Source organism: Salvelinus namaycush, chromosome 8, assembly GCF_016432855.1.
Source record: "Salvelinus namaycush isolate Seneca chromosome 8, SaNama_1.0, whole genome shotgun sequence".
NCBI lineage: Eukaryota > Metazoa > Chordata > Actinopteri > Salmoniformes > Salmonidae > Salvelinus > Salvelinus namaycush.
The window spans coordinates 45,623,443-45,735,039 of NC_052314.1; the positions used below are offsets into that span (position 1 = coordinate 45,623,443).

A 111,597-nucleotide genomic window follows, 5' to 3' on the forward strand; every position below is an offset into this window, starting at 1 on the left:
ATTGTTCAGGTTCCCGCAAGACATTGTGTAGTTTCACACACTACAAAGGGTAAAGAGTGCAAGAAAGCAGGAGACAGACAGGTTCTTGGTGCTATGTTGGAACAGCAGGCCCAGGGAGGAGGAAGACAGAGTGAAGGCACACAGCAAACCTTGTTTAAGTATTACTTGTTTTCACCTACACACACACTTTTATTACCCTCGGGTCCAGTGGACAGTTAACAAATACACCATGACAGCGCAATACACAAGGGGTGGAACAGTGGCAAAGGTACCCACAGGACAAACAGAATAATATTAGTCTGAGGAGAGATTAAATAGCATTAATACAACAAAAATAATTCTAAACACACCTTTAGTTTACAAAGTTAAACAGATGTATTTTTTCTTCATAATAAGCAGGAGTAATATTCTTAGATCAGAATGTTACCACATATTACCACATATGTAATATAAATGTGCAGGGGGGGTGCAGTGTGCACTCAATGAAAATGTGTTCTTTTACATGAACTTCACAAAAAATGTGAAATGAGTCAGGGTGAATTTTTTTAATCAATTTTCTTTTAGTAAACATTGAAAATGGGTTCCACAGACCCGAACACCACACTAGGGTTAAAGGTATTATTTTATATATTGTTTTGATTTTATTGAAGCGATAAAGTGTTGGAAAGATGGGGAGGGCGAATCAAAGGGCAGTGGGACGGATTCGAACGCATGCCGGCTATAACCACTGGACCACACAGGCAACCATACATAATATTTTTGAGAATGAACATCAGATAAGTGCATGCTTGAGTACATTGAATTGTCACAATCCCAATTCAAAACAGTCCTTTTTATTGATCTGTACATTTACATGCTCCTTTCTTTTCTCATTGCATTCATCAGAAGTTGTTAAAAAAAAAAAAATCACATCTGACCTCAGCCAAACTGAGGTTTGCTACTCCTTTCCTATCACCAAGTGTTCACCAATGCTGTTGAAGAGAAATAGTAAAGTAGAAAAAAAGTTGGGGTTGTCCAGATAAACCAGCTGCCCTATTTCATTCTGACACATTCTTAGCAAAAACTCTAGATTTGAATAATAACATATAAAAAGTGTAATGTGTAAAAAATGTATTTGGTTTATTTCAGTACAAAATACACATGGCAGATACCGGCAGATTACAAGTTAGATATAGTTTAAGATTCATTGGTATACGAATACAAACGGCTTTTTGCTGTTCAAAATAATTACATATAACAGACTTAAGTACAATTGTATGTTGTGGATTATTACACTACAGTATTAAACACAGAGTCAATGCATTATTTTAGAATTAGGTAAAGAACAAAATGGGGGACACATGTTGATCCTACATCATCAACAGGGTTCTATTTCACAAATAAAATAAGATTGCCATCTTTGAGAACTCAAATTATTCATCAAAACATCTCAAATATTTTTAGGGTCACAGAATTGAGTCTAATTCAACTCACAAATATGGAGCACATTCAGAATCTTTCAGAAATATAGATGGCTATCCTGCTTTGTGTGAAATATCACCCAGGGGAAAAGTAGGCTAACTGTTAGTCATATGTTAATTCATCTATATGAAGGTTTGCAAGACTAGTGCTACACATCCTCTCTAAACAAACAAGTTACTTCATGACAGACAAATGTAGTTTACGGAAGTTCAATCAGGAAGGCTGGTCTGAATGCTTGGTTAACTTCAAGTAAGCGTAGCATAATTCACTTAGCTTCCTATTATATGGGCATAGTGGGAATGAATACGAACGTATTATCAGCAGCATAGCGGTCTTCTCTTCTTTCCTATTAGCCACGTCCGGAATGTCATTCATTATTTACCTTATAGCCTATAAGCATGGCACAATAATGCACATTCCTCATGCTTGCTGTTCAGCCCACGGGCTCACTCTTGTAATTATCACCGTCCTCTTTCTCAACCAATGGGCATAAATCTTACAATGTATTTATATGTCAACTTACCCATGTTCTCTCACTTTCTCATCAACAGTTGTCGACAACCATCCACCTCCCCCAGTTATAATAACGGGCAGCGGGTTTGGTTTCCGATGCCAGCTGCCCAGTGTAGGGCTACCCGTCATCAGCATCTGGCTCTGAGGAGCAATCCCCGGAGACGAGGCCATACCACAAACTTAAGAAAATTCCATATTGCATTCTGTCTCTGTTGTTAATTCAGTTAACCCTGTATACTATTGAACTTTACATAACACCAACATTATAAATACACTGCATTTGTTCTCATTGTTGGACCCACAATTATTTTGGTTGATAGGAATGATGCCTTGTCTGCAGCTTTTCAACAGATCTTCATTAGCTTTGCCTCATTCATTTAATACAGTTCAAAAACGAACTCCTTGATGTACATGGCTGGTAGCAGTGTGACAAATTTGCAAACAGCATTACAATAAAAATGACTTAAAAAAGCAGGCCTACACCTGTATGCATAGACAAAAAGTACCTGGACACGCCTAAACTTCCACCCAGTCATTTTAAAATAAACAATAGCACTTTAGTGTCAAACTACTTTTGCCTACCAGTCCATAAGTTGAAGTTGTGCAAAAAATATATATTATGTGGTCATGGATACTACACCGTGAAAAAACACCAGTGTTTCAAACATTATTTCCCACACTCATTCTGCCTCATCTTTATCTCACTTTTTTTCATGCGTTCTTTCAAAAATCTAATTTGTCTTTTCAGTTTAACTGGCCTCCCTTCCTTTTCTGCTATAGATATGAATAACAGCGCCCTCTAGTTTCTAAATCATCCATTCCTTCCAGCAACATCAAACCAGTGACTTACATCAGGTCAACCAAATGTAGGAGGCCACCTAAAACACAGTATCTATGAGATCTCTCTCCTTACCATCCCTCCTCTCTCACTCTTTCTTCAGGCTGTGGACTCATCTCTTGCTCTCTTCTCATCTAGCTCAAGGCCTCCCTTTACATCCTTACTCAATAATGAAATAACAAAACCGTAAATACAAAACAAGTATAGAAAAAAGTTTGAAGATGCTAATTTCTAAGTGTGAATGAAACCATAAGAAATGTGTAACACCACCACTTTGCCCACCATTGACGTAAGCAAGCTCTCCCACACACATACATTCCTGCCCCATTCCCCAAACCTCCCCATACAGGTTTTTTTTGCATTTCCAAGTGAATATCTCTCCCCTCCCTTGCCCAATCTTCCCATTTCCCTCCAGGTAAGTCAGACAAGACTTGCATCAGTGGTGAGGTGAGGAGGTTTTGGTCTCTGTGACAACAGTGCTACGCCAGGGGAGGGGACAGTTAAAGGAGGATGCAGGGGCAGCCACCGCTCTTCCGTTTTCCTGTGTGGTTTGCAGGTAGAGGGGGACTCTCAGTCTCCTGAAACTTTCTGTTTAAAAAAAAAAGAGAATGAAAGAGAGACAGAGTGAGGGAAAGAGCATTGGATGCTTCGACTCAGGAGCAGGCTATAATGGACACCACAATGTCTGTCCCTCAACTTTGCCTCTGGTCCCCAACTCTTCTAAACATCTAGCTATAAACAAGATGACCTATTATAAAGTACCTTACAGCTTTCTGCAACATAATAAAATATTTAAAACAGCCTACCTTGCAGCTAGCTGTTAACGTTATGACGTTACCTTATAGCTCGCACCACCTCCAGGAAGGCTTCGTCTACGTTGTAGCGGTTCTTAGCCGAGGCCTCCATGTAATGGATCCTGTTCTCTCTGGCAAAGCCCTGGGCCTCCTCTCTGGAGATCTACAGACAGGACAGAGAGAGGTACATACACTCAGGTTAAAAGCGAGCTGCTCGCCAGGCGAGTTTCATTTCCTTATTCCGTTAAACTGTGTAAGATTAGGAAGTTGCTATTAGATCTAGCCAAAGAAACACTTGTAGCCACTCGCCACCTGTTGGCAACTCAAACATATTTTCAAGGCCTGAGATTTTGAACCAGTAGGATCTAAATAGGTATTATTAAAGCTAGCAGAAGATCTCTTTTAACATGATAATGAGAGTGACAATGAAGACCAGTACCACTCTCGACTGGTCCAGGTCAGCCTTGTTCCCCACCAGCACCATGGGGAAGTCATCCCGGTCCTTCACTCTCAGTATCTGGGTGTGGAACTTGTGGATCTCATTGTAACTGAAAAAAGGGAAGGAAAGTGGTCGAAACGAGAACACATTAGGAACTGATCACAAGTGCGTTATGTCCTTAAAAGGTGCAATCCATTAGTTCAATTTACTGTAAAAAATAAAAATAACGAGTGGATATGCCCCCTAAAACAAAGAGGCATATTAATTTGCATAAATCCAACTTCTTTTTTGTTTAATTGTATACTCTTATTTTAAAATTGACAAAGATGACAGCACAGTGACAAACAACATTCAAACATGACAACAAACACTAGAAGTGGGAGGGGTAGCCTGGGTCCTACCAGGACACCTATCGAGCCCTGCCAAATCAAGCCAGGCATCCTGTGTGACCTGGCAGGAGTCAAGTCTGGGGAGGAGGTACAGTTCATAAATAAATACAGACAATTGTTATATTAGACTAAGCTCTACATATGTCCTTAGAATGTTGTGTTTGTACTTAGACTCGTCGCCGCATGGGGACGGAACTTCTGCAGTGCACCTTTAAGACGCATTCTACAGCTCATAAGAGGGCAAGGGTTTGTTGCAATTCACAGGAGCTTCACAAGCAATCTAAAAAGGCACACATGAACTCTGTTAAATAAGGTGCAATTGCACCCATCCACCTTTCAATTCAGAGAGAACTACTACAGCAGCTCATTATGCCGCCTGTATTTGACACCATGTCATGAATGCGACACTTATGAGAGGTGAACGCCTATAACAAGTCTCACTTCCCCTAGTTACTGTAGCATCCCTCTTTGATTAGGGTTGCACGACCGAAACCAGAAAACACAGTATAGACCAAGTGTTATACTGACCATGGCTTGAATGCCTCAACACTTCAAGGAATGAATACATGATCATGAGTGTACTGCGTTTGCATCGCAAATAGGGATGTTAACTGTTAAATCGGGTAGCAGCCAAAAATGTATTTGACCAGTCATGCTTATTGGTCTATACAGGGATCATCAACTAGATTCAGCTGCTGGCCAATTTTTTCTTGAACAGATGGTCGGGGGGACAGAACATATTTTTAAAAGTTAGACTGCAAATTGTACGACAAGAACAGATGTACATTTCGACTAAAATAATCATTTCAAACCTTGATTACATTTGGGAACATTGCCCTGCGTAGGGTGCTGTCTTTTGGATGGGACGTTATACGCGTGTCCTGACTCTATGGTTATTCAAAATCCCTTGGCGCTTATTGTAAGAGTAGAGGTGTTCACCCCGTTGTCATGGCAAAATGTTCTACCTGGCCACATTCCATCATGGCCACTTAATCATCCCCCTCATTCCTAATTGCATACATCACTCCTCACCTCTCCACCTGATGTGTAGTGGTCGCTGTGCATCACTGAGGTGGGTGAGGTGAGTCTTCCCCTGACTATATAAAAGCGCTTTGAGTACCTCAGCTGGTAGAAAAGTGCTATATAAATCCAATCAATTATTTGTAATTATTATTATTTGAATATGATCACATCTCTATAATGCATGGGAATAGATTTCCAAATTAAAACAAACTTGGTGCTGATTTCCTGGTGTTTTTATAGTCTTATGTCCAACAATGAAACTGCCAAAGTATTTATTGCTCAGAAAACTGGGGGGTGGGGGAGGGGGGAAAATAAAACCACCAGCAGGCCAAATTCGGGCCGCAAGTTTTGCGGAACCCGGGTCTATAGGTTACTTTGCATCATTTTTTTACATAAAAATTGCCGCGTATGTATTTTCATTAGTCGTCATAAATAAAATGTATCACATGTGCACAGCATACAGAGTGCCTAGTTTGCGGACAGGAATAGCCTACCAGACAGCGCGAGAGTCGCTCCTCAAAAAGCCTGCAGGCTACTGGAGTGAAACCTGCTTTTTTAAGCCCAGTCATTACACAACAACAATTCTAAATGCAACCGCGTGTTAAATTGTGGCCATGACTAAAAAGGAGCTATCTTTATTTCTCAATCTCAACTCGTAAAGCGAGCCTCCCATTCGCCATAAGCTCTTGATGAAAAATGTCCGGTCCTTGTATGCATATGCATGCATGCATAGTATCAGAGAGGAAGAGGCAAAGCGCCAAAATCTCTCCAAAATACTGTCCAACGTGTTTCTATGGGCTCATTTTGGGCCTAAGCTTGTCGCCTGCTTTCCTGCCTTGGGACCCCCCCCCCCATTGTTAGAGCGGAAACATAAGCATCTCGTCATTATATACATATCTCTGATAGTATTTTTTGTTGGTCATGTCATTTTAATGTTCGGATTTTATTTTCTTTCCATTCATTGGACTGGTTAATGAGGGTCAGTTAGTTGGCAGCTAAATTTACCAAAATTTGCATCCCTAATTGAAAACAGTGACGTTGCCTTCCTGAAACCTTGAATACTGTAGCCCTGACAAATGCTTTTGCTCTGAGGACTTCATAGTATGTTGTGTAGTTGGGAATACTGTTTTGAATCTACAGCTTGCATAGGACTCAAGATTGTCTGGGTGGATGCATCCGATTCTTACCTGCCAGTGTCATTCAGAGCGAACACCAGCAAGAAGCCTTCTCCTGAGCGCATGTACTGCTCCCTCATTGCACCAAACTCCTCTTGACCTGCTGTGTCCAAGACTGACACACACACACACACACACACACACACACACACACACACACACACACACACACACACACACACACACACACACACACAGAGATTCAGATGTACGTACACAGGGATAAATATGTATAGTGACATACAGTGCATTCGGACAGTATTCAAACCCCTTGACTTTTTCCACATTTTGTTATGTTACAGCTTTATTCTAAAATTAAACTCCCCCCCCCCCCCCCCCCCCCCCCACATCAATCTACACACAATACCCCATAATGACAAAGCATTATACCCCAATCAGAGGTCCTGAGGCGGTTTCAATCAAGTATCTCTGTACTTTGCTCCATTCATCTTTCCCTCGATCCTGACAAGTCTCCCAGTCTCTGCCGCTGAAAAACATCCCCACAGCATAATGCTGCCACCCCCATGATTCACCGTAGGGATGGTGCCAGGTATCCTCCAGATGTGATGCTTGGCTTTCAGGCCAAAGAGTTCAATCTTGGTTTCATCAAACCAGAGAACCTTATTTCTCATGGTCTGAGTCCTTTAGCTGCCTTTTTGGCAAACTCCAAACGGTGAGAATAGACAGTCAGGAGTGGCTTCCGTCTGGCCACTCTACAATAAAAGGCCTGATTGGTGGAGTGCCGCACCGATGGTTGTCCTTCTGGAAGGTTATCCCATCTCCACAGAGGAACTCTGTCAGAGTGACCATTGTGTTATTGGTCACCTCCCTGACCAAGGCCTTTCACCCCCGATTGCTCAGTTTGGCCGGAAGAGTCTTGGTGGTTCTAAATTTCTTCAATTTAAGAATGATGGAGGCCACTATATTCATGGGGACCTTTTTTGGGGACCTTTTTTGGTACTCTTACCCAGATCTGTGCCTCAACACAATCCTGTCTCGGAGCTCTACGGACAATTTCTTCGACCTCATGGCTTGGTTTCTGCTCTGACATGCACTGTCAACTGTGGGACCTTATATAGACAGGTGTGTGCCTTACCAAATTATGTCCAATCAATTTAATTTACCACAGGTAGACTCCAAACAAGTTGAAGAAACATCTCAAGGATGATCAATGGTAACAGGATGCACCGGAGCTAAATTTTGAGTCTCATAGCAAAGGGTCTGAATACTTATGTAAATAAGTTAGAATTTTTTATTATGCATTTGAAAAAATTGCTAAAACCTCTTTTTGCTTTGTCATTATGGGGTATTGTGTGTAGATGAAAAAAACAAAATAATTTAATACATTTTAGAATAAGGCTGTAATATAACAATGTGAAAAAAGTCAGGTGATCTGAATACTTTCCGAATGCACTGTAGATGCAACATAGTAACAAATGCAGGAGAGGTGCAAGGAAGGCTCACTGACAAGCGCAACACCCTCCTTTTGTGCCAGTAGGAATTACGCTTTGACTCAGATTTTCACTTTAAAATGTATGCAAAACAAAAACTATTGATTGAAAAGTTCAAACCATACAACTCTATGCACAATTTACACAGAACATTTCACAAAAACACATTTACTGAAAGAACTGTGCAGATGCAAAGTTTCTAAAATGATTATGATAAAATCAGTTTATGCGACCACGTTTTCCAAAAACGGCTAAATATCTGCTCCGAATTAAGATTCAAAGATTTCAGCTGAAAGAATAGGGTGTCAGTTATGACACCCTTGGTCATCCCTACTGCCTCTGATCTGGCGGATTCACTAAACATGAATGCCTCGTTTGTAAATTATGTCCAACACTCGGACATAATTTACAAACGAGGCATTCATGTTTAGTGAATCCGCCAGATTTGGATAGAAAACACTAAAGTTTCTAAAACCATTAAAATTATGTCTGTGAGTGTAACAGAACTGATATGACAGGCAAAACCCTGAGGACAAACCACCCCCCCCCAAAAAAAATCCAGCCTACCACTATTTTCAATGGCTATCACTTTTATAAGGACAAGTCCTCCCAGATTGCAGTTCCTAGGGCTTCCACTATATGTCAACAGTCTTTAGAAAGAGTTTCAGGCTGGTTTTTGGAAAAATGAGCCAGAAATTGTAGTTTTTCTAGGTGGCTCCCACTTTGGCTGTAGTGTTTCCAAGCGTGTGGAAGAGAGCACGTTCTTTGGTATTATTCTCCGGTAAAGACAATAACGATTCTCCGCCTTAAATTGTATCTTTTATTTACGTATTAGGTACCTTAGGTTTGATTATAAAAGTTGTTTGGAAAAGTTTATTAGTAACGTTTGGGATTAATTTTGTATGCATTTTGATGGAGGGAAACTGGGTGGATTATTGACTGAAGTGCGCCAGCTAAACTGAGTTTTTATGGATATAAAGAAGGACATTATCGAACAAAAGGACCATTTGTGATGTAACTGGGACCTTTGAGTGCCAACAGAAGATCAAAAGGTAAGGCATTTTTTATATCGCTATTTCTGACTTTCGTGTCGCACCTGCCTGGTTGAAATATGTTTTTCATGTGTTTGTATGCGGGGCACTGTCCTCAGATAAATCGCATGGTTTGCTTTCGCCGTAAAGCGTTTTTGAAATCTGACGCGGCGGGATTAACAAAAAGTCAAGCTTTATTTTGATGTATTACACTTGTGATTTTATGAAAGTGAAATATTTATAATATTGTAGTTTGAATTTCGCGCTCTGCAATTTCACCGGATGCTGCCCATAAGAAGTTAAATACTTTACGCCACTGCTTGCGTAAGTGATTCCCGTAGTTGCGAGCCAAAGCTAATTTGGTGATTATCGAAAGGATCTTGTAAGTGAAGTGCTCTGAACCGGGCTTGGATTTTGTTTCCCCTTTCTTAAACTGCCCGAGTGCCATTCGATAAACATTAAATATCATTTAGATTCTGCAACTTAAAAAGCCAATTCTTCCTCTGTTTACACCACCCATTGCTACCGCATTAGATCGGAACCCCTCTGGACCAATCACAGTGGTGGAGAATGCGGGCCGCAGAAGTGGTGACAGAGTTACTATAAGTTATATTAAAGGATGGAGGCGCATTGTTAAAAATGCGCAAAAGGAAAGTACAGACCTCTTGAGAATTTAAGTGGCAATGCTGGCTCAGGCAGTGAAGGACAGTAAAGCCCGGAGTGGGGACTCATACCTAGGCTACAAGAACAGGATGACATTGAGGCCTATCTGCTATCATTCAAGAGGTCAGCAGTAAGAGAACTATGGGCCCCGGAGCGATGGGCAGGGATGCTGGCCCCCTTTCTTTCTGGGCGTGCGCAGGCTGAGTATTTCAACCTGAATCCTGCAGATGCAGAGGACTAAGAAACTAAAAGCCAAAATCTTATCCCGATGCTGTCAGAATCCACAGGCCAATCGTTTCCACGAGTTGACCTTCGATAGCAACGAGTCAGCAAGAGCCCAAATGTATCAACTAATATGGCTGACCAGGGGTTGGCGAGAGACGGTGTTTCCGGTGCCCACCGAGCCTTCCTCCGGTTCAAGGGGTGCACATCCATGTAATCTAACCCCGCAGTGTTGGACCGCAGAGGGAGCCCCGGCCATAAAAGTCCAAGGAGAGGATGCAGAAGCGATGTAAGATTACCCTAGTTCGGTCACACTTTAGTACAGGAGGGAGATTTGTGTCATGAACAGATGTCAGTCTCCTGTATCCATGGGGAGGTGGATACACAGTGGCGCAGGTTACGTTAGTTACTCCCTGAGGAAAGTGCACTATGAAGGTGGGGGTGGTGAACCACTTACCAGTACTGCTAGGGAGAGAGTCATTTGTTCGAGAGTTCGTGGCAGATTAAACAGAGCAGCCCCAAGACCGCACCAGTGCGTGTAAGCAATGCAAAGCAGTCACTGGCAGACTCAGAGAAAACACATCCCCAAAAGGCACCCGATATGCCCCACTAGCACTACAGGGAGAAGTCACCCAGATCAAGTGCAGGGGAGGAAGAAAATGAAATTCAAGATCAGAGGCTCAGGCAGCTGTTTCAAGAAAAGACCGGAGGATACATGCTCAGGTCTCGCAACGGAGAGTGGAGGAGACCAAGGGCCCGCACGGGCCCCGGTGAGAATAGACAGCCAAGACTTTAATTTATCTGATGAGTTGACAGGACAGTTTAGCACCACACAGCTGCAGGACCCAGACCTGCGCAACGCAGAGTGAAGGTGATGGACGGGAAGCACATGGAGAACGTCAATCCCCCTTTATTACTGCATAAAGGGCTTACAGTACTGATGGTTAAGAGAAGGGGCCTAGAGCATATAGAGACATGGTACGGTACCTGGCGCATGTGTTGAGAGGCCACTTGGCAGTAGACAAAACTAAAGAGCACATCATGAGTAGATTCTACTGGCCCCACATTACAAGTGATATAGAGAAGTACTGCAAGTCAAGCGACAAGTGCCAAAAAGAATGCCCCCAAAGCCAACTACAGAAACCCACTCATCCCCCTCCCCATCATTGAAACACCCTTTGAGTAGATAGCCATAGATCTGGTAGGTCCTATTCCCAAATCAGCCCAGGGGCACAAATATACAGTGCCTTGCAAAAGTATTCATCCCACTTGGTGGTTTTCCTATTTTGTTGCATTACAACCTGTAATTTAAATTTATTTTTATTTAGATTTCATGTAATGGACATACAAAATATTCAAAATTGGTGAAGTGAAATGGAAAAAAATAACTTGTTTCAAAAATAAATTAAATGAAAAGTGGTGCGTGCATATGTATTCACCCCCTTTGCTATGAAGCCCCTAAATAAGACCTGGTGCCCTCAGAAGTCACATAATTAGCTAAATAAAATTAACCTGTGTGCAATCTAAGTGTCACATGATCTCAGTTATATATACACACACCTGTTCTGAAAGGCCCCCAGAGTCTGCAACACCACTAAGCAAGGGGCACCACCACTAAGCAAGGGGCACCATGAAGACCAATGAGCTCTCCAAACAGGTCAGGGACAAAGTTGGAAAAGTACAGATCAGGGTTGAGTTGTAAAAAAATAGCCCCTCTCAGTCTATAAAATTGTCACTCAACTACCTCAGATATTATCTGCTGGAAATAAAATGTCCTCTTGTGACGGATAATGCGCACTCACCTGGATGGCGAGAAAAAAAATAGAATAACAGTAGGGTATGTAGATGGTTCTTGTGCTTGCAACCCTCTAACTTCATCATCCACAGATCCGGGGTCCATCACGGAAATACAGACGCACTATCCCGCCGCGACGCACTGGATTATGTTTCCCCTTCTTGAAACGGCCGAGTGCCATTCGGTGAACATTAAATATATCGTTTAGATTTTTGCAACTTACAAAGCCAACTCTTCATCGGTTTACACCACTCCTCGCTACCGCATAGATCGGAACCCCTCTGGACCGATCCCAGGACACAAAAGCTAGAAATATGCAATATCATTCTTTTGCATATTTGGGTATTATTCTAATGAGCTCTGCCCACAAACAAGACCAGTTTTGGTTGGTCCGGACCAGACCAAATCTGAACCAATCATAGATGTCTGTGTTTCTCAAGTTTGGACATTACAATACAGCACAGTACAGTAGAATATACTGTACTCTGGTGTGCTCTGCTGTACTAAATTTTCTTTACTGTCCAAACTTGTAAAACATAGACGTCTATGATTGGTTCAGATTTGGGCGGATTGACCAAATTTCAATTACTTTACAACATCCATGTCGGTTGGTGCTCAGTGGTTGAGGATGCTTGTTACAGTAAATGGAAAGAGGGTAGGTGGTTAGGTGTCATGGTAGGTGTCAGTAAGAGTTGGGAGAGGTGGCATTAACTGGAGAGAGAAAGAGAGCGGCAGAAAGGAGAAAGAGAGAAGAGAGAAAGAGAGTGAAAAAGAGAGAGAGCGAAAAAGAGAGGGAGAGAAAGAAAGAGAGAGCAGTTGTTGAGACCGTTTTCACAGTCTTGCTTTGACAACAGAAAGAAAACAGTTATGAGCTGAAGATAGCAGTATGCCAGTTGAAGGGAGGACAGTAGCAGGTGACCCACATTGGACCCAAATGTTCAGTGTAGCTCAGTTGGTAGAGCATGGCGTTTGCAATGCCAGGGTTGTGGGGTTGATACCCACAGGGGATCAGTATGGCAAAAAGCACAAAAATGTATCCACTCACTACTGTAAGTCAATCTGGGTAAGAGCGTCTGCTAAATGACTCAAATGTAAATGGTTTGTGACTACTATGACTTCCCATTTTAGCCAATTCAATCGCAGTAATTCCGTTACTGATTGTTCGCTAATTCCATTACTGATTTGGTAACAGAATTACAGGTTTTAATCACTTAATAATTCATAAACAACCTTGATATCAGTAAAACCCCTAAAACGAATTATTAGGTCTACCTTTGCTTGTTACTTATGTGAACTTTCATTATCCTCCTTAGAAAATATCTTAGATATGTGTGTTTCTGGTAACAGAATTACAAGACAAGGCAACGTTTCTTAAACTTACAGAAGGCAAATAATTTCTCTGTAACTAAATATAAGTGTTGATATTAGTTGGCAGGGGTCTTTACTTCAACATTGTGTTTTGATGCATTTATAATACCTTAAAAAAATTATCTGGTAGATGTTGTCTAAGACCCCTTTTCCATCTGTTCAACCAGAAATCAAAGCCTTTGATTATTCCTCATTTTTAGGATGGAAATGGTTGAAAACATATATGTCTTAATTTAAAAAATAATAATATAGACTTAGCTTTTATTTGACATGCTCCTATGAACTTCACATTGGTCCTCATGGGTCCTTTTAGATGTAAATGCCCAGGGTTAACCGACTCGACAGAGGCCAACAGGCCATAGTGCACTTACATATTGTTATATCCCTTGAATACGAACACAGACGAACAGAAACACTTTTGTTACGGAATAGTGAAATGACTACACCTTGGCTTAGAGCATCAACATCTGCCAACTGCAAGTCATAACAGAGCAGATGTTGGTGAATCATACAGACAGATTTGGCCTTGCTCACTCACTGACTCAAGTAGTTTACGCTTTCCCTCTATTCTTGGAGCAAAGAACATCAGTAAACCTACAGTATGACTTACTGTCTAATCGTGTCTCTTTCCCATCCACTGTGCATATTTTGGTGTAGGAGTCCTCGATGGTTGGGTCATAATCCGATACAAAGTATGACTGCGAAAAAATATAGGAGAGCATGGGTCAAGACTGTGTGGGTTGGCCTATATGGGTTAATATGCACATATTCAATTACCACTACAACATACTCATCACATCAGAAGATGTGACAAATTCAAAACAAACAAAACAACACACAGCTGACAATGTCCAAACAGTTTGGGGATTCTCTCACCTGGATGAATTGTATGGTCAAGGCGCTTTTCCCCACACCTCCCCCGCCCACGACGACCAGTTTGAATCTCTCCTCCTCAGCAGACATGATTCGTTTCGTAAAATTCTTTCAACAATTGTCTAAAAAAGAAACGATAAAACTGACTAGCTGATAGGATCTATTGATTAAGTGTAATTTAGTAATCCGCAGGGTAGATGAGGGGGAAAAAAATTAAAGTCCACTTCTCCAACGATTGAGCAAACTACTTTTATCAAGGTAACGTTAGCTCATAGAAAAATCCGAGAAGGTAGCAGAGTTGGGGTTTTACCTCGGTATTACGCCAATATATTTAACTTGAATAATATAAATATAAAATGTATAGTTCGTTTTCTGATACTATTTCATAACATTGAAAAGTTTACAGTTTTAGTCTGGCCCAGTGTTGTAAAACTATCCACAAAAGTCGCCTCTAACCCCAATAGTTTCGTATTACTGCTCCTATAATTCATAGGTCGCTACATAAAAAATAATAAAGTATTATTGTTAAATTCTAACGGTTTATCGGCCCATCTCACATCATTTTTGTCAGGTGAAAAGCCTTCCGCACCCGCCTTAAGTAAATTAGGCTACCGATGCCAACTTTGTGACTCCAGAAGAAGAAAAAATTTGCTTGATTATCAACTACCCCGTCAAACTTCAACGCACTTGTCTAACTTTCATTATCTCTAGATTGATCCATCTACATATCTCTGCAGACGCATTATATACAAACTTTTGTGATGTCTAAGTTACAGGGTTTTTCTTGGCGATGTGTTAATTTTTCCCTCGTCTTCACGGACTTATTTTTTCATCGCTCCAAGGCAACTTTTGTTTCTCAACCAAGAAGGGTTTCTCGAAATCTCATGCGTATGTAAAAGTGGGCGTGTTTTAACGACACTGTTTCCTCATTGTATAAATTCTCACGCTTCTCCCTCTTTTCATGAATCAACAAAGGCGCTATTAGAATGAGATACATTCTAAAATGTTTATTCAATCAACACTGCCCGTTTATTCGTGAAACTGAAACAATATGGTTAAAACTGATTTTAAATTAGTGAACTATAGTATTCACACATTATGTGTACTACATTACGTGTACTACCTTATTTGGCCGTTGAGCCCAGTTGTATGTAGGTCTAGTCATTCATTTGTTTAATGGGGAATTTTACCGCAGAGTGTACATATATCTAGAGCAGGGGAGTATACCTATAAAGCTGATTTTGCAACATATTGGGGGGTGTATTGATCCTTGGCACATGGAATGTTTTATAACCCCTTTATTTTTTTGTTTCGCGTTTAGTACTTTAGCCAATGCATTTGAGTGTTGTATGATTACCATCAAACAACTTTAACCAACCTGTTGAGAATATGAGGAGATATGGGAGGGAAAACTCCTAGCATACAGTATTTTATACTAATAGTTCTTGCCAAGTAAAGCATTCTTGTCTTCCTTTCCCTCCCTGATTTGCCCATCCCCTCAACCGGATGTGACTCATTTACATGGGCATGTTGCTCATTTTTACCACACCCACATTCAGCCTAGTGGTTAGAGCATTGGGCCAGTAACCAAAAGGTTGCTGGATCGAATCCCTGAGCTGACAAGGTAAAAATCTGTTGTTCTGCCCCTGAGCAAGGCAGTTAACTCACTGTTCCCTGGGCGTGGTGGATGTCAATTAAGGCAGCCCCTGCACCTCTTTGATTCAGAGGGGTTGGGTTAAATGCGGGAGACACATTTCAGTTGAAGGCATTCAGATGTACAACTGACTAGGTAACCCCCTTTCACCCTCAACTCCTCCTTATTAACCCAAGTAATTTGTTGATGTTTAAGGGTAGACTTGTCTAAAAGTGAAAATTATCCTAACTTTATTTTCAAGACTGCATTCTTGTAATATTTTATAAAATAAGTGAATAACCACATCAGTCTGAATTGTGAATCAGATTTTTTCCTCATAGGCCTAAATGATTGTACATTGATGGTGAAATACATAGGAGATGAGTCAGAATTGAAGAACCAGGAGAGAACAGGAGTAAAATATGTCATCTACATTTACATTTACATTTTAGTCATTTAGCAGACGCTCTTATCCAGAGCGACTTACAGCAGAGTGCATACATTTTATTACATTTTTACATTTCATTACATTTTACATACTGAGACAAGGATATCCCTACCGGCCAAACCCTCCCTAACCCGGACGACGCTATGCCAATTGTGCGTCGCCCCACGGACCTCCCGGTTGCGGCCGGCTGCGACAGAGCCTGGGCGCGAACCCAGCCCAGCCTGGGCGCGAACCCAGAGACTCTGGTGGCGCAGCTAGCACTGCGATGCAGTGCCCTAGACCACTGCGCCACCACTGCGCCACCCGTTCATCTCTAATGAACACTGTGATCCCATTACAAACAACAGTGCCAAAATACCATCCTCAAAATATTCATTTTATAAATAACAACAATAAACTGATCACTTGATTCACATCAATCAATAAATAAAAATCAACATAATCAAGCCTTAATCCATGAGCATTGTGTTGGAGGCATAAACTGCCCTATATGTAATATACATAGTGCTTTTGAAGGAAGTCAACAATAAATTGTCATTTATAGGACAAAGCATTCACTCAGAGGACTGTGAACATGATATGGGCAGACAAATATTATACATGCAGTTCAGTTCTCTGTTCTTCAGTTCCTCTCACTCACACACACACACACACACACACACAAATCAATCTCCACACACACACAAATCAATCTCCACACACACACAAATCGATCTCCTAGCATTTATCAGCCCTCTCTCTGTCCGCGCCAACGATCTCTTACCGCATCAGCACCTATAGGGCAGAACAGCCTGTTCCACTTTGATCCGGGGGCCAAACAGCACCCCCAGCAGCATCTTCTCCCCCCAGCCCAGCAGCTTGTTGACAGTCAGGTTGAGAGGAAACAGGAGGCCCTGTTCAGCATCCACTCTTTCCTCAGCCCCCACTGCAGATGCAGACAGCTTAGCTGCTGGCGACAGCTGCTGGTCAACTACGATACTGTGCTGGCTCAAAACAGAACTGCTGCTCAGGCTCCCTGTTAGTGTCTCCCTCTCTGCTCTTCCCTTGCTGTGGTCCTTCCCTGTCTTTGGAGTCGAGTTAGGCCTCCCCTTCTTCACGCTCTGACCGCGGCTGGGCTCTCTTTTAGGTTGGCCTCTTCCCTCTCTCTCTACCTTTGCCTGGGTTTGGGAGGAGCAGCGATTGGGCCAACCTGCTGCTTTGACGCAGGATGTGCTCCTCTCTCTCTGTTGTACATCTGTCTGTGAGGAGGAAAGGGCCACCGTCGAAGGCTTTCTACCGTGCCTTTTTGAACCACTGGTGCCTTCTGACTCCCTCTTGTGGATGGTGTTGGAAACGCTGGAGTGCGTTGGCTTGTGGCTAATGCTGTGCCTGCTGCTGCTTTCTGGCTCATTCTGGTGGGGAGTTGGGGGAATTGCACCAACGAGAGACAGGGAGAGGGTGAGGCTCTTGCGCTTCTCAGAGTGAGACGCAATGCCTGTTGGGATTTGTAGTGTGTTGGGCTTTGGTGTCGGTGTCGCTGGTTCGTTGGGGCTTGGAGTCATTGCTCCACATGGGCTCTGGGCCTCCCTCTGGTTCCGGTTATGGTTCAGGTTGAGAGTGAGAGTGAGCGTTCTGAGTTTGCTGGAGAGAGACAGCGTCAGTTGTGACGGCACGCTCCTCTGGTCTTGCTGTGGCTTCTCTGATAGACTCTGAGTTTCACCTGAATATGAGGACCTTTGCTCTATATTCTCTGTGTTACAAGTGGAATTCTCATTGTACATATTATGCACTTTAGCAACCTCAAAAAAGTCCTTAGCAACATAGCCATTGTCCTGAATATTCATACTCTGATTGGCTGACAGGGGGACAGAGGAATCGCGGCTAATGTTTTCATTGCTTGGCTGCAGACATGTGTCCAGTGATCTGATTGGCTGGATAGTGGGGTTGCCATTAGAGGCCTTCTGAGTGAGGGTTCCTTGGAAGTGTTGTAGCTGACCCAGAAAATTGAAGTTTGGGGAGATTGAAGGCCTGCGCTCTTTCACAAACCTGAAAGTGAGGAACAGACAAGATTAGATGTGGATAGTTTATACACACACACGCACGTGCAAGCACACGCACACAATCATTATAATGCATGAATACATACACATACAGCACAGACAAACACACCTGTAGGCATGGTCAAGGTCCATCCCCAGGTTGTACATAATGTAGGCCACAGCCAGGGCAGGGGAGCGAGAGATTCCTGCAGCACAATGAACTAACACAGATCCACCTGATGACATAGCCCCATCTGAGAGAGAAGAGATAAGACATTTTCTTTTATTTGAAATCATCCATACTGTATTGCATGACATCACTTCAGCCAGACTGCAAACTGTGCAAAGCACACAGGTTATGTCAACTGTCATGAATGGGCTTCCTGCAACAGTAGCCTTGTATCAATTGTCCGTGGTACTGAATGGGATGTAACAGCATTCAATATTTCTGAAACCATAGGAGCATAACTGGCCTACATGAAACCCTGATCAATATCTGCTCATCACTTGAACTGAGTCATCTGTGTTTCTTCCAGACAGACAGTTGCCAGTGTGTACTGCATACATGATGATGCAGACTATAGCATAATGATGACATGCAGAAATGTCCTATTACCTAACCTGCAGGATTTTTCTGGTCAAATCTCCAATGACGCTCTATCGTGCACTAGCTCTCTGTCTTGTCGAAAATAGTGCAGTTGCACTATATGGGGAATAGGGTTGCCATCCATTTGACACCAAACTAACCCAATCTCATCATTATTCTCACCGATAAAATGCAGTGCTTCCGGGATATGGGGCAGCAGGTCGTCTCGGAGAGAGTCCTCGATGGGGATGCGAAGGTACTGGGAACGGGGAAGGAAAGTAGGCTGCGGGCTGTAGCGGCTCACGCTTAGCACGTATGAGATCCCGCGGGCGCCGAGGCAATCCTGCAGCCGAGTAGGGAGTGCACGGGGAAAAGAGAGACAGAGAACACGAAATATTAATACATTCTAGTCTTCTGGAAGAGGTGCATTTTCGGTGCATTGTGAAAATACAACGCTTTGGCCAATGACGAGAGCTAGGCTATCAAGTCTATAGACTGACCTACTAAATGAAAACATTATTACCTGCGTAACGTCCGTCTCTGCACCCAGGTAAAGATGCGGTAGGATGAGAGACAGCGGTGGACGCTCGCGTGTCCCGTTCTCTCTCTCCCTGTAGAACACCATCTCTGTCCTTTGTGTCTGGAACCGAAACATGAGAGAAAACTGTGTTAATTTCAATATCAAGGGATTACAAATATGTATTAGGCTACAATAGATCGGCATCGAAAAAATACTGGATGGAACTTTGACAATCATTTTAACAGTTGCATGAAATATATTAGCATTATTATTGCCATGAATGTTAATTAAGAAAACATTACTTTGGTCTATTGCTGCTGCAGAATGATGTTCTCTGTGCATTACGTCATGGATTTTGCAAGTTTACATTCATTAGATGATCATAGGAGAATATAAGACCAGACATAAATGATGCAAGCAAAATGCAAGAAATATTACATTGTACTTACAGTGACGATTTTCACTCCAAACGAAGATACTGCGGGCTGTAGGGCTGTAGATACTGCGGGCTGTATACTCCAAACGAAGAAATATCGCACAAATCAACTTGCACACCAAATAACTCGATATAATCAACCCGAATGGTTTCAAAGAAAATGGATGAAGAATCCCAAAGTATATGTTATGCTTTATTAATAATAAGTAGAGTAAAGAGCTCGTTTTCTCTTTCTTGACTTCTACTCTCGTCCTATGCCTTGTCCTGTCTGCGACTGTAACATTATTTGTTGTTGTATGTCTATACCTGCGCGAGGGGAAAAGGATGAGGTAATGCTGTTTCTACAAGCTAAGAATAGTACAATTGTATGTGATGTCATTTTCAACCAATCTGCGCCCATGCCGGACTCATTTGTTCATCATCATCATCAATTCGCCTGAAGATCCTTTGCTTTTATTGTGACGAATCGTATCTTTTCTGACGCTATTGTTGCAGAGGCGTTTTAAAAAAACATGCAGCTGCAATACCCCGTGGCGAAAAGCATTTATTTGTGAAAACCCTATAATCTCTTCCAGTGGCGATTTTAGCATGTAAATCTTGTTGGGGCAAAAAAGGAAAGAAAGTGGAATGCATGCCAGCAAAGCCACTACACAACACAACACTTAACAATACATGAATTGCACCATAACGGTGACAAACGGTGCCCACAAACTGTAAGGGCCTACATAAAGCTGTCCCAACAGCAGAGTCCCAACACTTTACCACTGCTACACCTGGCTGTCAGTGGAGCCTTGTCTGGCAGCGAAACAGTTCATTCAGCCTCATTTACTGCCATAAAAAAAAACATAACTGATATGTCTGACTTGCTTAAACAAATGTCAATATAACTATTTGTTTAGTGCTTTTGAAATGTACAGCAACAGAATCCAGAACAAGGTCCGTTCTTACAGTGTTCTCCCTGTACACCAAGTCAGAACCGTAGGATAAATAAAGGGGGCATACAAGCAGACATGGAAAGCTCTTACAATATTTGATGATTACATTTATCACGACTCAGGATGTGACCCAGATGCAGACAGAGTAGGCGGAGAGTACAGTTCTCAATCATTTATTATAACACTGGGCAAAGGGCAGGTCGAGGAAAGGCATAGGTTTGTAATCAGGTCAGAGTCAGGCAGGTACAGGACGGCAGGCAGGCTCGGCGTCAGGGCAGGCAGAGGTTTGTAATCAGGTCAGAGTCAGGCAAGTACAGGACGGCAGGCAGGCTCAGGGTCAGGGCAGGCAGAATGGTCAGAACCGGGAAAACTAGAAAACAACCACTTGAGAAAATTGAAAAATTCCAAGTTTAAAATGATAAACATTCAACATTGGCCATTGATGCATGATTTGTGCCGCGCTCAAAACAACTGTTAACTCGGAACTGCGAAAACTTGACTTCAGTGAGTTCAAGGCAACTGGGAAGTCGAGAATAAATGAGCTCCGACTGGGTAAAAACACTTTTGAACCGTCATCCAACTCGGAATTGTAAATCCGGCCTCTTTCTAGAGCTACAACCTGAAGATCAACAACGTCATTATGATTTGACCTTGCTTTTTTCAGAGTTCCCAGTTGTTTTGAAAGCACCATAAATCCAGAGAATGAGGCCTCCTGGGTGGCGCAGTGGTCTAAGGCACTGCATCGCAGTGCTAGCTGTGCCACCAGAGACTCTGGGTTCGAGCCCAGGCTCTTTCGCAGCCGGCCCGCGACCGGTAGGTCCATGGTGAGACGCACAATTGGCCTAGCGTCGTCCGGGTTAGGGAGGGTTTGGTCGGTAGGGATATCCTTGTCTCATCGCGCACTTACGACTCCTGTGGCGGGCCGGGCGCAGTGCACGCTGACCAGGTCGCTAGGTGTACGGTGTTTCCTCCGACACATTGGTGCGGCTGGCTTCCGGGTTGGATACGCGCTGTGTTAAGAAGCATTGCGGAGGACGCATGGCTCTCGACCTTCGTCTCTCCCGAGCCAATTCCGAGGAGTTGTAGCGATGAGACAAGACAGTAACTACTAACAATTGGATACCACGAAATTGGGGAGAAAAAGGGGGTCAAAAAAATATAAAAAATAAATAAATACATAAAATAATCCAGAGAATGCCAGACTGGAATGCCAGAAAGGGATGTTAAGATGGCGCCGAATAGGATGGCTGACGTTTTAGTGCACCTAGTGCTATTTTGTAAATATTTTGCATTGATACAGGAAAAGGCGTGCCGAACAGGCCCCCATTAATATCAACCGGGCTGTAGTTGAGCGGGTCGAGAGTTTCAAGTTCCTTGGTATCCACATCACCAACAAACTATTATGGTCCAAACACACCAAGACAGTCATGAAGAGGGCACGACAAAACCTTTCCCCCTCAGGAGACTGAAAAGATTTGGCATGGGTCGTACGGCCCAGTACATCACTGGGGCTAAGCTTCCTGCCATCCAGGACATATATAATAGGCGGTGTGAGAAGAAACACTGGCTCGGTACCGCCCGGTATCCCCTGTATATAGCCTCGTTATTGTTATTTTATTGTGTTACTTAGAATTTTTTTACTTTAGTTTATTTGGTAAATATTTTCTTAACTCTTCTTGAACTGCACTGTTGGTTAAGGGCTTGTAAGTAAGAATTTCACGGTAAGGTCTACACTTTTGTTGTATTCGGTGTGTGTGACAAATAAAGTTTGATTTGATTTTGATTTGACTTTGATGACAAAATTTTCCCACAAAGGACCGCCGCGCCACCTTCCTGTTCAAGTGAGCTCAGCACAACAAGGTGAGTCCAAAATGTATTGTATGCTGCTGCATAAATTATGTAATATGCCAGGGAGATATGTATACTGTAGCTAAGAAAGTAATACTAAGTGTATGTTGTGTAGTAAGATGTTAGTAGCCCATGTGCTTCACCCTAATAATTTGGTATATTTACCCCTTAATTTCACCTACTGTTCTGACTTGCTGGTGCACATGTAGCCTATAACCTGTTTTAGAGAAATGTAATCATTGAATATTGTAAGAGCTTTCATTGTCTGCTTATATGCCCCCTTTATTTATCCTACAGTTCTGACTTGGTGTACAAGGAGAACACTGTAAGAACGGTCCATGTTCTGAATTTTGTCGCTATACATTTCAAAAGTGCTAAACAAATAGTTATATTGACTACATCCATCCTAGCTCACTCATTGTCTTAATCGAAATTACGGATTGCCTCTTATCGGCTTGTCTTCTCCTTATGCCATAGTTTGTACATCTCTATTGTCATTAGAAACCAAATTTTTTTAAGCCAGTCAGCCATATCAGCTATGTTTTTTTTTTAAAGGAAGTAAATTAGGCTGAATGAAATGTTTTGCTGCCAGACAAGGCTCCGCTGATAGCCAGGTGAGGCAGTGGTAAGATGTTGGGACTGCTGTTGAGACAGCTTTATGTAGGCCCTAACAGTTTGTGGGCACCATTTGTCACCGTTATGGTGCAATTCATGTATTGTTTGCTTGATAATGTTTGTGACATCAACAGAGACAGAATTGTGTCAAGGCACAGATCTGGGGAAGGGTACCAAAACATTTCTGCAGCATTGAAGGTCCCCAAGAACACAGTGGCCTCGCTCATTCTTAAATGGAAGAAGTTTGTAACCACCAAGACCTAGAGCTGGCCGCCCGGCCAAACTGAGCAATCGGGGGAGAAGGGCCTTGGTCAGGGAGGTGACCAAGAACTTGATGGTCAGTCTGACAGAGCTCCAGTTTTTAAAAAAAAGATACAAATACACCTTATGGAACAGCGGGGATTGTGAAGAGACACACACACACACACAGGCACAGACAAAAACGTACACGATAAGACATGCACTCTACAAACACAAAGATTTTGTATTGTAGATATGTGGTAGAGTAGTTGCCTGAAGGTACACACTTAATGTAATGTCATGTAATATTTTAAATTGTATATAACTGCCTTAATGTTGCTGTACCCCAGAAGAATAGCACCTGCCTTGGATCCTAATAAATACAAATAATGTAATCATTCAGTCATAGCCTATATTTAGTGACCCACAGCTGCAAGAGGGGGAGAAAACTCACATAACATTGCACAACTCAAGATAAATGGGTTAACATGAGACGTACATAGATAATTTATATTTAGTTCATGTTTTATTTCTGCATCAAGGCTGATCTTTGCTTGCACGGGGCACACGTTTGCATGTTCACTGTAGCCTAGGAGACGGCCTAGTTCGTTCCATTGGTGCATCATGACGAGTTACTCCTCTTGCTGAAGCCCTATATTCCCATTGGGTCAAATTAAGAATAAGAATGAATTAATCTAATCTGATCTCAATCCAGTTCTGCATTTACCCCTGTTAACAGTGCAGGTTTATGACTGGGGGAAGATTTGCTGATCCTATACCTGTGCTTGAGGGCCATTTTAACCTGGTGTTGAATTAGTAAAATAGAAATATGACTCCAGAACTTGTCTGTTGTCGTTTTGATTATTGAGGGATAAAAACGCATGCAGGTGCCGCTTTCTTCGGTGGAAGCTCGTAATAGATGTGATCAGCACAACAAAGGACACCGGGAACAGGTGAATAATGGGTTTGGGTCACTTTCCCTCCCCCTCTGACTTGTTCATAGAGGATGTAATAACAAATCAGGAGTTTCTTTCTGATTAATCAGGAAAAATCTAATCTCACACCAGAAGACATACATTTAATTTATATGTGGATTGAGGGTCGGTTTCCCAAACACATTGATCATGCTTTTTAGTCCAGGAAAAAGGCTATATTATGTCAAGATTACAGTGAGGATGGAATCTGTTCTCTTTGCACACTTGAGCTGCATTTACACAGGCAGCCCAATTCTGAATTGGACAAAAGATCTGATCCGATTGGTCAAAATACCAAGAATTGGACAAAACATCAGAATTGGGCTGCCTGTGTAAACACTGCCTAAATGATCTGTAAAGGCCCACTGTGACACTCCATATCCTATCACCCTTTTCATCCTCAGCCATTAGGTTAGAGGTACAGGTTGGTAACATGCAGTGTTTGGAAAGCTACTCTGAAAATATAGTAAACCAAGCTACCAATTACTTCACACTGGAAGTTAAGCTACACTAATTCTACCCTCAAGAAAATATAGTTTACTTGACTAAAGTTACTTTGAAGTAGTAGTTCACTACATCCAAACTACTTAATGAAAAAGCATCATATGTAAATCCGATATGTCAGACTACAAATCTCAAGAAAATATCACTTTGGGGTCATTTGTTTACATAATGTGGAATTTAGCCTATTAAACACAATTGCAAGTGAGAGGTAGGCAAGTATGATGCAGAAAAAGGAGCTTATTGCCTACTTCACCCACATTTTATTTGAGCAAAATCAGTAGTGTCTAGTTCCAGTAGTTTACTACTCTGCTACATGGCAAAGAAAGTTGAAACACTACCTAGATTTGAATTTAGTTCAACTACCACCAATATAATTAAATTACAACTACAGTTTACTACTCCCCAACACTGGTAACATGCCACATTACCTGCTTTTGCAGATTCTTTATTCAATGAGCAAAATCACATTACATCTACTACTTAGTCAATGTGATGAGTTCTTATTGATTGGACTGTGATACATCCAACTACGGTTCTGGAGAGCTGCTGGGTGTACAGGCTTTTGTTCAAGCCCAGCACTAACACATATCAGTTTCTTGTTGTGGACGTGGAACTGTGGTGAGCTTTGGAAAGAAATTCCGCTTCACACATCACACACTTTCCCACCAAGAAACAGAGAGCCAGTGGTAGAGTATATGGCATAGTTTTACTTTCACATTATTCAGTACAGAGTAAATCTTAAATCTAACACAGGTATCTCACAGGTTTAACACCAATACACAGGGCTGCATTAGCTAGCGGATACTGCACACACACACACACACACACACACACACACACACACACAAAATTATTCTACAGTTTCCACTACAATGATCAGACTGTCCAACTAATGCTGCATGGGTTAGACATATAAGTGACTCCTGTTGAAACTAATATGACCATGTCTCAAAGATAATTTAAGATATTTTTATCACGTGGTACACCGACACACACACGCGATGCCCACCCCTGATGACTAGATCCTGGTAGTTGTGATTGACAATTGGTCTTTGAGTTCTCTCCTCCTCCCTCTCATCTCTAAGAATGGACATGTGGGTGCGTGTCTGAAATGTGAGTTTCCAGATAAGTGCTGTCCAGTGTCTTTGTGGTTGGTTGTATTTTCAAAGATTATAATCAATCTATTTGCAGATTGCTATCTTCTCCCAATTAATACCATAAGGTAAGTATTTGTGATGTGTGTGTGCACAAGCCTGTGCGTGTTTAGAGATCAAGTTCTGAGGTACTCCTCTTTTTTCAGTCAATCACGGTGTCAAGCAGCACTCTACTCTCCAATCCCATCTCTCTTTTCAGCACGAAAAATTTTAAATAACGAATACTAGACCTCTGCTCTGCCGCTTCACTCTTCATGTGAACACGGACTGGCCCACTGCCCTCTAACTCCTTCCAACTACCACCTGAACTCCCCATCAATGGGACTTGCTCAATGCTTGCTTATGCACGACAAACATTTCATAAACTGTCGTAAAACAGCCCATGTCAGTTCTCAACCAATGTTCCCTGCCTCAAGTGTCAAAAAACATTGCTAATCTGAAATAAACACTTCATTATGATGGTGGTAAGTAGGCTTTATGACAGGTTTAAGTCAAGTGTTAACCTCACCGCTGTCTGATTAACACTGTAAACAAAACCAGCTACCCTGCTACTCTCTCCCTCAATCTCGCTCTCCTTCTAGCTGACCCCTCTACCCAATTCGCAGGGTACAGCTATCCCTACTCTCGCTCTCTCTCTCTCTCACACACACACACACACAAAGCAACAACATTACACCATTAAAGAAACAAACACTTCAATAACTCCACTACTAATAAAAGTAAAGATGACAACAAAAAAGATAAAGTAATTACATTCTTTTATATATATATATATAGATATATATATATACCATGAACAGGTACAGAATCATTTGAGTTTATGTATAAAGTATGGTTACACGCCAGAAAGACAGGGGAAGTGGGAGAGGAGTGGTGTGTGTATGTGTTTGAGGAGTATTGAAGGACTGAGGTCTCTTAGAACCACCTAAAGTGCACTGGCCATTTCTACTGGAATAGAGCTGGAACTGTAGACTTGGGAATGTGCCGAATTTTTTTAATGGAATATTATATCTCAGGGATTATACTGATAGAGGCCCTTGGAATGTATAACCGGTGGGGGACTGGGACAGCAAAGGGTGGAGAAGAGATGGGGTTGGGGTGAAGGTGGGGGTTTAGAGTGTCGTTTTGGACCCTTACACAGAAGAGTCCCATTTCTTTAGTGATTTCGTTTTACCCCTCCCTCCCACTAAAGGAGGACCCTATACAGATACTTTACACAGACACTTAAGCATGTACAAATATATGCATGTATCTGCCTACATGTGAGAGTATCTGGGTGTGTATTACGTGTGTGTGTGTAGAACTGGTCCTCCCATGCAACTCCCAGGAATAGTCTAAGGTTGAAATGTCGCGGAATCAACGCACAGAATCTTCCACCCTCCCCCATGCATCACACAGGCACGGACACCAGCTGTCATCAGAAGTACAGGAGTACTCAGGGCTTAGACAGGACGGAGAAGAACAGGACACACATACCAGCACGATTCTGGAACACACACACACACACACACACACACACACTTATAGGTAAGCAGGTAAACACCAGAAAAAAAACAAGAATTGTAGCGCCAAAGATAATAAACAGTAATAAAAATAAGAATCAGAATTATAATCGTGGCAAAAATAATAAATGACAATAATAATAGGGCAGTCGTGTAAGTGGCAACGGCTGCTTTTTTCCCCTTATGTAGGTATTTTTCTTTCTTCTCATTGATTCTTTGTTCGGGGGGGGTTGAAACACTGGTCTCGGTGTGTTGGGTGTCTAGAGCGCGGTGATGATGGCCTGGAGTGCGTTGGGTGGGTTGTAGACTCAGGGTTTCAGAACTGTTCTGCCAGGAGGTCACAGACGCGCTGGGAAACGGTGTCCTTGCTGCTGCGCAGAGTCAGCCGGTACATCTGACAGAGAGGGGACACAGATTTAACATGTGTAAACACACACACATACACACACACACACGCGCGCACTCAAGACCGCACACAGACGACAAACACACCCTTAAACATGAATGAATATACAGGGTGGTCAGTAAAGTTCAAACACAAATCATATATATACAGTGCCTTCGGAGAGCATTCACACCCCTTGACTTACTCCACATTATGTTGCGTTACAGCCTGAATTCAAAATTGATTACATTCAGTTTCTCACCCATCTACACACAACACCCCACAATGACGAAGTGAAATCAAGATTTTTAAAAAATGTTTGCAAATTGATAGAAAATGAAATACAGAAATATCTCATTTACATAAGTATTTATACACCTTTGCTATGACACCCCAAATTGAGCTCAGGGGCATCGAATTTCCTTTGATCATCCTTGATACACCTGTGGCCAACTCAGTTGTTTGGACATGATTTAGAAATAATCACATTATACAAGGTCCCACAGTTAACAGTGCATGTCAGAGCGGAAACTATACCATGAAGTCCAAGGAGCTGTCCGTAGAGCTCAGAGATAGAATTGTGATGAGGTATACATCTAGCAGTGGTCTCCATCATTGGGAAATTGAAAAAATATGGAACAACCCAGATTCTGCCTAGAGCTGTCCGTCTGACCAAACTGGGCAAGAAGGACCTTGGTCAGGGAAGTGACCAAGAACCCAATGACCAATCTGACAGAACTACAGAGTTCCTTGGTTGAGATGGGAGAACCTGACATAAGGACAACAGTCTCTAAAGCACTTCACCAATCTGGGCTTTATAGGAGTGGCCAGAGGAAAGCCACTCCTGAGAAAAAGGTACATGACAGCACACCTGGAGTTTGCAAAAAGGCACGTTAAAGACTCAAAGCATAAGGCAAAAGATGATTCTGATGAGACAAAAATGTTTGGCCTGAATGGAAAGCGTTATGTCTGGTGAAAACCAGGCACAGGTCCTTGCCCGTCAGCACCATCCCTATGCTATGCATTTCAATGAATGGAGCCAAATACAGGCAAATCCTTGATGAGAACCTGCTTCAAGAGTGCAAAATCTTAGATTGGGGCGAAGATTTATGTTCCAACAGGACAATAATGACCACAAGCATACAGAGAAAGCAACGCTGAAATGGCTTCAGGACAAGAATGTGAAAGTACTTGAGTGGCCCAGCCAAAGCCCAGACTTGAATCACATTGAACATTTGTGGAAAGACTTGAAGATTGCTGTTCACCGCCGCTCCCATCTAATTTAAGCGCTTGAGAAAATGTGCAAGGAAGAATGGGAGAAAATCCCCAAATTCTGATGTGCAAAGCTGATACAGACAATAATGACACATTCTCCAAGACGACTCAAAGTTGTAATCGTCGCCAAAAGTGAATCCATAATGTATAGACTCAGGGGTGTGAATACTTATGTAAATTAGATATTTCTTTATTTAAAAAATAAATGATAATCACTTTGTCATTATGAGGTATTGTGTGTAGATGGGTGAAAAATAAATATTTAATCCATTTTGAATTCAGGCTTTAACAATAAATGTGGAATAAGTCAAGGAGTATGAATACTTTAAGGAACTGTATATATTGGATCATCAACATTTTTAACACGAGGGTAGAATGGATTTACACTGATGACACATTATCAACCTTGACTCTAACACTGCACAGAGACAGAGAGAGACAGAATGTGGAGATTCAAGTGTTCAATTTTGGGATGTCAGTGAGAAAGTGTGGAAGAATCAATGTGGAGGGAAAAGTGAATGAGAAAGTGAAAAAAGGGTGTGAAAGAGAGAAGAGGGGGATGAGAAAGAAAGAACGAGAGAGCGAGAGAGAACAGGGACAGTTGTGTGTTACCTGCTCGCCAGGCTTGATTTGCAGCAGCACACAGAAAGACACAGACAGCAGTGAGTGATGCAATGAGAGCAGCACAGAGAAGGACAGACGGACTCTGTGTGTGTGTATATTCAGTTCATATATATGCATGTACATTTGTGTGTGTATATATGCATGTACATTTGTGTATGCGTACCTGGGCCTGCGCATTGGGTTCCAGTCTCAGCAGACAGCCGACCTGTTGGGCCTTGGTCTGGATGACTCCAGCACACACATAGTTCTCTGGGTTAGGATCCACATTCTCCAACAAGGCTGTCCCCAGGCCCAGCAACTAGAGACAAGAGAGGGAGGGTGGGGGGAGAGAGAAAATGGGAGGGAGTAGAATGTGGTAGACATTCAGCAGGCAAAGGAATTAAATGAATATGCCTAAAGTGTGTGTGTGTGTGTGTGTGTGTCTACCTTGGCCTTGAGCACTTCTGTGTCCATGCCATGACTGGCCTTGAAGATCTTTTGTGCTTCTTGCTGGGGCCTGAAAAGAGAAATAGTCATAAATACACACACACGCACCCTCTTACATCCTCACACCCTACACACACTCTCTCTCTCTCTCTCACTGGCTGAGTTGTTTCCAGCGCTGGAAGAAGTCTGCGGCGGCCATCTCTGTGGGTTGGAAGAACTTGTTGATGGTGACAGGCAGCTTGAGAGAGATGTTCTGCAGGGCTCCCCCATACCTGAGAGGAACACACACACCTTTATAAACTGAAGATAACAACAAAAAATTGTGTATGTTTGGGTTACTACTGATCATCCGTGCGTCATTGCGAGGTGTTTGTATCTTATGTTCTGTGTAATTTTCTTTGCGTGTGTGTACCTGAACTTGATGTTGAGCAGCGGAGCGTCAATGAAGTCGGTCAGACACTCGATATTGATGACTTGCTGCACCTGTGCTCCTCCCTCCACTAGGGGTTCCACTGTTTTGGTCTGCACGTTGAGCTGTGGGAAAGCCAGTCAAGGAGAGGAACAGAGCAGGTACTAGAGACCACACTGGGGGGGACTGTAATATTGAATATAGCTATGTGTGTTAAATACACGTAAGTATAGACTACAACCCAATGGACACACATAGTAGTGTTGCACAGTACAGTCATGGCCAAAAGTTTTGAGAATGACACAAATATTAATTTTCACAAAGCCTGCTGCCTCAGTTTGTATGATGGCGATTTGCATATACTCCAGAATGTTATGAAGAGTGATCAGATGAATTGAAATTAATTGCAAAGTCCCTCTTTGCCATGCAAATGAACTGAATCCCCCCAAAAACATTTCCACTGCATTTCAGCCCTGCCACAAAAGGACCAGCTGACATCATGTCAGTGATTCTCTCGTTAACACAGGTATGAGTGTTGACGAGGACAAGGCTGGAGATCACTCTGTCATGCTGATTGAGTTCAAATAACAGACTAGAAGCTTCAAAAGGAGGGTGGTGCTTGGAATCATTGTTCTTCCTCTGTCAACCATGGTTACCTGCAAGGAAACACGTGCCGTCATCATTGCTTTGCACAAAAAGGGCTTCACAGGCAAGGATATTGCTGCCAGTAAGATTGCACCTAAATCAACCATTTATCGGATCATCAAGAACTTCAAGGAGAGCGGTTCAATTGTTGTGAAGAAGGCTTCAGGGCGCCCAAGAAAGTCCAGCAAGCGCCAGGACCGTCTCCTAAAGTTGATTCAGCTGCGGGATCGGGGCACCACCAGTAGAGCTTGCTCAGGAATGGCAGCAGGCAGGTGTGAGTGCATCTGCACGCACAGTGAGGCAAAGACTTTTGGAGGATGGCCTGGTGTCAAGAAGGGCATCAAAGAAGCCACTTCTCTCCAGGAAAAACATGCGATAGATCCCAAATTAATACAACCATGAGCATTAAAAAAAAAAAAATTAAGCAATGAGCTTGACGCAACAGATGAGAACGTTTAGCTTAAAATGTTGCTAAACTATTAGGCTATTTCTTCACATTATAAGCGCAGCAATGCGCAGCAATTTTCTACATTGTAGAATAATAGTGAAGACATCAAAACTATGAAATAACACATGGAATCACGTAGTCACCAAAAAAAGTGTTAAACAAATCACACTATATTTTATATTATTCAAAGTAGCCACCCTTTGCCTTGATGACAGCTTTGCACACTCCTCCCACATATGCTGAGCACTTGTTGGATGCTTTTCCTTAACTCTGCGGTCCAACTCATCCCAAACCATCTCAATTGGGTTGACGTCGGGTGATTGTGGAGGCCAGGTCATCTGATGCAGCACGCCATCACTCTCCTTGGTAAAATAACCATTACAAAGCCTGGAGGTGTGTTGGGTCAATGTCATGTTGAAAAACAAATGATAGTCCCACTAAGTGCAAACCAGATGGGATGGCGTATCGCTTCAGAATGCTGTGATAGCCATGCTGGTTAAGTGTACAGTTGAAGTCGGAAGTTTATATACACTTACGTTGGAGTCACTAAACTCGTTTTTCAAACACTCCACACATTTCTTATATCTATATCCGCAGTAAAACGAGTCCTATATCAACATAACCTGAAAGGCCGCTCAGCAAGGAAGAAGCCACAGCTCCAAAACCGACATAAAAAAGCCAGACTACGGTTTGCAACTGCACATGGGGAAAAAGATCGTACATTCTGTAGAAATGTCCTCTGGTCTGATGAAACAAAAATAGAAGGGAAGAAAAAAAGAACACCATCCCAACCGTGAAGCACGGGAGTGGCAGCATCATGTTGTGGGAGTGCTTTGCTGCAGGAGGGACTGGTGCACTTCACAAAATAGATGGCTTCACGAGGAAGGACAATTATGTGGATACATTGAAGCAACATCTCAAGACATCAGTCAGGAAGTTAAAGCTTGGTTGCAAATGGGTCTTCCAAATGGACAATGACCCCAAGCATACTTCCAAAGTTGTGGCAAAATGGCGTAAGGACAACAAAGTCAAGGTATTGGTGGCCATCACAAAGCCCTGACCTCAATCCTATAGAACATTTGTGGGCAGAACTGAAAAAGCGTGTGCGAGCAAGGAGGCCTACAAACCTGACTCAGTTACACCAGCTCTGTCAGGAGGAATGGGCCAAAATTCACCCAACTTATTGTGGGAAGCTTGTGGAAGGCTACCAGAAACGTTTGACCCAAGTTAAACAATTTAAAGGCAATGCTACCAAATACTAAATATATTGAGTGTATGTAAACTTCTGACCCACTGGGAGTGTGATGAAAGAAATAAAAGCTGAAATAAATAATTCTCTACTATTATTCTAACATTTCACATTATTAAAATAAAGTGGTGATCCTAACTGACCTAAGACAGGGAATTCTTACTCTGATTAAATGCCAGGAATTGTGAAAACCCGGTGTATGTAAACTTCCAACTATACCTTGAATTCTAAATAAATCACAGACAGTGTCACCAGCAAAGCACCAACACACCTCCTCCTCCATGCTTCACTGTGGGAACCATACATGCAGAGATCATCTGTTCACCTACTCTGCATCTCACAAAGAAACCGAGGTTGGAACCAAAAATCTCATTTGGATTCATCAGACCAAAAGGACAGATTTCCACCGGTCTAATGTCCTTTGCTCGTGTTTCTTGGCCCAAGGAAGTCTCTTTTTCTTATTGGTGTCCTTTAGTAGTGGTGTCTTCGCAGTAATTTGACCATTAAGGCCTGATTAACACAGTCTCCTCTGAACAGTTGATGTTGAGATGTGTCAGTTACTTGAACTCTGAAGCATCTATTTGGGCTGACATTTCTGAGGTGCAGTTAACTCTAATGAACTCATCCTCTGCAACAGAGTTAACTCTGGGTCTTCCTTTCCTGTGGCGGTCCTCATGAGAGAGTTTCATCATAGCGCTTGATGGTTTTTGCGACTGCACTTAAAGAAACTTTCAAAGTTTTTCAAATGTCTTTGCTTATTTAAGCTGTTCTTTCCATAATATGGACTTGGTCTTTTACCAAATAAATTAACTTAACAAGGCACACCTGTTAACTGAAATGCATTCCAGGTGAATACCTCGTGATGCTGGCCAGTACATTCAAGAATTCCTGCCAGTGATGCAACAAAATGCCAATATGGCGATTTACAGTTAGCTGGTGTTCTAAAGCCATTCCTCTTTAATGCATACTTGTGTCTCCAAAAAATGTTGACGTAAAAAAAAGAAATGTAATGATATTGAACTTAAAAGATGCCCAAATACTGAACAGAGCAGCAGCAGTGTTTGTCTGGATCAACTGACATTTTGTGACTTATTCTTTTGCAGTGGTATAATTTTGGTATCGAGTATCGTGATGGTATCGCGTACTGTGATACTAAACCTGGTACCAGTATCGAAGTCAAAATTCTGCTATCGTGACAACACATAGTGTGCAAGATAAGGGTGTGCCAGTGTGTGTGTGTGCAAATGCATTGAAGGATATGAGACTGCAGCTCCCCTGGGCAGCTGACTGTGGTGTTAAAGCTGACAAACTGCACCGAGGTTTTATTGCCATAGAACAGATACATCCTCCCTAAAAAATAAAAAAAACACGTTAGAAGGTATTATGTCAAATGGACACATTTAGGTGACATTTCCAAAATAAAACATACAGGTTATAATGCATTATGTACTGTTATGTATACTCCCGTATTAAGGCTATAATGCAGCATTACACACCAACTCATTCCCGTTTATAATGCATTATAATTCATAATACCTACAGTACAACACGTATGGACACAGTCGGTAACTCACCCATCTCATTAGTAAAAGCACATACATACATAAACTCAGCAAAAAAAGAAACATCCTCTCACTGTCAGCTGCGTTTATTTTCAGCAAACTTAACATGTGTAAATATTTGTATGAACATAACAAGATTCAACAGACATAACCTGAACAAGTTCCACAGACATGTGACTAACATAAATGGAATGATGTGTCCCTGAACAAAGGGGGGGGGGGGGGGGGGGGGGGGGTCTAAATCAAAAGTAACAGTTGGTATCTGGTGTGGCCACCAACTGCATTAAGTACTGCAGTGCATCACCTCCTCCTGGACTGCACCAGATTTGCCAGTTCTTGCTGTGAGATGGTACCCGCTTTTCCACCAAGGCACCTGTAAATTCCCGGACATTTCTGGGGGGGAATGGCCCTAGCCCCCACCCTCCAATCCAACAGGTCCCAGACGTGCTCAATGGGACTGAGATCCGGGCTCTTCGCTGGCCATGGCAGAACACTGACATTCCTGTCTTGCAGGAAATCACGCACAGAACGAGCAGTATTGCTGGTGGCATTGTCATGCTGGGGGGTCATGTCAGGATGAGCCTGCAGGAAGGGTACCACATGAGGGAGGAGGATGTCTTCCCTGTAAAGCACAGCATTGAGATTGCTTGCAATGACAACAAGCTCAGTCTGATGATGTTTGTGACACACCTTCCCAGACCATGATGGACCCTCAACCTCGATCCCGCTCCAGAGTACAGGCCTTGATGTAACGCTCATTCCTTCGACAATAAATGCGAATCCGACCATCACCCCTGTTGCCACCCCCGTTCTTCACGGTTGGGAAGGTGTTCTTCGGCTCCCCCGTTTTCCTCCAAACATAACGATGGTCTTCATGGCCAAACAGTTATATTTTTGTTTCATCAGACCAGAGGACATTTCTCCAAAAAGTACAATCTTTGTCCCCATGTGCAGTTGCAAACCATAGTCTGGCTTTTTTATCACGGTTTTGGAGCAGTGGCTTCTTCCTTGCTGAGCGGCCTTTCAGGTTATGTCGATATAGGACTCGTTTTACTGTGGATATAGATACTTTTGTACCCGTTTCCTCCAGCATCTTCACAAGGTCCTTTGCTGTTGTTCTGGGATTGATTTGCACTTTTCACACCAAAGTACGTTCATCTCTCGGAGACAGAACACGTCTCCTTCCTGAGTGGTATGACGGCTGCGTGGTCCCATGGTGTTTATACTTGCATACTCTTGTTTGTACAGATCAACGTGGTACCTTCAGGCGTTTGGAAATTGCTCCCAAGGATGAACCGGACTTGTGGAGGTCTACCATTTTCTTTTCTGAGGTCTTGGCTGATTTCTTTTGATTTTCCCATGATGTCAAGCAAAGAGGCACTGAGTTTGAAGGTAGGCCTTGAAATACATCCACAAGTACACCTCCAATTGACTCAAAGAATGTCAATTAGCCTACCAGAAGCTTCTAAAGCCATGACATCATTTTCTGGAATTTTCCAAGCTGTTTAAAGGCAGTCATCTTAGTGTATGTAAACTTCTGACCCACTGGAAATGTGATACAGTGAATTATAAGTGAATTAATCTGTCTGTAAACAATTGTTGGAAAAATTACCTGTGTCATGCACAAAGTAGATGTCCTAACGGACTTGCCAAAACTATAGTTTGTTAACAAGAAATTTGTGGAGTTGATAAAAACGAGATTTAATGACTCCAACCTAAGTGTATGTAAACTTCCGACTTCAACTGTACATACACACGTGCAAATACACCCATGCAATAGCCAGGATATGCAATATGCTCACTCACCCAGCATCTAATGCATTATAGAAACTGAAGCGTACCTAACCACTGAATAAAACATTCTGTATACTAAAATGGACATGAGACAGCTAGGATGTGAACACAAATACTAAATGACGCCATCTATTACATTCTGTGCACGCTCAGACGTACTTACCAATGCTATAGAATAGTACAGACATTAATTCAATAACGTTTCAGCATATAGGTTCATGAATTTCACACGGGACTGATCTGCATGAAAAGGGTTAATACATGAATAGGGGGGCGCTGTTTTCACTTTGGAAAAAATCGTGCCCAAATTAAACGGCCTCGTACTCTGTTCTAGATCATACAATATGCATATTATTATTACTATTGGATAGAAAACACTCTGAAGTTTCTAAAACTGTTTGAATTATATCTGTGAGTAAAACAGAACTCATTTGGCAGCAAACTTCCATACAGGAAGTGAAAAATCTGAAAACGAGGCTCTGTGTCAGGGCCTGCCTATTCAACTGGCTTTTATTTATGGATCTGTATGCACTTCATACGCCTTCCACTAGATGTCAACAGGCAGTAGAAGGTTGAATGGGGTGTCTAGCTTGATGTGAGACCGAATAAGAGCTTTTGGAGTGGCAGGTCTGCCCTTTTGTCAGTTTTTGACGGCGCGCGAGGGAGCTCCACATTGTCTTCTGAAAAGCGTTCGGTATACACGGCGAATTGCTCCGGCGAATTGCTCCGGCGAATTGCTCCGGCGAATTGCTCCGTTAGGCTAGGCTATGCTAGTCAGCTTTTTTGATGAGGATGCTCCCGGATCCGGGATGGGTATCACTGAAAGGTTAATACTTCAAGGGAAGAATCCTAACTTGAAACCCACACATAATGCAATCTCGCCGAACTCACATCAATGTGACAAATGTGACTTAGGATTCAAGCATCTCCCCGCATTGTCTAGTAGCCCAAACTCACCCAGGTTCTGACGGTACTCAGACTTGATGCCGATCTGAAGCAGCTGGTTCTCAAACAACACACCGTTGTTCTTACACACAAATCTGAAGAGAGAGAGAGATAATGAAAGTGTTAGGATTTATCATCATGTATCATTTGCTGCTTATAACATGTCAATCACGTGGTGGTACATACACTACCTATAAGTTATTGGAACTCTTCAGTCATGCCATCCTATCGCAATATCAATTCACTTTGCAGACAAACATAGATGCACCTTACCATACGTGAATGACTTAACATAACAGATGTCAGTGACATCTACACAGTTGGTTTTGTGTCAATCCAGCAGGTTGTTAGATACCTTTGCTCAAGAGTGATAGAACCCAAAACAAGCTAGCCCCGCCGGAAAGAGAGATAGGGAGAGCGGAGGAGCGAGAGAAAGCTCTTACTTGTTGAGAAGCTCGTCTGACTCGGGCAGAGGAGGGGCAGGATCCTCAGAGGCCGCAGTAGGGGGAGCAGAGCTGAGAGGAGGAAGGAGGGATGGAGAAAGGATGGATGAGGAGAGGTGGATGACAGCATCCACAAAAAATGGCAGGGGGTGTGAGAGAATGTAAAATGTGTTTGAAGGGGATCAAATGAATTACAGATAGAAAAAGGGATGAGAGAGAGGAGGAGGAAAGGAGAGAGGGTGAGTGTGTGGAGGGAGAACCAAAGCAGTGAGGCATGACAAATAGGAGAAGAGAAGGAGAAGAGAAAAAGCAGAGGTGGGTTTGTATGAGCACTTAGATTCAATTCATCAAAATTGACAGCATTAACAAGAACAACAATGAGAAGAATTTTGCTGGTAAAAAAAAAAAAGTGTGGTACATGTATGTATGAATAAATAAACAGCATAGGTAGGCTACAATAACATAATCCAACAACCCACATGCAAAAGAGGGTGTGTGTGTCCATGTGACTAGTTTAAGGTTGAGGTGCCCATGCAGCCTCCCTAAATAGCTTTAGATTAGAACAACAGTGTTCATGTGTGTTTGGGTGCAACATGACAGTCAGCCATCTTATTACTGGCCCCTTACTCCGAGTCACCAGGACCCTCCACCAATGGTGAGTCAGAGGCCTCGGGAGCGTGAAGAGCGCTGCCAAAATCCAATCACAATCGAGGACAAGAGACACACAAGCACGCACGTTGCCGGACCAAGCACGCACACACACACACACACACACGCAAAAACACAGAGAAGGGGAAATAGAAAAGGGGAAGGAGAGAAAGTAAGAAAAGAGACAGTCACATACACAGCAAGATAAAAAGAGAACAGACAAGATTACACATAGAAGACGCAGAGGAAACAAGAAGAATGACTGATATAAAGACAGAGACAGAGGACCAGCACATATCACAGACAGCAAGCACCACAAGAATAAAACAACAACGCTCATTTTCAAGAGCAAGCTTCATATTCTACCACAGTGCATCTGGACAACTAAAACACATAACAGCCACACCACAAACATCAAGTATCCACTAGACACTGATCTTAGGTCAGTTTTGAATTTATCCCCTTAAGGGTAGGCTTGGAGTGGGGGAAATCTAGGCTGATCGTAGATCTGTGTCTATGGGAGTCTTCTAGTCACAGGGTGAACATTCACCTCAGGAAGCCGTCGTCGTTCACGCCAGCAGAAGTGGCAGCTGGCCCCGCCTCTGAAAACACATCAACCAATAGGCTGCCTGCACTGGGAGTGGCCCCACTAACAGGAGCGGCCGAACGAAGGCCAAGCAGATCCGCTGAAGGGGAGGGGGTGGACTGGAAGACAAAGATGAACAGAGAGAGAGAGAGAGGACAGAGAGAGAGAGAGGACAGAGAGAGAGAGAGGACAGAGAGAGAGAGAGGACAGAGAGAGAGAGAGGACAGAGAGCAGAGAGAGCGAGAGCGAGCGAGAGCGAGCGAGAGCAGAGAGAGCGAGAGCGAGCGAGAGCGAGCGAGAGCAGAGAGCGCGAGAGCGAGCGAGCGAGAGCAGAGAGAGCAGAGAGAGCGAGCGAGAACAGAGCGCGAGAACAGAGCGCGAGAACAGAGCGCGAGAACAGAGCGCGAGAACAGAGCGCGAGAACAGAGCGCGAGTGCGAGAGCAAGAAGAGAGCGCGAGAGCAAGAAGAGAGCGCGAGAGCAAGAAGAGAGCGCGAGAGCAAGAAGAGAGCGCGAGAGCAAGAAGAGAGCGCGAGAGCGAGAAGAGAGCGCGAGAGCGAGAAGAGAGCGCGAGAGCGAGAAGAGAGCGCGAGAGCGAGAAGAGAGCGCGAGAGCGAGAAGAGCGCGAGAGCGAGAAGAGCGCGAGAGCGAGAAGAGAGCGAGAGCGAGAAGAGAGCGCGAGAGCGAGAAGAGAGCGCGAGAGCGAGAAGAGAGCGCGAGAGCGAGAAGAAAGCGCGAGAGCGAGAAGAAAGCGCGAGAGCGAGAAGAGAGCGCGAGAGCGAGAGCAAGAGCAAGAGAGCGCGAGAGCGAGAGCAAGAAGAGAGCGCGAGAGCGAGAGCAAGAAGAGAGCGCGAGAGCGAGAGCAAGAAGAGAGCGCGAGAGCAAGAAGAGAGCGCGAGAGCGAGAGCAAGAAGAGAGCGCGAGAGCGAGAGCAAGAAGAGAGCGTGAGAGCGAGAGCAAGAAGAGAGCGCGAGAGCGAGAGCAAGAAGAGAGCGCGAGAGCAAGAAGAGAGCGCGAGAGCGAGAGCAAGAAGAGAGCGAGAAGAGAGAGCGAGAGCAGAACAGAGAGAGAGAGTGAAAGAACAGAGAGAGAGAGAGAGCAGAGAGAGAGAGCAGAGAGCGAGAGCGAGAACAGAGAGCGAGAACAGAGAAAACAGAGACAACATTTGTATAATAGCAGTGCTTTGAGAATATATTGCTCAATATTAAAGTAAATCCTTTACACAGACAGTGATTGTGGTTTTTCCAAAACGATCACCATCTCTTTCAACTGCTGCCAGTCTTTGAATTGTCAGAACAGAAATTAAAAGATTGCAATAATAGTATTTTAAAACATCAAATGGTTGTTTTATGCAACAGAATAGTTTTTTTTAACACTCATCTGTGTGTGTGGACTGAAAGTGGGCCTCAGAGATTAACACTGACTGTGGATTTGTGATAAGACAACATTCCATTCCATGATTAGTGTTTGTGTGCCTGTCTGTAAGTAACAGGGATAACCAATCTCCAGTTTCTTTAAAGAAATTATTTAGTATTTGAGGTTGCATTAGTATTTTTGTACAAGAAAGCAGTAAATTAACTAGAGACAGATATTTGGTGCCATGTAAATCTTGATGTCTGTTGCATGAGAGCAAAATGTGCCTTTGTATAAATTCTCTCATATGTGATTTGTCATGAACATCCAGGAGGATGGACTTTGCTATACAATGCTGTGGCTTAGTCCTGCTGGCTGGGGTCTCAACGAATCACCTACAGGGGGCTCGTTGACAAGCTCCATTACTGCAGTAATTAAATAATAAAGATGACTTGTTTTGAAGAAATGTAAAAGTCTCTCCTTTTGATTACAATAATGCCACGACAATTTTGGCGACAAGGATGGGATGATGAAATTCATTTCTCTGATTGTTCCCAGTGAAATGCAGGTTAACCGTGCACGAGAGTTGCATTGGATGCAGCTGGGGAAAGCCACTCTCCACTATTTGGAGCAGATCGGATCCCCACCTGGCTGGGAGCGTCAGCTGAATGGATACATCATTTTGACCCGAATTGGATTAGGGAGGAGACTGGTTTCTTTCAATCATTGAGTTTGAAAGTGCACAGAATTGATAGTACTAGTTAGACATTAAATTGAACGTTGACGTCGGAGTGGACAATCAATAAGTGATAAGATAAGAAAAAAGAAAAAACAAAACAAAACATAAAAGCCCCTGTTGAGGGTACTCTCAGAGCGAGTTCTTCCTTAAGATGGCCACAGCTGCGGTAACTAGCAGGACTGAGTTGAGTTGATAAGAGTGTTCTTAAGTGAGGTATCCTTGGACATCAGTCAATTAGCCAGTTGCGGGCTTCCAAAAGTCCAGATCCGTGGTACTGGTTGATCACAGTAGGACTGGTGAGGTTACGGTATTGATCGAGGAACCAGAGTGCGGGTGACGCCTTGCGAGGGCATTTGGCTTAGTGAAGTTCAAATTATAACATGAAATGTTTTGATAAACAGGTATGACCTGGGTTACAATTGTTAGAGGCTACTGTGAGTTTTTGTGTTGTTGGGACCACTAATTAGGTAATATTTTGATAATGTTATGGGTTTTCCTGTTCATATAGACAGGGTTTGAAATCCTGTGTGGGTAATCTTTGTAAAAGCGTTCTGTGTGGGCGCAGTAGGTTGACTCTGTGTGGGTAACCTTTCAATGATGTTCTGTGTGGACATCTGACCAAGTCTGTGTGAGTGGTCTGACCATTCCTCTGTGGATGGTTATTTAGTGTTCTGTGTGAGCATTTGATCAATCCTGTGTGGATGATCATTAAGGTTCTGTATAAGCCTGAGATAAATAATAATTAGGAGATAAGTTAATGATATGCAATGGTTTAAAATAGTTAGGTACATATGTGAAAGCTATAAACCAAATTTACCTATAGAAGTAAGAAAATATTCCGGCAGGCGATAAATATTAAGTGTGCTTGGGAACAGTACTGTGTGAATGTGATATGAAAGTTGTATGAGTGTGGAAATAAGATATAGAAATGTGTATAATAAGATTGAAATTTGGTTAATAAATGTTGATAATGTTATTTTGGGGTTCCGTCCATCACTACCCATCATAGAATATCACCGGGTGGTATTGAGAGCGGGATGTTATTTTATACCTGAAGAGCATTATTCCAACGACCCGCTGGGCAGTGTCCGGGAAACTTCAGTTTTTTTCCGCTAGGAGATTGCTGAACCAATGGATTTGGTTGATGTGAGTACCTAAGAATTTATAATGTTCTATATGGATTCTGTGAAGATATGAAAATATGATGAATTGTATGTGTGTATAATCGATTACTAGAGATTTGATAAAGTCATTCTGGGAATATAATGAGATGCAATTTAAACAACCCATACTTAGAGTATGAGTTGGTCCCTTTAATGGGTCATTTGATAAAGATGAGGTTTAACATTATTAAACTGTCTACAAAGTTTGGGCAATTGATTGGAGTCTTTCCACTTTTGGTTAACTTACCCTAACGATGTAACTATAAAACGCTTATTGGATTTTCTCTGTCTGGGTACTACATTTGAAATAAAACTACCCTTAAGGCCAGAATTTTTTTTTCTTCTTCCCAGTATGAGAGGAGTTGCTATATTTATTGAATAAACCTTTTTCCATAAAGTTCGAGCGAATTAAGATTGAATCTCGACGTAACTTATAACATCGTACAAAGCCTAGGGTATCTATCAAATTATCATTGCTGGATTAATGTGATGTAGTAAAGTAATTGAAATATATTGCATGAGAGAACAATCTGCTTTTATTAAAAAGCGAAAGATCTGTTTCCTAATCGATGAATGTCGATTTAACTCGTTGGCTGCTAATCTATTCCTTTTGCGCATATGAGAATCTCTGCGGAGACACGTGTGGACCTGTAGGGCTATTTCCTGGGAATTGTGTCGTTATGTGCCAGATGTTAACACTACAAACCATCGTAATTGGGTTATTTGCGGGATTTCTTCGTCATTTCAATAGCATTGGGTCTATAATATTGACCAAAATATGGGTTTCTGATTGTAATTCAAGTATTGGTATGTTTTGCTTCGACAGATACTGTCGTCAGTGTTTGTTGAAGATATAAACTGAACGTTTTAGCAGCTTGCTTAGTTCGAATTAAAAGGCTAATTTATTCAAGGTAATACGCGTAATACGCTTTATTCGAGTGAATACGCTTCGTCTGTTGCCTAAATGGTCTGCTGGAATAACATATTGAGAATGGAGTCGTATTTAAATAACTGAATCAAATAAGGGACAGTTACCTACAACTAATGAATTCTAATAATAGCGGATAGGCAATTGCGATAGAGCTGTGACCATGATCATGATAACACAAGGCTACAATAGCAATGGATCAAAGTTGTGGGTGGTCAGAGGCTGTAGTATTGTGCCCACCGAAATGTGTTTTTTCCCTTGTGGATTGACTGATGTATTTTATAAATTGGGCGTATTACATGTTACTTTTAAAGTCTTGGACATTTCATAAGTGTGAAGCCGAAAGAGAAGAGAAAGTTGTCAAATGTGTTTTTAACCTTACGATAGAGGTAAGCGCAGAACTTTGTTGAGAATGGGTTATTTATTTATATATTTTTTTTTATTGGTAAGAGTTTCCATGTTTTAGTCCACTGGTGAAAGCGAGTCGTGCTCACTGGGCTATATCGGGCCGTAAGGGATGCAGTGGTACATTTGCAGTAGAGGTCTGAATAGTTGAATCGGTAACGTTATTTCATCATTTCTGATTACTGTTGCCGAGTTTCATAGTTTAGGTAACACCAGTGAATTTGAGCAGGTAGTTAATGTATTCTAACATTATAATATGTTTCCATTATGTGGAACAGTGTCCAATCATTAAAGTGGATTGCAGTTCGAGTTTATTTTTACAGGGACAGTGCACATTAATCAACGTTTCAGTAAAAGTGACGGTTTTAGCCAGCCGGGCTATTTCCAACCGCAGTCCAGTCCCTATGCAGGTTATTAAAAACAATTACAATACAGACAATCAATGAACAGTGAGCACATGCAGAGCGACATAGAACAAGCAACACGTAGCACGCAGACAGAGCAATAGCACAAAAAGCAACAAAACACATAAAAGCAACAAAGAGTTTCCACAACTCACCAGCTACAGACAACATGGAAAGCGGCAATACACAGCTAGGGATTATGTTCACTAGTCTGATTGGCCTTTAGCCATGTCTTCATGTTTTTTGTGAAGGTGTGAAAGGTGGTACAGTTTTGTCTCTCTGATGGCAGTGTATTCCAGACATGGGAAGCTCTCACAGAGAAAGCAGATTGACTAAAGGTGCTTTTCCTTAAGGGAACTGTACAGTCACCTCTCATGGCAGACCTTGTGGATCTGCTGCCATAGGTTTGGGTTTTCATTTAACAAAAGTACTGAGTGGAGGGGGAGCCAGGCCATTTAGGATCTTGAATACAAGACATGCGTCAGTGTATTGCACAAGATTTTCCAACTCAGGAGCTCATGCTTTCTGAGGATGTAACAGTGATGATGGCTATTGGGCTTCCTATCAAGCACTTTGAGAGCCTGTTTGTAGACAGACTGAATGGGTTTTAACGTGGTACAGCAAGCTTGGGCCCAACTAGTGAAGCAGTATGTATGTTAAGGAGACGTAGGAGACAACGTCTCAAACAACTTTTTAATAGATGCCTGGGATCAAATATCACCGATTCCTTACGCTGAGAAATTAACTGCATTTGTGACAGAAAAAAAGTATTACATTTAGTAACGATACCAGGATAACGTTATATGGTTATGGAAAAGAGACCAGTCATATAATATGATATGGGAGGGAATTGTTAGTGGCGAGACAGATTTTGCTGTGTCTAAGGGTAGCACATGCTAAATTAAGCGCACATAAACGTTGGGGTACATTAAAACAAAAATGATTTGAGGGAGTACAGTGGACTTATGTTGTTTGTAGTTATAACTTTGGGTTGCTGATTAAGATGTAGTATAGTGGATATTGATGAAATGTACAATTTCTCTAGGATGAGAATGGGGGTGGTCATTTTCTCTCTTTGAAATGTTTCCCCGGGGCTATGGTCTTGGCGAGAGCAGTGAGTGAGACTGAGACTACCCAATTAAATAAGGCCTGGCCATTTTTGTTTGTTTTTACCTTAAGGTTTGCAAATACCCACACACAACACACTTGTTATGACTATTTGTTGGTGTTTTTAAAATACTATGTTTGATTTATTGTGAGTGTTCTATTTCATTTTGGTTTAGTGAGTTTTCCATTTGTCTTTGTGCCAAGGTATCTTTAACATCTTATGGCTGGGGGCAGTATTGAGTAGCTTGGATGAATAAGGTGCCCAGAGTAAACTGCCTATTACTAAGTCCTAAAAGCTAGAATATGCATATAATTAGTAGATTTGGATAGAAAATGCTCTGAAGTTACTAAAACTGTTAGAATGATGTCTGTGAGTATAACAGAACTCATATGGCAGGGAAAAACCTGAGAAAAAATCCAACCAGGAAGTGGGAAATCTGAGGTTTGTAGTTTTTCAAGTCATTGCCTATCGAATATACAGTGTCTATGGGGTCATATTGCACTTCCTAAGGCTTCCACTAGATGTCAACAGTCTTTAGAACCTTGTTTGATGCTTCTACTGTGAAGGAGGGGGGAATGAGAGCTGTTTGAGTCAGGGGTCTGGCAGAGTGCCACGAGCTCAGTCTCGAGCCGTCCCGTGAGAGTTAGCTGCGTTCCATTGCATTTCTACAGACAAAGGAATTCTCCGGTTGAAACATTATTGAAGATTTCTGATAAAAACATCCTAAAGATTGATTCTATACTTCGTTTGACATGTATCTACGAACTGTAATATGACTTTTCGTCTGAACTTTCGCCTGGACTTGCCCGCGCCTCCTGAGTTTGGATTTGTAAACTAAACGCGCGAACAAAATGGAGGTATTTGGACATAAATTATGGACTTTATCTAACAAAACAAACATTTATTGTGGAACTGGGATTCCTGGGAGTGCATTCTGATGAAGATCATCAAAGGTAAGTGAATATTTATAATGCTATTTCTGACTTCTGTTGACTCCACAACATGGCCGGTATCTGTATGGCTTGTTTTTGTGTCTGAGCGCCGTACTCAGATTATTGCATTGTGTGCTTTTTCCCGTAAAGTATTTTTGAAATATGACACAGCGGTTGCATTAAGGAGAAGTTTATCTAAAGTTCCATGTATAATACTTGTATCTTTTATCAATGTTTATTATGAGTATTTCTGTAAATTGATGTGGCTCTCTGCAAAATTACCGGATGTTTTGGAGGCAAAACATTACTGAACATAACGCGCCAATGTAAACTAAGATTTTTAGATATAAATATGAACTTTATCGAACAAAACATACATGTATTGTGTAACATGAAGTCCTATGAGTGTCATCTGATGAAGATCATCAAAGGTTAGTGATTAATTTTTATCTATATTACTGCTTTTTGTATCTCCTCACTTTGTTTTTCTGTGACTAGGTACTGACCTAACATAATCAGATGGTGTGCTTTCGTCATAAAGCCTTTTTGAAATCGGACACTGGTGGTATTAACAACAAGTTTATCTTTAAAATGGTGTAAAATACTTGTATGTTTGGGGAATTTTAATTATGAGATATCTGTTGTTTGAATTTGGCGCCCTGCACTTTCACTGGCTGTTGTCAAGTCAATCCCATTAACGGGATCTCAGCCGTAAGAAGTTAAAGGGACACGCACACACAAATGGAATTTTCTGAAGTTTTTATTTTCTGAGTTTTAATTGAACACAAGTTAATTATTTTGATAAGACATACACTGGAAACTTACTGGAAACCTGGGATACGAAATGTATGAAATGTTTGACTGTTTTTCATTACTTAGTAGTAAGTAATATAGTAAGAAACACTTCTTTGAAGGGTTTGTATGACCTCTGACATCTGTCCTGACTTTCCAGTGTGGTTTGATCACCCTCATTGGAAAGCCATTTGGATAATGAATATAAGGTCAATTGTAATACTAATTTGAAGGTAATTTGTAATATATTGATAATTATGATGAAGTTTATAGTTCTTAGCCATATTTGTGATTTGGACCAATGTGAAGAAGGAGCGGGTGTTGCCTTTGACTAAGGGTAGGCTGTCTTAAGTCTATTTTACTATGACCGTATAGGTGCAATTATTTTTCTTTATGGAGTTGTTAAGGGTAGTGATTATATTTAATTATTTTGTTTTATTTTTAACCAGTAGTAGTGTTTTTATACACCTTACTCACATTGGGAGTCATGCGTCAAAATGGGGGAGGTAACAGTCCTCTGAGGTTTTGGATTGAAGTTTACACATCTTTAGTGATATATAGGAATGTATTGAGTGACATGTGAAGGAGTGTATTGTTGTGTTTGTTCTGTTCTGATACAAATCTCACCAGATTAGGTCTGCTGGATGGTTGGGATGTGGTATATCTTCCTGATTCTGTGGCTCTGTGATGAAGTTGACAGTGTGTTGGGGAATATAAGCCAAATTGGGAAAAAATTGTTTCAATAGAATGTGTTATTCTCTTTGACATATGTTTAGACATTGGTACTAAGAATAATTGGTAAAAGTAATAATTTATCATATAGTCCATGCTTGTCTGGATTTCCTGAATCAGAAATGAACTGAGCTAAACTGTTGTTCTGATCTTTCCTCTCTCGAGGTCACAGTCGGTGTCTTAATGCATGAAAGGGATCATTTGACCACGAGAACGGTGTGAACCTCAAAACCCCCCTAACTGGCTGAAGAAGAGCGACAAAGGCGTTCAATACGGCCCTGTCCGCACCACTTCAACAGAGACCTGAGTCTGAGCCAGCAACCGGTGTACAGCATCCAATCTAAGCTGTTTTTACTCTCATGTCTTTTCTCTCAGGAGTGTGACAGGAGTCCACATTGAGTGAGCATGGGGAGAAATCTGTTCCAAAGTTCTCTTATGTTGTTGGTATACTGGTTGACAAATGGACAAGACACAATGGGTGGTAAAGGTGGTGGTGGCTCAGGTGTGACATTGAAATTGGGACATTATCATGGCCATCCACTTTGAACTGTAAAGCTATCTGAAGACAATGACGAAGACGCCAGAAGAATCAGTGCCTGAAGCGTTGGGGGGGGGGGGGGCATTGGTCAACTGTGCCCAAAATTGATTGTAGAGGTCTACACAGTGCTAAAATAGTAATTTAGATTAAGAATGATACATTAGGATACTGATCTGTAATTATAATCATGATATGAAAGTTAATACTAGAATTATAGGATAATTATACAGTATGTTAATATAAATGTACATTCTGCCAATGTCGATGTGTGTTAAATTGAGGGTTTTGGGTGATTGGTCCTATCACTGAGCAATGTCATTCTACAATTTGGTTGAAAATTAATTTGGTTTTGATTATGATTTGGAAACTGACGGATTGATTGGTGAATGGGTAGGTTGAAACTGATCCTAATCTATTTGACTTATTTCCATTACCAAATTACGTTTTTGATGATAGTGATAATACTCAGGAACTATAGCAGGTATGGTGTTAATGGCACAGAGACTATAGGAGTTGCCTTATAAATAGTGGAATCATGACGCTTGTCTTGGGTCATGTTCATTAGGCACCAACGGAATTCTTTTTACTTAAACCAGGAGTCACTACCTGTATTTGTCCAACAAGATATGCTAATTTTAGTTTCTAGAAATAGTTATTTCCACCATGCTGATCCATTGGAGTGTGATAGATAACTAACGCTTATTTTATTAAACTCCATTGTTGCATGCACTGCATTATGCATTAAATATGTGATTTTCACTGTCTATGAAGATATAGCCTTGAATCTCATAAACTGTACGCATCTTTTGTTTTTCTTCAACTGCTACCAGTCTTTAAATAAAAGTGATTTATGTTATTGTACTGTGTCTTGTACTTGCTACAAAAAAAAATCCCTTCGTAGATGACAAGGGCGAGGGGACAAAGATGACAAGTGCGAGGGGGTCTACTAAGCTATCTATTAAGACGGTCATACCAAGGATCATTTAGCTATTTGATTTTGAATTTAAGGACCCATTTAGGTATAATTAATATTTGTAAAAATTGTGATGAAACATTGAATTTGGCCTTACTGCTATTAGCCCATAGAAACACATTGAATAACAGATAGTCAAAAAATAAATAATAAAAGGATGTTTGTTTAAAAGTGTCTGTCTTCTGAGAGATAAGTGGACACCTGCTCGTCAAACATCTCATTCCAAAATCATGGGCATTAATATGGAGTTGGTCCCCCCTTTGCTGCTATAACACCCTCCACTCCTCAGGGAAGGCTTTCCACTAGATGTTGGAACATTGCTGCGAAGACTTGCTTCCATTCAGCCACAAGAGCATTAGTGAGGTCGGGCACGGATATTGGGCGATTAGGTGTGACCCGCAGTCGGCGTTCCAATTCATCCCAAAGGTGTTCGATGGGGTTGAGGTCAAGGGCTCTGTGCAGGCCAGTCAAGTCCTTCCACACCGATCTCAACAAACCATTTCTGTATGGACCTCGCTTTGTGCACGGGGGTATTGTCATGCTGAAACAGGAAAGGGCCTTCCCCAAACTGTTGCCAAAGTTGGAAGCACAGAATAATCTAGAATGTCAATGTATTATGTAGCGTTACAATTTCCCTTCACTGGAACTAAGGGGCCTAGCCTGAACCATGAAAAACTGCACCAGACCATTATTTCTCCTCCACCAAACTTTACAGTGAGCACCATGCAGTCCGGCAGGTAGCGTTCTACTGGCATCCGCCAAACCCAGATTAGTCCATGGGACTGCCAAATGGTGACGCGTGATTCATCACTCCAGAGAACGTGCTTCCACCGCTCTAGCTACCAACGGCGCAGATTTTTACACAACTCCAGCCGACACTTGGCATTGCACGTGGTGATCTTAGGTTTGTGTGCGGCTGCTCGGCCATGGAAACCCATTTCATAAAGCTCCCGACGAACAGTTATTGTGCGGACGTTGCATCCAGAGGCAATTTGGAACTTGGTAGTGAGTGTTGCAACCGAGGGCCAGCAATTTTTTTATAATTTTTTAGTGACGAACTGACTTGTTGGAAAGATGGCATCCTATGCCAGTGCCACGTTGAAAGTCACTGAGCTCTTCAGTAAGGCCATTCTACTGCCAATGTTTGTCTATCGAGATTGCATGGCTGTGTGCTCGATTTTATACACCCGTCAGCAACAGATGTGGCTGAAATAGCCGAATCCACTAATTTGAAGGGCTGTCCACATACTTTTGTATATATAGTGTATAAGAAAGATCAGGAAATTATTTTTATTTAGTTTGACCCATATTTAACCAATTTCTTTTGGCACTAAACTTCTTCCATATTTACTTCCATTCATTTTTTAAACTGGTACCGGCTACCTTGAGACGAGTCAAATAACCAACATGTACGTGTTCGTGAGAGTCTCAGTGTGTAATCCCAAACTGTTCGGGCACTACAGACAGAGGTTAGCAGATCGACAATACCGACTTCGGAGCAAAATGGAGAACACCATTTTGTGTTCTTGAGTTTCATCTTTTCGCAGAGTGGTTTGGACGCTACAGAAGTTTTTGGGATGTCTCATGGTCTGACAAACACAGCTGTAGCTTGGCCACCTTCCACTGCAGAAGGCCACCATTGGCAGATGCGGTGGATTGAGATGCAGCCCATTCTAAAAACGTAGTTACGGATTTTGATGAGGATTTTTTGATTATGCTAATTCGATTTCCGCGGGTGTAGAGAATAGGTGCCATTTGGGATGCAGATACAGTATATTGAATTGAATGCTCACAGCGTTAGAGGCTGCGATGGCAGCGTCACCCGCCCTGTCCCCTCCACCGTTGAGCTCTCCTCTCTCCTTGCCGTCCTCCAGCTCTACCGACACGGCACCCGGACCCTTCTTCTTCTTCAGCTTGGCCAAGATGGAGGACTCCCTCTCTGGGAAGGGAGGCATCTCCTCCAGCACAGTGGCCTGAAGAGGGGGAAGGAGGGATGTGGTTACAGTTATGACAGTGTGACTAAACCAATCAGAGGTTAGAGTCCTGTCAGGCCTGTGACCGTACAGCAATGTCCATGACCGTGGTTTAGGTTCACATTTGAAACACTGAACCGCATCTGAACACGGCAAGGTTATGTTGTTGCTGCTCTGTGGCCCGCAGTCAAATCAAAATGTATTCTACAGTGTCTTCAGAACTCTTGACTTTCCCCACATTTAGTTGTGTTACAGAAAAAAAATTTTTTTTTTAAAATATTAATAACAAAAAGCTGAAATGTCTTAAGTCAATAACTATTCATACCCTTTGTTATGGCAAGCTTAAATAAGTTCAGGAGTAAAAATGTGCTTAACAAGTCATAATAAATTGCATGGACCCACTCTGTGTGCAATAATAGTGTTTAACATTATTTTTGAATGACTACCTCATCTCTGTACCCTACACATGCAATTATCTGTAAGGTCCCTCAGATGAGCAGTGAATTTCAAACGGATTCAATCACAAAGACCAGGGAGGTTTTCCAATCCCTCGCAATGGCACCTATTGGTAGATGGTAACAGTTTTAAAAGACATTAAATAAATGCATTCTGTTTGCAACAAGGCACTAAAAAAATACTGCAAAAATTAGGCAAGTCCATTAACTTTTTATACAGAATAGAAAGTGTTATTTTATGGGTATGTTTGTAATCATTAAGAACTGCAGAGCTTTTCAGGATAAAAAAACAGAAATGGAATAGAGCTAAGCACAGGCAAAATCCAAGAGGAAAACCTGTTTGTCTGCTTTCCACCAGACAGGACTAAAACAAACCTAAAACACAATCTACTCTAGAGTTGCTTACCAAGAAGACCGTGAATGTTCCTGACCTAGTTACAGTTTTGACTTAAAATCTGTTTGAAAACCTATGACAAGACTTTAAAATGGCTGTCTAGAAATGATAAACAATCAATTTGACAGAGCTTGAAGAACTTTGAAAATAATAAAATGGGAAAACACTGTACAATCCAGGAGTGCAAATATCTTAGAGACCTACCCAGAAAGGCTCACAGCTGTTATCGCTGCCAAAGGTGATTCTAAAATGTACTGACTCAGGGTTATGAATACTTATGTAAAATTGATCTTTCTGTATTTTATTTTATTATTTTCAATACATTTGAAAAGATATCTAAAAACATGTTTTCACATTGTCATTATGGGGTAGTGTGTAAAGAAAGAGAGAAAATCTATTTAATCCATTTTGAATTCAGGCTGTAACAACAAAATGCGAAATAAGTGAAGGGGTATGAATACTTTCCGAAGGCACTGTAAGTGCATTTAAAATGGCAACATACTTTACAGTAAACAATAAAAAATTAAGAAGTGAAAGAGATCAGTAAAATAACAAAAACACGCGCAGAGCTGCGGTAGCCTGACACCTCACACTAAATTCTTCCTCTGCTCTGTTGTTCGCTACAGAGAGTCTGAAACTGCTACCGTAGAAGTCGTTTGTATGACTTTAAAATGAAGGGTGTGTACAAAACAATTTAAATCAGCGATTGGATAGTGTAACAAATCTAACCAGAGTATCAAAGTTGATAACGACATCTTGTAGTGCGGCTCTGGCCCAACCCGTCAGTTTCTGGGAGCAATCAGAACGGTAAGAATGTGTTCACATTCTAGAAATCGTCGGGGAGAGTGGCAAATCCAGACTCATTGTGGAAAAGAAACGTCAGTTGGTCAGAGCGATGTGGATGGGTAGCCAGGCAAGAGCTGTGTGTGCAGTGATAACACTCCCTGGCACAGTCACATATACGACTCTCACATTGGAGACCAGGGTTCAATCCTCGTACCCACCCTTCCAATCTGTCACAAATTGTCAGAACACCTACAAATATATAGATATCTTTTTTTGCCAATCAAAAACCCCAAAAGCTCACCAGGACGTCGGTGCTGGCAATAGAGGAGAGCTTGAGGTACTCCACGGCCCTCTGCTGCAGCTCCACGTCAGAGTTCCTGATCTGGCTGTCGGAGCGAAGCACCTCCTGGATGGTGGCCTTGGTCTCTGGGAACAGGTTGATGAACTTGATGTAGGCCGAGAGCAGCAGGGCGCGCGTGGGCACCGAACACAGGTGGAACTTAGAGTGGAGCAGGTTGAACTGGACCAGAGGGCTGGAGAGAGGGATGAGAAAGAGGGAGAAGAGAAAGAGAGGAGCGGTAAAGAGTTCAAATCATAGTGCGAAGAGAGGATGAGAATGGACAGAAGGATGACAAAAAGGTAGAACCATAAAAAGAAATGAGAAAGATGGGGAAGAAAAACCTGATTAATACATCAGAAAATAAGAGCACCCGCATATTTGTGTGCGTCTCAGGTTGATGATGTCACTGGTGTGGGAGAGGACACCACTCACCTGGAGCGGGGGTCCCCGGCGATGAGGTTTCCAAACTCTCCCAGGATGTACCCCCCCACCTTCACCATGTTCTCATGACAGGCTGGGGCCTGCAGCGCCTGGAGAGGGGGAGGAGGGGGACAGTTAGAAATGTAAGTAATTTGAACAGATTTTATGATAGCCAAATGCTATGGGTCTTCAGAGCCGTGTTCATTAGGCACCAAACAGAAACAAATTACTCAAACAGGGAGGACTTTATTATTATTATTTTTGAATAGTTTTAAAAATGTTTTCACCGTAATGTATTCAACAAGGGAATATGATTGAGGAATTTCCAAGCTGAGACAAAAAGAGCACATTGGATCCAGACGTATCCGGCTTGGGGAACCCCTACCTCAAAGACAGTCTTGGCGGCGTAGCCCTGCACGTCGTCACGGTTGATGACAATCTGGATGACTCGGTACCACACCTCCTCACTGACGTAGTCCCCGGCAATGCGGATGAGGTTAAGGATGGTGTCAACATACCATGAGTAGTCCACCGCATACTTTTCTGCCAGGATGGCCACCTTCAACACCTGGGAGAGAAGGGAGCAGAGGTTACACCAGGGGTTCCCTAACTTATTTGGCCTATGACCCCATTTTGATATCTGAAAATTCTTGCGGCCCCACCCATGTGATATTTTTAAGTACAACAGCCAAGTTGTACGTTTTTATTTGAGGCTATGGCAGTCAATTGAAAAACATTCTAACAGTATTCGATTGTCTTCCCCACTCACCATCACATACTTTTAATGTGGAGCAGTCAATTGCAAATTAGTCTGACAAAATGTCTCTCATATCTCCACCACTAATGAGATGGGTGTGCTTGTTCAACGTCAAGGGGTGTGGTGCTTTCACATCGAACCTGGATTGATAATTGGTTTTAATGCAGACGAGAGCACTGAATCCAGCTTCACACAGATATGAGCTGGCGAAGGGTAGCCTACCTGAGTTTTAAGTGCTTTCAAGACAACTGGGAACTCAGAGCAGGACGTCAGTGATCTTTAGGTCGGAAAGTCAGAGCACTTGAAAGAGACACGAATTCCCGAGTTGGATGACCGTTCAAATCTATTTTTCCCCAGTCGGTGCGGATTTCTTTCCGAGTTCCCAGTTGTCTTGAACGAACAGAAGTCGGAAGTCTGTGATTTCCGAGTTCCCAGTTGTTTTGAACGCGGCATTAATGCTCAGAGGGAGACGGCAGGGTATTCCCTTTGAGTCAGGAACCAAAACCCCTCCTTAGTGACCCGTGAATGCGTTGTCTGCAGCACTCGGTCACATGACAGCTCGATCAGCTGTTCGATCTCACTAACCAGCATGTTAACTGAGCCAGGATCACAGTCAAACGGATTAGGATGTACGTCCATCCCAAAGTGCTCTTCCAAGCGTTGGAGGTGAGCAATCATCACTCGTGTGGGACACTTACTCATGCTGTTTTCTGTTATTTTATTTTCATTACACAGGAAGTCAACCAAGTCTGTTTCTTTTACATCCATTGTGAATGACAACAGTTCCTCTCTCAATGCGAAAAATCTTTCCAACTCTCTCCCTCGATAACCACCAAGCCTTGGTGTGAAATAGAACATTGTCATGCTCTGATCCCATATCTCCACATAGTCTTGCGAACAGGCGTGCGTGCATTGAATGTGGTTTGACGTATTTCACAATCAAAGTTATCTGCTGCAGTACATCGGAGTTCTGTCCTCAGCTCTTTTTCCACCAGCTGCTATCTGTGTATCACACAATGCGTCCATATGGCAGAGGGAGACACATTCATAACTAGAGTGCAGAGGCCTGCCCCCTGTTCCCTGATAGATGGAGCCCCATCTGTGCACCATTCGATCCCATTTGGAATCTGTTTTTCGTCAATATAGCCACGCAGCACACTGAACTTGCAGTTTCATTGCTTGGGAATTGTGAGACAGAAAAATATGTCCTTGTGAATAGCATCCCATGACATGTATAGCGAACAAAAGTCAATGCATGGGCATGTCAGCCCTCACAGCTAAAGTTCATTTGGAGAGCATAAGCTGGGTAGTTTGAGTCCTTTAGTCAGTTTCCTCTTGATTGCTAGCAACAACACTGTTAAATGAAGAATTCATGCTATCTGACAAAGGTATTGATGTGAGTTTCTGTGGCTCCCCACACACTGTTTTTACTATATTAATAGCGGACGGTATGTCAGTCTCTGCAATAGTATGTGGTTTCATAGCGTGCCTAGCCATTCACGGTGGGAATAATTGAAGTGCAACGGTCAAGTGCTGCCTTTTCCTATGATCTACGGGCCCTCTAGTTTAATTTGATCTTTTACATTCAAATAATTTTCATTTCGATTTTTAAGATGAACCACATTACAATGATTTTGAGATACAAAGACGATACGATAATATATATCTACATATCTTTTAAATTCTGGATTTGATAAATTCTCCCACGACACCATTTTCATATCAGGCGACACACAGTTTGGGAACTGCTGGGTTACACACTCTTTAACGCAGACACAAACAGAGGCACTCAGAGGGGGAAAACATACAATACACACACACACAGACACGTACCATCTCCTCTCTGATGGAGTAGTCTGCTGTCTCCAGGTAGCTGAGCATCTCGGCAACGATCTGCTTGGCGTTGCTACGGTCACACATGGCGTAGAGCAGGTCAGCAGCCCTCTGGCGAACACTCACATCCCTTTCAGTCTGAAGAGAAAAAGGTATAAAATGTGTTACAAACACCAAAGTACTTAAAACAAAGTGTTAATCAAAAAAGCAGTGTCTCATCTGAACAGTGTGTGTGTAGCGTGTGTTTGACAGAGACGGACCTTGAGTGCGTTGATGACGGTCTCGATGTGCGTCTTGACGGCCTCATGGGAGAACTCCGAGCTGGCCAGGGTACACATGCTCTCCAGAGCCAGGTAGCGCAGATTGGTCTCTCTGTGCTGCAGGAACTGACCTAGCTGGTTACAGGCACGCACCAGCAGGTTGGGCTCACTGGAGAGGGGGAGGTAGGAGGGAGAAAAAAAATATGAGTAAGCCACACCATAATTGCCATTCTTTAGGTTTAAGATGAGAAAGAGACAGAGAGAGAGTAGAAAGAGGAATATACTCTCTGTGTGTGTGTGTGTGTGTGTGTGTGTGTGTGTGTGTGTGTGTGAAAAAGTATTCCACATTTTGTTGTATTACAGGATTGATAAAATATGTTTCTCTCTGACCAATCTACTAACAATACCCCAAGAAATACAGTATTCAATAAAGTATTCAATACATGTTATTATCACCTTTGGCATCTGTTAGTTTTTCTGGCTAAGTCTAAGAGCTTTGCACACCTGGATTGTACAGAATTTGCACATTATTCTTTTTAAAGCTCTGTCAAGTTGGTTGTTGACCACTGCTTGAAAGCCATTTTCAAGTCTTGCCATACATTTTCAAGCAGATTTAAGGAAAAACTGAAACAAGGCAACTCAGGAACATTCAATGTCGTTTTGGTAAGCAACCCCAGTATATATTTGGCCTTGTGTTTTAGGTTATTGTCCTGCTGAAAGGTGAATTTGTCTCCCAGTGTCTGTTGGAAAAATGAACCAGGTTTTCGCCTGTGCTAAGCTCTATTCCGTTTAGTTTTATCCCCCCCAAAACTCCTAGTCATTACCAATGACAAGCATACCCATAACATGATGCAGCCACCACCATGCTTGAAAATATGAAGAACAGTACTCAGTAACGTGTTGTGTTTGCCCCAAACATAACGCTTTGTATTCAGGATATAAAGTTAATTTCTTTGCTACATGTTTTTGAAGTTTTACTTTAGTGCCTTATTCCAAAACATGCAATATTTTGCAATATTTTTTTATTCTGTACAGGCATCCTTTTCACTCTGTCAATTAGGTTAATAATTGACAGAGTGAGTCAACAGAGTTAGTTCATGCAACTTATTATGTGACTTGTTAAGCACATTTTTACTCCTGAACTTATTTAGGCTTGCCATAACAAAGGGGTTAAATACTTATTGACTCAAGACATTTCATATTGTATTAATTTGTAAAAATGTGTAAAAACATAATTCCACTGGCATTATGAGGAATTGTGTGTAGGCCAGTGACACAATATCTACATTTAATCAATTTTATATTCAGGCTGTAACAACAAAATGTGGAAAAAGTCCAGAGCTGTGAATCCTTTCTGAATGCAATGTATATATACACCGAATGTACACAACATTAGGAACACATTCCTAATATTGCGTTGCACCCCTTATTGCCCTCAGAACAGACTCGAGTATACAAAACATTAGAAACACCTGCTCTTTCCATGACAGACACTGATCAGGTGAATCCAGGTGAAAGCTACACTCCTTTGATGTCACCTGTTAATTTACATTGATTTGAAATCAATTTAAGGGAAGTAGACAGGTTAAAGAAGGATTATTAAGCCTTGAGACAATTCAGACATGGATTGTGTGCCATTTGGAGGGTGAATGGGCAACTGGGTATGGTAGTAGGTGCCTCCCGAGTGGCACAGTGGTCTAAGGTACTGCATGGCAGTGTTAGCTGTGCCACTAGAGATTCTGGGTTCGAGTCCAGGCGCCGTCTCAGCCGACCTCGACCGGGAGACCCATGGGGTGGCGCACAATTGGCCAAGCCTCGTCCGGGTTAGGGGAGGGTTTGGCCGGCAGGGATGTCCATGTCCCATCGCGCACAAGCGACTACTGTGGTGGGCCGGGCGTAGTGCACGCTGACACAGTCGCCAGGTGCACGGTGCGGCTGGCTTCCAGGTTAAGTGGGCATTGTGTCAAGAAGCAGTGTGGCTTGTTTGGGTTGTGTTTCGGAGGACGCACGGCTCTCAAACTTTGCCTCTCTCTCAAGTCCGTACGAGAGTTGCAGCGATGAGACAAGACTAACTATGAATTGGATACCACGAAATTGGGGAGAAAAAGGGGTAAAAGTAACCAAAAAAATAATAATAAACTGCCACGCTGCTGGGTTTTTCACGCTCATGTCCAACACCTAAAGGACAACCAGCCAACTTGACACAACTGTGGGAAGCGTTGGAGTCAACATGGGCCAGCATCCCTGTGGAATGCTTTCGACACCTTGTAGAGTCCATGCCTTAAAGAATTGAGGCTGTTCTGAGTGCAACTCAATATTAGGAAGGTGTTCCAAATGTTTGGTATACTCAGTGTTTATATGCACATACTGAACAAAAATATAAATACAACATGTAAAGTATTGGTCCATGTTTCATGAGCTGAAAGATCCCAGACATTTTCCATATGCACTAAAAGCTTATTTCTCTCAAATGTTGTACACAAATGTGTTTACATCCCTGTTAATGAGCATTTCTACTTTGACAAGATAATCCATCCACCTGACTGGTGTGGCATATCAAGAAGCTGATTAAACAGCATGATCATTACACAGGTGCATCTTGTGCTGGGGAGACTAAAAGGCCCCCTAAAATGTGCAGCTTTGTCACACAATAATGCCACAGATGTCTGAAGTTGAGGGAGCGTGCAATCGGCATGCTGACTGCAGGAATATCCACAAGAGCTGTTGCCAGAGAATTTAATGTACATTTCTCTACCATAAGCCGCCTCCGTCATTTTAGACAATTCAACCGGCCTCACAATCGCAGACCACGTGTAACCACGTCGAGTGGGCGAAATGTTTACTGATGTAAACTTTGTGAACAGAGTGCCCCATGATGGCGGTGGGGTTATGGTATGGGCAGGCATAAGCTACAGACAATGAACACAATTGCATTTTATCAATGGCAATTTCAATACACAGAGATACCATGACAAGTACCTGAGGCCCATTGTCGTGCCATTCATCCGCTGCCATCACCTCTTTTTTCAGCATGATAATGCACGGCCCGATGTTGCAAGGTTCTGTACACAATATTTGGAAGCTGAAAATGTCCCAGTTCTGCCATGGCCTGCATACTCAGACATGTCACCCATTGAGCATATTTGGGATGCTCTGGATAAACCCGCCAATATACAACAACTTCGCACAGTCATTGAAGAGGAGTGGGACAACATTCCACAAGCAACAATCAACAGCCTGATCAACTCTACACGAAGGAGATAAGTCGCGCTGCATGAGGCAAATGGTGGTCACACCCAATAGGGACTGGTTTTCTGATCCCCACCCTTTCCTTTTTTGTTTTTAAAGGTATCCGTGACCAACAGATGCATATCTGTATTCCCAGTCATGTGAAATCCATAGATTAGGGCCTAATGAATTTATTTACATTTTCTGATTTCCTTACATGAACTGTAACTCATTAAAATCTTTGAAATTGTTGCATGTTGCGTTTAAATTTTTGTTTAGTGTATATGAGAGAGAGAAATATACAGAGATACTGAAAAAGTGAGAGAAAAAGACAGAGCGGGAAGAAGAAAGACACCTAGAGTGACAGACAGCCTCCTCACCTGTCGTAGTGGATGATGAGTGAGATAGCCTCGAACAGGATGGCGTTCTTGGCGTTGGAGTGCTGCACCTTTTTGGACTTGGGTGGTTCCTGGGCCTTGTTCAGGATGGTCTCCAGACACTCCACCAGGCGGCCCTTCACGGCGCCATCCTCTGGCGGGGGGTAGCACTGCAACAGGCGCAGCAGTTTACAGGACAGCCACGGGGCTGGGACAAAGTAGTAGGTGTAGTCCTGCAGGTCAGTGGAGGCTGACGACACAATCTGGAGGAGAAAGGGAGGAGATGGGTTGAAATCCAGGTGTTAGAGACAGTGAGGCAAAGGGAGGATGGATCGCTGGACTGACATACATGATTTTATAGGTATGCATGCACACGTGCGCAGACACACACACACACACACACCCTGCTCAGACGAGAAACAGCCAGGGACACACAGGTTTTGAACTCATCTGGGTTCTTCGAGCTGAGACAGGTGATGAGGGAGATGGCTGCCGTGACAACACCCTGCGAGAGACAGACACAAGCTCATCATCAGAAACAACAGTAACACCTAAAAGGCATAAACCTCAACCTTACAGTCTCAATGAAGTCAGTAGTTACGTTCCAATATCCATACCAGCATACCACTTAAAATACATATCCAATGCATTGCTTCATACTAAGAAAGCACCCTTAGAGGGGATGTCAGCAAACGGATGCATAGGGTTTTCAGGGGAAATGGAAAAGAGCCTGTAACGCAACTCCCGCTTTTGGACATTAACAAGGCGACACTCCATCTTATCTCCTCCACATTTTCTGGATTGTTTGAACAGTGCAGAAGAACCTCCCCTGACATAAAAAAATGTCTCATCAAGACCAGTATGAGGCATCTATTTTCAGGCATTTATGCCTGCTACGTTAGGTTACTCTGGCTGCATTTAGACAGGAAGCCCAATTCTTCTTTTTTTCAGTAAATGTTCTTTTGACCAATCAGATCAGCTCTGTAAAAGATCTGATGTGATTGGTAAAAAAAATTGTAATTAGTGGGGGGAAAAAAATCTGAATTGGGCTGCCTGTGTGTATATTGTAACAGAGCTATTTAGCTAGCACACCTATTGGCCTGGAAGAGAAATGCACTAGCACACCTGATTCAACCTGATAAATCAGGGGTGTATTCCTTAGTGTAGCAAACCGCTTTGCAATGGAAAACGTTTTGAAATGAAAGCAAATGTTTCTAATTAGAAAATTCAGTTTAATCGCTCCCCGTCTTCATTGTTTGCTTCCTAGTGAATACACCCCAGGTGTGCTAGTGTTGGCCTGGAGCAGAAATGTATGGCCTGTCTCTCACCATGTGCTGGTCGTTGAGGAGGTGCACCACCCGGGAGGTCCACTCCCCCATCAGAACCAGGTCTGGGGAGGCCTTGTACAGACGCAGAAGACACAGGGCAGCAGACTGCTTCACACTGTCCATGGTGTCCCTGGCAATCACATCACAAACAACACAATGCTCACTATAAAGTACTACCAGTCTCCAACATCTCTGGTCCTGGAAAGATATTGTTGGTACTGCAGATTGTCTAATCATGCTGTTATAGCATATTAATACAAAGAAAATCATGTCCTCTCCGTGTCCTCAGTCCCCCTCCCCCATTTGCTTCTCCGGTCTCCTCACCCTCCCTTCCACTACCCCCCTCTCCTTATCCCCTTCTCCATCCCCTCCATTCTTACCCAGCCACCAGAATGCGGGGTATCTCTCCAGCGAAGGCCTCGGCCATCTCGCGGCTACCCACGTTGGCGATGCAGTGCAGGGCCAGGCACATGAAGGTGGGGTTGCGGCTAGACAGGTCGTTCTTGATGGCGTTGTTGATGAGGCGGATCAACTCGCTGTTGCTGTTTACCAGCACCGAGATGAACAGGTAGCCCTGGGAGGGGAGCGAGAGAGGGAAGAGAGAGATCAGTCAATCGTATTTTATTTGTATAGCCTTTTTACAACAACATTTGACACAAAGTGGTTCACAGTAACCCGACAAGCAGCAGCACAGTGGCAAGTAAAAATGTGTTAATTCCTAAAAGGAAAAAGCCTTGAGAGGAACCAGTAGAGAGTGATGGCAGGACGCCTTGTGCAGGGTTCATAACCTCCCTGCTGTTCGTCTGTGTCCTAAATGGCACCCTATACCCTTACGGGTCCTGGTCAAAAGTAGTACACTCTACTATAGGGACACATTTGAGACACACTTTCATGTGGCTGAGACTCAGAGAGACGTAGTAGGCCATCATTACGATGCAGTCTCACCACCTGAACCGTGGCTGCCTGCCACTTCCTCTCACATCATATTCCTTCCATAACACACTCATTCCCTTATACAGTGTATTCGGAATGTATTCAGACCGCTTTACTTTTTCCACACTTTGTTACTTTACAGCCCTATTCTAAAATGGATTAAAAAAAAGAAATCCTCAGCAATCTACACACAATACCCATAATGACAAAGTGAAAAACAGTTTGTTTCTTTTTCACTCTCCTGGATGCAGGTGTAGATGTGTCAAAGTCTACCATACGTAGAAGACTACACCAGCAGGACTACAGAGGGTACACTACAAGACGCAAACCACTGATAAGCCTGAAGAACAGAAAGGCGAGATTACAGTTTGCTAAATAGCACCTAAAAAAGAGGCCCAAGAGTTCTGGAAAAAAAGTATTGTGGACAGATGAGACAAATATTAACATGTACCAGAGTGATGGAAGGAGGAAAGTGTGGAGGAAAAAAAAGACATGCCCATGATCCAAAGCATACCACCTCATCTGTGAAACATGATGGAGGGGGTGTTATGGCTTGGGCCTGTATGGCTGCCAGTGGAGCAGGCTGACTTGTCTTCATCGATGATGTGACTGCAGACAGAAGTAGAACAATGAATTCTGAAGTCTAGAGAAATATTTTATCTGCTCAGATAAAACCAAATGCCTCCAAACTCATTGGATGGCACTTCATCATGCAACAAGACAATGACCCTAAAACTGCTTGAGCAACGAAGGGGTTTTTGATGGACAAAAAGTGGAAAATCCTTGACTAGCCGAGTCAATCACCGGATCTGAATCCAATTGAACATGCATTTTACATGCTGAAGAGGATATTGAAGGCAATAAGTCCCCGAAACAAGGAGGAACTGAAGATGGCTGCATTACAGGCCTGGCAGAGCATCACCAGGGAAGATACCCAGCGTCTGGTGATGTCGATGCATCGCAGACTTCAAGCAGTCATTGCATGCAAAGGATATGCGACCAAATATTAACAATGATTACTTTATTCTACATTATGGTAAACTGTCCAGTGTTTTTATATGCCCGAAAATGGGGGGGGACTATGTACAAAAGCTTCTATAATTTCTAAACGGTTCATCCGATATGTATGAAAATACCCTCAAATTAAAGCCGACAGTCTGCACTTCACCCTCATTGTCATTGTATCCTTTCAAACTCAAAAGTGCTAGAGTACAGAACCAAAATAACAAAAAAATGTTCACTGTCCAATGAATTATGGTGCTCACTGTATGTATTCACCCCCTTTGCTATGATCTCAAGGCGGTGAATACTTTCGCAAGCTACATGACTATTTGCATTGTGCCCCCCCAACCCCTCTTTTACACTGCTGCTACTCTCTGTTTATCATATGTGCATAGTCACTTTAACCATACCTACGTGTACATACTATCTCAACTAACCCGACTAACCGGTGCCTGTATATAGCCTAGCTACTGGGTGTCTGCGGAAAGCTGAGTATCTTGGCTATTGATCGGTGCCTTGATCGGTGAACCACCTCTTCCTTCACGTCATTTCCGGTCACAACTTGTAGACTTGTTTACGTGCTGCTGTGCGTTTTGTTGCTAACCTTACTTTGCTACCTGACAACTTTACGTATTTTACTTTTTAATTACCGTTTATAATTTTTAGTTTTTCCCTCGCTCTACTTTTTTCCCATTCAACTTTTTCACTCCGGACGCTTTATCTGGACGTGGTTCGTCAGGACCTCCACCCGCCGAAGCTAAGTAGTAACATTAACATGATGCCTTCTAATTGCAGTCGCTGTACTCATAATATACAGGAGAACGATCGCCTTACGGCAAAGATAGCTGTGCTGCAAGCCCAGCTTCAGACGCAATCGTTAGGCAAGGGTAATTTCAGTGTAGGAAAGGATGAAACAGCATCTGCGCCACCAGCAAGTACAGACAGTAGTATAAATCCCTTCGCACAGTCCCCGCAGCCGGACAACTTTCTCATGGTTTCTGGAGGGAAATGCTGTAGGAATGCTCAACCGGTGTACCTCATTCAGCCGACAGAAACTTTCAACCGGTTTTCCCCATTAAGCAGCGAGTCGGAGTCAGAGGCCGAGACTTCTCTGGTCTCTACTCCTCCCGTTACGGGGTCTGAGATGCCAAAGCCTCCCACCATTAGCTCTGACAAATTGAAAACCCTAGTCATTGGCGACTCCATTACCCGCAGTATTAGACTTAAAACGAATCATGCAGCGATCATACACTGTTTATCAGGGGGCAGGGCTACCGACGTTAAGACTGATCTGAAGATGGTGCTGGCTAAAGCCAAAACTGGCGAGTGTAGAGATATTGTTATCCACGTCGGCACCAACAATGTTAGGATGAAACAGTCAAAGGTCACCAAGCGCAACATATCTTCAGCGTGTAAATCAGCTAGAAAGATGTGTCGGCATCGAGTAATTGTCTCTGGCCCCCTCCCAGTTAGGGGGAGTGATGAGCTCTACAGTAGAGTCTCACAACTCAATCGCTGGTTGAAAACTGTTTTCTGCCCCTCCCAAAAGATAGAATTTGTAGATAATTGGCCCTCTTTCTGGGACGCACCCACAAACAGGACCAAGCCTGGCCTGTTGAGGAATGACAGACTCCATCCTAGCTGGAGGGGTGCTCTCATCTACGAACATAGACAGGGCTCTAACTCCCCTAGCTCCACAATGAGATAGGGTGCAGGCCAGGCTGTTAGCCAGCCTGCCAGCTTAGTGGAGTCTGCCACTAGCACAGTCAGTGTAGTCAGCTCAGCTATCCCCATTGAGACAGTGTCTGTGCCTCGACCTAGGTTGGGCAAAACTAAACATGGCGGTGTTCGCCTTAGCAATCTCACTGGAATAAAGACCTCCTCCATTCCTGCCATTATTGAAAGAGATTGTGATACCTCACATCTCAAAATAGGGCTACTTAATGTTAGATCCCTCACTTCCAAGGCAGTTATAGTCAATGAACTAATCACTGATCATAATCTTTATGTGATTGGCCTGACTGAAACATGGCTTAAGCCTGATGAATTTACTGTTTTAAATGAGGCCTCACCGCCTGGTTACACTAGTGACCATATCCCCTGCGCATCCCGCAAAGGTGGAGGTGTTGCTAACATTTATGATAGCAAATTTCAATTTACAAAAAATTAACGTTTTCGTCTTTTGAGCTTCTAGTCATGAAATTTATGCAGCCTACTCAATCACTTTTTATAGCTACTGTTTACAGGCCTCCTGGGCCATATACAGCGTTCCTCACTGAGTTCCCATCGGACCTTGTAGTCATGGCAGATAATATTCACATTTTTGGTGACTATAATATTCACATGGAAAAGTCCACAGACCCACTCCAAAAGGCTCCAAAAGGCTTTCGGAGCCATCATCGACTCAGTCTCTCCGGACGTACTCCCTGCCACAGTCATACTCTGGAACGTGTTATGTCCCGTGGAATAAATGTTGTGGATCTTAATCTTTTTTCTCATAATCCTGGACTATCGGACCACCATCTTATTACGTTTGCGATCGCAACAAATCATCTGCTCAGACTCCAACCAAGGATCATCAAAAGTCGTGCTATAAATTCTCGGACAACCCAAAGATTCCTAGATGCCCTTCCATACTCCCTCCGCCTACCCAAGGACATCAGAGTACAAAAATCAGTTAACCACCTAACTGAGGAACTCAATTTAACCTTGCACAATACCCTAGATGCAGTCGCACCCCTAAAAACCAAAAACATTGGTCATAAGAAACTAGCTCCCTGGTATACAGAAAAATAACCCAAGCTCTGAAGATAGCTTCCAGAAAATTAGAACGGAAATGGCGCCACACCAAACTGGAAGTCTTCTGACTAGCTTGGAAAGACCGACCTAGGATCAAAAGAGATATTCAAGTGTTTTAGTACTTATATCTCTTGACACAATTATGAAAATAATCATGGCCTCTTAACCTTCAAGCTGCATACTGGACCCTATTCCAACTAAACTACTGAAAGAGCTACTTCCTGTGCTTGGCCCTCCCATGTTGAACATAATAAAAGGCTCTCTATCCACCGGATGTGTACCAAACTCACTAAAAGTTGCAGTAATAAAGCATCTTGAAAAAGCCAAACCATGACCCAGAAAATACACTGCTCAAAAAAATAAAGGGAACACTTAAACAACACAATGTAACTCCAAGTCAATCACACTTCTGTGAAATCAAACTGTCCACTTAGGAAGCAACACTGATTGACAATAAATTTCACATGCTGTTGTGCAAATGGAATAGACAAAAGGTGGAAATTATAGGCAATTAGCAAGACACCCCCAATAAAGGAGTGGTTCTGCAGGTGGTGACCACAGACCACTTCTCAGTTCCTATGCTTCCTGGCTGATGTTTTGGTCACTTTTGAATGCTGGCGGTGCTTTCACTCTAGTGGTAGCATGAGACGGAGTCTACAACCCACACAAGTGGCTCAGGTAGTGCAGCTCATCCAGGATGGCACATCAATGCGAGCTGTGGCAAGAAGGTTTGCTGTGTCTGTCAGCGTAGTGTCCAGAGCATGGAGGCGCTACCAGGAGACAGGCCTGTACATCAGGAGACGTGGAGGAGGCCGTAGGAGGGCAACAACCCAGCAGCAGGACCGCTACCTCCGCCTTTGTGCAAGGAGCAGCAGGTGGAGCACTGCCAGAGCCCTGCAAAATGACCTCCAGCAGGCCACAAATGTGCATGTGTCTGCTCAAACGGTCAGAAACAGACTCCATGAGGGTGGTATGAGGGCCCGACGTCCACAGGTGGGGGTTGTGCTTACAGCCCAACACGTGCAGGACGTTTGGCATTTGCCAGAGAACACCAAGATTGGCAAATTCTCCACTGGCGCCCTGTGCTCTTCACAGATGAAAGCAGGTTCACACTGAGCACGTGACAGACGTGACAGAGTCTGGAGACGCCGTGGAGAACGTTCTGCTGCCTGCAACATCCTCCAGCATGACCGATTTGGCGGTGGGTCAGTCATGGTGTGGGGTGGCATTTCTTTGGGGGCCGCACAGCCCTCCATGTGCTCGCCAGAGGAAGCCTGACTGCCATTAGGTACCGAGATGAGATCCTCAGACCCCTTGTGAGACCATATGCTGGTGCGGTTGGCCCTGGGTTCCTCCTAATGCAAGACAATGCTAGACCTCATGTGGCTGGAGTGTGTCAGCAGTTCCTGCAAGAGGAAGGCATTGATGCTATGGACTGGCCCGCCCGTTCCCCAGACCTGAATCCAATTGAGCACATCTGGGACATCATGTCTCGCTCCATCCATCAACTCCACGTTGCACCACAGACTGTCCAGGAGTTGGCGGATGCTTTAGTCCAGGTCTGGGAGGAGATCCCTCAGGAGACCATCCGCCACCTCACCAGGAGCATGCCCAGGCGTTGTAGGGAGGTCATACAGGCACGTGGAGGCCACACACACTACTGAGCCTCATTTTGACTTGTTTTAAGGACATTACATCAAAGTTGGATCAACCTGTAGTGTGGTTTTCCACTTTAATTTTGAGTGTGACTCCAAATCCAGACCTCCATGGGTTGATAAATTTGATTTCCATTGATAATTTGTGTGATTTTGTTGTCAGCACATTCAACTATGTAAAGAAAAAAGTATTTAATAAGAATATTTCATTCATTCAGATCTAGGATGTTTTATTTTAGTGTTCCCTTTATTTTTTTGAGCAGTGTATATATATATATATATATATATATATATTTGCTACTGCTCAACTAAAAACAAGTATCGGTTGACAAACAAGACTATCAACCAAACAATCGACACGTCGACTAATTGGGGTCATCCCTAAAACGTTCACACCCCTAATTTGGGACGTAACTATTGTTTTGTCTTCAGGTGCATTGGAGAGTTCCTCCACCAAATGCTGAAGAGGCATGATATAATCATGTCAATTCTATCCCCCTGAACCTGGGTTGTGTTAGCGTGAATAGATGACATGATTTCTTACTGTAAACAGAGGCAAGTCTTCACAGTATTTTTCTATGTGAACGTTCCACAATGTTGTACCCTACTGAATGTGCAATGTGGCTTTGTAAAAATACGATGAAACCACTAATCTGACATGGCAAAAGTGAATGTGTGGTTTCCACAACATTATCAAGGAAGGGAGGAAGGAGGATGCATTTTCAAAGTATTCAAACCCGACCAAAGGCTACCATTGTGAAAGAGTTTGCATTGAAACAGGTCCTGTCAGGTCAACCTTAAACCTAAATATTTTTATATACATATTTAAGACTACTTATAAGACTTTTAAAGTCTTTGCTCTGGCAATTGAATGTTCCAGTCAGAATATTTGAACACAAAAGCAGAGCTTGACGTTCAAATGAATGACACTAAGTTCAATGATCTGTTGTACTGCAAATAAAGACAGACAAGACTAGGACCCCAGAATGGGTTTAGTAAATGCAGTGTATGTTTAGTATCAACACTGAAAGAACAGTTTAAGAGAAAAAGAAAAACAGTGGCAGGTAACCAGTACAAACAACTGACAAAAAACTGAGACTGGGATGCCATGATACAGACAGACATAGACAATGAGAAATGGAGTGCCACAAACTGAAAATATACAGACAACCAAACACAGACAGACATAGCACACACACATTTTTCATTCATACAAGTTCGGTGCTCTCTCACATACACACTTCACTTACGATCTGTTTCTCTGTGTACTTGTTGGAGCTGAGCAGGTTGACAGCCTCCATGTGTCCAAAGTCAATGTCATGTCCCAGCAGGAAGATGAAGAGCAGCTTGCAGACATACTTCTTCTTACTATAGCCGTCCAGTGCCTTATCCCCCTTGAATTTGGAGCGGATGTTGGCCAGCTCCTTATTGATCCGCTTGATCTCTGCCTCCTTGCTCTTACCTGGGGAAGAAGTGCAGCCATTTTAGCTTGGATTCAAATTTTAATACTTTATTTCCATACCAGCCAAAGACGGAATTAGGAATTAGATTTAATGCAGCTCATAAAAAAAGGGACAAAAAGATACACATATACATACCAGGGATCGACATTCAGGTAAATTTATTTACTGTCAAATGAGGAGAGAAACTTATCACACAAGTCAGAGTAATACTAAATCTTGAATCACTTATTAATAAGGGAGCAGGTCAACACAACGCACACATATAAAGTGAATTGATTGAGTGCTCTACGATAATGATGGCTGGTCAACGAATCACCCTCAGATGATTCGTTGAGAGCCCTGAGACAAAAAGTACAAAGGTACTTTATAGCCAAGATACACCCCTTTCAACCTACATGACGAACAACAGATGTACAGAATGGGTCACAAGGTAAAGATTTGTATGAAAGACACTTATATTTCACAGCAGACAGTATCTGCTGTAAAAACAGTTATCTTTGTGTAGAGGCCAGGGTCTGGCCCTGGGGTCATGTCTCCCTGGTACCATATAGAACAGAAACATTAACTCATGCTCTGGAATGCGGTCTCTTTAGGTTTTATCACCCAAAAGACACCCCATTTAGTCGAGTGGTTGATTGTTTGGTCGATAGGCTGTTGGTCGACAGAGATTTCTTTAGTTGAGCAGGTGCAAATTGTTAGATATTTTTTAATTGGGCAAAAAAAATACATCGGTATGATTTGCGCCTGTCTCTGTGGACTAATCCATTGCTGAGGCCACGGGGATGGCAGTCACTCGAAGACATGTGATACTGAAATTGTATATGGTTATTAAGCAAAAATAAATCGTGCAACACTAATCAATCTAATATTATTTTATAACAAATGCGCCTTGTCCCGCTGTTGGATACGGTTGCCGTTTGTGGTTCTGCAACATAATCTTCAGTATACCGTAGAATTGCTGCCTTTCCTTATGTTGCTAGGTGCATAATAATCAAAGTTAACCATCATATTAGGATTGAGAACAATGCGGCGGAGGCAGCAGTAGCAGAGACGAGGAAACAGACCTTGCCTTAGCTTAATTGTCTAAGAAAACTCAGGAGATAGGCTATTATTTATAGACCTAATTTCAATTTGTTTCCTAACTGTTAAATGTGCCTGGCTTTATAAATCATCCATATACAATGTATTCGGAAAGTATTCAGACAACTTCCCTTTTCCCAGATTTTGTTACGTTACAGTCTTAATCTAAAATGGATAAAACCTTTTTTCCTCATTAATCTACAATACCCCCTAATGACAAAGTGAAAACAGTTTAGAAATGTTTGCAAATGTATTACAAAATAAAAACAGAAATACCTTTTTTAAACGTAAGTATTCAGGCCCTTTGCTATGCTACTCTAAATTGAGCTCAGGTGCATTCTGTTTCCATTTGTCATCCTTCAGATGTTTCTACAACTTGATTGGAGTCCACCTGTGGTAAATTCAATTGATTGGACATGATTTGGAAAGGCAAACACCCGTCTATATAAAAAGGTCCCACAGTTGACAGTGCATATCAGAGCAAAAACCAAGCCATGAGGTCAAAGGAAATCCCTGAAAGAGCTCAGACAGGATTGTGTCAAGGCACAGATCTGGGGAAGGGTACCAAAACATTTCTGCATTATTGATGGACACAGTGACCTTCGTCATTCTTTAATGGAAAAAGTTTGGAACCACAAAGACTCTTCCTAGAGCTGCCCGACCGACCAAACTGAGTAATCGGGGAAGAAGGACCTTGGTCAAGGTGGTGACCAAGAACCCGATGGTGACTGACAGAGCTCCAGAGTTCCTCTGTGGAGATGGAAGAACCATCCAGAAGAACAACCATAGCTGCAGCACTCCACCAATCAGGCCTTTTATTGTAGAGCGGCCAGGCGGAAGCAACTCGTTAGTAAAAGGAACGACAGCCCGCTTGGCACCCAAAAGACTCTCAGACCATGAGAGACAAGATTCTCTGGTCTGAAGAAACCAAGATTGAACTCTTTGGCCTGAATGCCAAGCGTGACATCTGGTGGAAACCTGGCACCATCCCTACAGTGAAGAAGGGTGGTGGCAGCATTATGCTGTGGGAATGTTTTTCAGTGGCAGAGACTGGGAGACTAGTCTGGATTGAGGGAAAGATGAACAGAGGCAAAGTACAGAGAAATCCATGATGGAAACCTGTCCAGAGCGCTCAGGACCTCAGACTCGAGCGAAGGTTCACCTTCCAACAGCACAACGACCCTAAAAGCACAGCCAAGACAACACAGGAGTGGTTTCTGGACAAGTCTCAATGTCCTTGAGTGGCCCAGCCAGAGCCCGGACTTGAACCCGATCGAAGATCTCTGGAAACACCTGAAAATAGCTGTGCAGTGACGCTCCACATCCAACCTGACAGAGCTTGAGAGGAACTGCAGCAAAGAATGGAAATACTGTCACACCCTGATCCGTTTCACCAGTTTTTGTGCTCGTCTTCACCCCCCTCCAGGTGTCGCCCATCTTCCTCATTATCCCCAGTGTATTTATACCTGTGTTCTCTGTCTGTTGCCAGTTCGTCTTGTCAGGTCTTACCAGCGTGTTTTCCCGTCTCCCTGCTTTCTCAAGTTCTGTTCCCTAGTTTCCCCGGTTCTGACCATTCTGCCTGTCCTTGACCTGTCTTTTGCCTGCCCCGTTTGGGTCAATAAACATCTGTGACTCTAGCTATCTGCATCTGGGTCTTATCTCGAGTTCTGATTAGAGGTCGACTTATTAATCGGAATGGCCGATTAATTAGGGCCGATTTCAAATTTTCATGACAATCGGTAAGACATTTTTGGACGCTGATTATGGCCGATTACATTGCACTCCACGAGGAGACTGCGTGGCAGGCTGACCACCTGTTACACAAGTGCAGCAAGGAGCCAAGGTAAATTGCTAGCTAGCATTAAACTTCTTATAAAAAACAATCAATCAATCTTAATATAATCACTAGTTAACTACACATGGTTGACGATATTACTAGTTTATCTTGCTTGTCCTGCGTTGCATATAATCAATGCGGTGCCTGTTAATTTATCATCGAATTACAGCTTACTTCGCCAAACGGGTGATGATTTAACAAGCGCATTCGCGAAAAAAAGCACTGTCGTTGCACCAATGTATACCTAACCATAAACATCAATGCCTTTCTTAAAATCAATACACAAGTAATTTTTTTTAAACCTGCATATTTAGTTAATATTGCCTTGCTAACATGAATTTCTTTTAACTAGGGAAATTGTGTCACTTCTCTTGCGTTCTGTGCAAGCAGAGTCAGGGTATATGCAGCAGTTTGGACCGCCTGGCTCGTTGCAAACTGTGAAGACCATTTCTTCCTAACAAAGACTAATTAATTTGCCAGAATTTTACATAATTATGACATAACATTGAAGGTTGTGCAATGTAACAACAATATTTAGACTTAGGGTTGCCGCCCGTTCGATAAAATATGGAACGGTTCCGTATTTCACTGAAGGAATAAACGTTTTGTTTTCGAAATGATAGTTTCCGGATTTGACCATGACCTAAGGCTCGTATTTCTGTGTGTTTATTATATTCTAATTAAGTCTATAATTTGATAGAGCAGTCTGACTGAGCGGTGGTAGGCAGCAGCAGGCTCGTAAGCATTCATTCAAACAGCACTAAACTCCGTTTGCCAACAACTCTTCGCTGTGCTTCAAGCATTGTGCTGTTTATGACTTCAAACCTATCAACTCCCGAGATTAGGCTGGCAATACTAAAGTGCCTATAAGAACATCCAATTGTCAAAGGTATATGAAATACAAATCGTATAGAGAGAAATAGTCCTATAATTACTATAATAACTACAACCTAAAACTTCTTAACTGGGAATATTGAAGACTCATGTTAAAATGTTCTGAGCAAGGAACTTAAACATTAGCTTTTTTTACATGGCACATATTGCACTTTTACTTTCTTCTCCAACACTTTGATTTTGCATTATTTAAACCAAATTGAACATGTTTCATTCTTTATTTGAGACTAAATTGATTTTATTTATGCATTATATTAAAATAAGTGTTCATTCAGTATTGTTGTAATTGTCTTCATTACAAATAAATATATAAAAAATTAAAAATCGGCCGATTAATCAGTATCTGCTTTTTTTGGTCCTCCAATAAATCGGTATCGGCGTTGAAAAATCATAATCGGTCGACCTCTAGTTCTGATCGTACGAACTGGCCATGACTGGACATGAGTGACCAAGCAGACTCAGACCAGCTCCACAATGCTGTCTTCCTGCAAGGAGCCACCATTGGAAAACATGAGGAGTTACTGCAATGTCTTACGGAGGGACTCCATACCCTGGCAGAACACCATGACCAGGCTTTCGATACATTGCTGGAGCAATTCCGATTCCCTACTGGGCAGCGGGTCACACCAGTAATCTCCCAGCCTACCCCAGTGTTCTGAGAACCCTGCTTACCTCCTACGGAGCGCTACGCTGGAGATTCTGGAATCTGCCGGGCTTCTCTCGCCCAGTGTTCCCTCGTCTTCGAGCTGCAGCCTTTTTCATTCCCCTCGGACTGCTCGAGGATAGCGTACATCATAACGCTGACGTCCGGGAGGGCACTCGCCTGGGATACGGCGGAGTGGGAGCAAGAGTCCGCCGTCTGCCTCAGTCTGGAGGAGTTTGTGGCGGATGTTCGGAAGGTGTTTGATTCTGTTGTCCGGGAGAGAGAGGCTGCTCGTAAGCTGCTCCAGCTATGTCAAGAATCCCGTAGCGTGGCAGACTACACGGTGGATTTTCACACATTGGCGGCTGAGAGTGCCTGAAACCCGGAAGCATTGATCGAAATGTTCCTTCACGGATTATCGAAGGTGATCAAAGACGAGCTCGCAGCCCGGGAGCTGCCCACAGACCTTGACTCCCTCATAGCCATGACCATGCGGATCGATGGGTGGCTTAGAGAATGTAGCAGGGAGAGGGAATCTGTGCCCTGTCGCCTTTGTTCGCTCTCGATTCCTACCTCGCCTCCGACGAATCCCGGAGACCCCCGATGTCTACATGTCAGAGTGAACCCGACGTCACCAGAGTTCTCTCGGGAATCACCGAGGGCTGCCGACTCGCCACCTTCGGAGTCCATGTACCTGTGGAGCTACGGTACATTTCGCAGCTACCTGCCAACTACAAACCCAGGTTCATCAAGAAGGGATTGAGTACTCTGGTGGGCCATACGGTGAACCCTGGTTGGAGGGGGCGGAACATCCGTTCATTGTGTGGACGGACCACAACAACCTGGAAAATCTTCGCACTGCCAAGTGGCTCAATTTCAGGCAAGCTATGTGGGCCCTGCTTTTCACCCGGTTTAACTTCTCCCTTTCCTACCGACCGGGATCCAAGAACATCAAGCCGGATGCGCTGTCACACCTCTATAGCCCCGCAGCTACACCCTAACACCTCAAGACCATCCTCCCCACCTCGTGACCATCCTTCCCACCTCGTGTCTGGCGACGGCACTCAGCTGGGGAATAGAGAAGCAGGTCAGTGAGGCGCAGTGTTCCCAGCGGGGGGGTTCGGCTGGGAAATATCCGGCCCAGATAACCGGATATTTGTACGTGACGCTGTCCGCTCCTTGGTCCTGGAGTGGGCCCACTCCTTCAGGCTGCCACCGGGCTCTCACCTTTCGAGTGTTCCCTGGAGTATCAGCCCCCGCTCTTCCTGGAGCAAGAGGTCGGCATACCCTCGGCCCAGATGTTTGTCCTCCGCTGTTGCCATACCTGGAAGAGAGCCCGGTCGGCTCTTCTCAAGAACATTTTCAGGTATCGTCGACAAGCGACCCACTACCGGACCCCGGCATCATCTCGGGCAGAGGGTATTGGCTGCCCACTCGCGACCTGCCCCTTCGAGTGGAGTCCCGCAAACTTTCCCTATTTTAAAAATCGGACCTTTCCCCATCTCCAAGATCATTAGTCCCTCTGCTGTTCAGCGTCTGTTCCACCGTACCCATCCCACTTTTCATGTGTCACGGATTAAACCTGTCTCACAGCCCTTTGTCTCCTGTAGCGTAGCACCCGAAGTTTGAATATAAACCAAATTTGATCACATTCTCTAAGAGCACAAATAAAATGGGAATATTTGATTCTATACATAGCTTAGGCTATAAAAACATGACGTTACTTTCCCCTTGGTCCAGATGAGATCAGAGTGCATAGGCTTCTCTAGGCTACCTGTAGCTGTGGTCGATATCAGTAGGCTACAGTTGATCAGACTAAAGCACAGCCACAGACTAATTGTGCACCTTCACAAATCATTAAGCATTTATTTTTTTGTGTGGCAGGTATGGGCTTATACATAAAACAGCTCATTGCAACTCCACAGTGAATTCACTTACACCCCTGTTTTCAGTCACAATTTGCTTTTACCACATTTGCATGATATTGATAAAAAATGTCTGGTTTGTTGTAATGTTGTAAGGTAGGCCTACTGTACTTTTATATTCGTATGAGAGGGTTGTTTTTTTTGTTTTTTAAAGCTAACGTGACTTGATGAACACATGCCGTTAGAAGCTGCTTTTGTCTTGAAGCTAAAATGTAATGAGTGTAGACTACAGAGGAGAAAATAAACCTTTTAATTGTCTGCACCTGCTTGTGAATTGTTGCATTATTCACGAGTGTAATTTGGTTTGGTTGCCTTATTTAATAGTGTAATATGTTTTAGAAGATAAGTTTGTGCTTTACTGGCTAACTGATATTTACGGTCAATTTGAGCTGCGGACCAAGAATGTCACGTTGCCAGCCACAACAAAAGGCAAGGCAAGGAAGGAATGTGAATTGCTTCTCCGCTCCTCAGACTCTCCTCCATATCTCATAGAGGGAACAGGGCCATGTGGGATCAAGAGAGAAGGGGTGAGTAGCCTAATGAGTAACTTGAAAGAAGTAGGGCCTAGCCTGTGTAACGTTCTTAGATAGGGTGAATGTTGGAGAATTAGGCTATGTACTTATGAAGAATAAATAAATAAGCAACAAACTTGACAGTTTACTAACAGTATAACAGGAACAGTGACTAAATTGGGGAACAGTAAGGAAGGAGAGATCAAGGAGAACACAACGTTCCAGAGGGAGGAGAGGAAAAGCCATAATGTACAAATCATCAGAGGGATGGATGGGAAGAGGACAAGAGTTGGAGGTGGGACAGAGGAGGGACGGGGCTGGGCGGGTGTGAATAAGGGTGAAATTCAAGATATTAGTGTGTGACTGTGTCCATTTCAAATAGAGGCCGTCCTTGCCATTTCAGTTTCGACGATGGACAAAGGTAAGGCGTGTGCTGTTTGAGTTATCCAACTTTTCGATCTGGACTACTATGATGTCATTTTGTGATCTCAGACAGCAGTCTATTCCAAATCAATCTTATGCTAACCCCACAACACCACTAGCAGTCTTGCAACCTCTTCAGGTCTTGTTTCTGTTGTTTATCATGTTTGAAAGAGGGGCAAGGTACCCTAAATGCCATGCGGTGGCCCCTTACGAAAAAATATTGCAGTCAGAGCACAGTAAACTGAAGTACAATGCATTTTTTTACTGCAATAATTGTGTAGCTGCAGTATAACTGCGTCTAAAATACCACAGTCGACTGCTGTTACTGCACTTTTTTGTAAGGGCCAGCTTTACATGAAACAGGCTCCAAGCAAGACACTGTCTAGTATTCTTAAAGCCTGCATTTTCCCTTACAAAAAAAGATTGCAGGTTTGAAACTGCATTAAAAGTGCAGTAACTGCAGTCGACTGTGGTATTTCTATTGCAGTAAAAAAATGTCTTTTGGACGCAGTATTTGCAGCATACTGCACTCTGACTGCAATCTTTTTTTGTAAGGGTTAATGTGCACACGGTGTGTGTGTGCGCTGTGTGTGTGTATTTTGAGTGAGTGAGAAAGATTATTCTGCTCTATCATGACAGCGGTTATGAAAAATGGCAGTGTCATGCACAATATCTGTATAATGTATGGGCGTGTATGTGTGCGCTATGACAGACAATGCACTCAGCATAAACCAGGCCTCAAATTAGAAAAACTGAATTAGCAACATTTGTATATTATTTAAACTATTAACAAGACATTAATATCACTAAACTAGGTAGGCGCAAACACATGATCGACTACTATGCTGCGAGTGGCGACCAATTCTAATCGACCCAGTAGTTCAACCGGCTGGTTTAGCTACTGTAACGTTATATCTGAACAGCGATTCAACATAACTATCCATCCAGCCCTGCTACATTTCGCCCAATGCGACTGCCTGATAAATGTATTATCACAACAACAAAACTGAGCAAAATTAACACTGGTGGCCCGTCGCGATAACAACAGTCAGTTACCCTGCTTCTGTTCTGGTACAGGTAACGTGAACACAGTGACAACATCTAACGAGTAGCGGCCTAGTAGTATCCTACGAGTCTGACACACAACACATCATCACGGTCGACCGTGTATAACCACAAGCACAGTAGTAGACAGCGCAAATGGAAAAGGGATGCGGTGCAGCAGCAACTGTACCCGCGAATGACCTCTCCATAGCTATAACCCCTCTCTCCTTACCATTGAGCTAGCTGTTTCACTTTACACCACTACATTTCAGGGTACACTTGAAAACAAATGTCTGTTGATCAAATGTTGTCCACCATGCAAATGTTTATAATAACATGGCTCGTTGAAAAGCTAATCAATGATGGAAAAAGACACTTACAATTCCGTATGTCCGAAATGAACACCGCTAATCCGCGCATCCCATCTCCCTTCGACACAGCCGGCATTTTTGCTGGTTTCTGTCCTCACTCCGGCCTTTCCCGTAAAAAAATGAATTGTCGATGGTCAGCTATCAAACGTCAGCTGGCGTTTAGGTGTTACAGTGCAGGGTGTGTTAGCTTGTGTCCTAGCTAGTTAGCCAGCTAACCAACCTTTAACCGTTTATGTTCCTTGGCGTTTTACCAAAGATAGCACGTTTATAATAGCTTGCTAGGTATGTAGATTAGCTAGTTTGGATGACAGTGCCGTTGATCAATTCAGCAAACTAGCAGTATGGTTACTCCAAGTGTATCCGTGTTAACTAGCCGACGTTTCCGCTGGCTAGCAAATTCATTCAAACCTTCTCTTCGTTCACGACCAGATGACAGTTAAAGTACACGCAGTTGTAACTAATTATATCTACCCGCGAAATATATTAACGTTATATATCCAGATATCAGAGAAAAAGCACAATGCCAAAAAATTGCCACTCAGTCTGATCTCTGACTCGTGTCAGTGAGTCACGCACGGCAAGCTAGCTAAACAGCTAACGTTAGCTGGCTAGCTAGCTATATCAAATCTTGGAAAACATCACCAGTTGACCGTGATCAGTCAGCATACCATCGTATTTCCACAATGTATCTATTCCAATAATGACGTATGTCCGATGGCTAAACGAAGGCAATTCGATGTCGTCAATAATTTATGTCAATTCACTACTCGGTAGCCTTGGACAAGGCTCGTGACAGCACAAGCAGCGCGACCACTAGACCTGTTCGTTTTGCGCAGACTCTGGCGCTTCTTTTTCCTTATTCTTGGACTCACCAGTGTGTTGTGAACATCATTCGCGTGAGCAACAATAGTGGGATCAGCAGTTCGCCTTCAAAATAAAAGTTCCCCATTGAAACTGATGCAAACCGATAGAAATTGTGAAATCATGCCACAATTGGACTAGATAATGCAAAACAAGGTGGGAATGTTGTTATATAACTTTAAAAAAAGACAATTATTAGTTCATTTGACCTAAAAAAGTTTATACAAATATTAGCGTCTTAGCTCTTAAACGACTGAAATGAGCAACATTAAGCTCACCAGTTAGCCAGTATATTGAACATTTATATTACACTGTGCAGCCTAACCTATGGATTGTACACCCATGAAATGGGGTATCACCATAGTGCCCTCTAAGCTCACCACAAAGCTCATGGCCCTGGGACTGAACTCCTCCCAAGAGGACTTCTTGACGGGCTGTCCCCAGGTGGTGAAGGTAGGCAACATTACCTCCACCACACTGATCCATAACACGGGGACCCCACAAGGGTGCGTCCTCAGTCCCCTCCAGTACTCCCTATATACCCACAACTGCATAGCCTCACAGTTCCAACTCCATCATCAAGTTCGCTGATGACATAATATTAGTAGGCCTGAATACTACCAGTGACAAGGCGGCCTACAGAGAGAAGGTAGGTACTCTGACGGTGTGATGCCTGGCAAACAACATCTCCCTCAACATCAGCAAAACAAAGGAGCTTATTGTGGTCTTCAGAAGGAACCAGTCTGGGCACACCTCCATCCTCATCAATGAAGCAGCCTGGAGATGGTCAAAAACGTCAAGTTCCTCGACTTACAAATCTCAGAGGAACTGAAATGGTCAAACCAGAAGGACACCATGGTTAAGAAGGCGTAAGTATAGTTGCGCCTTATAGTATAGGCAGTATAGTAGCATCATGGCAAAAACTGTGAGACTGGCCAATAGCTTCTACCCCCAGACCATCAGGCTGCTGAATAGTCACCACTAGGCAGCTACCTGCTCCACATGTCCCCCTTCTGACCCCCAGACTTAATACCCCTGCGACCCTGTGCATCTGACTAATAAACTCATGTAATCCAATCTATCAGCCTATTCAATGACACTCACAGAACACAAATGTGTAGAGTTTATACAAATATTAGCATCTTAGCTCTTATTGCAGGACTTTGAATGTGGGAAATCAACTTTCCAGTCAGTCTATTGTGTGTATTTGGACATTCATATTGCACTGTACAGCCTAAACCAGTGGTCAACAACCTGGTCGATCTTCAAGGCATTCCTCGTCGATCACCAAACATTTCTGTAGAAAAGACAATGATAAAGGCTTGCTCGCCTTTTTAAAATTATTTGTGTTGCACTGTTGGCGGTCGGTGCACTTGATTCAGAAGCCCTGCGCACCGTGTAGGCAAAGTGTTTCCATTATTTAACCATTTAATTTGTCTGAAAAGACTAACTCTACCTGCCTGGAGGACCGGGAGATCTGTGGCTAAATCGAGTGTGCCTACTGCTGGCCAATCTGGATAGCTCAAATCACAGTGCCTACAACTTCCACGATCTTATGGCCACAGCAAGGTTTGATACTAGCCTACTTGAGATTTCATAACTTTTTAAACAATGACCAGAGGGAGACTATAAAGAATACAGCAAGAGCTGCTGTTTTTATGAGTGAGTTCATGTTTAAGTTTTTATTCAGCACTGGTTTTATTCAACACTATTACAAAACATAAAACGCTCATCTCCCTACTTCCACTCGCGCTGCAGCTGCATTGAATGAGTGTATCAATAGCCCTGCGTTTCTATTATTATTAGCAGCTCGTCGTGTCCATTTTAATATTGAAGAGTATTTCACTTTCTTTGGTCATAGGAACAACATGAATTTGTACATGAGGCAGATGCAGAGCCAGAGCGACTCGAGTTTCGCCACGAGGCGAAAAACGGTGTCCCCTCTCTCTGGTCAGTCTCACCTGAGGAAAGGAAGGAGAGAGCAGGGACCATGTCTCTCTCCCCCCGCTAAGATTTGTGGTTCAACTGGGAACTCGGAAACAAACAAGGTCGAACCATAATGTCAGTGATCTTCAGGTCAGAAAGTCGGAGCTCGAGAAAAAGGCCAGAGTTCCCGACTTGGAATTCCGAGTTTGATGATGATCTGAGATAATTTTGTCCCGAGTTCCCCAGTTGTCTTGAACACTTAGAAGTCTGAGATTTCCCAGTTCCGAGTTCCCAGTTGTTTTGAATGTGGCATAATGCTATGTTCAAAACAACTGGGAACTTGGAAATCTTAGACTTCCGAGCGATCAAGGCAACTGGAAACTCAGAGAAAAACGAGATCCAACTGGGAAAAATTGCTTTAAACAGTCATCCAAGACACAAATATTTGTGTAAACTCTACATAGTTGTGTTCTGTTGCTGTCACCGAGTAGGCTGATACCTCATTTCATGGGTGCACAATCTGTAGCTTAGGCTGTACAGTCCAATATGAATGTTAAACAGGCACAATAGGCTGTATAGTGAGCTGATTTCCCACAGTTAACGTTCCCCAATAAGAGCTAAGACGCTAATACTTGTGTAAACTCTTAACAGTTGTGTTCTGTGGGTGTCACCGAGTAGACTGATACACCATTTCATAGGTGCACAATCCATAGGTTAGGCTGTACAGTGTATATAAGTATGCCCCCAATGCAGTTCTGAATTGCAATTATTTATATTATTTATATAACAACATTCCAACTTTTTTTTGTTGCATTATCTAGACCAATTGTGCCATGATGATACTATTTTTATCTGTTTGAATCAATTTCAATCAGGGTCCGTTAATTTGATGGCGAACAGCCGATTTCAATATTGTTTCTCACACTAATGTTGTTCACGACACACACATCTCGGCCTCAGCTCAAAACACAAAAACTGATTGGTGGAATGTTGACTATTTGCTCATCTCAAAGTTGGACCCTTGGGTGGAACAAAATCTGCCGTATTTAAATCAGTTTAAGTGCATATTATTTTAATGACAAAGATTTGAAAGAGATAACACAATTGTTTTATAAAAGGAGACTTTTTAACTCAAGTAAGTTGGTTTCTTGCCCCCCCTCCCCTCCATGCAAATGTGGCATGCAGTCAGCTCAATGTTACTCGCTTGTACTACTGCTAAGCCTCATCAATAATGTCTGCTCTGCCCTTTCTGCAAATACTAAACAAATGAAGCGCTTGACCAAATTGAAACTAAAGCCTAATATTGAGCATACCAATGAAACCATGTTTCTTTTTACTTCTTTATGACCAATTGTAAGGTGAAATACATTGATTTGATGATGCACCATGGTCAGGTTGATTATCTATTTTTGTGAGTGGTATCGACCTCTGAGTAAGGTGGTGGTCAATATTTTCCATCTTTCAGACGAGACCTCCAAATTAAAATCTGTTCTGACTCTTTTAGGGCCAGTTTTCCAGAGCATTGCTGGACTTAAAAGCCCTTGACACCCCTGATACCATATTTGCTTAAGTGTCCCTAGCTTGTTGGCTCCACTGCAACGCTTTCCTGTTCAAATAAAGGTGCATAAGAACATCTGCAATTGCAAGTGGGGTTCCCGAGTGGCGCAGCGGTCTAAAGCATTGCCTCTCAGTGCTAGAGGCGTCACTACAGACCCTTGTTGTCCAGGCTGTATCACAAATGGCCGTGATTGGGAGTCCCATAGAGCGGCACATACTTGGCCCAGTATCGTCTGGGTTAGAGTTTGGCTGGGGTAGGCCGTCATTGTAAATAAGAATTTGTTCTTAAGTATCTTGCCTAGTTAAATAAATAAATAAAAATTGCCATTGTAATATTCACTGCTGGGATAAAGCCTACAGCCTTGGTATATCCCACAAGCTCTTAGTATACTTAGTCATATAGTTAGTTATTGATGAGCACTACTTACATTTTGTTTGTTTGATAGATTGCGCCAAGATCTTATTCCAATAATCTTTCCTTAGTCAGAAGTGCAGCAGTTTTAGCCAACCGCAATCATAGCTGGCAGGGCATGCAAACCATTACAGACTACAAAGGGAAGCACAGCCAAGAGCTTCCCAGTGACATGAGCCTACCGGACAAGCTAAACTACTTCTATGCTCGCTTCGAGGCAAATAACACTGAAACATGCATGAGAGCACCAGCTGTACCGGAAGACTGTGTGATCACGCTCTCTGCAGCCGATGTGAGTAAGACCTTTAGACAGGTCAACATTCACAAGGCCGCAGGGCCAGACGGATTACCAGGACGTGTACTGCGAGCATGCGCTGACCAACTAGCAAGTGTCTTCACTGACATTTTCAACCTCTGCTTGTCCGAGTCTGTAATACCTACATGTTTTAAGCAGACCACCATAGTGCCTGTGCCCAAGAACACTAAGGTAACCTGCTTAAATGACTACCGACCCGTAGCACTCACGTCTGTAGCCATGACGTGCTTTGAAAGGCTGGTCATGGCTCACATCAACACCATCATCCCAGAAACCCTAAACCCACTCCAATTTGCATCCGGCCCAACAGATCCACAGATAATGTAATCTCTATTGCACTCCGCACTGCCCTTTCCCACCTGGACAAAAGGAACATCTATGTGAGAATGCTATTCATTGACTACAGCTCAGCGTTCAACACCATAGTACCCTCAAAGCTCATCAATAAGCTAAGGACCCTGGGACTAAACACCTCCCTCTGCAACTGGATCCTGGACTTCCTGTCGGGCCGCCCCCAGGTGGTAAGGGTAGGTAACAACACATCCGCAACGCTGATCCTCAACACAGGGGCCCCTCAGGGGTGCATGCTCAGCCCCCTCCTGTACTCCCTGTTCACTCATGACTGCACGGCCAGGCACGACTCCAACACCATCATTAAAGTTGACGATGACACAACAGTGGTAGACCTGATCACCGACAACAACGAGACAGCCTATAGGGAGGAGGTCAGAGACCTGGCCGCGTGGCGCCAGGACAACAACCTCTCCCTCAACGGGATCAAGACAAAGGAGATGATTGTGGACTACAGAAAAAAGAGGACCGAGCACGCCCCCATTCTCATCAGCAGGGCTGCAGTGGAGCAGGTTGAGAGCTTCAAGTTCTTTGGTGTCCACATCAACAACAAACTATTATGGTCCAAGCACACTATGACAGTCGTGAAGCGGGCAAAACAAAACCTATTCCCCCCCAGGAGACTGAAAAGATTTGTATGGGGTCCTCAGATCATCAAAAGGTTCTACAGCTGCACCATCGAGAGCATCCTGACTGGTTGCATCACTGCCTGGTATGGCAACTGCTCGGCCGCAAGGCACTACAGAGGGTAGTGCGATTGGCCCAGTACATAAGCTTCCTGCCATCCAGGACCTCTATACCAGGCGGTGTCAGAGGAAGGCCCTAAAAATTGTCAAAGACTCCAGCCACCCTAGTCATAGACTGTTCTCGCTGCTACCACATGGCAAACGGTACCGGAGCGCCAAGTCTAGGTCCAATAGGCTTTTAAACAACTTCTACCCCAAGCCATAAGACTCCTGAACATCTAGTCAAATGGCTACCCAGACTATTCACATTGCACCCCCCTTCTCCATATCACTGCCACTCTCTGTTGTCATCTATGCATAGTCACTTTAATTAACTCTACCTACATGTACATACTGCCTCAACTAACAGACTCTGTACCAGCACCCCCCTGTATATATTGTTATTTTTTTACTGCTCCTCTTTAAATACTGTTACTTTTATCTCTTATTCTTATCCGTATTTTTTTTTAACTGCACTGTAGGTTAGGGGCTTGTAAGTAAGCATTTCATTGTAAGGTCTACCTACACCTGTTGTCTTCGCCACATGTGACTAATACAATTTGATTTGATTCGAGGTGAAATTGTGAACCAATGAGAAATCTTAATGCAAAACTGGGGCTGTCGTTTGGGAGGTGCCTGCAACACGGATCCAATTACGATCTGTATTTTGCGTCAAAGGGTGGGGACTCAAAGCTGTGCGTTTTAATACTACTATGAGTCTGCGTCCATGACCACACGGAATTGAAATGGCGGAGACAACAGATAGAATGGAGGTAAGCGCAGCGGTGTGGTCGAATACATTTTAAACAACATATTTGTTTCTGTAGGTTAAAATCTAAGTATTTTCACTAAGCTAAAGTAACTATATGTCCAATGGCACTGTAGGCCTCGGAGCATGCTATTTGGCTAGTTCAGAGAACACACGCACTTCACTATCAAAGCATCCATTTTAGCCAGGCACCATCTAACGTATACTGCAAGGCTCATTCATTTGTCGCCACGTTTGCTAGTACAGCAAACTCTTACTCTGTATACGCGGTTGTCATGTAATTCTAGTTACTGAATTATGAATACAATTGGGAAATTGAATACTAATGACAGACGTATGTTTTGATATAATCATTATCAAGCCATCGCTAGCTCATGCTTCGGGTAGAGCCCGCATGGGTGCCAGGTTAGTAATGCTAACTAGCATTTCACAAGGCACATCTGGCACTTTGCTGGCATTTGATTTATGTAGCCCAAGTTCCGTTTTAATCCAAGTATGTGTCGATGACTAAATACATGTAATAATTGTTATACATTGGTTTTAACTCTAAATTGTGCTACTTACGTTAACCTAACCGGCAGCCCGGGAGGATTTAGACGCCACTATTTTAGCTAGGTAACTTTGTGGCCAGCCAATTCCTTGAATAAGGCATGGCCCATTTAATTAGGGGAGCTCGCAAGTAACGTTCTTATGTTCAGCGCGCTCCATTCGGTTACCAAATCGTTTTCTACGTTTATTTGCTGGCCCAACTTTACATCGGTCAGTGAAGGCCTAAATCACCATGTGCTTTCTCTCCCTTTGTGCTCGGAGAAAAGGAGAGCTTCATGCACTACACTGAACTTGGGCCTAACTACAACTACGTGAATTTAACACCGCACACCCCTACGCCCAAATGTAACTAAACATTTGGAAGAATTGTCCTATGAACATTAAATGTTATACGTTTTGAGCAACTTAAAGAAATGAACACAATTCACATCTAGAATTATTTTATCAGCATATTTTGCCTGGCTGTAACTGGTTTGGATGGAGAACCTTCATACGTGTTCATTGTTGCCAGTCTGGTGCTGGTTGTGACTTATCTCTTTTTGTGAGATTTCTCAGGGGGAGAGCTCGGCCAAGCCAGCAGCAGAAGACATGACTTCTAAGGACTATTACTTTGACTCATACGCCCACTTCGGTATCCATGAGGTAGGTATATTTGAAAAATTGTGCTTGTCATACATTTACAGTTGAAGTCAGAAGTTTACATACACTAAGGTTGGAGTCATTAACTCGTTTTTCAACCACTCCACACATTTCTTAACCACAAGTCGGTTAGGACATCTACTTTGTGCATGACACAACTGTTTACAGACAGATTATTTCACTTACAATTCACTGTATCACAATTCAAGTGGGTCAGAAGTTTACATAAACTAAGTTGACTGCCTTTAAGCAGCTTGGACAATTCCAGAAAATGATGTCATGGCTTTAGAAGCTTCTGATAGGCTAATTGACGTCATTTGAGTCAATTAGAATACTTGTGGATGTATTTCAAGGCCTACCTTCAAACTCTGCCACTTTTCTTGACATTATGAGAAAATCAAAAGAAATCAGCCAAGACCTACAAGTCTGGTTCATCCTTGGGAGCAATTTCCAAACGCCTGAAGGTACCACGTTCATCTGTACAAACAATAGTATGCAAGTATAAATACCATGGGACCACGCAGCCGTCATACCGCTCAGGAAGGAGACGTCTTCTGTCTCCTAGAGATGAACGTACTTTGGTGTGAAAAGTGCAAATCAATCCCAGAACAGCAAATGAGGTTGTGACGATGCTGGAGGAAACGGGTACAAAAGTATCTATATCCACAGTAAAACGAGGCCTATATCGACATAACCTGAAAGGTCGCTCAGCGAGGAAGAAGCCACTGCTCCAAAACCGCCATGAAAAAGCCAGAATAGGGTTGGCAACTGCACATGGGGACAAAGATCGTACTTTTTGGAGAAATGTCCTCTGGTCTGAGACAAAAAGGAAATGTTTGGCCATAATGACCATCGTTATGTTTGGAGGAAAAAGGGGGAGCCTTGCAAGCCGAGGAACACCATCTCAACCGTGAAGCACGGGGGTGGCAGCATCATGTGGGGGTGCTTTGCTGCAGGAGGGACTGGTGCACTTCACAAAGTAGATGACACCATGAGGGAGGAAAATTGTGAATATATTGAAGCAACATCTCAAGACATCAGTCAGGAAGTTATAGCTATGTTGCAAATGGGTCTTCCAAATGGACAATGACCCCAAGAATACGTCCAAAGTTGCTGCAAAATGGCTTAAGGACAACAGTCAATGTATTGGAGGGGCCATCACAATGCCCTGACCTCGATCCTATAGAAGATTTGTGAGCAGAACTGAAAAAGCGTGTGTGAGCAAGGAGGCCTACAAACCTGACTCAGTTACACCAGCTCTGTCAGGAGGAATGGGCCAAAATTCACCCAACCTATTGTGGGAAGCTTGTGGAAGGCTACCCGACACGTTTGACCCAAGTTAAACAATTTAAAGGCAGTGTTACCAAATACTAATTGAGTGTTTGTAAACTTCTGACCCACTGGAAATGTGATAAAAGATATAAAAGCTATTATTCTGACATTTCACGTTCTTAAAATGAGGTGGTGATCCTAACTGACCTAAAACAGGGATTTTTTTTTACTAGGATTGAATGTCAGGAATTGTGAAACTGTTTAAATGTATTTGACTAAGTTGTATTTAAACTGACTTCAAATGTTTATTTGGTGAGAATTGGTACCACAACAAATGGTTGAAATGTGGAGACTCCTGTCACAGTGCTTTATACTGAATTGTGGTCAGCACATCTGTGCCAAAATACAATGGGGCTAATAGTAGATGCTTCGATGGGTGGTACATTGTCAAATGTTCAGTCATGTATACATCCCAGTTGGAGTGACTCAACTAGGTAAGTGTTGCCTTAACTAATGTTCCTTGTGTCCTGCTCTGTAGGAGATGCTGAAAGATGAGGTGCGCACCCTGACCTACCGGAACTCAATGTTCCACAACAAGCACCTGTTCAAGGACAAGGTGGTGTTGGATGTGGGCAGTGGGACTGGCATCCTCTGCATGTTTGCAGCCAAAGCTGGAGCCAAGAAGGTCATAGGTGTAAGTACCCCCACCATGTTTGCATATGGAGAAGAGACTCATACATACACAACTCATTTACTGCCATGCACTGTCAATAGTCTGTAGTACGTTTAGAACTTGTGATACAGCTTCACCATTCTATATGCGATATGTCCTGATTGTCATACCATATTGTGTAAGGCACACCTGTTCTTAATCTGGCGCAGATGTGACTGCTTTGCATCAAGACCTGTTTTATTTGCTTAATCATAATGAACATAGAAAGCCCATGAATTGCCAGTAGACTTCAATTCCCTTGATGGGTGCACTAAAGGATACCGTGGTTCTGGTTAGTTGTCATTACCCAAAGGCCTGCTGTCTAACCCTCGCTTCTATGTTTTCAGATTGAGTGCAGCAGTATTTCTGACTACGCCGTGAAGATCGTCAAGGCCAACAAAATGGACCACAGTAAGTCAGTACTTTTCACCTGCCACTTCAGTTTTAAGTCACCCCTATCCTTCACAATGCTTCAACCTGGCTTGAAACAATGTTGTGGCTATTTAGTTGTAACTCATCCTTCTCCTTCAGTTGTGACCATCATCAAGGGGAAGGTGGAGGAGGTGGACCTTCCTGTAGAGGGAGTGGACATCATCATCTCAGAGTGGATGGGCTACTGCCTCTTCTATGAGTCCATGCTCAACACTGTCATCTACGCCAGGGACAAGTGGCTGGTATGTTCCTGTCTGTATATTTAATTAGTACATTATGGAATAGACTTAAATGCTTGTTTGAGTGTCTTAATTGCCATCTTTCCCTATACTGACATTTTCAGGGACAAGTGGCATGTGTTAAACTCTGTTTGACCGTATACCAAGGCTTTTAGGAGATTCAGTTCCTGACTTGCTGTGGAATTGCCCATAAAGTAAAACTCATTCCAGTGGATCTCGCCAGTGCCATGCTGGGGTGATTTATTGGGAACATTTCAGCTATGGCACTGGTTTAAACTCAACTGTTGTCCATACCATGGATAAGTGTGTCCTGTAACAATATTCAGTCTGGTCAAATTATGCATTTGTGAAGTGTTTTAGATTAGTGTTAGACTTTGTCTGGAGTTGGCTTCTCTCTTTTGGAGGCTCAACGCCCCTTGCAGACTGATGCATGCACACCACCAGCAGTCATTGTGCCATGATTCCACACAGCTGCAACTAAATGCCAGGCCTCTGAATAGCCTGCTAATCTGTCATTCCTAAGTGTATTAACCTGTTCTTTTTCCATTTCTCCCTTTCTGTCTCCCAGAAACCAGAGGGCCTGATTTTCCCAGACAGGGCTACCCTGTACGTCACAGCCATTGAGGACAGGCAGTACAAGGACTACAAAATCCACTGTGAGAATTCCTCTAAATTTTGGGGTAATGTAGTTGGTGTGATTTGGCCAGCGTTGTATCCATGTTTTTGGTTGGAGATGAGCTAGTCAGGGGACTTGAGTGTCAGATTGGATTCTGTGGTCAAGGACTGTTATGGCCCTTATTGAACAGATTCAGCTAACTCTTAAGGTTGAGTGTCATTGGAGCCAAAAGCTACTTTTAATGACTGTCATCAGCAATTTGGGAAATAACATTTACTTGTACTGTGCTTGTATTAAGATCACTTTATTTGTCAATTGCACGCAAGGTCACACCAAAATTTAACTCACTTTTAACCTAACCCCTCCGAAAGATACATGCACATGTTTTGGAAATGTGCGGCACTGGGGGCCGGGGAGTTAAGTGCCTTGTGCAATGGTGTCTGATTTGATACTAGCTATCCTTACTGCTAGGCTACCTGCCACCCCTGTAATAGTTAGCCATAATGCTGGTCTAGCTAACTAGTCTGGACTTTGAAGTGTGCATTTCTAGACCTAGCAAAGCTTTCATTTTCCTTCAAAGAAGGAACAATGCCTGGATGACAATTTAATATTAAGTTACTTTCTAAACTAGCCGTCTGCCCAGTTGTGGTGGTAACCCCCTATTTCTTCTCTGTAACAGGGTGGGAGAACGTGTACGGCTTCGATATGTCCTGCATCAAGGAGGTGGCCATCAAGGAGCCCCTAGTGGACGTGGTGGACCCCAAACAGCTGGTCAGCAGCGCCTGCCTCATCAAGGTGAGTCAATCACACTCAGAAGCCTCCCCAATAGTTCTGTGCCCCCCCCCCCCCCCCCCCCCCAACTTGGAATCTGGTTACTTGACTGATGCTACTGTGACATTTTGTATCGGCACCATATCTCCAGTTCTTCCCACCAGTTCAAACAGGATTTTGCCTTGTCATCTGAGTCTCCCCCCTCTCTACATTGTCCCCAGGAGGTGGACATCTACACGGTGAAGATCGACGACCTGTCCTTCACCTCACCATTCTGCCTGCAGGTGAAGAGGAATGATTACATTCATGCCCTCGTCACCTACTTCAACATCGAGTTCACGCGCTGTCACAAGAGGACGGGCTTCTCCACCAGTGAGTCTTTAGGGCCCCCCCGTAAACCGCCTGCACTACAATAATAGATTTGTTCACTGAATCCTCATAAATTAAGTCTATGGTAAATGACAGCACACAAGTAGTCTTTAATAATTGAGAGAATACATTTGACTCTTAAGGGCTATATTTTTTTCTGTTGCGTGAAGTCATATTAGACTTGTCCCGTTTCTCCTCTCCCCAGGTCCAGAGTCCCCCTACACCCACTGGAAGCAGACTGTATTCTACCTTGACGACTACCTGACTGTGAAGACTGGAGAGGAGATTTTCGGCAACATCAACATGAAGCCCAATGTCAAAAACAACGTAAGAAAGAGGAAAAACCTCCCAGTCTTAAATTTGTTGGGATACCTTTTAGTCCCCAAGCCCACCCTTTTTTTTTTTTCCGTTGGTTTGACTGTCTTGTAAGGCTGGGTGTTTACCCCGTTCCTGGGTATAATTTTCCAAACCTAGAAATGATTAATCTTCTGTTCTGTGGTTTAAAGCTGGGAGTTTATCCAGTGTCCACTCTTTTAACCTGTTTCTGTATGTCTGTTTTGCTTGCAGAGAGACCTCGACTTCACAGTTGACATAGACTTCAAGGGTCAGCTCTGTGAGGTGTCCAAGACCTCAGAGTACAGAATGCGTTAGGTGCCCCCTTTTCCCACCTCGTGTGTTTTGTGAAAGGGGGAGTGCTGAAGGAAGAGCAGCGGTCAGTGTGTGTCTGTATGATCACTTAATTCTCATCCTCCAAAACTAGTACTCTTAAGCAATGTTTGAAATATTCTGTTTTCCATCCTTGTAATGTTTAATCAGATGTTCTGAGGTTTAAAACAACCAGTGGAAAGACATGGCGACTCATTGTGCAATAGTCACTGAAATAGTGTTATTTTTTTATTTTACACATGTGCTTATGTCTATGTTCAACTCATGATCTTAGTCTGTGCTTACACTCAAAGCGTGCACACACACACACGCTGACCCCCTCACCTGCCTGTACATAGTGTTATTGTTCAGTCATTTTGGCCTCTCTTACAGTCCTGGATCTTGTTGACTTGGCAGACCCCCCCCCCCCATTTTCATAAGTGCCTCCTGTGACCCCCCCCCCGCCCGCCAGCCAATTAGATTGTCTATTAGGGGGGATGCAAGTCAGCCATTGGTGTATTAAAAAATTCAGATTGAGAGTAATTGGAGGAAATCCAATTACAATTGTAGCTGTGATATCATGACATGGAGCCTGCCTCAAGATGAGCTGAGTGGCCCCATGGATCATGTCTGATTGGGTAGCTCTGCTGATGACCTTGCACAAGACTGACCGTAAGCGTTTTGTTCTCATCCAGCAGGTGGGGGTGATGTAGTCTAACCATGAATCAGTTGTAATTTCCCCCTCATTCAGATTGGATTTTGCTGAACCTGTTCTAGCAATCAGAATTCATAAGAGCCCCCTACTGAGAAAAGCAAACAATATGTTTTGATTAGAGGGGAGTTCAGCCCTGTGTACCTTATTGCTAGACCTGGATGGCTGGTTTATTGGGACCACAGCAAAGCGTCCACTCTTCCCAGTGCAGGAGTAAACGAGATCCCTCTACCCTGTTGTCATCGCCTGGATTCCGTAGCATTGGTTTAGCCGCTCCCAGGGACCCTTGTCTGGTTTGCCCTCTAGCGCAAAGTGCAGCACTTAGATCTGAAATGTGTGCCAGACCGCCAGCCAGAAGGGGCAGATGTCTACCTCTGAGATTGGTTATCACCAGTTGGCTATGCAGGGTAGAGATGGGTCAGACCAGACTGTTTCATGTTATGTCTTTTTGGCCTTGCTGCTTCATGCGGCTTGAGTGCGGACCATCACACTTTAAAAAAAATTTATTTATCTTTTTAAAAAATAAAGTAAAATGGGAAAATATAATTTGTCTTTCTTTACACTTCTGTTCAGAATATTTAATGGTTCATGTCTTTATGGCAATTGGAATGGAGTTGGCTCTGAAGAAACCATTCAAAAATAGAGGGCACATGGCCAGTGTTGCTTAAACCTATCAGGGTTTGTGTACTCCCTTATTAATAAACTACTTGGCTTATCAGAGTCCATTTGTCATCAAAACAGTGGGGACTGTTTGAAAATAAATCGGGTTAGGTTTGTGTTAATGATATGCAACAGTCTTAAGCAGTGGATGTCTCGACAATCTGCTATACGAAACAAATGCAACAATTTCAAAGATTTTACAGAGTTACAGCTCAGAAGGAAATCAGTCAATTGAAATAAATGTTAGGCCTTAATCTATGGATTTCACATGACTGGGCAGGGGTGCACAAACCGACCCACTAGCCAATCAGAATGAGCCCCCACCCCCAAAGAACCACATTCTCATTCAATAATAACAAAAGGTAAAAAGAGTTTTGACTTTTGAACAATATACATACATTACATTTGGTCAGTAAATTCATAAGTGTGCAAGCGAACGAGCTGCGACGAGGTAGGCCTATTCATTCAGCACTTTCAAAACGGAGACCGACAGATGTTCAGATAAATTCAGCAAGATGTTGGGGCTTTAACTTTACTCTTAAGTTACCACACAGACTCACTTAGCTTACCATTTGCAGTATTTTAGACCACATAGACCTAATACAACATGGTTACAGACCCAACAACATATAGTATCCCCTCAAGAAGAAAAACACAGTAAGCAAAACATAATTGCCTAAAATGATTAAGATACTGAGATAGACCTGTAGTATATAATCAATAGGCCTATATCAATTGAAGTACAAACTATGGCTTAAAGGAATGATGAGCGGATAAGTGGCATTCTGTAATTTTTTATTAAGTCCTTAATGCGCGAGCGAAGACCGAGGGTAGTCAACTATTTGTTCAGCACTTTTGTAATGTACAGCGGCAGAATTCAGAACATGGGTTGTTCTTACAGTATTCTCCCTGTACACAAGTCAGAACCATATAAATAAAGGACATATAAAAAAAACAATGAAAGCTCTTACAATATTCAATAACATAAGAAATGCACCACAAAGTAGGCTAAGTTATAAGGGGGAAAGTTACCAAATGGTGAGTCACATGGGCTACGAACAGCTTACTACACAACATACATTTAGTATTACTTTCTTAGCTACAGTATACATCTCCCTGGCATATTACGTAATTTACTTAGTCATCAAAGTCTGGCATTCTCTGGATTTATGGAGATTAAGACAACTGGGAAGACAAAATCATGGTGTCAGTTATCTTCAGGTCGGAGCTCTAGAAAGAGGCCAGAGTTCCTGACTTGGAATTCCGTGTTGGATGACTGTTCAAAACCTATTTTCCCAGTCGGAGCTCATTTTCATTGTTCCCAGTTGTCTTGAACTCACTGAAGTCTGAGATTTCTCAGTTCCGAGTGTCCAGTTTTGTAGGCGGCAAAAGTCATGCTGGATTGACAGTGTAACGGATGTGAAATGGCTAGTTAGTTAGCGGTGCTGCGCGCTAATAGCATTTCAATCGGTGACGTCGCTCGCTTTGAGACCCTGAAGTAGTGGTTCCCCTTGCTCTGCAAGGCCGTGGCTTTTGTGGAGCGATGGGTAACGACGTTTCGTGGGTGACTGTTGTTGATGTGTGCAGAGGGTCCCTGGTTCGCGCCCGAGGTTGGGGCGAGGGGACGTACTAAAGTTATACTGTTACAACAGCATGGCCAATGTATTCAACCTTTTCTGGCCCATGGTGTTGCGTGTGAATGTGTATTTTAAGCTTGGAAAATAGACCCTTAAACCCAGACTTCGACCACAAACCCTCTCCACTGAATAGTAGGCAGGGGAAGCAAAATAGTGATTGCTTTACATCGCTTGCAGTTAGCCGCTGATTCCTTCTAAACCACTCATTGTTGAATTTGTGATTTCCAACTTGTGTAATGTTTATGGCGAGAGCACCGATTAAGTTTTATCTATGATTTCTCTTCATATGACAAGGATTGAAAAGGATTTGCCAGTAGATTGTCAACATGATTCATGACAATGACTGCTTGTCTAGCTTGCTAGCTAAGATTGTGAAAGTATGATGTTGACATGATCAGCCAAAGCCCGGACTTGAACCCAATCAACCTGAAAATAGCTGTGCAGCGAGACTCTCTCCATCCAATCTGACAGAGCTTGAGAGGATCTGCAGAGAAGAATGGGAGGAACTTCCCAAATACAGGTGTGCCAAGCTTGTAGCGTCATACCCCAAAAAACTTGAGGCTGTAAAAGCTGCCAAAGGCGCTTCAACAAAGTACTGAGTAAAGGGTCTGAATACTTATGTAAATGTGATATTTCATGTAATGAAAATTAGCAAAAATGTAAAAACTGTTGTAAATAAGAATTTATTCTTAACTGACTTGCCTAGTTCAATAAAGGTTAAATAAATACAATAAAATAATGAGGAGAAAAACAACTATTTAATCCATTTTAGAATAAGGATGTAAAGTAACAAAATCTGGGAAAAGTCAAGGGGTTTGAATACTTTCCGAATGCACTGCAGATATACAGTATCAGTCAAAAGTTTGAACACTCCTACTCAAGGGTTTTTATTTTTTACTATGTTCTACATTGTAGAATAATAGTGAAGACATCAAAACTATGAAATAGCACATGGAATTATGTAATAACCAAAAAGTGTTAAAAAAAATCAAGTATATTTTATATTTCAGATTCTTCAAATAGCCACCCTTTGCCTTGAGGACAGCTTTGCACACTCTTGGCATTCTCGCAAACAGCTTCACCTGGAATGCTTTTCCAAAAGTCTTGGAGTTCCCACATATGCTGAGTATTTGTTGGCTGCTTTTTCTTCACTCTGCGGTCCAACTAATCCCAAACCATCTCAATTGGGTTGAGGTCGGGTGATTGTGGAGGCCAGATCATCTGATGCAGCACGCCATCACTCTCCTTCTTGGTCAAATAGAACTTACACAGCCTGGAGGTGTGTTGGATCATTGTCCTGTTGAAAAACAAATGATAGTCCCACTAAGCGCAAACCAGATGGGATGGCGTATTGCTGCAGAATTCTGTGGTAGCCATGCTGGTTAAGTGTGCCTTGAATTCTAAATATATCACTGTCAGTGTCACCAGCAAAGCACCATCACACCTCCTCCTCCATGCTTCACGGTGGGAAAATGTAGAGATCATCCGTTCATCAACTCTGCGTCTCACAGCGGTTGGGATCAAAAATCTCAAATTTGGACTCATCAAACCAAAGGACAGATTTCCACCAGTCTAATGTTCATTGCTTGTGTTTCTTGGCCCAAGCAAGTCTCTTCTTATTTGTGTCCTTTAGTAGTGGTTTCTTTGCAGCAATTTGACCATGAAGGCCTGATTCACAAAGTCTCCTCTGAACAGTTGATGTTGATATGCATCTGTTACTTGAACTCTGTGAGGCATTTATTTGGGCTCCAATCTGAGGCTGGTAACTTGAATGAACTTGTTTCTCTTTGCTTATTTGAGCTGTTCTTGCCATAATATGGACTTGGTCTTTTACCAAATAGGGCTATCTTCTGTATACTACCCCTACCTTGTCACAACACAACTGATTGACTCAAACACATTAAGGAAAGAAATTCCACAAATTAACTTTTTACAAGGCACACCTGTTAATTGAAATGCATTCCAGGTGACTACCTCATGAAGCTAATTGAGAGAGTGCCAAGAGTGTGCAATGCTGTCACCAAGGCAAAGGGTAGCTACTTCGGAGAATCTCAAATATAAAATATATACACTTTTTTGGTTACTACATGATTCCATATGTGTTATTTAATAGTTCTGATGTCTTCACTTTTATTCTGCAGAAAATAGTGAAAATAATGAAAAACCCTGGAAGGAGTAGGTGTGTCCAAACTTTTGACTGGTACTGTATATATAAACTTCAAGAAAAGCAATTTTTTTGTGCATTAAAATAACATCAAATTGATCAGAAATACAGTGTTGACATTGTTAATGTTGTAAATGACTATTGTAGCTGGAAACAGCTGTTTTTTTTTATTGGAATATCTACTTAGGCGTATTATTGGCCCATTATCAGCATCCATCACTCCTGTGTTCCAATGGCACGTTGTGTTAGCTAATCCAAGTTTATCATATTAAAAGGCTAATTGATCATTAGAAAACACTTTTGCAATTATGTTAGCACAGCTGAAAACTGTTGTCCTGATTAAAGAAGCCATAAAACTCGCCTTCTTTAGAATAGTTGAGTATCTGGAGCGTCAGCATTTGTGGGTTCGATTACAGGCTCAAAATGGCCAGAAACAAAGTCCAATGGCTTGATGGTAGCAGCTGTTAAGAAGCCTTTTGGACCTAGACTTGGCGCTCCGATACCGCTTGACGTGCGGTATCAGAGAGAACAGTCTATGACTAGGGTGGCTGGAGTCTAACAATTTTTACGGCCTTCCTCTGACACTGCCTGGTATAGAGGTCCTGGGTGGCAGGAAGCTTGGCCCCAGTGATGTACTGGGCCGTACGTACTATCCTCTGTAGTGCCTTGAGGTCGGAGACCGAGCATTTGCCATACCAGGCATTGATGCAACCAGTCAGGATGCTCTCGATGTTGCAGCTGTAGAACTTTTTGAGGATTTGAGGACCCATGCCAAATCTTTTCAGTCTCCTGGGGGAATAGGCTTTGTCATGCCCTCTTCACGACTGTCTTGGTGTGTTTGAACCATGATAATTTGTTGGTGATGTGGACACCAAGGTACTCTCAACCTGCGCCACTACAGTCCGTCGATGAGAATGGTGGCGTGCTTGGTCCTCCTTTTCCTGTAGTCCACAATCATCTCCTTTGTCTTGATCACGTTGAGGGAGAGGTTGTTATCCTGGCACCACACAGCCAGGTCTCTGACCTCCTCCCTGTAGGCTGTCTCATCGTTGTCGGTGATCAGTCCTACCACTGTTGTGTCATCGGCAAACTTAATGATGGTGTTGGAGTCGTGCCTGGCCATGCAGTCGTGAGTGAACATGGAGTACAGGAGGGGACTGAGAACGCACCCATGAGGGGCCCCCGTGTTGAGGATCAGCATGGTGGATGTGTTGTTACCTACCCTTACCACCTGGGGGCGGCCCATCAGGAAGTCCAGGATCCAGTTGCAGAGGGAGGTGTTTAGTCCCAGGGTCCTTAGCTTAGTGATGAGCTTTGAGGGCACTATGGTGTTGAATGCTGAGCTGTAGTCAATGAACAGCATTCTCACATAGGTGTTCCATTTGTCCAGTCACTCAAGTCATAGACTGTTTTCTCTGCTACTACATGGCAAGCGATCCCGGAACACCAAGTCTAGGACCAAAAGGCTCATTAACAGCTTCTACCCCCAAGCCATAAGACTGCTGCACAATTAATCAAATGGCTACCAGACTATTTACATTGACCCCCACCCCCATTTGTTTTGTACACTGCTGCTACTCGCTGTTTATTATCTATGCATAGTCAGTTCACCCCTACCTCCATGAACAAATTACCTCGACTAACCTGTACCCCCGCACATTGACTCGGTGCCGGTATCCCCTTATATATGGCCTTGTTATTTTATTGTTACTTTTCATTATTTTTTACTTACAATTAGATTTCGTGCACCAGCTGTTGTTTACAAATATACACAGACCGCCACTCCTTGTCTTACCGGAGTCAGCTGTTCTATCTTGCCGATGCAGCGTTAAACCCGCCAGCTGTATGTTATTCATGTCGTCGTTCAGCCACGACTCGGTAAAACATAAGATATTGCCGTTTTTAACATCCTGTTGGTAGGAAATACGTGATCGTAGTTAGTCTATTTTGTTATCCAGTGATTGTACATGGCTAATAGGACTGATGGTAAAGGGAGATTACCCACTCGCCATTGGATCCTTACAAGGCACCCTGACCTACGTCCCCGATATCTCCGTCTCTTTCTCCTTTCGAATGACGGGGATGAGGGCCTTGTTGGGTGTCTGAAGTAAATCCTTTGCGTCCGACTCGTTAAAGAAAAAATATTCCTCCAGTACGAGGTGCGTAATCGCTGCTCTTTTCGGTCATAAGAGACGGTGGCAGAAGTATTATGTATAAAATAAGTTACAAATAACGTGAAAAAATACACACAATAGCACAATTGGTGAAGAGACCGTAAAACCACAGCCATCTCACCCTGTGCAAGTATCAATATACTTGCACAGTACAGCTTGGGCTGGCATGACTGTGAAAGACCAATATGGTATTTATTATTTTAGGTCATTCAGAGTGTATGTTACTGTTGCTCATATAATTTTTCACACAGGGCACTTTTTCTTTGCCGGGCAGGCCATTTGGATAATGTTTGGGGAAATTACAGTATATTCACTTCTCCAGGCACCACTACACCACAGCACATCAAGAGACTATGACTGATTGCTTGGCCATATTCTCAGAATGCCCAGATATTAGATTTATGTCCCAATGTGGATTGAAGTATAGAATATTAGATATTTGTCAGCCTATGTGGACAACTATGGGTACAGGGTCTTGTACACTGATCTACTATGCCATGAATCTTGGTCATATATACTCTATGATACTCTCTTGCCTGAATTGACAACTTGTCTGGCCTGGATGGCCATATCATCTGAGTAGGTTAGAGTGCATATGACCCAAAGGGGGCTGGTGGGAGGAGCTATAGGAGGAAAGGCTCATATATATATTTTTTTCTTGTTTTCTTTCAGCCAACTTGACACAACTGTGGGAAGCATTGGAGTCAACATTGGCCAGTATCCCTGTGGAACGCTTTCGACACTTTGTAGAGTCCATACCCCAACGAATTAAGACTATTCTGAAGGCAAAAGAGGGTGCAACTCAATATTAGGAAGGTGTTCCTAATGTTTTGTGCACTCTATTTTTGCTAGCTATCCATCTGATTGATGAAGTAGAGAAAATGCCATAGTTCGCAAGATTGAAACTGCTAAAAAGCTAGCTAACCTTTGCTGATGTTAACTTCCACCATCAGTCTGAGTTGAGTTCACCTTAGCTAAGTGGACTGTAGCTAGGTTTCTAGAAAATAACAACTAGCTATATAATTGTTAGTTATATTTTAAAGACTAGTTACTGATATTGAACACTTTTTGTCAAACTACTTTGTTCCCCTGCCTGTTTATAGATGAATTGGTGACTGAAAAATTTAGCAATATAAATACCCCTCCTGATTTCACTGCATATAATTTGGGTGATTTGGCTTGTGCACATTTAGCTGAGTGTTTCATTATTTAGTTAAGTTACTGACTGACTAGGCTTATTCTTATTCATGTTTTTGTTGTTGTTGCATTTCAGGTGGAGAGTGAGTGGGATCACAGAAAGCAGCATGCTGCTGACCGACCAGGGCCCATATTCATAAAGCATCTCAGAGTAGGAGTGGTGATTTAGGATCAGTTTTGTCTTCACACAGAGTATAAATACATTGACAAGGGGGAGCTGATCAGAGATCACTATTCCTACTCTGAGACACTTTGTGGATATTGGTCCTGGAAGAAAGCTGTTGCCCAATACTTTGCACAGCAGTCGTTTCACCACAGTACCCTAGAGGTATTACAGTCAATGATTATTAACTGAATATTGTATGTAAATTGCAATATATTTGTTGTTGAAGTATAAAGACATGTTTCAAAACATGCTCGAAGGGTTGGTTGTCTCGAGGTTCCTCGGGTCTCCACCGAATTGGGTAGATCCCCTTTTAGTTTTTATGAGCCCCGCTGCTGGAACAATCTGCAGATCTCGAAATTGGATGTTCTGGTGGCCACTCAGGCAGTTTAGTGTATTGATTGAAGACCTGGTAGCTGAGAGATGTAGATGTTATCTATGATTCTATTTTTGATTTGTGTATTGTAACTGTTGCTTGTATTCTATAAAATTAGTAAATTGTAAAATGCAGGGCTCCCTTGTAAAAGAGACCTTGGTCTCAATGGGACCCCCTGTTGAAATAAAGGTAAAATCAAAATAAATATATCAATGACACTTAAGAAAGGGTTGGATTTTCAGTAACGTGCAGTAAATGCTAACACGGCTTTTGTGATTACAGGTACATAATGTATTTATTGTAATTTCCCTGTCAGGCTAATCAATGTATGCTGTGACATGGGCCTGGATGGTGAGACATCTTTTTCAAGCTGCCTGACGGAATACTGTGGCCTTCAGTGCTACCGGAAGCAGTACAGCAACACCCTCTCTCTCTCACAGCCATTCTGTCAACATGTATTCTTCCCATTGAACAATGAGGCAAATAGACAAAGTGAATATGTCAGTGCTTTCGCCTGTAGAAGTTTGTATGAATTTGAATGGTCAAATTCATACAAACTTCTACGGGCGAAAGCACTGACTTATATTCACTTTGTCTATTTGTCCTGTTCTTCAATCTTGACTGGGATATATATTTTAGTTCACACACCTGTGTGATGTGTCTGATATACAGTACCAGTCAAAAGTTTGGACACCTACTCATTCCAGGGTTTTTCTTTATTTTTACTATATTGTAGAATAATAGAAAATACATCAAAACTATGAATAACACATATGGAATCATGTAGTAACCAAAAAAAGTGTTAAACAAAGATTCTTCAAAGTAGCCAACCTTTGCCTTGATGACAGCTTTGCACACTCTTGGCATTCTCTCAACCAGCTTCATGAGGTAGTTACCTGGAATGCATTTCAATTGTGTCTTGTTAAAAGTACATTTCTTTCCTTCTTAATGAGTTTGAGCCAATCAGTTTAGTTGTGACAATGTAGGTGTGGTATACAGAAGATAGCCCTATTTGGTAAAAGACCAAGTCCCTATTATGGCAAGAACAGCTCAAATTAACAAAGTGAAAAGACAGTCCATCATTACTTTAAGACATCAGTCAATATATAACATTTCAGGAACTTTGAACATTTCTTCAAGTACAGTTGTAAAAACCATCAAGCGCAACAATCAAACTGGATCTCATGAGGACCGCCACAGGGAAGGAAGACACAGAATTACCTCAGCTGCAGAGGATAAGTTCATTAGAGTTAACTGCACCTCAGAAATTGCAGCCCAAATAAATGCTTCACAGAGTTCAAGTAACAGACACATCTCAACATCAACTGTTCAGAGGAGACTGCGTGTTCTAGATGGTGCCGACAGAGGGGCACCTCGGTTCTAGTCCTTATGCAACTTTGCAGTATTTCGTTTTTAATGTATTATTTCTCACATTGTTAGCCCAGAAAATGTGTTATTACATACAGCCGGGAAGAACTATTGGATATTAGAGCGACATCAACTTACTAGCACTATGGCCAGGAATACAACTTTCCCGAAGCGGATCCTTTGTCTGAACCACCCGGGGCATCTGAACTGATTCCAGAGGCTGACCCAAAACAACATCGCAGCAGAAGTGGGAGATGGGTCAGACTTCAGAGGCACGCACACCACCCACCGCTTCAGAGTATATTACTCGTTAATGTCCAGTCTGTAGATAATAAGGTAGACGAAATTAGGGCAAGAGTTGCTTTCCAGAGAGACATCAGGGATTGTAATGTACTCTGTTTCACGGAAACATGGCTCTCTCGGGATATGCTGTCGGGAGGCGGTACAGCCACCGGGATTCTTCGTGCGTCGCGCCGACAGAAATAAACATATCTCCGGGAAGAAGAAGGGCGGGGGTGTATGTTTCATGATTAACGACTCATGGTGTAATTGTAACAACATACAGGAACTCAAGTCCTTTTGTTCACCTGACCTAGAATTCCTCACAATCAAATGCCGACCGTATTATCTCCCAAGAGAATTCTCATCGGTTATTGTCACAGCTGTGTATATCACCCCTCAAGCCGATACCACAACGGCCCTCAAGGAACTTCACTGGACTTTTGCAAACTAGAAACCATATATCCTAAGGCTGCATTTATTGTAGCTGGGGATTTTAACAAAGCAAATTTGAGAACAAGGCTACCTAAATTCTATCAACATATTGATTGTAGAACTCGCGCTGGCAAAACTCTGGATCACTGCTACTCTAACTTCCGCGATGCATACAAAGCCCTCCCCCGCCCTCCCTTCGGCAAATCTGACCACAACTCCTTTTTGCTCCTCCCTTCCTATAGGCAGAAACTCAAACAGGATGTACCCGTGACAAGGACTACTCAACGCTGGTCTGACCAATCGAAATCCACGCTTCAAGATTGTTTTGATCACGCGGATTGGGACATGTTCCGGGTAGCCTCAGAGAATAATATCAATGTATACGCTGATTCGGTGCGTGAGTTCGTGCGTTTATACGGAAGTGCATAGGAGATGTTGTACCCACTGTGACTATTAAAAACTATCCTAACCAGAAACCGTTGATGGATGGCAGCATTTGCGCAACACTGAAAACGCGAACCACCACATTTAACCATGGAATGTTGACTGGCAATATGGCCGAATACAAACAGTGTAGTTATTCCATCCGCAAGGCAATCAAACAAGCAAAATGTCAGTATAGAGACAAAGTGGAGTCGCAATTCAACGGCCCAGACATGAGACGTAAATGGCAGGGTCTACAGACAATCACGGACTACAAAAAGAAAACCAGCCACGTCACGGACACCGACGTCTTGCTTCCAGACAGAGTATATACCTTCTTTGCCCGCTTTGAGGATAATACAGTGCCACCAAGGACTGTGGGCTCTCCTTCTCCGTGGCCGACATAAGTAAGACATTTAAACGCGTTAACACACGCAAGGCTGACGCCCAGACAGCATCTCTAGCCGCGTCCTCAGAGCATGCGCAGACCAGCTGGCTGGTGTTTACAGACATATTCAATCTCTCCCTATCCCAGTCTTCTGTCTCCACATGCTTCAAGATGGCCACCATTCTTCCTGTACCCAAGAAGGCAAAGGTAACTGAACTAAATTACTATCGCCCCGTAGCACTCACTTCTGTCATCATGAAGTGCTTTGAGAGACTAGTCAAGGATCATATCACCTCTACCTTATCTGTCACCCTAGACCCACTTCAATTTGCGTACCGCCCCAATAGGTCCACAGACAATGCAATCGCCATCACACTGCACACTGCCCTATCCCACCTGGACAAGAGATATACCTAAGTAAGAATGCTGTTCATTGACTACAGCTCAGCATTCAACACCATAGTACCCTCCAAGCTCATCATTAAGCTTGCGGCCCTGGGTCTCAACCCTGCCCTGTGCAATTGGGTCCTGGACTTCCTGACAGGCCGCCCCCAGGTGGTGAAGGTTGGAAACAGCATTTCCACTTCTCTGAGCCTCAACACTGGGGCTCCACAAGGGTGCATGCTCTGCACAACGCATCACCGGGTGCAAACTACCTGCCCTCCAGGACACCTACACCACCCAATGTCACAGGAAGGCCAAAAAGATCATCAAGGACAACAACCACCCGAGCCACTGCCTGTTCACCCCGCTACCGTCCAGAAGGCGAGGTCAGTACAGGTGCATCAAAGCTGGGACTGAGAGACAGAAGCAATTTTTCAATCTCAAGGCCATCAGACTGTTAAACAGCCATCACTAACACAGTGAGGCTGCTGCCTACATACAGACTTGAAATCATTGGCCACTAATAAATGGATCACTAGTCACTTTAATAATGACACTAATAATGTTTACATATCTTGCATTACTCATATACAGTGGGGAGAACAAGTATTTGATACACTGCCGATTTTGCAGGTTTTCCTACTTACAAAGCATGTAGAGGTCTGTAATTTTTATCATAGGTACACTTCAACTGTGAGAGACGGAATCTAAAACAAAAATCCAGAAAATCACATTGTATGATTTTTAAGTAATTAATATGCATTTTATTGCATGACATAAGTATTTGATCACCTACCAACCAGTAAGAATTCCGGCTCTCACAGACCTGTTAGTTTTTCTTTAACCTTTCTGAACCACCCATCCCGGATCCGGGATAATTGTCATCAGAAACGCTGACTAGCATAGCCTAGCCTAGCGCCACAGGTATTTAATATAATATAATTTCATGAAATCACAAGTGCAATATTGCAAAACACAGCTTAGCCTTTTGTTAATCCATCTGTCGTCTCACAAAACAATAAGTACACCTAGCATCAGGTAATTTGGTCACGAAAATCAGAAAAGCAATCAAATTAATCGTTTACCTTTGATGATCTTCGGATGTTTTCACTCACGAGACTCCCAGTTAGACAACAAATGTTCCTTTTGTTCCATAAAGATATTTTTTATATCCAAATACCTCCGTTAGTTTGATGCGTTATGCCCAGGAATCCACCGGAAAGAGCGCTCGCGACAACGCCGACAAAAATCCCAAATTATATCCATAATGTCCACAGAAACATGTCAAACGTTTTTTATAATCCATCTTCAGGGTGTTTTTCAAATATCTATTCGATAATATATCAACCGGGACAGTTGGCTTTTCACTAGGACAGGGAGGAACAATGGCCGCCTTTCTCTGTTACGCAGAACTCACTCTGAGAGCCCCCACCTATCCACTTACGCAATGTGCCCTTTCACGCTCATTCTTCAAAATAAAAGCCTGAAACTATGTCTAAAGGCTGTTGACACCTTAGGGAAGCCATAGAAAAAGAAGTCTGGTTGATATCCCTTTCAATGGGAAATAGGGATGCATAGGAACAGAGAGGTTTCAAAAACAGGGTCACTTCCTGATTGGATTTTCCCCAGGTTTTAGCCTGCAATATCAGTTCTGTTTAACTCACAGACAAGAATTTTACAGTTTTGGAAACTTCAGAGTGTTTTCTATCCTAATCTGACACTTATATGCATACTCTAGTTTCTGGGGCTGAGAAATAGGCAGTTTCAAATGGGTTAGCCAAAAACGAAAATGTCGCCCCCTAGTCTTAAGAAGTTTTAAGAAGCCCTCCTGTTCTCCACTCATTACCTGTATTAACTGCACCTGTTTGAACTCGTTACCTGTATAAAAGACACCTGTCCACACACTCAATCAAACAGACTCCAACCTCTCCACAATGGCCAAGACCAGAGAGCTGTGTAAGGACAGGGATAAAATTGTAGACCTGCACAAGGCTGGGATGGGCTACAGGACAATAGGCAAGCAGCTTGGTGAGAAGGCAACAACTGTTGGCGCAATTATTAGAAAATTGAAGAAGTTCAGGCCTTCATTGCTGCAAAGAAACCACTACTAAAGGACACCAATTAGAAGAAGAGACTTGCTTGGGTCAAAGAACACTAGCTGTGGACATTAGACCAGTGGAAATCTGTCCTTTTGTCTGATGAGTCCAAATTTGTTTATTTTTGGTTCCAACCGCTGTGTCTTTGTGAGACGCAGAGCAGGTGAACGATGATCTCTGCATGTGTGGTTCCCACCGTGAAGCATGGAGGAGGAGGTGTGAGGGTGCTTTGCTTGTGACACTGTCTGTGATATATTTAGAATTCAAGGCACACTTAACCAGCATGGCTACCACAGCATTCTGCAGCGATACGCCATCCCATCTGGTTGGCGCTTAGTGGGACTATCATTTGTTTTTCAACAGGACAATGACCCAAAATACACCTCTAGGCTGTGTAAGGGCTATTTGACCAATGAGAGTGATGGAGGGCTGCATCAGATGACCTGGCCTCCACAATCACCCGAACTCAATCCAATTGAGATGGTTTGAGATGAGTTGGACCGCAGAGTGAAGGAAAAGCCGCCAACAAGTGCTCAGCATATGTGGGAGCTCCTTCAAGTCTGTTGGAAAAGCATTTCTCATGAAGCTGGTTGAGACTGCCAAGAGTGTGCACAGCTGTCATCAAGGCAAAGGGTGGCTACTTTGAAGAATCTAAAATATATTTTGATTTGTTTAACACTTTTTCTACATGATTCCATAAGTGTTATTTCATAGTTTTGATGTCTTCACTATTATTCTACAATGTAGAAAATAGTAAAAATGAAGAAAAACCCTTGAATGAGTAGGTGTGTCAAAAGTTTTGACTGGTACTGTACATTAATAAACATGTATTCACTCTGGACATGTCCTGATTTTCAAAGTTTTGAGTCATAAGCTCTAAGTTTTGTCTTGATGTTGAATTTACCATATAAGTTATTTATTTTTAAATGTGAAGACCAATGTGCCAAACATGCTATGAAAAAAAAAATGTTTTGTAATCTAACAACTGAAAAATGAAAATTAGTTGTTTATGCAAAACCTTATTGTATTTGGTCATCCCCAAAATGTGGCCATTTAAAGGCTTGATAGGTACATCCTTCTTCCTCAAGGAACTGTCTGCAGATAACTGACAACAGGGTGGCAGGATTTTTTATGTGGTGCTCTAGAGTTCTATAGTCCAGAAGACTCACCTTGGGATAGGGGGATGGAAACATTTGTTTTTATAGACTTTTACAGGGGGGAGAGAGAGCGAGTACACAAAATCCAATCCAACCAGTTGCCCAGGATAATCTGCTATGTCATCACACATACAGACTGCTATAGTGAAGGAGTTTTACATAGTGCATCAAGTATACTATTATGAGTGGAGCTTACTTCTCTGTGCTTTTGTAAAAAAGGCCGTCCTGCTCCCCTCCTCTCTACCCAACATCCCCTCACAGTCCACTTAGTTTCCCTTAATTAAGTCCTGTTCATTTGGCTGCTCAGTCTAACTTAGTTGTCACTCATGCCATTCCCAACCAATCAGAGCGCTTGGAAAAGCGTGTCTGGACACTGCACCCGCCCACTCAGGTCAGAGTGTTATCGCTGTCCGAAGAGAGAAGACGCATGTTTTCTGATTACTTTTTATTGTGGGTAGTAACACGAATAACTGAATGTTGTGTGTGTGCATCGAAATAACCACAAGTCATTTAGAGTATCACAACAGTTCAACTATTATTCCACAAGATTACTTGTGGAGAAGCAATTATTGGTACCATGATTGTCTATTAATTATTTTCATTTTTATTTCCATTCGCTATAATGGGGGATCCTGTTTTTTGCTAACAATGCCTGCAGCACCTTGGTCGGTTATGAACTTCCCCGGGTCCAATGAGTGCGGGCGGTCAATCTCCCCTGGTACGCACGGACAGAGACAGATACACAGTCCCCTCTCCGATTTTATCATGTGGACAAAAAGAATGGTCATCACTAGCTTCATAAACCTGACCATTTCTATAATTTCTCTTCTTAAAATTGTATTTTAAACCTAATCTTAACCCTAGCTTTAACCACACTGCTAACCCTAACCTTATTTCGACTTCATGGCTGTGGAAGCTAGTGGAAACAAGAAATATCTCTGGTGGAAACCTATGTCACTTTGATTACTATGTTACTTTTGTTGCCATTTCACTGTGTGATAATTCTGTCAATAAAAATGTAAATGTGATTTGGCTGGATTTGGTTCTCAGTACACTAAAGTGATATAATAAGAACTAAATCCTGTCAAATTAAATGTTTTATTGACAGGCTTCTCACAGTCAAATGACAACAAAAGTGACATAGTAATCAAAGTGACATAGTAAAGGAATCAAATAAGTTACGTTGTAAATTCACTATACACTGCATTTGACCCCACTATAGACCCCTTACGTAAATGGCCTCATTCTAAAATGTATACAATAGTTTTTTTCCCTCATCAATCTACATACAATAACCCATAATGACAAAGCAAAAACAGATTTTAGAAATGTTTGCTAATTTATAAAAAATAAAAAACTTAAATAACAAATTTACATAAGTATTCAGACACTTTACTCAGTTCTTTGTTGAAGCACCTTCCAAACTTCTTCCATTTAAGAACAATGGAGGCCACTGTGTTCATGGGGACCTTCAATGCTGCAGAATATTTTTTTGGCACGCCTCCCCAGATCTGTGCCTTGACACAATCCTGTCTAGGAGCTCTATGGACAATTTCTTTGACCTCATGGCTTGGTTTTCGCTCTAACATGCACTGTCAACTGTGGGATCTTATATAGACAGATGTGTGCCTTTCCAAATCATGTCCAATCAATTTAATTTACCATAGGTAGACTCCAATCAAGTTGTAGAAACATCTCAAGGATAATCAATGGAAACAGGATGCACCTGCGACGCCCAGGACCGCTGAACCAACTGCAGAGGGAGGTGCCACATTTACCCGATAGTACCTAGCAAAGGTGCAAGAGGAAGCCCAGCTGGCCACAGCACAGATATCAGCGAGGGGCACTCCTCTCAGTAGAGTCCAGGACGCAGCCACACCTCGTGTTGAATGTGCCACCACAGATCCTAGCACTGGCCTGCCAGAAAGGCGGTATGCTGTCGTAATCGTGTCCACTATCCAGTGAGAGAGCCTCTGCTTTGATAGCCACACCCCCAGGACTCTCTCACCATAGCAGACAAAGAGCTGGTCTGTTGTTCTTACTGACCGTGTCCGCTCCACATAGGGCACAGCATGCCGGAGGGAGGCCCAGACTCTCCCGCCACTGCCAGGGGGTTGTAAGAAGACGGGATAAAAGGGATGTTCATATGCCTGTCTGACAGAACCTTCGGGAGGAATGAAGGGTTGGGGCGGAGAGATATACTCCTCCCCCCGGGGTCCATCCGGTAGCACTCAGAACTTACCGAAAGAGCATGGAGCTCACCCACCCTCTTCATGGAATTAATCGCTACCATGAAAGCCACCTTCATAGAGAGGTGTTTCAGGGAGGCAGACTCCAACGGTTCGAAAGGCAGCTTTGCCAAAGCTGCCAAGACCACATCCAAATCCCAGCTCACCATTGAAAGGGTCCTAGCTGGACGCAGGCGATGAACCCCCTTCATAAACCTGGAGACCAAGGGATGGCACCCCACTGGCCTGTCCATCCACCCCACATGGCAGGCAGATATAGCGGCCAAATACACTCTCAGTGTAGAGGCTGCCAAGCCCTCATCCAAGCGAGCTTGCAGGTATTGGAGGTCATACTGCATCCCGCATGACTCGGGCACAACCTCAAAACCAGAGCATCAAGAGTAGAGCAACCACCAGCGCAACTGGTATGCCGCGGTTGTAACTGGTTCCCTTACACTCTGCATGGTGTTCATTACACCCTCCTGTAGTCCTAACATGGGCCATTGGTGCCGTTCAGTGGCCAAGCCCACAGACTCAGGCGGTGCGGCCTGAGAGAGCAGGTCCGATCTCAGGGGAAGTTGCCAAGGTTTCCCAGACAACAGGGACAGGAGAAGGCTGAACCAGGGTCATCTGGGCCAGTATGGGGCCACCAGAAGCAGATGATGCTCTGCCATCCTGGACCTGTCCAGCACAGCCTGGATCAGGGGAAAGAGGGAATGCGTAAAGCTCCAGCCCCGCCAATCGTGAGCCAGAGCATCCAAGCCCAGAGGCCCTGGTGGCTCCGAGATGGAGTACCACACGGGGCAGTGTGCGTTGTCCAGGGAGGCCCTTCCGAACTTATCCCACAGTTGCTGCGCCACCTGGGGATGTAGGCTCCAGTCCCAAGGTGGTGGGCCCTCCCTCGAGAGCATATCCACTGCCACATTCAGGGTGCCAGGTACGTGGCTGCGCATATAGATGCTAGACATCCCTGAGCCCAGAGAAGTACCTCGCGTGCCATAAGATGGAGGCGGTGGGACCTTAGTCCACCCTGATGGTTGATGTAAGCCACCACTGTGGTGTTGTCTGTTCTCACCAGGACATGTCTTCCTTTCAGATGTGGAAGGAAAGACTGGTACAGCTCGGAGCTCTAGTGTATTGATGTGCCTGCCGCTCCAAGGGGGTAGCCAACAGCCGTTGGCCAACCTGCCTTTGGTCACATCCCCCCGGGCATGCTGATCAGCTCCCGGCAGCACATCCTCAGCATCTCCACCCACCTGAGAGAAAGGAGTGACAGCGCCATCTCAACAATGCCCTGAGGCACTGTGCGGTCACCCGCAGCTGGCGGTGACGGTGGCGCTTCGGGTCCAGCCGGTGGGAGTTGAACCACCATTGAAGAGGCCGGAGATGGAGCAGGCTCAGGGGACTCAATCAACAACGAGGCCGCCGTCAGCAAGCCCAACAGGCGTTGGAAGGTTAGGGCAGAAACCACCCGCCCCTGCCGAAAGCGGTCGAGGCAAGATAAGATCGCCTGAACCCTTCTGGTGGGCAGGCGTGCTCTCATGAGGACTGAGTCCAGTTCCATGCCAATGAATGCCACCCTCTGGGTGGGCATCAGACGATTCTTCTTGTTGTTTACAGTAATGCCCAGCCCACCGATGTGGGTCAGGAGCATGCCTCTGTCCGACAAAGACCTGGGTCTTGTTCGGGGCACAAATCACCCAATCGTCCAGGTAATTGAGGATCAACAATCCTCGGCACGTGAGAGGTACAAGGACAGCGTCCATGCACTTTGTGAAAATGTGGGGTGCCAAGGAGACCGAAGGGAAGAACCATGAATTTGTAAGCCCTCACTTCAAAATCGAATCGGTGGCACTGCCAATGAGCTGGGTAAACAGGAACATGAAAGTATGCATCCCTAAGGTCCAGCGTCACAAACCACTGGTCCCTGGACACAGCCTGCAACACACGGGCTGGAGACAGCATGTGGAACCTCAGTACCTTCAAGTACCCATTGATGTTGCGTAGGTACAGAATCAGTCGAAACCCTCTGTCTCTTTTTGGGACCACAAAATAAGTGGAGTAGAACCCACCTAGGCATTCTGATGTCTCAATCCTGCGGATGGCACCCTTGTCCAGGAGTGAGGACATCTCCAGCCGCAAGGTTTTCTTCAGGGGTTCGGCCACCATGTTGACACGAAGGCCCCTGAAGGATGGGGACCGGTGCCGGGGACTCCATGGCGACTCCACACACTCCTCCCACTATGCCCTTTGAGACCGGGAGAAGAGGCCGAGGACGGGGAAAGGTGTGTCAGGGGTCCTCTCCTCTGGCGCTCCGAGTGCCTGGGTCCCCCAGGCACGTCCCTATGGAAGTGACGGTTGACAGGTTGTTGCTCCACCACACGCTTTGCCCCTCCCCGCTGTCGTCCCTCAAGAGGTGATGGGGCAGGAGAGGGACCCTGAGGAGGCGGTATGAATCGTTGCAGGGTTTCCCGGACCCTACGAACCTTATCAGTCTGCTCCAGAATGTCATTAACCCCTGGGCCAAACGTCAGCCCTGGAGTGATGGGGAGAGTGGCAAATGTGCTCTCGAGAGCAGCTGGCAGACAGGATTGGGCCAGCGAGAGATGGCGCCGGGAGGTAACCACCTGTGCCATGGCCCGTCCATTGGAGCGGGCCACATCCCTCTGGAGCAGGGAAAGCAGGCGAGACACCTCCATCGCTTCCCGGAGGAGCTCCTTTGCACCCTTCTGCAGCTGGGGCAACAGAGTCTGCAGGTAGGCCTGCAGCAGCATGGCCATGTTGGTAAGGTGGCCAAGAGAGCAGAGGGACCCATATGTGGCTTCAAGTCCTCATCAAGGACTCTGGGGGGGTCCCTGCTTCAGTCGTGGGTTCCGCCCTATAATCTCCTGGTCCAGGAGGACCATGGCA

General features: G+C 43.3%; 4 protein-coding genes across 10 annotated transcripts; 1 reads left to right on the plus strand and 3 right to left on the minus strand.

The window, feature by feature from the left end:
* Positions 1–1,095: 1,095 nt before the first annotated feature.
* LOC120052736 (ras-related protein R-Ras-like) lies at positions 1,096–14,903 on the minus strand. Of its 2 annotated transcripts, XM_038999821.1 has the most exons (7): positions 14,790–14,899; positions 14,039–14,157; positions 13,773–13,860; positions 6,645–6,747; positions 4,046–4,154; positions 3,651–3,769; positions 1,096–3,400 (listed from the first exon to the last, which is right to left on the minus strand). In XM_038999821.1, exons 2-7 carry the CDS (start codon positions 14,123–14,125, stop codon positions 3,313–3,315), a joined length of 594 nt encoding a protein of 197 aa, XP_038855749.1. In that variant the 5' UTR covers positions 14,126–14,157; positions 14,790–14,899; the 3' UTR covers positions 1,096–3,312. The 2 variants fall into 2 exon arrangements, with proteins under 2 accessions (XP_038855749.1, XP_038855748.1); XM_038999820.1 differs by having other exon boundaries at positions 14,039–14,903.
* Positions 14,904–16,338: 1,435 nt separating this feature from the next.
* si:ch211-195b15.8 (tyrosine-protein phosphatase vhp-1) lies at positions 16,339–20,376 on the minus strand. The gene is made up of 4 exons (XM_038999819.1): positions 19,244–20,376; positions 18,904–19,063; positions 18,265–18,388; positions 16,339–18,141 (listed from the first exon to the last, which is right to left on the minus strand). The coding sequence occupies exons 1-4, from the start codon at positions 19,580–19,582 to the stop codon at positions 16,884–16,886; spliced, it is 1,881 nt and encodes a 626-aa protein (XP_038855747.1). The 5' UTR covers positions 19,583–20,376; the 3' UTR covers positions 16,339–16,883.
* A 5,103-nt stretch (positions 20,377–25,479) lies between these two features.
* LOC120052737 (AP-2 complex subunit alpha-2-like) lies at positions 25,480–78,529 on the minus strand. 3 transcript variants are annotated; one of them, XM_038999823.1, is made up of 22 exons: positions 78,354–78,529; positions 77,695–77,789; positions 68,744–68,955; positions 61,485–61,678; positions 61,105–61,234; positions 60,180–60,281; positions 59,780–60,039; positions 56,172–56,340; positions 55,912–56,049; positions 53,707–53,889; positions 53,334–53,431; positions 52,863–53,094; positions 50,747–50,926; positions 38,852–39,006; positions 37,654–37,725; positions 37,223–37,305; positions 34,170–34,259; positions 30,571–30,694; positions 30,314–30,430; positions 30,159–30,228; positions 29,896–30,030; positions 25,480–27,842 (listed from the first exon to the last, which is right to left on the minus strand). In XM_038999823.1, exons 2-22 carry the CDS (start codon positions 77,759–77,761, stop codon positions 27,765–27,767), a joined length of 2,889 nt encoding a protein of 962 aa, XP_038855751.1. In that variant the 5' UTR covers positions 77,762–77,789; positions 78,354–78,529; the 3' UTR covers positions 25,480–27,764. The 3 variants fall into 3 exon arrangements, with proteins under 3 accessions (XP_038855751.1, XP_038855750.1, XP_038855752.1); XM_038999822.1 differs by having other exon boundaries at positions 77,695–78,528; XM_038999824.1 differs by lacking the exon at positions 37,654–37,725 and having other exon boundaries at positions 77,695–78,528.
* Positions 78,530–84,536: 6,007 nt separating this feature from the next.
* Positions 84,537–92,104, plus strand: prmt1 (protein arginine methyltransferase 1). 4 transcript variants are annotated; one of them, XM_038999826.1, is made up of 10 exons: positions 84,537–84,606; positions 85,707–85,793; positions 87,601–87,756; positions 88,122–88,185; positions 88,306–88,448; positions 89,014–89,125; positions 89,741–89,856; positions 90,054–90,204; positions 90,407–90,528; positions 90,769–92,104. In XM_038999826.1, exons 1-10 carry the CDS (start codon positions 84,580–84,582, stop codon positions 90,850–90,852), a joined length of 1,062 nt encoding a protein of 353 aa, XP_038855754.1. In that variant the 5' UTR covers positions 84,537–84,579; the 3' UTR covers positions 90,853–92,104. The 4 variants fall into 4 exon arrangements, with proteins under 4 accessions (XP_038855754.1, XP_038855756.1, XP_038855753.1 ...); XM_038999828.1 differs by having other exon boundaries at positions 89,014–89,101; XM_038999825.1 differs by having other exon boundaries at positions 84,549–84,606; positions 85,698–85,793.
* Positions 92,105–111,597: the final 19,493 nt, after the last annotated feature.

Coding starts and splice junctions, on each gene's coding strand:
- LOC120052737 (XM_038999823.1), bottom strand. CDS start 77,761: ATGCCGGCTGTGTCGAAGGGAGATGGGATGCGCGGATTAGCGGTGTTC. Junction 60,040..60,179: donor CTGTTTCTCGTCTGAGCAGG/GTGTGTGTGTGT, acceptor TTTCTCCTCCAG/ATTGTGTCGTCAGCCTCCAC. Junction 37,726..38,851: donor AACGACGACGGCTTCCTGAG/GTGAATGTTCAC, acceptor TCCTCCTCTCAG/CTCTGCTCCCCCTACTGCGG.
- LOC120052736 (XM_038999820.1), bottom strand. CDS start 14,125: ATGTCTGCTGAGGAGGAGAGATTCAAACTGGTCGTCGTGGGCGGGGGA. Junction 4,155..6,644: donor GCTCTGAATGACACTGGCAG/GTAAGAATCGGA, acceptor CCCTTTTTTCAG/TTACAATGAGATCCACAAGT. Junction 3,770..4,045: donor ACCTGGACCAGTCGAGAGTG/GTACTGGTCTTC, acceptor TCCTGTCTGTAG/ATCTCCAGAGAGGAGGCCCA.
- si:ch211-195b15.8 (XM_038999819.1), bottom strand. CDS start 19,582: ATGCACAGAGAACATCATTCTGCAGCAGCAATAGACCAAAGTAATGTT. Junction 18,389..18,903: donor GGAAGCACTGCATTTTATCG/GTGAGAATAATG, acceptor CTTCTCTCTCAG/ATGGGGCTATGTCATCAGGT. Junction 18,142..18,264: donor GACCTTGACCATGCCTACAG/GTGTGTTTGTCT, acceptor CCTCACTTTCAG/GTTTGTGAAAGAGCGCAGGC.
- prmt1 (XM_038999825.1), top strand. CDS start 84,580: ATGGCGGAGACAACAGATAGAATGGAG. Junction 88,449..89,013: donor ACGCCAGGGACAAGTGGCTG/GTATGTTCCTGT, acceptor TCTGTCTCCCAG/AAACCAGAGGGCCTGATTTT. Junction 89,857..90,053: donor GCAGCGCCTGCCTCATCAAG/GTGAGTCAATCA, acceptor CATTGTCCCCAG/GAGGTGGACATCTACACGGT.